Raw genomic sequence first — 137,816 nt, 5'->3', positions numbered from 1 at the left:
ATGTATCATGGAAGCTTGATGAAAGTATGGCCTGGTGTAGCGAATCATGTATTAAAAAATAATTTTTTTGGGCAAAAGACTTATTCCCACACAGCGAATCATGTATTAAAAAATAATTTTTTTGGGGCAAAAAATTATTCCCACACATGGTAAGGACTAACTAAAACTAATTCTAAAGTGCAAAAACTCAAATATCATAGTCACTACTTATTAAAACTAACCAAATTTATTAATTTAAAAAATAAAATTATTATTTAATAATAATATTAAAAAATAATATTTTATTTTTTAAATCTTAAAAAACAATAATTTTTATTAAACTAAATTTTAAAAAATAACATTTTTTCCTTAAAGTTTATTTTTTATTCTCTAACTATTCTCTCATACACTTTTTTCGATGGTTTTTTTCTTTTGATGTTTTCTTCACCTCTGATGGTTTGTCTCTCTCTCTCTCTCTCTCTGCCCATGGTCTTCTTAAATGAAGATGAAATTATTTTCATTTGAAAAAACGGTTTTAAAACAAAAAAGAGACCAGATTTAGGAAGAAAATCTTGTCTCATCTTCATCTTCTAAACAAACTAATCGTATAATATGTTTAATATATTATATTAATTTAATAAATTTTAAGATATATATTATTTTTTTATACCATATTATAAGATATGTATAATATATAGAAGATAAAGTATAAGTTTTATACAGTTTGCATTAAATTATCTTATGCATACGAAAGCCTGAGGAAAGTCTAATGATAAAATAAATATAAATAACTAGAGGGATATTTGACAGGAAATATCCCATTCATGAAGTCGAAAAACATTAATTCTAGAATAGGCAAGTGTAACCGTTAGTCTCGGTTCAATAATGGTCAGGAATTGCTACAAAATATGCGGTGGCCAAAACGATAGTTGTCTTTTTCAAGTGGTTTATGAATTTGAGTATTTTTATTGTACGCTGCTTTCATTCCATTTTATACGAAATGGAAACCTAAGTGTGAGGATATCTCACCCATTCCATGAATGGATTTTGGCCTTTGCCTTATTAAATATAAGAAATATTATATGTTTAATTTTATATATAAATAATTGTATATTATTATATAATTAAATAATTAAAAATAAATTAATATTCATGTTTTTAAAATTAAACTAGTAATCAAATTAATTATCTCACTAATTCATGATTAACTAGTTTAACCGAAAACTCGCCAGTATAACTTATTATTAAATTATAATAAAATTTTTAAATAATATTAAAATAACTAACATATTTTACTAAAAAATTTACAAAAAAAAATTAATCAGAATACTCCGACCTATTATTATTAAAATATATCATTTATAAGAAATGATAATTATCTACCTGATTTTAATAAAACAATTAGATAAAAAAATCTTTATCTCATGAATACAGAAAAAATAATTTTATAAGTCATTATTTATATAAAATATTTCAATAAATATGAGATATATATTTTTTTATTTTTGAACTTATCCTTACAGACTTTTAAAAATTCATCAAGTCTAATATAAAATAATCAAATTATTCAAAAATAATTAAAATTTCTAAACATACTTTGAATTTTGGTCAAACCTAATTCTATTGGTTTTGATTGGTTTATCCGGTTTTGATTGAGTCAATAAGTAAATCACTTTTTAATATTAATTAGAGTAAACTTGGAGTAAGTTAGATCCGGTTTTCAAAATGGTGACCAACACCCAATCACAAAAAGACATGTTATAGTTTGTGCATAAAATTATACACAAAAAATTATATACATAATTGTATTGATTAAATATTTTCCTTTGAATTATTCTGGATGATGTTGAATTACAAAATTATAAGATTTCTTATCAGATTTATTTCCCTTTGTCACATAATAATAAATGTAAATTTTAATATAATGAGCCAAATCATATTAAAACGTTGTTGCTTTCATTATTTTCTTACACTTATATATCACAAATCAACGTACTTGTTGATGACAAAATTTCCACAGTAAAAAGCATTTGAGTTTAATAGTTTTTTATGATAAAATTAATTCATTATTTGTTTTAAACTTATTTGGTTTAAAATTAATAGTTTTAGATAATTTAAAAAAAGGCAAAAAAAAAAAAAATGTAATACGATAAATACGAAGGGCAAGTAAGCTTAAACCCCTAAAAACCCCATTCTCTTCGGTTTCACCGAGTCCGAGGAAGGGATTGCTGAACTAGAAAAAGAAAAATGGTTGCTCTAAGGCTTCTCCTCTCTCAAGCTGGCCGCCATTCCCTATCGAAGCCCCAGTCTGCTTCATATTTAGCCTTCCAAAGATGTCTCTCTTCATCAATTCCTCCTCCTAGCGACGATTCTTCAGGATCTGAGCCCACCATCCAAGTAGTTTCCTACCCCACCAAATCCAGAGACGAATCGAATCCCCCCAACGAAACCGAATCACAACAGCCACAATCACCGCCGAGAAGACCGCCGCCGCCGACGACTCAGGAGGTTAGAACGGGTTGGACGAGGGAAGACATTAGATACGTCAAAGATGTTCCGTCCATATCTCCCGTTTCGTACCCGGCACGTGTGGCGCCCCTTCCCGAGGACAAAGTTGAAGTGGAAGGAGAGGAAAAGGATGTGGAAGAGAATGAAGAAATGGGGAGAGAGAGGAGGAGGATAGAATCACAGAATCGCTTGTTGAGTCAGAGGTCTATTCGGTTTGCGATGCAGGAGGAGAAGGTGGTTGTGCCATTTCCTATGCTTCTGAAAGCCCAGAGTAAGAAGAAGGAAAATAAACCAATTCTTGATTTGATGGACGCCATTAAGCAAGTCAAGGTTATTCTAATTCAGAATGATTCCTAACTCAATAATAAATTATGGAATTTGTTTATTTTGTTTTCTAATTTGAGTTATTGTTCAGGCCACTGCCAAAGCTAATTTTGATGAAACTGTTGAAGCTCATGTACGATTAGCTATTCCTCCTCGCAAAACCGAGCTGGTATGTCAGCTAATTAATTTAATTAATCTCAACTTGTTTGGCTAAATGAATTCATTCTAATTATGTTTTATTTTTATGGCAGATAGTACGTGGGACCATGAATCTACCTCATGGAGATAAGAAGGTCTGTGTTTATCCTTATGCTATATCGCAGGGATGTTTACTTTATTAAGTTGTGTTTAGTTGGTTCATCTGATGATTGTAATATGTTGTCAGGCTGTTAGGGTGGCTTTCTTTGCTGAAGGGGCAGATGCTGATGATGCCAGAGCTTCGGGAGCTGATGTTGTTGGCGGTTTAGAACTTATTGAGGAAATTGCAAGTAATGAATTTATCTTTGCAATTTTATGCCATCTGGTTGGGATGAATGTCATTCTTGGTTGGTTTTTATTTAGGTTTTCATTTTTTTCATTATGGGAGTTGAATTTAGACACTAGTCTCTCTCACTCTCTTTTGTTAATTGTCTTTGTTGATTACATCTTGTTTACTATGAGTTTGTCCTGGTCAACTGTCTTCATTGCAGCAGTACTATTGTCTATTGATTTGCTTGGACTTCTCGTTCTAGTTCATTGTATCGGTTCAGCAATTATATTTGTAAACTATTTTTTCTGGTTTGGCTTCGAATCCTGGGTTCACTTCTGTGCAGGTAGTGGCAAGATTGATGCTGATAAGTGTTTTGCAACTCGTCAACTCATGCCTCGTCTTTTCAAGGTTAGATTTAGATGGTTTTGCAAATTGGGTGATTGATCCAATTAATGGTTGGTTTTATTCTAAGGATATTTTTCTTTTTCCCATTCTGCAGATATCGAAGATTCTTAATCATCAGGGTTTGATGCCAAATCCTAAGGTGAGTATATTATCTTTAATATGCTCCTTTCATGTAGAGTGACTTGTAATATCTTCATCAATAGTCGTGCTAATATCTAGTATAGCAAGGTACAGTGACGAATGATGTTGCTAGGGCGGTACAAGAAGCAAAACAAGGTCATATTAAGTTTAAAATGGACAACACATCTAATGTGCATGTTGGACTTGGAAAGGTACCATTATCTTCCAATATACTGCTTTATGCTAACAGGATTATATCTGTGCTGATAATTAACTTTATATCACTTCTCCTTTCTCCTAATTTACAATTACATCTACAGGTAAGTCTGAAGGAGGAGCTTCTGCGCCAGAATGTTAGTGCATTTGTAAGCGCTCTTCTACTTGCAAAGCCTGCAGGCTTAAAGAAAAGTAAGTAGCTAGTATTTTATTGAAAGAAAGGTAATGTCAGTTTCCAACACTGACATTAACTTTGGTCTTTTAATTGTGATCTTCTCCAAGTTTTGATTGTACTCATCACGGTTCTTGACTATGCAAATGTAGTTATGAGTATTTGCCATCTGCATGTGTTTCTTTTCTTGCATCAGAATCATAAGGTCAGAACCAACAAGCATTTTTGCTTGCAAACAGTGTGCCTTTACTAAGGGTTGCAAAGCAGTTAGAGATGATAAAGAATAAGCAAAAGTTCTATTGAAATTTATGCCTTTATTGATCAAATCAATTGCTTATCATAATGCAATTGTGTTTGTGGTGTTAAATTCTTGTGTCAATCTTTTGAATAACACGAATTGTGATGTCAACATATTTTATTAAATGTTTGTCTTGAGTAGGGAATAAAGGTCTAAATTTGTTGCATTCAGTCTGTTGCTTTACAGTGAGGACTCCCAGAAATTAACCATAACAAACTTCCTCTCCTATTTTGCAGCTTCTAAATTTGCTGGCTATGTAAATGCCTTCCATCTTTGTAGCACGGTAAGCTAATGTACTCTCTTCCAGGTCAAAGTAATTTTGGAGTGTGATGGATTTATTATTCCGTACAGAAATACTGATAAAGAATAGAGCACAATTTCTTCATATATTATGATTAATTTCCTAATCAATTTGCAAACTCTGATAAAGTTGCTTGTTACAATTTTCTTGTGCCTCGTGCATTACTGAAACAGCTTTCTCTTAGGTCACTTTAATGTTTCTTTTCCAAGTAAAGCATATGATTTGATTTTAATCACCAAAATTTTCAAATTGGGAAATAACAAGCAAGAGAAGCTTCAAGATATCCATATATCTATGGGTTTTTGCTACTGCCATAACATCCAACCTTTATGCCCTGTGTATTTCACACTAAATGCAATTCCTTGTTCTTTCAACAATACATTTCTCTTCTATTTATTAAAATTCAAAAACTTCTTGTTTCATAATTTCTAGACCTGCAGAAATGCCATGGACAGGTTCACCCCAAGCTGTCCTGTGGCATAAGTTCAATCATGTATCAAGTGTTCTGTATATGAGATGTGTTGAAAATACTTACCTATTTGATTTTTCCACCTGATTCACTGTATTTTTGGATTGATTACTACTCTGCTAACCAAAAATAAAGAGGGGCAATGGACAATTTTGCAAAAGGACAACTATCTTTTCATTTGATGCATTTTTGAAAGAGACATGATAGACATGAGAAGTTGTCAGTATCGTTGACAAAGCTGAACAAGGTCACAGAATTCTAGGGGAGAATGGGTCTGCCCCCTTGTAATATTTATTCTATCAACTAAACCTTTTGAGCTCTATTTGATCATTAAATATAATGTATCCAGTGTTTAATAAAGAGTCATATTGTGTTAGATGGTAAATAAATATCTATTACATTGTTATAGACTGAAAGACATTGATTTTGTTGGAATGTTACAATACTCTTTGCTTTTGTTAAATCTTCCTAGCTCATAATTAACCAATATTGTTGGTTTGCACCTGCAGATGGGTCCTGCATTCCCAATTTCTATACAGTCACTATCCAGAGCTTTAGATCAATACGGCAAAGTTGGCCATTGAGCGAACAGTTCTATGAAATATGAAAGGTTAAGAATCCCCTTCTGGTGTCAGGGTAGCTTCAAATAGGCCAATACATGAAAAAAGTTGGTTTCCATTGCTAGGTTCAGAATATGAATGTTAATTATTAAATTTTGTTGTAATGTTTTGATCATTGAAGCTTAGTTAGGTTTTTGCATTTGAGGAGGTTATATTTTGCTTTAGAGCCATTTTTTATTGTGCTTTTTACTTTCGAATCCTCATTGCAAGCTCATTATAGCATTTGGAGCTGTTTGGTCTTTCAAATCCAATAATTGTAACTTATGAGTAACTTAGAGTCTGAAGCCTTATTCCACCCCAGTAGTAGGAGGAATTTCTTGTGCCTGTTTCAACATTTCTATGTCCTGCAAACATGAAAGAAATGAAGGAAATGCCAACTCTGAAGCCAGGCACTGATAATCCCAGATTTTCATAATTTTAGGATTTTCAGTGTTGTATGTTTTCTTTAATGAAATTTGAGAAGGGGGAGGTCAGGTGGTCATCAAGAACTACAGTGTGCCATTAAGAAAATTGAATACTCAGCTTCAGTTGAATCAGACTGTCACACGGACAGGTGGGGTTGCAATTATTTTTTTTGTGGGTGATGGTGCCACTTTTCAGACATGGGGGTTTGAGCTCTTTTTGTCTTATTAACATTCTCTAACAACCGCTTTTTCTATTTCTTGTCTGCCAAATGAGCCATACACGCCATAAGTTTATTCTTTCTAACTCATTTCGTCATTTGAGAAATCACACCTTCACATCCCACCTATGAATAGACCCAAAAATACTTTCTCTTTTCTTTTAAGGTGTTCACCGAACTTTAGCTTTCATTCTCACTTGCCATGATTATCTCAAATGTTGATTCAATTTTCATATTTACTCTTGATGTCGACCTTATCATTTTTGACCTCTATCACCTTCTCTCCATTGGTTAGTCCCTCATCATCTACACTTATAACCCATAAATATTTCACCTTTTGTTCATGCTCTCCATTATCTAGTTGTTGTTGGCCTAGACATTGAGCCTTCGCCTCCGAAGGCTCCATCACCTAGTACTCACTTGATTTGTTCTCTTATTGTCAAAATCTCTCTCCTAAGCTTCACCATCAACTTCTTGAACTTTATGGTGGCTCCCGACTTTATGACAACATTCAACTTTGAAAGATCACTTGTGCACAATCATGACCTACATTATCCCTTTTGTCAACTATCAATTTAATTAAGGATTTTGTAGACGTAAATTGCAAGTTAGAGTTTTCATTGACATAAATTGCATATAACAACTTCACCATTGAATTACAAATTTATTTTTTCAACAACTGTGACAACTAAGGTTTTCAACATTTGTTACAAAGGATTAAATTGTAGTAACTTATTAAAAAAATCAAATTGTCATGAGTAAAAAATACTTATTCTTTTAATTTTGCTTTTAAATTTTGGATTATAAAATTATTATTTTACTACTTTTTTTAAAATTCATTTCACCCACTTTCCTTTTTTTTTAAATTCATTTTTATGACTTAAATAATTTCCATAATTAAGGATCTAACAACTTATAATTTGACTAAAATTGTAAATTGCTCTCTCAATTGTTTATCTTTTTCTTTAAAGACTAGTTCAATTGGTAGTTTCTTCAAATTTAATGAAAATAGTATAAGGAATGAGCCATATTGAATTTTCATTTTAATTAATTATTTATTTTTAAAATGGAACAAATTTGAAGTAGTATAATGAGATATTTTGGAATTTGTCTAAATTACAAGGACTTCATTGTGAAAACACACTGTCACTAAACTATTCTCCGCGCCATAAATCGGACAACAGACAGTCCTATTCCCATACTCAAACCTTCTTCAGACCAAGGCAGACTCTCTCTCACTACTTCCATTATCTTCTCAAATTTCTAGGGTTAGGGTTTTAATCAAACCTGACTCTAAAATGGAAGAAGAAGAACACTACAGAATGAAAGAGCGCACCGCTTTAGTGGCTATTGTGGTGTTGGCTTCCATTGCCGTGGCTTCTTTGCTTGTCGCTTTCAGCTACTACTGCTATATACGTAATAAGGTCTCTAAGCGCTTAAACGACCTTCAAAGTAAGTCACATTTTACTTTCTGTGTCATGTGTTCTAACACTTGGAAATGGAAAGCAAACGATTAGCTTTTCTTGTTGTGGTTTGGAGTTCTCTTTCTTTTCCCCCTCTGGAAGTTGGTGAAAAAAAATAAAAACTACTTAAGCAGGCACCGCTTTTCCTTCTTTTAACCCACATTTTTTCAGGGACCAGCCAGGGGTGAGGTTGCTGTTTTTACTGTTTTCTTTTACTAAAAGTTTCTGCGTAAAATCAGATCTAGATGTTCTTATTATTTTTTTTTTTCAATTTTAAACTAAAACCCGTCCCCATGGATTTTTTTTTTATTATTTCAAACATTATTTTTTGATCTACTAAACCTTTTTTTTATAAAAAACTGAAGATAGTTCTTGTCTGAGGATGGAGCTAAAATTGAAGTTTTGAAATAGCTTTGGGATATATTGTTACTTATTTTCACGTAAAGAGTACCCAGAATCTTTTATTACCTTTGCTCGAGAAATAATGCTTCGTTTCGCCTTTGAAGGAGTGGATCATGATGACAAAGGTGATCCGGGAAATTTACAAGTTACAACCGATAAAGGACTTCACGTGTTCACTTACAAGCAGTTACATTCAGCAACCGGGGGCTTCAGCAAGTCAAATGTAGTTGGGCATGGTGGGTTTGGGTTAGTGTACCGGGGAGTGCTTAGCAACGGGAGGAAAGTTGCTATAAAATTGATGGATCAAGCTGGAAAGCAGGGAGAGGATGAATTTAAGATGGAGGTTTAAACTTGATAAACATTCGGTCTTCAATGACCTTTATATATTTATTTGGTTAAAAATGAAATTTTGTGCCTTCTTTTTGTTCATTATTTTCGACTTCTGTGCTACCAATGAAGCATATGTCCTGTCACTTGGGGATTGCCTGAAAAACATCCTGATTGATCGTAATATTTCAATTTTTCAATCATAGGTTGAATTGCTTAGTCGGCTGCATTCACCATATTTGCTGGCTTTGCTTGGTTATTGTTCTGATAATAGTCGTAAGCTGCTTGTTTATGAGTTCATGGCGAATGGCGGCCTACAGGAACATCTGTATCCTATGAATGGTAACTGATTTTTTTAGTTTCTGGATCTTATACCAGTTAGTTAAACTAATACTTTTGTGGTCTTCATCCACCATTTTAGACCTTGGCTAAACTGTTTATCTTGTTTTTTACCTTGTTAAGTTTGTAGATTGTTCTTTTCTGTTCTTTATTTCTCTAACTAATCTAGATTTTAGTCAGGGGAAGTCACTACATTGCTTACCAAAAAAAAAAAAATAGAAGTCACCACACTATAAGAGAACCGACCTCTAATAAAGCATGTTTCTGACCAAAAGATCAGAAGGGATTTGGTTTTAAAGCATTAAGGATTGATGTTCTGGTGAATCATGAGGAAAATAAAACCAAGAACATCATAACTCACTCTCACTCAGATGATTTCTTTGAATTGATTCTTAACATTTTTACTATGTTTCCTTATTCGCTAAATTTTTTTGAAACTTATTTAGTAACATCCATATTCTTGATGTTCTTTGAGCATTCTTTAAGTTACCTATCTTTTTTATTTTTTATTTTGGAGAGTTGAGCTACATAGTGATTAAATAAATTTCTTCATCCCTTCAATCGGCCTCCACACCCTTCCTTGAAATTAAGAGAGAAAAATGAATAGGGGAATAAACCTATTGAAGATGCAGTTGAATCTTAGGTCCCTTGTACATCAACAACAGACTTTACGCAGATGGCTGGCTCTTGCAATTCTCCTTCACTTGAATTCTCAATGGTAGATTGATAAACTGTTGATGAATGGCTGGAATCATGCTCAATTGAGTGGATCAGAATCTCTGGCGATATTATTGAATACTCTCAAGAGTTTTGATCCTCTTTTCTCAGATTGAATCCTTTGCAGAACATATAAATTAAGGGCCTAATTCCGAGAATCATCATAGTGTAGTGCATCTTTAAAAGATAGTTTTATTCCTGAAACACAAGAAAGTAATCTGATGTTGATATAATTAGGGAACGGAAGAAAAGTAGACTTTAGGTGACAATCCATGTGATAGTTTAGCCCTTAAGATAAATAAAATGTGAAGAATTTGTATTAAAAAGTTTGTTGGTGGTTATAATTTATTTGTAAAATTTAAACATGCAGGTTCCAATTCAGCTTCCCCAAAATTGGACTGGGAAACCCGTTTGAAAATAGCTCTTGAAGCTGCCAAAGGTTTGGAATATCTCCATGAACAAGTTACTCCCCCAGTAATTCACAGAGATTTTAAGAGCAGCAATATCCTGTTGGACAAGAATTTCCGTGCCAAAGTTTCTGATTTTGGATTAGCCAAGCTTGGATCTGACAAAGTTGGTGGACATGTTTCAACTCGAGTGTTAGGCACCCAGGGATATGTGGCTCCTGAGTATAGACCATCAAACTTAATCTTATTCAATGGTTCTTTATATAATCTTATGATTATGTAACTAGTATTTGTATATATTTTATATACTAATATAATGTATTCATGCTGAACTCAATTTTCCAATGGATTTGCTTAATGTGCAGGTATGCTTTGACTGGGCATCTCACGACAAAATCGGATGTCTATAGCTATGGGGTTGTCCTTTTAGAGTTGCTTACAGGCAGAGTTCCTGTTGATATGAAGAGACCATCCGGTGAAGGAGTTCTTGTATCTTGGGTGGGTTACTCTTCTTTCCTCTTCTGTTAATCTGAGCCTAATAAAAATGATAGCTTATACTATCAGGATAATTATTGCATTTGTTTTACTTCAAGACCATATAATCAGTCATTCTCTTTGTTACATAGAATCTCACAGTAAGTTAATTATAAGATCTCATTATATGCCTAGTTATTCTATGTTTGGCTCCATATATATAGTATCTTAAGCTAGATTTTCCGCATATATATTATCTTTGCATCACACAATTGTTAACCAAAAAGAAATTAATCACATGAATGACCCACCTACAAGAGGTCTCATGTAACCCCAATCTTCATGTACTGAATTTTTAAGATTTTGTCAACTTTTAGTATGCTTGTTAAAGTTGTCCCTTTTTGTAAGGTATATCTTATCCCTTTAATTTTTTTTATATGTTTGCAAAAGGCCTTGCCTCGGTTGACAGACAGAGAGAAGCTTGTAGAGATTATGGATCCTGCATTGGAGGGTCAATATTCAATGAAAGAGGTTATTCAGGTGGCTGCCATTGCTGCAATGTGTGTGCAACCTGAGGCCGACTACAGGCCATTGATGGCAGATGTTGTGCAGTCACTAGTCCCACTGGTGAAGTATCACAGGTCAACTTCCAAGACCGGCAGCTCTCCTAGCTTTCATGCTAACTCACCCTTACAAGATCTCAGTAAAGCTAGCGGGTGAGACTAAATAAAACAAGTTTAATTTATCTGGGTGTGCCTCCTTAGCTAACTTAAGAGTTCAGTACTCTGTTCTTTAGTCATCTGCCTGGACTAGAACTAGAATATTTATGGCCTCTAATTAGAAGAATCAGAATGTGTAATAATACATTTGACTGCCATTAATCTAAGAAAACATGCCGCTTAAAATAACTAACTCCAGAAAGCAAACTTGATTATATATGTTATATTTATAGAAAGAATGTCTTGACTTTAAATTTCATTTAAGCTCCAGTCAATAACTGAATTTTTCCAATTTGACTTACCTGAACTTTCTTCACCTCCATCTCTTCTCTACCATAAATAAATAAAAATAATCTCTTTTATTTCTTTATCTTGGTCTTTTCCTTTCTGTCCTTTCCTTTGTGCGAACAATTTTAGTTTGTGGTTTTATTTTTTTACTATTATAATAACTTTAAAGAAACTGGAGCTTTGTATTCCTTTGGAGGTGTGAAATTCTCAAGCTTACCGAAGTCGTCCCTTTCACATCTTACTATCTCCAACCCATGGAATGGGAAGAGTCTAGGATTTGACACCACCAAGTCGAACAAAGGTCCATGTTTTTTTTTTTTTTGTTTTTTCTGGGTAAGTAAACGTCCATGTTTTCTCTGATTTCTTTCTTCAAATCCTTATCTGGGTTTCTGTTTTTAATTGGCTTTTGTAAACCCAATTTAAGTGTTTTGAGAAGTTGAATTCTTAAAATTTTTGTTCAATGCCTTGTTGGATGGCTTCGATTTATCTACAAGTGGTATATGGTTTTTTTCATTGTTTGCTAAAGATGATGATGGTGATAATAACGGGGATGAAGATGAGGAAGCTTTAGACAATACTTTTAGAAAGAAATTAAAGAATTTTAAGACAAAATGAACTTTTAAATTAAAATAATTATTTATTTTCTTTTTTATATATATAACCATCGTTTTTTTTATTATATAAATATAATCACTTTTAAAATTGATTTTTTTTTTTTAAATTATAAGATATAGAGTTGGTTAGGATATTTAAAATATTATATATTTTAGGTTATGAATGTATAATATGATAAAAGGTGATTATATATGTATACAAAGGAAAAATAAAAAAATTAATATCCCCACATTGTTTTATCAAAGTTTGAGGTGAAAAATTAGTCATTCGGTCTGGCAACAATTGGATTCGATGAACGCTGTGGCTGGATCCATGTGGCCTATCTCTTCAAGATGCGTAGTATCTTGAAATTTGGATAATTTAATAGTCATTTTAATAATAACAAAACAAATTGATAAACTATTTTAGAATGACTCTCTATAGCTTTTAAAAAAAAAAAAAAGCAAAGGACAATTTTCTATCCAAGTTTTACTTTAATCTAAAAAATATATTCATAATAATTAAAAAACTTAAATACTTATTTATATATTAATTTTTGTTAAAATTTTTTATTAAAAGGAAGTTATTTTATCCATAAATCCTAAAAATTTATAACATTTTTTATCTATTAGTTTAGAAAATTAATATTTTTTATTTAGGATTAAGTTTAAAAAAGTGATATTTTTCATTCTTTCAATTTTTTTGGTGAACGACGTCTATTTTTTCCCTCCGGTTGGATTTTGTCTAGACGATGATGAGATGTCTAGACCAAGGATAGACATCAGAGACAATGGTTTGGACGCCTTGTCGATGTCCAGACAATGACTGTTTGTCTAGATAACACCTTTGTCGTTTAAATGAAGGGTTTCGTTTAGATTTTTTGAATCCAAATGAAATCCAATTGCAGAGAGGGAGCATTAGACAAAGAGAAGACATTAAAGGGAGAGCTACCATTAAGAGAGAGAGAGCAGTTGCGTCCGTCAAGAAATCTAAAAGGAAAAAAATGTCACTTTTCAAAGTTTAATTCTAAGAAAATAATATTTGTTTTTCAAACGAAGAGGAGAAAATATTAAAAAATTTTAAGGTTTAAAGAAAAATGACGATTTTACTCTTCCCTCTAATAAAAAAATAATAATAAAAGTTAACCTATAAGTAATAACTTAAAATTTTAAATTATCATAAATATATTTTTCAAAGGGGACTAAAACTTGGATGGGAAATAGTCTTTTTGTTTTCAAAAAAAAAAAAAAACCATAAGCACAAATTTAAGAGCTCAAGTGATGAGTGATATACTGTAATAAAAAATTTGAGGAGCATGTATGGTAAACAAAATCTTCGATGATGTCAAATTTAGAACTTGGAAAAAAATAATTTTTCAGTTGGATTAATTATGTTAAATAAATAAAATTTTAATTAATCCAATATATTATATTAAATAAATTAAAATTTTAAACTTTAAATAACTGGATCCATCCGTTCCCCGTTTTATTGTCCTTCCATCCGTATCAATTTCTAGATTAAGTTCGTGCATTACAAACCGCAGAAAATAATAATAATAATTGGCCAAAGAACTATGTCCCACCTATAGTTTGCTCTAATTATCGCTCTCACCTTTTAACTTTAAAATCTTATTTACCCATTTATAAATAATTAAAATTAATAGAACTTTAACCCTTAAAATTTTTATTTCTTTTTTCTCCTTAAACTCTAAAAACTAATTATTTTCTTTATAGACAAAGTTTTAAAAAATGACATTTTCCATTAGAGTTTAGTTTTTAAATTTCAATATCATTGTCGATAGCATCTCCTTCTCGAAGTTTTTTCTCTCTCTGACGATCACTCTCTTTTTAGTTGAATGTCAGATCGATATTGAATCAAGCCAGAAAGATAAAGAGCTTCATGGGAAGATAAAGATGAGATCTTTGTCTTTATCTCTTCGGCTTAATTTGACGTCGATCCAACTTTCAATTGAGAGAAGAGAGATCATCAGAGAGAGAAAACTTTTAAGGAGGGGGGGAGAAGTCACTGCCAATGACATCGGAGCTTGAAAACTAAACGTTAGGAGAAGAAATATTATTTTTTAAAATTTTACCTATGAAGAAAATAATTAGTTTTTAGAGTTTTAAAGAAAAAATAAGATTAAATATTAATTTATTTTTAATATTATAGAAAAAATAATAATTTTATTTTTAAAATTAAATGAATTTAATTTTTTAAAAATAAGTATTTAAAATTTTTATAATTATAGAGTAAAAACGTGCGATTGGAATATACTCGGGTGGGAATATCGTTTGGCCTAATAATAATTTGAGACGAATTTATTATATTATATTATTTACGTAAATTGAGCTCACATGAATTAATATTATTTGGTGTGTTTGTTTGCTCAAAGGAAAAGGATAAAGATGGAAAAGAAAGAAGAAACACGATTGGAGCGTGGGAAGCACAGCACTGAACAATCGCGTGGGTGCAGCCAGTAAGGAGTGCTGTTTGTTTGTTTGTTTATGTAATGTATTGAAATGAAATGCCATGTAACAAAAACCAAAATAGGAAAAAAAAAAAAGACAGAGGAGAGAGAAAGCAAGCTAGTAGCTGTAAACACACATGGCCTCACTGCCTTTGGGGCCTCAGTCTCAGCCACCACCAGCGCCGCCGCAATCTCACCCTCAGTTGGACAATGACCCTATGAAAGTACGCCGTCCCGATTTGGACTCCGACAAGGTTTCATTTTTCTCTTCTATATCTATTTTTGTTGCTGCTTGCTTTGAATTTAGATCTACTCTTCTCTTTGTTTCCACTCGGATTTTAAGCGATCTACTTCTTTTTTCTTTCTCTGTTTGTGATTGTGCTAACTTTAAGGTTTATTCTGCCTATTTTTTATTTCTGTTTTTTGTGAAGTGAACTGTTGCACTGTTCATCTGCTTTAAATTGTTTTGCTTTTTGATAAGGATCTTAATCTTGATATGAAAATTTAGGAAAGTATAGCAGAGGAAAAACGGGAAGTCTTTACTCTTTTACTTTTTTTAACCGCTGGACAAGAGAGAATTAAGTGAATTTTGGTTTTATTTATTTGGTGAATCGTGATTAAGAGCCGTAATAGTCTTTACTGTTTGCATTTACTCAGCTGCCCATCAGTGCTTTAAGTTTTCTGTAAGTACCCTCTGTGTGTGTGTGTGTGTGTGTGTGTGTATGTGGTTACTTCGGTTTTCTGGGCCTTTTGAGCACTGTTTACCTGTGGAGTTTTGTTACCATTTTTTTGAGATCTCTTATTCTTTCAGTCTTTGTTCTCAGGTGGGTGCTTCTTTTCCACCTCTAAACAGTTATAATTTCTGTGAAGCTTTTTGTTTGTTTACTTTATCTTTGGGTAGATTGTTCTTCAATCTGTGGCAGTTTGCTTCATCAAGTGAATGTTCTATTATTCTTTTTTCATAGTAACTTGTATGGGATGCAAGCGTTACTTGGCATGTGATTCTTTCTTGTGATTGATGGTCGGTAATGTTGCTTCTATTATACTTAAAATATCTTTCAAGATCTTTGTGTTTTCCTTTCTTCAATCTCACATTGTCAAAATGTCTTTTAATTCTGCCTTATGGTCTATTTGCCTTTCTCAAGCTTGTGTCAAGTTCTTTTATAGTATTAACTTATTTTTTGGTAACGTTATATAGTATTAACTTGTTATCATTAATTTCCTTTTTTTTGTTCTCTGTTTGATGCTTTTGAATTTTTATAAATGGATGATAGACATTGATCCTTATTGCTTGCTTCATTTAGGTTTTGAGGATGATTTCCCACCAGGTGTCAAAGACAGCAACTCACTAAAAGTCTCACACATATAGTTGTTTACATAAATGTGTTTACATGTATTATTAATGGGTGTGGTAGATATGCTGGGAGTAGATTTTTGGAAAAAAAATTAATGTTGTGAATGTTCTTTAACACAATGTTGTGTGCAATGATCATATGTTTTTTGTGCATGTCTTTTGTGTCTGGTAAGATGGCTTCTTCTTCAGGTGCCTACCTCTTCTCGGTTACTGGTTACTGTGGCCACAGTTTTTCCTAAAAGTCTCTGGCATGCTATTAATAGATAGGAATAAGTGTCTTAGTTGTTGAATTTTGTAAGCTGGCTGTCATTTGTACCTTTAAGAATCCTGTATGTTGCTAAAAATTGCAGGAAATGTCAGCTGCAGTTATCGAGAGCAATGATGCAGTCACTGGTCACATTATTTCTACCACCATAGGAGGCAAAAATGGCGAAACCAAACGGGTTAAGAATTGGTTTTTGTTACATTTTTTTGGGCCATGAAAATATCTACAATCTACCTTTCTAACTTATTTTCAAGCATAAAATGTTATTTTTTTTCATTTTTTGAAGTTTAAGGATTACATTGAATAATAAATGATTAATTTTTTTTATAAAAAATTGTAGTTTGATATAATATGTCTTTTCTTAGTTATAATAAGTGCTTCTATCTAAGAATATGACTTGCTTAAGTTGCATCATACTCTGATGGGTGTTTCCCTTGTTGTTCCTTTCAGACCATTAGCTACATGGCAGAGCGTGTTGTTGGTACTGGATCCTTTGGTATTGTTTTCCAGGTAGGGGCTACAGACTTATTAGTTCATGACAGCTAATTTTCTCCCTAATCTTGTATCCTGAGTCTCTGTTGTGAACCCTTTTAAGGCAAAATGCTTGGAGACTGGAGAGACAGTGGCTATAAAGAAGGTTTTGCAGGACAGGCGGTATAAAAATCGTGAGTTGCAGTTAATGCGTTTGATGGATCACCCGAATGTGGTTTCTCTGAAGCATTGTTTCTTCTCCACAACAAGTAAAGATGAGCTTTTTTTGAATTTGGTCATGGAGTATGTCCCTGAGACCTTGTATCGGGTTCTGAAGCATTATAGCGGTATGAACCAGCGGATGCCTCTCATCTACGTGAAACTTTATACATATCAAGTATGGACATTTTCCGCAATTCTCTTTTCCAGACTTTCTCTTCCCTCGTAAATTTAATAGTTTAATATGAATTGTGTTTTAGATTTTTCGGGGGCTGGCATATATCCACACTGTTCCTGGGGTTTGCCACAGGGATGTGAAACCACAAAATCTGTTGGTATGTTGAACTTTATATGTATCTTTTTTTTTGTTTAGAACTGTTTTTCTCAACCTTATATTTAACTTCATTCTGTAGGTTGATCCTCTGACCCACCAGGTTAAACTTTGTGATTTTGGAAGTGCAAAAGTTTTGGTATGTGCTCCTTGGCTTCATTATCCCTTTAGTTCTTTCAAATGTTTCATTACTATAAACAGAGATGGCTGATGAATTTTCAATATTTTGATTCTAAGAAATAAAATCAGTATATAGAGAAGTATACCTAACTAATTTAGGAAAGACATCTAAGTTTTCCTATTTTATGCGATACATTCCTTATTTTCCATAATACATTTCAACAATTACATATTACAATATAATTAGAAACCACATTGTGATGCCCTGACATGCATCATGGATATTCACCCCAAATGTTGGGTACAAGTGATAAGCAAAAGGAATCTTGGATCGATCTTCTTGTTTGAGTGATCTTCTCTTTTCTGTCTTGGTATCAGGCCAAGGGAGAAGCTAATATATCATATATATGCTCTCGATATTACCGGGCTCCAGAGCTCATATTTGGTGCAACCGAATATACAACATCAATTGATATTTGGTCTGCTGGTTGTGTCCTTGCTGAGCTTCTACTCGGCCAGGTTAGTGATTTTCTTGGCAATTTATTTGCTCCCTGAATCTAAAGCTTTTAAAACTTATATTTTAAGCTATTGTTCAGTTTTATTTGTTTACTTTGTCTATTTTACTCATGGTTTCGTATTTTTCTTTTCATAGCCTTTATTTCCAGGGGAAAATGCAGTGGACCAACTTGTTGAGATTATCAAGGTTAAGCTCATTTATCTTGATTTCTGGAGTTTTATACAGCTTAAACAATCATCTGATCATGTCTGAGTTGACTTATTGTAGGTTCTTGGTACTCCAACTCGAGAAGAAATTAGATGCATGAATCCAAATTATACAGATTTTAGGTTTCCTCAGATTAAAGCTCACCCTTGGCACAAGGTGTGCAATTAAGTGATATTTCTCTTTGACATGAAATGGCTTGATGTTGATGTGTGAATGGACTTATTCATGAGCAGTATAAAGCTTCTACTTGATTAAAGATGAGCATATAAATCACGATATGAGCTGGCATAGTGTTCTTAAATATCCCTTACATGTTAGCTTAAGCTTATGGGTTCAATAGTTACTGAACATGATATCAAGAGTCAATTTGACCTGGAGGTCTTTGTTTGACTCCCCTTGATATATTAACTAAATGATATCAAGTCCTATTTTTGGCCTCTCTGTTTGTTGTGGTTTTTGTTTGATACATGTGCCTGATATATGAAGGGGTGTGTTGTAGCTTAAATACTGTTGTTGGGTGTTTGTTTTTATTAGCTTAATCTTTTAGGTTCATTAATGTCTCTAGTGTGTTACATCACTTTTAACTCACGGAATTCATAATTGGTTCTACAACTGTGCAAGTCATGGGAGATCATCATGGGAGATAGTTTCACAAATGGAGCTTTCTGATACATATGAGAGATTTCCCCTTGATGCATGCATGAGCATTCATGCAAATACTCAAGCATTCAAATTACAAGCGTATTTGTTTAAAAACTTACAATAAAACTATCTACACTTATAATGAGTAATAATTCAGGTATCAATGATGATGTGTCATCATGTAATTGAGTGATTTTGAATTAAAGATAAAGTAACATCTAATCACATAGTGACACATCATCATTAGTAACTAAATTGTTCCTTATTATAGTTGCACATAACATTGCACAAAAACTTATGCCTCCTATAGATTCTCTAAAATTGTTATGTATATGTATGTTCATTACTGACAGCAGTTGTTTCTTCAGCAATATTGTTTTGTTTTCAATAACTCCTTTTATTTGCATATTTATCACAATGTTCCATGATTCAGGTTTTCCACAAACGAATGCCTCCTGAAGCAATTGATCTTGCTTCACGGCTGCTCCAGTATTCACCAAGTCTTCGATGTACTGCGGTGAGTTGGACTTTCTCATCTATTGATGGAGATGGAATCTTTGTCTCTACTAGAAGCTTATTTCAACATCAAAGTTTTGTGGATGTTATGACCTCCTGATAAAAATTAATCAATCCCACCACAGTACAGTATCTATATTGTGGGTGTCAGCTGCAGCTTGTCTGATTGAGATACTATCGCAAATTCAACAGTTATATGAAATTACTATTTCTTGGTGACGATTTTCTGACTGACTTTGTTTTGTTATTTGCAGCTTGAGGCGTGTGCACACCCTTTCTTTGATGAGCTTCGTGAACCCAATGCCCGCCTTCCAAATGGTCGCCCTTTTCCACCACTTTTCAACTTTAAACAGGAAGTGAGTCTTCAACTCATTAATTTTGTTTATAAAACTGCTTTATGGGAGAAGCATGGGTTGTAGGTGTTGTCTGCTCATCATACTTATCTACTGTGAATATCCTCACACTTTAAGTCAGAGACAGGACCATCAAAATGCATTAATCTAGATGATCTGAGCTTGTCTCTGTCAATTTGTAGTCACAATGTTGTGCAGTAACTGATATTTATGATGTCTTAAGGGTTTTGGAGTAGTTGATATTTCATACTTTTAATATTAGAAACTAGGGTTATTACCTGTCTATTATATGTTGCCGTCCATTTTTTTTTAAATTTCTTATACCTCTGCTGTGGGAGTAGTTGTTACATATGGCTACAGATTCAAATTAATATTGTGGGTCAATGGTTTGGACTTTGGACTATACATATATGATAATAAATTACTTTATGCGCTATCTGTTGAGATCGTTTCTGTTCATTATTGTTAGTATTCAATTCCCTGTTCCTGATCGGTTCTTTCTTTTACATCTAATTATAGTTATCCGGAGCTTCAACTGAACTGATCAACAAGCTGATACCAGATCATGTGAGACGGCAAATGAGTCTCAGCTTCCCTCAGCCAACTGGAACATAGATATAACGACATAAAACAAGGATGGTGTAGTGGATGGAAGTAAAGCAAGGGAGGAGTAATTTTGATTCAGTATAATCTCAAGCATTCTGGGGTAATCATGGATTCGCTTCCCCTGCAAAGATTTATTAATATAGTGGCATTTTGGCTTAACCGGGGAGTAAGTCGATAGTTCTGTCAACTATGTCTCCTGCTAGCTAAAGCATACAGTGTCCTACTTCTGTACATTGTTTTGATAGTAAAGATGGATCGAGAAAGCTAGGAGTATAAAAAGGTGACTTGCTTTATTCTTGTCTAGCTAGGTGAGGCCTCCAGATGCCCATCAGGAGCTCAATGGCTCGTTAGTGGTTTGGCTTGCTTTTTCACTTTCATTTTGTGTTTAGTTCTGCTTATGTTTACTATGACTTTGAATGGAAAACTAGATTTCACCATCCATCTTCTCTCCCATTTTACCAGGTTTGTTTTCTAAACTGTGTTGAGAGACAAAAATTTAACAGGCAACAGACGATATTGAGGGCTGTTAATCTGTGAAACTTGCCATTGATACTGATTCTGTTGAATTTGAACTAAGTCAGTTTGAACTCACCTCAATTTAAGTGAAACTAAACTCAAGAGAGGAGTATAACTCGATTTGATATCGCAACCAAGTAAATAAAGACTAAAATAGTATCATTTTAATATATTGATCAAAATAATATTTTTTAATTAATTTGTATTGAAATTTTTTAAATTTGTGATCTCAGCAAATTAAATACTCTTAAAACTTGAGTTTAAATTTAAAAATATTAAATTCTTAAATTCAAGTTTGAGTTTACTTAAGTTGAATTCGTTTGAAATTAGCTCATATTTAAACTCAAATAAGTTTGATTTGAATCTAATTTGGATTTGGGATGGAATTTACTGATCCATTAAGACTAGAGGGTAACACGAAATTAGTACCGCCATGAATGGATACTTTATATATATATATATTTTTTTATTATGGAAGAAAAAGGGGCTTGAGCTTACAGTGCTCATTGCAAAAAAGTAAGGTTTATCAAAGATAAATTTGTTATACAAAAACCTGTTACTTCCAAGATTACCTCTTCCACCAAATCACAGAAGAATGGAAGCATAAATTGTGAAGAATCGAATGTGTAAGTTGTCCATTCTTATTGTTCCTTTCTCTAATTAAAAGAGCTAAACTTTTATTGCCTTTGTCCTCAGCAAATATATATGACCGCCAAAATAATGAGATGCTACCACTAAACCGGGACTAACCAGATTTTGTCACCTCGTGAATGGCATTTGCCAAGTATCCAACATTGCCTGTGGTTACACCTGCCATACTGCATTTTGTGGTGCAAATGTTAGCCAAAAACATCAGCAACACATTCCTAGTTTGAGAATATCAAATTTTGTAGCTGGATATACAACCTGATACGACCGTTACGGGTCAGGTAGATGTGAAATTCATTTGTCAATCGATCAACTTGTTCTGGTGTCATGCCACTATAGCAAAACATACCAATCTGTTTGCACCAGCAGCATAATTGTAATAATAGTAATAAAAATCTAGAACCAGTGGATAAGCAAAAAAAGATTAATGTTAAATTTGCCAAACAGGACCTACCTGATTCGTTATATGCTCCCATGATAAGGGTGATCCTAACTTTTCAAGGTTCTCTCGAAGTGCACTTCGCATTCCAATGATTCGATCTGCCATGACCTGAAGTGTGAGAAAGTTAGTGATCAATTTTTACATAATAAAATCATTTAACATGGTAAATTCAAGTGATATTTGAAAGATCAAGGAACTGCTAAATTACATTCAGGTGCAGCATAAACCTTAAAAGAAGTCTCCCCAAATACATTCTGACATAAAACACCCGATGAAAAAGTATTTTATCCTCTCTGATAAAAGTTTAAAATGATAGGTGTTAGAATAACCCACCTATTCTCTCTCCATCAAAATTTCTTCTGGTACAGTTTATAATTGAAGTACTTGAAAAATATGAGAGAGGGAATCCCATAGATTTTAACTCTTTGATGCATCTCAACTGGGAATGTGTATAAGAAATGAAACTCAAGAGAACAACTTTGCCAGATTGTAGGTTCATTTTATATGTAAAAAGCTAGATATTTGGCAAACAATTTCTTGGTAAAGGATGAGATGAAATCATACCAAACAGAAAAGGAATATATATATATTTCAAGATACAATTAAGGCTGGAAAACTTCAAGCATTTTAAGGTTTTGGTCCAAAAATAATAAAGCCGCCTCAGTATTTTTTTAGTGCCACTAAATCATATTCATAATTAAATCAATAATGCTTGTGCTGCCCTCAAATTTGTTAGGGGATTCAATATACTGATCCATGCCCGGGTTGTTCATTTGATAACTAATTATTCATTTTATTTAATTAAAATTAAATCCTTCAATAGATTTTGTCACATCTGTATTTAATAAATCTAAAACTGAAAAGAATTCTACACAGATTAATATGTAAAAGAAAAATCAAAAAGTGCAGTCATGGTAAATTACCTTCACTTCCTTGAGCCACAAATTCTTCAACTCAGGATCTCCAAGAATAATTGAGACTATAAGTGCACCATGGACAGGTGGATTACTGTACATGGGTCTGGCAAGCTGCTGCAACTGACTCTTAACAGCCACTGCTTGTTTTTCATCTTCACATAGCACACTGCAATGATTATATCACACCATTAACAGGAAAATGTTAGTCTTAGTCACTACCTTATAAGTTAAATAAACAATATAAAATATGAACATCTAATATTTAGAAGAAACTTAGGAACGACATATGGTAACATACAACAAATTACCATATCATTTTGAGCCTAAACAATATAACATACCGGAGATAAACATTGGATGTAGGCAAACAGGCTATGAAAAGAACAATTTGTGTAAATGCAATCATGCCAAGCTAGGCTGAGATAATGCTATTTAATATGTAGTCGGTTTATGTAATCACGATAGAGTAATAAGGCAGTACCTAAGGCATCCTACTCTTTGGCCATAGAGTCCCATATTTTTTGCGTATGATTGGGCAAGTCCAACTAGATGACCGTCCTCAAGAAAAATTCTAATGGACTTGGCATCTCTCTCTGGATCACCACTAGCAAAACCCTGATATGCCATGTCAAAGAAGGGGAAGTGCCCTTTTGCCTGAAAATGAACAGAATGTTCCTCAGGCAAAGAAGTGGTGACACTAAAAAATACAGAATGAAAGCCAGGCAAGAAATGTTTACCTTGATTTGGTGAGAGATCTCCTTCCACTGTTCCTCTGAAGGGTCAACTCCAGTAGGATTATGAGCACAAGCATGAAGTAGAAAGAATGAACCATTTGGTGCATTCTACAAGAGGCATAAATATAACAAAATAAAAAAGGAATGTCAGTAATGTGGATTTACATACAGTGGGAGGGGATGTCAAACCTAGAAACGCAAGTACAATAGTTATATAGTTGGTTTATATATGCCAATTGTGAATCTGATTGTCCTTACATACCTTAATGTCATCCATCAGTCCAGCAAAATCTAAGCCCTTGGACGCTGGGTGGTAGTAACGAAAAGTTTTCTGAGTGACATGGGCATCTCTCCAGATGTTATGGTGGCTGTTAAAATCTCTTGTCAGGACTTAGAAAGCCTTATAAGTGAAAAAAAATAAAAGCAAGGAGAAGAGAAGAAATCTTCTGATCTTGTAACTAAATTTGTCCATGAAAGAGAAGAACATGTCAAGGGGGGGTGGGGGGTGTTAGAGGCAAGGGCAACATTACTCACTTAGCCCAGGTTGGGACTGGTATGTAGATTTGAGAATCAGGATGAAAACGCTTTTGAAAATCTGCAAACAGTCGGCATGCACCAGTCCCAGAGAGTGCTTGCACAGCTGCTATCCTTTTACCTTTGATAAACTCAGAATTCTCCCCATAAGCAAGTTTCAGTGTTAGCTCCACCATTTTCACACTCCCTCCCATAGGAAGATATTCCCTAACCAGCAAAATGAAGAATGTGCAAACAAAGATTAAAGGTAGTGGTGAAAAGATTTAATAGTTTTATCGTATGTGAATCCAATTGTTGAATGAATTATATAGCCAACACAAACAAGCTTCTAGAACAGCATGAAAGCACCCATACACTAATTAAATATTTATAATAGTCATTCTCCCCAGTGAAAGTTTGTATTATGTTAAAATGCAAATTCCGTCTACTATCCACAGTAAACAGTTTGTTACTACCATCTAATACTAAAAGACAATTTGATATAATCTTTTATATTGACAACTGTGAAATTGTATGTTTAAGTATTATTACCACCACCTAACAAAGGTCTGGATTTTAAAATAGTGTGGATGTTTGCATTTTAAAAATTTTCATATATATAACCATCAGATTTACAGTCACATATCCACACAGATACATGCTCTATGGAGTTGGAAAGCTAAGGGCTGTTGCAATTTGTAAATATAATAAAGGTGATGAGGGAAGGCTGCTCTGATGATAGAGAATAAAGTTGATTAGTTTAATATTACCAACCAATGAATAGAAATCTGCACATATGCATTTCCCATCTTCTAAGTGTTTTGGTTCTCCAAGAGGAAAAACAAAGTCATGGTTCTCTGCCATTTTTAGCAGAACTTCCAAGGACATACATTATATTCACACTGTAAAAACTCCAGTACCTTAAATGATCTTCAGCAATCATGAAGCTGAATTGTTCATGTGTAGAAAATAACAGATTCATTGCAACTGTACCAGTCAGGAAAGCAACCAAAAGGGAAGAATGAAAGCTACATCTCATTTACATAGAGTATGATCATTAATCAGTGCACTCTAACGCCAGCTCAAGTTCCAGTACAATCAAAAAATATTTTCAAAAGATGATGTGCACAATTTTAAATCATTTTGATTTAGGTGAGTTTTAGTCAAGCTGAATATTGATTTCATACAGGAGGATTTCCAGAAAAGAAAAAGAAAGAAAGAAAACAGAAAGCCAAATCTAATCCCATTCTTCCAAGTTAAAGATACGAAGTTGAGATTATAAACTCACACCACAAAAATAGAGCAATATTATGCGTACATACTTTTGCCATCATATTATTGAATGTTATTTTATTCTTAATTTAAAATTACTAAATCATATAATTAACACATTATCAGTAACTCTAATTATGCATTAAAATATGTGTACACATATTTTGACAAAAATATCAAGATCATAATAACCTCAGAAGAATCAACAAAGACTGGCTAAGTTAATCTCGGTTCCTTATATTCCACCAGGCTAATAATCATTTATATATTTCAAAAAAAAAAAAAAAAGTGAAGAAGATAATGATTCGGCTCATGAAGTAATGGAAGATAATAGAAAGGAATCGAATCATTCAGTGGAGTACATAAAGTTAGACTAGATGGGACCAGTATAAAAGCAAAAACGAAAAGCAAACAGAGAAATAAAATATTTATCACCCAGTAACGTCTCACTTTAAACAATTAAAAATCAACTATTCCATTGATATATAATTAAGAAAAAGATAGCGATAGCCACTAACATGTTCATGTTTCCAGCAATCCTCCGCTCAGCCTCCCTGACGCATTCAAGAACAACCGGCTTTCCGTTATCATCTCGATAAGCGCCCTTTGTTATGAGTCAAAAATAAAATTAAAAAAAAATAAGTTTCCGCTTGGCAAACGAGAAAATCAAAAAGAAAATCATTAATCAAATGTTAGTATGATTTTGCGAGGCAAAGAAACTTACGACTCCAACATTAACTTTGTCAGGACTAGGATCGGCCAAAAAAGCTTCCGTTACGCCAAGAATTGGATCCTTAGGTGCGGGCTCCACGCTCCGCCACCACGATGACATGCATCTGGCTCCGGTTAAAACGGAGCGCCGACTTCCCATCACCACGCTTCGCATCGCCATTTCCGATCTATTGAAGGCGAGTTTTAGTGGCTAATATAAGCAAAAGAGCGACGTATTGCAATTTGCTTTGCTGCTGACGGGGCCTTGAAATGCTTAGTTTGGTCTAAAAATGATCAGCTCTTTTACCGTCATGTCTTCTATATTATTTCAACTTTGTTGACTCCACCCACGCGCCAGTCCACTCTCTTCATTTTCCCACGTGGCACGTACATCTTTAAAAAAATTGTTTAAAAACGAAATTCCTTTTTATATTATCAAGACATGGTGTATAATAAATTTTAATAAGGAAAATTAATAAATTAAATTTTAATTAAAACTTTTAATTTAATACCTGTTTTACTTTATTTAAAAAAGGTTAAAATATTTAATTTCTCATTAATTAATTACCTTAAATTTAAAGTCTTGAAAGAGAACTATAGAGCAATACAATATCTTTTTTTTTTTAAATTGTTATATAGTTCTAATTATAATATTTGAATTATTGTGTTAAGAGATTTAAAATACAATTCATATGCATATTTTTTACCGTTATCTAATCAATAAAACTATGTACATCATCTTAGATATTTAAATATATATATATATTTATATATATTATCATATAATTAAATAATTTTAAATTAATAATAAAATAATAATCAATCATGTAATAAGATATGTATATAATTATATATTCAAAATGAATACATATAGTATTATTCTTATTTGATATATGCTTTTCCAAAAAAAAAAATTGTTAAAGTTTTTAACTTATTTTGAGTTTTTTTTATTGATTTTATAATTGCTTGAGAAAGAAATTATACTAAGTGATTTAGGCTTTGACCTTTTATTTCTAAACGTTATAAATGTGAAGAGAAAACTAAAATTTGTCACAAAGTTTTCTGATTTGTCAATGAACTATTGACCTCTTCATGTCTCTGGTTCCTCCAATGCACGGGGTGTGTATCTCGGTCATTGTTTGTTGACATCAAGCCTCTAGCAAATAGACCAAACTAGAGCACGTTTAGTCCGTGTAGTTCTAAATCAACCCAAAAATAACTTTTTATCCTTGTTCACAAATAGTTGTTTGAGTGATAAAGAGATGTGACTTTAAAGTGAAAAGTTTAAATTTAAGTTTTTCAACTATATACCGAAATTATATTTGTAACATCGATCACTGCACTTAGAGTTAAAACTATCCGGTATAACTGATTCAACCTCAAAAAAAAATTTCAATTCAAATAATTTCTTGTTTACGAAAAAGAAAACTATTTGACCTCGTCAAGTTTCTAATTTCACCACCATCACTCTTACTTGAATGTGAACAAAAGAAATAAATTTTAACATATGAGCAAACATTTTTTATTTTCAAAAGTTAACTTATAGGAGTTTGAGATTGCACCAAACCTTGGGTGGGAACAAGTGATTTGGCCTTCAAATAATAAATATTACATTCAATGTTTATAGAACTTAAAGATGGTATAAATTGATTGTGAATTATTCAAATAAATGTAGAAAGTGACTGCAAAAGTTAACAAAATTGGTGGAACATTAAAACTTTCAAAGCTCAACCTAAGTTCGAACCTTTCCTACACTTGTAAAATATTGGCTTAATTGATATAATGATTGTAGCTCTGGTCATTATGTTTTGAGTTTATCCATCTAATAACAATGGATAGGGTCCTCAGTTATCAAAAAAAATTTCTACATAAAAAAAATATAGAAACCAAAATTATTATTTATTTCATTTTTATTGTTTAAAATTTTTTGAACCAAATAAATTAAGATATTTAATTAATAATTTTCATACAAGATATACAGTCAAATATAAAGATATTTATTTTCCAGTTTTTATTTCACTATTTATCCTTTGCAAAGTTTTTTTTTTTAAATGAAAAAAATGAATTTTCTAATTACAAATAATTCATTATTCTTAGGTAAAAGCACATTTAATTTATTAATATCCCCAATTAATTAATACATTAAAAAAAATTGATTTCTTCAATAACCTGTGTTTAGAAATTAAAGATGTATAATATTTCTAAGACATCAAAATCAACCAATTGAATTTAATTCAATAATATTTTATTCAATTTCATAAAAATCTTCAAAAAGAAAAATACATTGCTTAATGATTCCAAGGAAAACAATTTTCCTCAGCACTTTGGAGGCATGGGCCAGTTTCTCTTATCTTCCAAACACAATGTTTGCAAGAATCTCTGAATTGGAGGTATATATCAAACCATTCGGAGCGTTTCTGCCAATCGAAACGACAATAAAACTGAGTTCGCCCAAGAAACCTTGGCCTAAAATGAAAAGAGTATTCAGTCGAATAAGGAAGCACATGCGCACCAAGATCATCATCAGCGGATTTGCAATGAAGAGCCAAATTTGATTTATTTTTCAAATCATTCACTATGGTAACTTGCACCTTTGACGTAAGACTGATAGACTTACACATGAGTATCATATGTGACAATATCAAAAGCTTCAACAAGTAAATCTTCATTACTTTGTTGAAGACACTCATACTCAATTTGTATGTATTAAGAAGCTATGACCCCTTAGTATATGAACAATAGGTATTTATATTGATGGATTATATTTATAATAGGTATTTACATTTATAAGGATACGTTTGATTTATGTAATCTTTTATTAACAAAAATGAAAAATTATAAATTATCAAAAAAATGACATATATAAGTGTATATTTATTTATGTATCTAAAGTGGGTACACATAGTTTTATTGAAATTGATAAATATAAATAATTATTATATTTGATTAAAGTTAATAAAAAAATACTAATATATATTTACTTAATATCTTTGATATAATTAGTATAAAATATTTTTCATTACTTGATATATTAATTAAATATACGATTATCTTTGTTTTAAAAAAATTAATAAATAACAATAAAATAGTAATAAAATTAAGATTTTCTTAATATTTTATAATTTGATTCTCTTTTATATTACATATCATATTATTATTAATAACAAAATATCATTAAAAAATGATTTATTATATTACTATTAATGATATAAGATTATCGAAATATTTTATTATTAATAACTCAAAATAAAATTAGTAATAAAAGATAAAATGAAACACCAAAATAGGGATTTGATTTTATAACAGCTATTTTTAAAGTTACAACTGTACAAGAGTTGTATGGCAACAATTTTGATTTTACCTTGTATTTATTTATTTTTTCCAAATTCAAACTAAACGAATTTACCCATTACAAATCATTCATTATTCTTAGGTAAGTGTCCATCTAATTTATTAATATCCCTAATTAATAAATACATTAAAAAATTTTGAAATAGAATAAAAATATCTTGTAATTTACAAATCTCAATTACAAGAGAATTTCAATATGGAAAACAACAAAAATCGGGTAATTTAATTAATTAATTAATTAATATTTGTTATAAATTAGTATCATTTCAATAGATGTGGAAACAAAAATGATCATATAATTTCCATCTTACCATTAAAAATTTCTTTTTTTTTTATAACCACGGACCTCATCGTATTTGTTGAACAGATAATTTGAGATATAATAATTAAACCAATAACCACTGTATTAAATAAATTAAAGTTTTATAAGTACGATAAATTTCGAGTAAGTCAAACCCAGATATTCTCTTTGAAAATTTTAATATTCTACCAGTTTTTTTAATATTTATAATTAAAATTTCTTAAGAGTAATACTATATGTATTTACTTTGAATCACAAATGAATATACATTTATGTGTAAGTGTTACTATATTTTTAATTCAAAATTACCTAAATCAATAATGACACACATTAAATGTATACACATTTGTATACTTAAAGTGGATACATGTAATTTTATTTTATTTTTGTGTGTTTTATTTTGTAATAAAAATAACTGTTTTATATATAAACAATAATATATCATTATGTGATTGAATATTATTTTATCTCTAATTTAAAATTATTTAATTTTATAATTATATATAATTATTTATATATAAAATTATATTTATTATTTATGTATATAACATTACTTTTATTTTGCGATCACAAATCCATAATCACAAATTTTTTTTTTTTTAATTCAGGTAATAAATATTACATTTAATGCTTATGAAATTAAATGATAAGGTAAATTGATTGTGTATCATCCAAAAAAAAGTAAAAACCAAATTTATATCTTTAACTCATTTTTAGAACCTAATTAATTAAGATATTTAATTAATATTTTCCATGCAAGATATAATTTGAATATAAAATTTTGATCACGTGCATTTGATAATATATATAAAAAATAAAAAAAACCATGTGTAGATTCTTTAATATATATATATATCTTTTTTCCATTTTTTTATTTTATTATTTTCCTTTGCACAAGCCTTTTTTTTTTTTTTTTTGCAAATTCAAACAAAACAAATTCCCTCTCTACAAATATTTCATTAATTTTTGATACTGTATATCGAATATCATATGGTAAGTTTTTTAAAAATAAAATAATTAAAAAATCTAATTGATATATCATCATTTTGAAAAATATAACAACTATTCTTGAAATTTTAAAATTTCTTATATACGTTCCTATTACATCATTATTTTCTCTAAAAAATATATCAATATGTATTGATTATATATATCATCTTATACGATACATTAATTGTATCGTATTAATTCGATATATATCATGATATATATTATTTTTTACCTATATTATATCGTATCATAAGATATGTATCGTATATTGTATGTTATTAATAACCATGTTACGAATAATCCGATATATTTAGAAATCAAAAGTATTAATTATTTCATTCTTATAGTTTAAAATTACTTGCTTTTAGGGCCAATAAATTAATAATTTACCCATGCAAGGCAGACATTTGAATTAATTTATTAATACCATGAATTAATTAATAAAAAAATTAAAAATTTATCACATTTCTCTCTTTAATTTAAAAATATAACAATTTTCATTTATCTAAAGTTTTAAAAAGGTTTATTTTCTCTCTAACGTTTTTTGTCTTCACTAAATATGACGAAGTTCGTTGTCTCTGATCGTATTCTCTCTCCCTTTTAGTTAGTGTCTCCCTCTTGGTCTCTTCCCTAGATGTCCGATAACAAAAAAAAAACTCTTAAGAGAAAATAGTTACTTTTCAAACCTAAGATGAGAATAAATTATTATATTTTTAAACTAAAAGAGAAATATAATAAATTTTTAGTTTTTTAATATTTTTAGCTTAATAATATTTTTACCTTTAACATAATTTTGAATTTTAACAAAATGATAGATATTTAAGCTTTTAAAAATTAACAAATATAAATTTGAGATTTTACTAAACCTTGGGTGGGAATAATTTGTTTGGCCATTGTATTCCCAATAAATAATTGTTGAAACCAAAATTAGTTTGCTTATTTCATTCTTATCGTTTAAATTTTTTGAACTGGTTTTTAGACCCCAATTAATTAAGATATTTAATTAAAAATTTTCATACAAGGTATACATTTTTGAATGAAAAATTTCGAGCACATGCATTTGATAAATATTAAGAAATATTTCTTGTTTATTTTTTCCATTTTCATTTCACTATTTATCCTACCCTAAAAGAGTTTGATGAAATTGAAACAAAATGAATTTTCTGATTACTTTCCATTTTTAATTTTTTTTCCATTATTTATTCCAAGAAATGTGCCCGTCTAATTAATTAATATCCCTAATTAATAAATACTTTTAAAAAAAATTAAATAGAATAAAAAAAATTGAGACTATTGACTCTCTAAAGCAGTCAGGATTTCTTGAATAACCAGTGCTCAAAATTTTGTGATGTAAAATATTTTATGTATATCAAATCAATCCACCGAGAGCAATTAAATAATATTTTATTTAATAAAAAAATTTTAAAAAACTTATACCAACTAATAATTTCAATTAAAATAAGTTTCTTCGACATTAAAGAGACCAGTTTCTCTTATCTTCAAATATAATGTCGATAAATATTTCTAATATGAAAGGAGATGTCAAATTATTCGAACGAACCTTTATTATTTGAAATGACAATAAAATTATTACTTATTTCATTCTTATCCTTTTAAAATTTTATGAACTAGATTTTAAGACCCAATTAATTATAAAAAAACCCATACGGAAAGTAAAAAGAATATAAAGATAATTATTTTTTTCAATTTTTATTTCACTATTTTCCTTTCCAAAGGCTTTTTTTTTTTTTCAATTCCATATAAAGATAATGAATTATTTCATTATTCTTAGTGCCATTTAATTTATTAATATCTTCATTAATAAATACATTTAAAAATTTTAAAACAATTCAAATCTAAATTTATGTTTGCAAAAAATTGTTATTTCAATTCAAATAATAAATATTGCATTCATTCTTACTGCTTAAAATTTCTTTAACTTATTTTTAGGATCCAATAAATTAAGATATTTAATTAGTAATTTTTTTAATGATCGGAAATTCCCGTCCGACTTCGTTAGAGAGGTAAACTTCGGCAATTAGTAACTTCATACCTTCCATACATTTGAATATATAATTTGGAGCACATGCATTTGATTTATATTATAAAAAAAAAATGAAGTAAAATGTATACAATTATATTTATTTTTCCATTTTTTTTAAATAAAATTAAATATAATAAAAAAATATTGAGACCATTGGCTCTTGTGAGTAACTAAATAATATTTTATTAAATTTCATATAGAACTTGGAAAAAAACTACATCGTTTTATGATTCCAAGGAAAACAAGTTAACTCATTACCTTGGAGACAGGGACCAGTTTCTCTTATCTTCCAAACACAATGATCACAAGAATCTCTAATCTGAATGTAGATATCAAACCATTCAGAATGTTCCTTCCATATGAAATGACAATAGAATTGAGTTGTCCCAATTAACCTTATCTTAAAATTAAAAGAGTATTCAGCCGAATGACGAAGCCAATGTGAACCCAGATCATCATCAGCAGATTTACAATGAAGGCCCAAGTCCATGTTGTTTTTCAAATCATTCACTATAGCAACAGTCACCTTTGTGGGAAAACTGAAAGACTTGCATATTATCGCCATGTTTGACATTATCAATAGCTTCAATAAGAAAATTGTCATTGCTTTGTTGAAGACACCCATGATCAAGAAGTTTTGACCTGTAAGTTTATGTATGATAGGTATTTATACTAAGAAGTTAAGTTTATAATAGGTATTTATATTTATAAGGATAGGTTTAGATTGTGTAATATTTTATTATTAAAAATGAAAGATTACAGACAAATTTGATTCTCGTTAAAATTATTAGATATAAATTATTACTATATTTAATACAATTTTATAAAAATGAATAGATAATAAAATAATATTAATATATTATTTTACTTAAATATCATTAGGTATAATTATTATAAAATATTCACTTGATATAATAATTAAAAATAAGAATATTTTTGTCTTAAAAAATTAATAAATAAGTATTAAATAATAATAAAATCAATATTATCTTTTATATTATTTGTCATACCATTATTAATAATAAAAAAATTATTGAAATATTTTATCACTAATAAAGTAAACAAAATAATATTAATAATAACAAAATAAATTATTAAAATAATCTTTATATATATTGTATTTATAAAATGACTACTGTACACAAGTTGTACGGTAATAATTTTGATTGCAAATCCGTAATTACCAAAAGAGTAATATTATATGTATTTATTTTAGGTATATATATATATATATATATATGTATATTATATAAAATTAGATGTTATTTTTTTATATTTAAAATTATTTAATCGTATGATGATATATATAAGTTTGTATATATTTATATACAAAAAATAAATACACATAATTTTATTGTTACAGAGAAAATTGTTATTTCAATTCACATAATAAATATTACATTCATAAAACTTAAAGGTAGTAAAAATTGATTGTGTATCATTTAAATAAAGGTAGAAACCAAAATTATTCTTTTGGTAATTGGAGATTTTGTTTGTCTTGATTAGACAGATATATTTAAGACCCTTAATCACTGTATCAGATAACAATCAAAATTATTATTTAATTTATTCTTATGATTTAAAATTTCTGTTTTCAAGACTGATTAATTATGATATTTAATTAATAATTTTCATGCACGCTATATATTTGAATGTAGAATTTCCGATGCATGCATTTGATATAATATAACAAAGAGTTAAAAAGAATATAAAAATACTTTTTTTTACAATTTTTATTTCACCATAATCCTTTCCAAGAGCTTTTTTTTTTTTTTTTTCAAGTCAAATTCAAACAAAATGAATATTCTTCTTGCAAACATTTCATGATTCTTAGTGAATGCCCATCTGAAAAATTAACATCTTCCATTAATAAATATATTTAAACAATTATAAAAGAATTCGAGTTTGAATTCGAAATGATCAATCCAAAACAAGACCCGGATGGAGGTCAAGGTTGACCTTCCAACTGACATGTTGGCTTTCTTTTGTAATTATAACTGATATGCTGTAAAATATCATTGAAAGATAATGAATATTGTTATAGATGATATGTTATTTCTTATTGTATTTTTTAAACGATGTTTTAGACTTTTTTTTTCATTGTTTTTAGACGGATATCATCTACCTATAATAGGACCCAATGGATTTCAAGGATGACCTTTCAACCAACTTGTCGACTTTTTTCTGTAATTATAATTGACATGTCGTACAATATCATTGAGTGATAATGAAAATTGTTATGGATGACATGTCATTTCTTATTGCCTTTTAAATAACCTTTCAAACTATTTTATTTTTCATTATTTTTAGATGATATATCATCCACCTAGAACATGACCCACTGGATGTTAGGGATAACCTTCCAACCAACGTGTCAACTTTTTTTTATAATTGTAATCGTTGTCTGATACAATGTCATTGAATAATAATTGTTATGGACGATATGTCATTTTTTATTGTCTTTTCTAAACAAGATGTCAAACCTGCTTTTGATTGAAGTGGACATGTCTCATCCGTCTTATAATCTTATCTTATACTTAAAAAGGTAAACAAAATCTAAAAGGTCAAAAGACCTATTCCCACTCAAGGTTTAGTCTATTTTCAAATTCTCACTGATTAAATTTTAAAAACCTAAATATCTATCTTTCAGTGATTAAAATGAACAAAATCTATTAATTTAAATGGTATAATTGTCATTTAACATTTAATAATAAAATTTATCTTATTTTTCTCATAAATTTTAAAAACTAACAATTTTCTTTAAGCCTAAGTTTGAAATTTTTACTTTTTCCTCTTGTCAGGTTTGTACTTTTTTATCTTCTGATCGATTGATCGACGATTTTCAAACCTCACTTTTGTACGATCCCTTATAACTATAGGATGAATAGGAAAGATAATGCTTTTATTCATCATAATTCAAATTCAAATTTGAAATTGATATCCTATTATGTTACATTACAGATAAGGTAGTTGACTAATCCAATTTAGTAAGAAATTATTATTATTTTTATAAACACACAGGATTAGAATGAAAGTTATTATTTTTGTATTATTATACAAAGAATACTAGACATAATAAATGTTTAAGGCTTTTTTTTTCCTTTTACGTCAGAGTTACCAAAACTAATAGAACATTATAACATATAAGAAAAAAGTTTAAGTTCGAATCTTTGTTATGTCTGTGAAACTATAACTTATAAAACAAGAAAACACAAAAAACACAAAAAACCTGGCTACTACTAAGGGTCGAATCTGGGCATAAAATGTAGAAATGCGAGTGATTTCACAAATCTGAAAGTTAAAATATTCCATGAGCTTCAACATTAATGCATCAAAAGTTCATTCAACAATCAATCAACTTTGAGGAGTAGGTGATCATAGAATCTTATTAATTGGTAGAGGCCATATAGATAGGAAGAATTCCATAATGGCTAATTCCATTTATGACAATCACTGGAAAATGCATGGTCCATTTTCTCTTATCTTCCAAACACATTCTTTGCAATCATCTCTACTCTGAAGACACTCATACTTGATCTTTTCAAGGTTTGTGTGTTAAATATGTGTAATGAAATGGTTTATAAATTATTCAATTAATTAATTAATTAATTAATGCAATTATGTAATAATTTTATTTTATCTTTCCTATTTCAATTTCAAAATAATAAATATAAAGATCACCAAATCGGTGTTATATGGACTAGCTTATAATTAATTAATCGTAGGCATAATAAGCATATAATTATCAATTTTGAATTGCTTCTATTAATTGCAATGTTTAGACACTTGAGGAGGTGGTTATTATGAGTAAATAATAAAACCCTAAGAGAAGAAGTAAAATGTAAGTTTTTAAAATTAAATTAAGAAAAAAATTGTCAATTTTTAAAATTATAGTAAAAAAAAGGATAAAATTTTATTTTTTTAATATTATAACATTTTTAATTTTATAATTAATAGATTTTTCTAAGTTGACGAATCTCATTGACACACAGTATTCAAATCCACAATTACTATATTTGGTAAATAAGAGTTTCACAAATATGATAAAGGCTTGAACTCATATTTTCTTTATGAAAGTTCTAATGTTTTATTAGTTTTATAATATTTTTATAATCAGACTGGATATCGATCCGGTGGAAGGAGCAATCTGGTTGAATAGACGGTCTTAGACTAATTAATTGTTCAAAAATAATATTAAAAAATTCGTAAAATTTATGATTAAATATATAATTTGACTTATTTAAAAGTAAAATAACCTTAGTTTGATAGCATATATATGTATACAGATATAATAAATAAGAGCTTGATTCAATTTTTCAAAATGAAATTTTAAAAAAAAATCAATTTTTTATATTGATCGAGTTAAACTTGTTTTTAAAACCATTTTACTAACCTTTGGGGTTAACTATTATTTTTTTAAAATCCAAATTAAATAAATTTTCTTTCTACAAACGTTCATTAGCTTTTAGGGAAGTGATTTTTAGTCCATCTAATTTACTAGTGTCTATAATTATTAAATATATTTATTTCATATTTAGATAAAACTATTTACATAGAGTATGATCATTATTAACCAGTGCACTCTAACGCCAGCTCAAGATGATGTGCACAATTTTAAATCATTTTGATTTAGGTGAGTTTTAGTCAAGCTGAATACAAAGTCTATGAATGTTCATATTACAAAGGCCACCTTTGTAACTCTTAGGAACTCTTGCGGATCACAAACCCTAGCCCTTTGGAACTCTGAGGAATTCCACATATTTGCGAGCCGAACTACCTTTTGCGGCCACAAAGGCTAGTTTCCCATCATTTCACATATGGACTTGTGAGCCCATAATTTAATTCTTCTCATGGTCATGATAGGCAGGCCTAAAATTGGCCTTATAAGGCCCGGGCTGATGTCTCAAACAAAAAAAATTTATGGATTTAGTTTGGGGCAGGGTTAGGGGTACATGAATAAGAAAGGAATAATATTGGGGGCAATACTGTCATTAGACTCAAGGAGAGCCCTCCAAAACCCTAGTGTAACTCACTTTGTTTTGGTTCTCCATATTAGGGTTTGGTTCCTCTCCATCTTCACTGAAGAGCGGCTGCAACTTCATCATACCCTAAACCGAAATGGTCTTCCTCTCTTTTATAATTTTTGATTTTTTGTATGATTTCAAGAACTAAATTTGAATTGATTTATGCTTTTCATTGTCCATAATGATTGTTTTGAAAATGGCAAAGCAGGCCTCAGAGAAGAAATTGCAGAACCCAATGAGGGAAATCAAAGTGCAGAAGCTTGTTCTCAACATCTCTGTTGGTGAAAGTGGAGATCGTCTCACTAGAGCTGCTAAGGTTTCTCTCTCTTTTTTCTTTTATTTATGTTTTTGTTTTCGCTTTTTTATTTGTTTCAATTCTTTTGTTTGGAGCTTAACGGGACTTGTTGTTCCAGGTGCTGGAACAACTCAGTGGCCAAACACCTGTTTTCTCAAAAGGTAATATGTTTATTTGTCGTGTATTGATCGTATAGTCAGCAGAAATTGTGGGAAAGTATGGATGGGTTTTAGAAGGTTTAGATTTCTGGATCTTAGATCTCAATGCATTTGATATATAGTAAAGTTATTGATCATTTCCACATAAACTGAGCATAGTGAAGCTATTAGATGGGCTCCTTGAGCTATCTTTTTTAGTTATTTACATAAGTTTGGGCTTTTCTCATTGCTATTTCCTGATACTACATTATAATTCATGATGAAATTTTCCGAATTGTGATGACATCAGTATAAAATTTGAGAAAGTCATCTGTTTGGTTTTTTAGTGTTTCAACTGGGCGTGGGAATGTTTGAGTTTTGGTTTATATTTCTCGCTGGGTTCATATGAGATGGGCAGGTTGTTGTAGATCTTAGGTATGCTGTTTCAGAAGTTTTGCTTGCATCATCCAGTTCTTTTTCAAATGAAAGTTCAGGTGTTTTATAATATTATATATCAATAAAACTATGTGTACCCACTTTGAGTACACAAATATGTACACACTTATATGTATTATCATATAATTGGTGATTTTGAATTAAAGATAAAGTAACACTCAATCATATAATTACACATATAAGTGTATATACAATTGTGTACCTAAAGTGGATATACATAGTATTGCTCATTATATATTTCAATTATTAGGAATTGTATCTAGAAGTTTATATGTTCTGGCTTTTGGGGATTGAAGAGTGCAAATTTCTCCTAGTTTAATAATGTTCCCCAAGTTAATAGAAAATGAATGTGGATAAACCAATAAATTGAGTGCAGATCTTACTGGAAACCAATGTGGCTAATTTGTTTTACTTTCCTCTAATGTCTTTAATAGTTATAATAATTTTATTACTTTTTGTGGTCAATAGCAAGGTACACTGTTCGATCCTTTGGAATTAGAAGGAATGAAAAGATTGCTTGCTATGTCACAGTAAGGGGTGACAAGGCAATGCAGCTTTTGGAGAGTGGATTAAAAGTGAAGGAATATGAACTTCTGCGAAGAAACTTCAGTGACACTGGCTGTTTTGGCTTTGGTATCCAGGAGCACATTGATCTTGGAATCAAGTAAGCTTATTATAGAATTTTTATAGTCCTGAGCATGCAAAATGCCATTTTGCTAGTTAAGTTTCAAATGTTTTGATTTTGGTATATAGTTTGCTTAAGTCTGTTTAGCTTAATATAACTGCATATGGGCTGTTTGGTTCACATAATTTTTTGCTTGTTATTAATCAAGAATAGGTGCTCAGTGCATGTTTTTTGAGAATACATTAATAAAGTGCTTGGTGTTTACTTATTTATTTTGATGGTAGGACTGGAATATTAAATCACTTGTATATCATCTTTTGAGTCTGTTTATTTTTTTTGCAATTTTTTATATTAGAGTTCATAATAAATTCTCCTTTTTGGTGAATGCAATAAAATGGGAGGTTGAAACAGGGGCTAGTTAAAAATAAGCTCATAATTGTTGATGTTCTGGTTTTTATATATAATTTGTAGATTCAAAGGTTGAGATATGTTCATTCCATTAATGGTTTGGCATAGCGTTAAGATGAATTGTTTTATAAACAACTTTCGGGTTTTCTGGAATATATGATGTTGAGTGGTTTTCCCAACATAGCTGTTGTTAGACCCATGATTTTCAGCTGCATTGGTTTATAGTTTAATTTTTTAATTGTCATTAAAATTTGATTGACTGTGACTTTAATCGGCTTTCCCTCCCCGTCATTTGATGCATTCTCAGTTTGTGTTAAATCTAATATAACTATGTGTTGACCATCTCTTTTGAATTTCAGGTATGACCCTTCAACTGGTATTTATGGAATGGACTTCTATGTTGTTCTTGAACGCCCAGGTTACCGTGTAGGCCGTCGCCGTAGATGCAAGTCTCGTGTTGGGATCCAGCACAGGGTTACAAAGGAGGATGCTATGAAATGGTTCCAGGTCAAATATGAAGGAGTGATCCTTAACAAGGCCCAGACAATAGGCTCTTAAGCAATCAACAGATCTTTAGAACCATGTGAGATTTTGCAATCATAGATTGACATTTAGTAGACAGTGGTTATTTCTTAGATTTTGGCAAGCTTGGTTAATGCATTTGGTGAGATATCTTTTGTTTTTTTCAATATCATCCAAGATTTATATTATTCAGATGCTCTCAGAAGTTTTTATTACATTGTTTGGACATTGATTTGCCTTGAGATTTTGCAAATTTCATTCCCTTTAACTATTATTATTTGGCATAAATCTAATTTCATTCTTCTTACTCTCAAGGAAAGTCTTGCAATGTTACCTCTAGTGGTGGGACTTGCCAGAAAGGATGACCTTGCAAAGTCATCTCTCTTCTAGCGAGCAAGCTACTTTGTCTTAATTGGTACACATTAGTACACATTTGAAAACCAAATCTTGTAACAATGATCCAAGATGTTGAATGAGAGAAATTATACCCTTTAATAGTCCCTTACCATTCTCTCACCATTCAAGATTACCCTTCTTAAACCAAAATAACCTATTTATAAGAGTTATAACCCTTACAAATCTTCCAAACAAACCATGTATGATCAAAAGTCCTTTACAACTTTCCTTAAACAATGAGTGAGATAAGATACCAAGCACAATCCTGATAAAGTTTTTTAGCAGCTTATCTCTATAATCATACCGGTAGTTGATCAGAGGGTCCAATGAACTAGAGCTTGAAACTTGGGAATGTATTCCACCGAAATATTAGATTATTAGAGACAATTGAAACCATTTTCACAGGAAATTTTCCAAACCGGATAAACTAGTTTTTCTCCGTACATGAAGATTACCTGTGATCGGTACAAGCAAATTGCATAATACGGTCATACCTGGCAATGTAACAGCATAGAGGCTAGTTTGAGCAGCATCCAATTCTCTTTAAAATGGAAGATTCCTCGTTGACATTTATCGTCTCTCCTTTTGATGGAAGAGTTGATGTAGATCCATCACTGCCTGCCTCAACTGCCCTCTTGCTAAAAACCTTGTATATCTGATTAATTACTTCTGTAAAAGCATTTTCCACATTGGTTGCATCTAATGCTGATGCTTCCATGAAATATACAGACTCCTCCTCAGCAAAAGCTTTACCGTCATCAGTAGAGACAGATACAAGGTGTCGCAGATCCGACTTGTTACCGATCAGCATGACAACAATGTTGGGGTCAGTATGCTCTCTCAACTCCTTCAACCACCTGCCAACGTTCCTAAAGGTGAAAACTTGTGTTACATCATAGACAAGTAAAGCACCAACAGCACCTCGATAATAAGCATTTGTAATGGCACGGTACCTATAAGAACAAAGAGGCAAACTGAGAAGGTTGGAAATTTGAGTATTATTTTTATTTAAAGACCCCAGTGATGCAATAGTTTGCCACAGTACTGATACACTATCTACAATCCTTTAATGATTGCTTAATAAAATGGACAGTTGCTTAAAAATCATTGTGATGAGCATCCCAGGTTCTCTATTGCCCAGGCGAAACAGCACCTGCACTTCATGCCGGTAACCAATTCTTCCATTCTCATAAAAAAAAATGTCTATGATTATATGCATCAATTTATAATGTTAAAAAACGAAAGCCAAGAGTCCTACAGAGTTGGATACTTCAGCAAGGTGAAGTTCAGACCCAAAAAAATTTGATTCCTTTTGAAAAGGCCTCTCTGCTAAACGGATAGCAGATACATTTCAAATACTGAATTCCACAAAGTCTTATAATCAGACGCTTTATTGGGGTAACACAACTTGAGATTTCTTTTCTCCTTTTCCTTAGGTTCTTGGATAACATTACCCTCACCATGTTAACAAATTGTGACTCCATTTAAGACAAGCAAGACTATCACTGGAATCTTATTCTACCAGCTTTCTGAGCAAGTCACAGACAACTCTAGAGTTGAAAAGGCATTAATGATCATTAGTATCGTCCAACGCTGATATCCAGTCGGAAACTCGAACTTCACCGTAATTACGAGACACAACCAAACCCTTTATTTAACCAATAGAGAATGTACAGATATGCTAAATTTTGCATAAAATGATTCCTCCTATTTTAAAAGTTTACTAGCAACATATAAGGAAATGTTCTAGCCATCTGGATTGGGAAAAACAAAAACCCCAACAACCCAGAGTAACTCATAATAAAGGAAATTGAGGCTTTAAATCTCTGTGCAAAAGGAACATGCAATCTATGTAAATTAAAAATCTGGGGTTATATCAATGAGGTAGTCAAAATCATCACTTGGCGATAAATCATAAGCAATAAAATAATATTATTATATTTGTCCTCTCCATGGTATTTTTTGACTCAGTGACAACTACCAGGTCCATGAAAGATATCCAAACAAAAATGTTCATAGCAAAGTATGAGCATAGAAATCATATACTGGTTATTTATAGAACAAACACAAGTTCCTTCAAACAGGGGAAACAAACCAGAAGAAATAAAAAGATCCTTGCACCGAATTCAAAATCACTTCAAAGAGCAAACAGCTCCACAAAACAAAGAAAAAAATCAACTAAAACTCTAGAAACCCATAGTATTTCAGATATCATAACTAAAATTCTTCATATCAATACCGAAAATATGAAGGAAGAAAGAAAAAATTCAGCACAGATCCTTGTATTCTAGGTTCCAGAGCAAACGCATGGAAACCCAAAACGTAAAATTTATAACTGAACAAGGATTAAAAACTCTCTTTGCTCCACAAAATAAACGAAAAATAAATCACCTTTCTTGGCCAGCAGTGTCCCAAATCTGAGCCTTGACGACCTTACCATCAATTTTCAAACTTTTGGTAGCGAACTCAACACCAATAGTAGACTTAGACTCGAGATTAAACTCGTTTTTGATAAACCTGGAAAGCAAGTTGGACTTACCTACACCTGAATCACCAATCAAGACAAGCTTGAACAAGTAATCATACTCATCATCAGGCCTGTACCTAGCCATATCATACGAAAAAAAAGAGTTGGTGAAGAGAGAAGTTTTATTGTTCTTGCTGTTCCAGTTATATAAAGAAGAAAGTTTGAGAGTATAAACAAAGTGTTCAAGGAGAGATGGCGTGAAGTTACATGCAGGAGCTTAAAGTGAAAAATTTCCCAGCTTTTATTTCCTTCTGGATTGAAAATTTTGCCGGGTTTTGCCAAAAATCTACGAGGAACCCAACGGGTTTTGCCTAAATTAATTATTACACTGTTTAACATGGCCCAATATCGTTGGAAGGTATAACTCTACGTCTACCCTATCCGATGACAAAAAAGGAGAGTAAATATATAAGAGGATATAAGTTTAAGTATTTTATAGTGATATTTCACTATTAAATTTTTAATTAATCTTTTTTAATAGTTATGAGATTTGAAATTTAATCTATTTGATATGATTGGTTTGATCTCAAAAAGATACCCTAGTTTGAGTGTTATGATTTTTCATTGAAAAAAAACTCTCATTCTTGTATATTTTGAATCTTCTCAATTGCCACTTAAATTATTTTTTAAGGGCAAAACAGTTTAATGATTATGAGATCGCTCATTAGACTTATGTTTTCACTTAATATGATCGAGTTTGCCTCAAAAGAATAGTTTGATTTAAATAAAATTTTCTCGTTAAAAAAAAAGTTTCAAATAGACTTATTCCCACTCAAGGTTTAGTTTATCCTCAAACTTCTATCCGTTAAGTTTAAAAAACTCAAACTCTCACTCGATAAATTTCAAAAACCCAAATACTCACTCGTTAATTGTTAAAGTTAACAAAATTTGTTAAATCTAAAGGTATAATTGTCATTTAACCTTTAATATTAAAAAAATAAAATTTTATTTTCTTATCTTATTTTTAAAAATTAATAATTTCACCATAACATAAGTTTTGAAAAATAACATTTTTTCCCCTTAAGATTCTCTTTTTCCTTCCTACATCTTCAGCCATCAAAATTTGTCTCCAACCACTTCTTCAGCCCAATCTAGCGCTCTTTGTCTCTTGGTGTTCTTTGGTTTGCAGTCCGACTCTTTGGCTCTTCGTGGTTTTGTCAATGAAACGACACTTTCTCCCAACGATCTATTTTTTTCCAATTGATAATGAAATCGTTGAAAAACAGATGAAGAATTGATTCATAGATGAAGGAGATGAAGAGTCAAAATGAAGAAGGAGCTGAAGAGCCACGAAGAATCGACACATCGCGCATCTCCTTCTTTCCAAACTAAAGGCTAACAACTCGATAAACTGAAAGCAAGGCAAGTCTCCGACAAACATAGGGGAGAAGACGTTAGAAGGTAATCTATCAACTGAAATTTTCAAAAGTTCGAGGGGTGGCTATAAATGGGAAAAAGATAAAAACTCTAGATAGTGAGAAAAAACTTAGTTGATTGAGAAAAGAGAATAATTTTTTATTTTTTAAATAAAATTATTAAATGATGTTTTGACTCTTTACACTAATAGTAAAATTTAATAGAAGTTGAATAATAAATGAATATTTAAGTTTAATAAATGATATATCCTGTACAAGAATATATTGTAAAAACATAGATTTTCTTATCATTTTCTTCCTGTTTAAGAATATTAATATTATTTATCTTTTCAGAAATAGGAATTAAAATGTATTAGAACTGTTCACAAAAATAAAATATTCAAAGTTAAAGCGTATAAATATTATGCAGATATGATAATGAAAACTTAAAGTATGGTTTATGCATTTGGTTTTGATATTTAGCCTTCTCAAATAGTTTCTTCATGTTAAAGCTTAAGTTAAACTTAAAGATTCATCCATTGAAAATAAAGAATTTGATTTGATCTTGGCCATGAGAAACCCTTGCTTTGTCTAACCATTCCTTCGAAGGAAACCAATCACTCTAAGCACATAAAATTCTAACCAGTGATTAATCCCATAATCATTATACCGAACAAGTGAAAGAGTTAACTTTGATATATTAGTAGAAGTAAAAACTATACTCTCTGGCACAGACATCTCCACTTTTATCTTTCAAACCAGCCCTGGAGACCAATAGAAGTGGTTGCTGTAAAGATTTGTTGTCTGTGGTAAATGCTTTTGTCTATTTGGAGGCATCTTTTATTCCTTTTAAAACAACTCTTTTTCTGAAGTCTTTTTGGTTTCTGAATTTGTTCTTACAAAGCAGACTGCACAGTCACAATGATTTCAGATACTTCCATTCTGAAAGGGCCTCTTCTGGTTGTTCCTTAAATTTATTCTTGTTCTGCTTTTTCTCTGCTACAAGGGCCCCTAATTTATTTATCAGTATTAATGTAGAATCTGATTTCAACTGGATATTGCCCATATTTTCCAAAGGAGTTCTTAAGGTTTCTCCCACTTCTGTTCTTTCCCTATTCCATTCTTTCAAATAATTGAAGATTTTGACAAGACATAAAAGGATAACTATTAAAGCAATTGTGTTTATTCTTCTTCCCACTAAGTTATAAGCTAATACGACAGAAATAGGAACCATATCAAGGTTCTTAATAAAGCAATATGTCTAGGGCAAGTAGTTTTTTAATGTCCTCTACGTGTGTTTGTTGATTTCATCTGCCTCCGTTTGTCCATAACATGACTTTCAGAATATATTAATTAAAATAGCTTGATTTTTTTTTCTCTTTTATATTTATATATATATCGCCATTTTTTTATACATATAAATATAAAATATATAAAATATTTTTAAGTTTTTTATTTCTCTAACCAAGGGCTACGCGCACTCAACCAAGACATAAAATAGTATATTTGATTGATCAGTCAACTTATCCGATCAATTTATCCGCGCATGACCTATTGACTAATCCATCCGACTAATTAATTGGCTAATCTTAAATTTCAAAATCTTCTTACAAAATCAAATTAAAAAGTAATTATATTTATATAATAAAAAAATAGGTGGGTACATATGTATAAAAAACAAAAAAAATGGCTACATATGTGTAAAATGCAAAAAAAAAAAAAAAAAACTATTTTAATTGATATCTTGGTTATTAGTATCTTATAATATATTGTATGTATCGTATGATATAATATAGATTAAAAAATAATATATATCTTAAAATATATTTAATTAATATGATATAGTTATGATATATATTATTAATATAAATTAATACATTTTTTTGAAAAAATGAAGATGTAGTAAAAGTACATATAAAAAATTTTGAATTTCTATGAGTATTTGTGATATTTTTTTAAAATAATGATATATTATTAAAAAACAACACGCAAAGTTTAATTTTTGATGCACGATACCATAAAGAATTCAACTCCATGATCTAAAAATCTTGAACCTAGTTAGTAATTATGTATTTTATACGCATGTTATCTACATTTGTTATATTTTATTATTTTAAACAGGTTTTTCTTGTATCTTTAAATAAAATATATAAAACCTGTATTTATATGTTTGTTGTATTAAACCAGTAGTAAGTGATCATATTTTGTGTTTCATTTTTCTTTATTATTATTATTATTATTATTTTTAATGAAGAACATAAGGATGTCATTTTACAAACATATCAAATATGTTCCTTTTCTTTCAAAATTGAAAATCCATAACAATTTCCAAGTTCTTCCTAACAGTTTTACATATAAGGCTTAATGAAGAAAATCATGGATAAGGATGTGATAGTAGTTAGAGAATAATTTCATCTTCTAAATCAGAAACCAAGTATGAGAGCAATGCGTTTACCTTGTCACCAGTAATCTCCACATGAACATTTCCCATTTTTGAAATGATGAAATCTACTAGCATCTCTAACAATAATTTCTCTGTTTTTCATCTTTGAAATGTACTTAATAGCAATATGGCAATCACTGCAGACGCGCAAGTTCTTCATCACCCTAATTGGTGCACCTGCAGGCATTTTCATTAGACCAAATGCAATGGCCAACTTTTCGCTATGGTGTGTCAAATTATACTCCTTTTCTTCGTTATCCATGTCATGCAAAACTGAACCTGTATCAGGTACGTAGCCCTGCAGCTTCATCTCTGCCATTAGTTCATCCAAATACAAATCGATCTCCTTTGAATTTGGATGAGATTTGTCTCCAATACAGAACTGGTGAACTTGATTCTTTATCTCCAACCAGCTTATACCAGGTTCCTTTTTCACGTTCCTATCTCTCATGGCTTTTCTCACCTGGGAAACGCCCGGCCATCTCCTAGCAGAAGCATGAATGTTTGAAAGAAGCACATAAGAAGCCGAATCCTGAGGATTAAGTCTCAGAACTTCTTCAGCAATTTTTACTGCCATGTCTGCATTTTTGTGAATTTTACAGGCAGATAACAATGTCTTCCATATGATGGCATCAGCTTTTACAGGCATTGATCTTATTAGAGCCTCTGCTTCTTCTAAACAGCCAGATCGACCAAGTAAGTCAACCAGACATGTATAATGTTCTAGTTTAGGCTTCACTCCGTACTTTTTTACCATCAAATCAAAGAATTCCAATCCTTGTTCCTTCAATCCACAATGATCACAAGCATAAAGCAAGCTCAAGAAAGTAACATCACTTGCTTCCCTTTCTTCCTGCTCCATCTGCTCAAATAATTTGACAGCTTCCTCTCCTTGTCCATGAAATCCATATGCAGCAATCATTGAGCTCCAGACAACATTGTCTGGATCTTCACATTCCAAGAAAGCTTTGACTGAATCCTCCAAACAACCACATCTTGAATACATACTAATTAACGAACTAATCACTGCAACTTCTGAACCAGTACCAGCTTTAATCACTTCAGCATGAATCTGCTGACCTTGACCTAATGTCGCCAGATCAGAACACGAACTTATTACACTCACAAACGTAATCTGATCAGGTCTAAAACCTGCTATTTTCATCAAACTATACTGATCCAAAACACCTTCAGAAAACCCGTTTTGAGCTTTTCCCGCAATGAGTGTATTCCAAGCAACCACATTTCGAATTGGCATCGATGTAATCACCTTCTCTCCTTCATCCAAGCTTCCACTTTTCATATACATATGAGCTAATGAACTCCCAACAACCAGATACATCTCAAACCCACATTTCACCACGTAACCATGAACTTGCCGCCCTGCATATAACCCTCTCAAACCAGCACACCCCCTCAAAACACTACCAAGAGTAAACACGTCAGGCAAAAACCCACCTTGATGCATTTCACTTAACAATCTCAAACCCTCCTCATTAAACTCAAACTGAATCAAACCCGCAACCATAGCATTCCATGTGGCGATATTCCTCTCAGGCATATCTTCAAATACTTTTCGAGCATTTTCCAAATCACCAATTCGCATATAGGCATTAATCAAAATGTTACAAGACATGATATTTTTCCTGGGCATGATTCCAAACAAAGCAGCAACTGTTTGTGTTTGCCCAAGTTTGGAATACATGTTGAGAAGATGATTGCAAATGAACTTGTCTGATGAACATCCAGATGTGACGATCAAGCAATGAAGTTGTTTTGCTAATGAAAGAGAATTTTTGAGTGAGCATGATTGGATGAGGTGAGAGAAGAGATTCGGGTCTGACCATATTTCAGATTTGAATGTGTTGAAAGCTTCTATAAGGAGTCCTCTTGAACACAGGTTTGTGAAATCTTGTGTCGGGTTAACTATATAGTCAGAGGCAATCTGGGTTGAGCACCTGGAGAAGAAACGTAGAGAACAGAAGCTGAGAGGATTAAGACAAGACTTGCCCATAAATGCGCTTTAATTAGGAAGATTTTGTTTTACTTGTGGCTTTATCGTATTTTCAGAAGGCCCACAAGAGTGGGTCTCATTTGTTGCAGGGCTTTCAATGAAAATGATGAAATAGAGCGTTTACCTCGGATAATCTTTCATCACCAAAAACACAATATCACCACGCAAAATAGATTACCATATATGAATTTTTAGCATTAAATTCCTTGATCAAGTCTATGAGAAAATTACCATGGAAAATGAAGACACAATCTATATTCATGAATGAAAGTCAGTGTACATTCCTAATTAAATAAACTTTTCATTTGATCAAGATTAAAAATAGTATACATTCAACCATTTTTAAGTGTGCTCAAAAGGTGGATGAGATTCTAAGTATATATGATTAATGCTAGTTAAACAGAGACTGGTGTGGGAACTGCGGTTGAAACACGATTTTCAACTGGGATTTCAACAAATTCTGAGAGGATTGCACGAAATTCATCCCCTGTCATTGTTTCCTTCTCAAGGAGGACTTCCACAATCTTGTCAATGGCCTCACGGTTGTTCCTTATGTGGCTCAACGCAATCTCATAAGCACGGTCTGATAATCTCTTGACAGCAGCATCTATGTCTTCTGCAAGCCTTTCTGACATTGAATTCCTTGCCATCATTCTCATGATGACATCCGCACTTTGTGCTGACCCATCCATTAGTGACCATGGCCCAATTTCAGACATTCCAAATGTGGTTACCATCTGTAAACAGATCAATCATATGCCTAAGTTTAATTGGGAAATACAGGAAAACCCTCACCAGTTATACATCGAATAGAAGTTTGCTAAAATTTAGTTTTTCAACTTTCCATATCAAATGCCAGCATGATAGTTCTGAGCTTTGGAGGGGAGAACGTAATAACAGAAACACATTAATGATCATTGGAGATCCTAAAATTTTTGCATAATCCAGATAATAGAAATATTTAGTTACCTGTTTGGCCAAACCAGTGATTTGCTGTAAGTCACCAGCTGCACCTGTTGTCACCTCTGGCTCACCAAAAATCACTTCCTCGGCAGCCCGGCCACCAAGACCACCAACAATTCTTGCAAATAGCTGCTGCTTGGAAATCAGAGTAGGGTCATCTGAAGGAATAAACCAGGTAAGACCTCTTGCCTGACCGCGAGGAACAAGAGTGACTTTTTGAACAGGATCATGCCCTGGAGTCAAAGTACTGAACCCAAAAGAAAATAAAAGCATTTTGTAAGTTGTTTGAGCAACAAGTTTCTAAACAAACAGTTATCTTAATTAGCATAAATGAGCCTAAAGAGAGCTAAACCTAAGGAAGGGAAAGGAGGGAGATAAAAAAGAAAAGTTTTATGAAGAGAAGGAAGAGTGATGGGCCTGCTCAAAAGTTCTGATTCTCCTCATAAAACAATGGGTGTTAGATGAAATATGAGTGCTTCATTTGGAAATCATCCCATATCTTGATAAAAGAGAAATTTTTTCAGGTTTATAAGCTAGGAGCATTGGACCTATAGGTTATCATCTTGGCAAAGCATGATAAGAATTTTTAATTATACTTCCCCTTAGTACATAACCATGACAATGCCTTTTCTTGCAATTTCTGGTATATGTCTGCTTGGTCTAAGATTCTAGCTACCTGACCGATGTAATGATTCTGCTACTCCAACATCCAAAACTTAAGCAGGGCAGTAACCAGCACTTATTATAATTGGAAGTCTGAAATTTACTATGTTTCGACTTTTTCCCATTTTCAGGTATAGTAGGTGATACAATTAGTAATCTTTTCCCTTAGAGATTCAGAGAATTTTGTTGGCCGCCTATTTCGACAAGAACTATAAAAAAGTTACTCATACAGACTGCAGAAGTAGTGATTAAAACAGGCTAAATATTATACATCTCTAATCTGAAAATCACAACATTCTATCAAAAGCCTTATGACATTCTATTTGAGAATATTCAAAAGACAGATTCAGACAAAGCAATCCTACTTACCCGCATACTGCATGGCCAACTTCATGGTAAGCAACCAGACTTTTGCTCTTCCCATCAGTCATTACTGTTCCTTCCATTCCAGCAACGATCCTATCAATCGAATCATCAATCTCTTTAGATGAAATTGCGGTCTTCCCGCGTCTACCAGCCAATATAGCAGCCTCATTTAAGAGGTTTGCTAAATCTGCTCCACTAAAACCAGGTGTTCTCATTGCTATCACATCAAGAGAGACGTCTGCATCAAACTTCTTATTGCCTGCATGAACCTTCAATATCTCTGTTCGTCCCCGTATGTCAGGAACATCAACAGAAACCTGCATTAAAGCTTCATATTAAGTACTTATTTTATTAAATTTGAGAAATAATAATATGGTAATATATTATTACCTGTCGGTCAAACCGTCCTGGCCTCAATAAGGCAGAATCAAGAATGTCTGGCCTATTAGTAGCTGCAATTACAATGATACCAGTGTTACCCTCAAAACCATCCATTTCTGTCAAAAGCTGGTTAAGGGTCTGCTCTCTTTCATCATTCCCTCCCCCAATTCCAGTTCCTCTTTGCCGTCCAACAGCATCAATTTCATCCACAAATACAATGCAAGGAGCATTTTCTTTGGCCTTCTTGAAAAGATCTCGGACTCGAGATGCACCAACACCAACAAACATCTCAACAAACTCAGAACCAGAGATAGAGAAAAATGGTACGCCAGCTTCACCAGCAATAGCCTTGGCAAGAAGAGTCTTCCCAGTTCCAGGAGGACCAACAAGAAGAACACCTTTTGGAATGCGAGCTCCAACAGCGGTGAATCTCTCAGGCTTCTTTAGAAACTCCACCACCTCCATGAAATCTTGTTTTGCTTCATCAACTCCAGCAACATCATCAAATGTTACACCAGTGTTTGGTTCCATCTGGAATTTGGCTTTGGATTGACCAAAGGCCAGAGGGAAACCAGGCCCCCCAGGACCACCCATTCCACCTGATGAACGCCTTGATAGAAGGAATAACCCTCCAATTAGGATAAGTGGGAAAGCCAGATTCCCAATTAAGTTGAATAACGGAGATCCTGAGTCTTCTTGAGCATTATGTGCTGCAAAGTCTATATTCTTCTCCCTGAATTTCTGGAGAAGCTCCTGGCTGAGCCCTGGCAACTGAACACGAACTCGCTGCACTCGGTTACCCAACTCAGGTGAAATGGCCTCCACGATAGCTATAGTTCCATTTTCAAACAAATCCACCTTTTTAACCCTGTCCTTGTCAAGATACTCTAAGAACCTAGAATAAGACATCCTGGATGATGAAACCCCTTGATCATCAGCATATGCATTCCCACTACCCATTAAAGCAGGGACACCGAGTCCCACATTGCCAAGCAACAACTTGAGAAAGCCTCTTCTCCCCTCCGGCTGTTTCTGACCCAAAGAGGCCTTTATGAAGGCTGCTTTGGACTTCTTTTCCAATGAAGAAATGCCTGACGAAACCACAAGCCGCCTACCACTGAAGTCTTTGCTCAAATTCTCTTTAACCTTGTGTGTGGACAATACATTCCCAATGAGGAAAGCTGATGAAGCCGCCATCTGTAGAACAAAGCAACAAAAATAACAATTGAAAAAATCCACAGCTACTAATCAAGAAACAAATTGTATAAAACAGACATAAAATCTAGAAACAAGAACCACCCAGTCCGACAACACTTTTACAACCCATATTTTGCATTACCATAAACAAAAACTTAAAACTTTATTTTCCTCGAATCAGCTTCTTCAGCAAAACGAGGCGACACCAGCAAAAATAAACATTAACTGAAAGGTGTTTAAGATTTTCAAATGACCCAGAATCAGTCTCTAATAAAAGTTTCAAATAAATATTAAAAAGCTCACATGAAACAAACTGTATTGAAGTGAAATCAAAAGGCAGAAAAAAGAAACAAGGGGCCAGCTTAAATAGAAGAGCGTACCTTAAAAGAGAAAAATCGTGGAACAAGACGCAACAAAAGCAGGTTGCAAGGCAGCTAAGTTTAAGGCGGAGTGGCTGTTGATTGGGAAAGGCATACGTGGCGATTTTCTGAAGACTGACTTCTTCTGATTTTATTCTATTACTTGTTTTCTTCTTAGATTTTTTTCCACCTTATCGTTTACACTAGTATGATTGGCATCCTCTAGAGCGGGCGATGGGCCAGGCTGGCCGACCTGGGCTGTCTCAAGATTACCAGGACTCATCATGTCATGGGTCATACCATGTCAAGGTCTATCAAAACGGGAGCCCGTAAAATTTGAAGGTTCGTAAAGTAGGTCATGCCTACGTGACTTTTTGACAGGTCAATCTTAGTGCTTGCCTATCAATAATTAAAATTGTTTATTTAAAAAAAATAATAAATTTCATAAATTTTTAAATTAAAAAAACAATATTTCAAAAATTTTATTAAAAAATTCTCACTTATGATAGAAGAAAATTGTGATTACATAATCATAAAAATTAAATTTATAAAATAAAAAAATCATATATGTACAAATAAACTTACATGTATTACAAATATCATACATGTGTAATAAAATTGTCAATTCTTCGTCTGCCATTACATGTGTATGTATTTATACATGAATGATGAATACCTTTAAATTGACAGAATTACAATGAGATGATCAACATATAACTTGATTGTGAGACCTTATAAACATATATATAATCACTCTAAAATTGCATTGAACGACTATTCTGAAAGGTAAGTAACATATTTAACGTGTTGAGATGATTAGTGTCAATATGTTATAACACATAAATACATTTGGACACTTTTGCAAATAGATTTTAGTGTATGTCACTCAAAATAATTGTTTTAATTAATTGTTTCATAACATTTCTGTCGATTTTTTAAATTTTATTTATATTATAATTATGCATCATGAAGTCTAAATTCATTTTCCCGTTATAATACAAAGATGAATTTAAATACAATAAAGTAATAATATAAAAATAAATAACATTTATAAAGATACATAGAAAGATAAAATATAGGGATAATATCATAAATATTTTAAAACCCGAACCAAATTGGCATGTCAAATCAACTCATTCAGTGATCAATTTGGTTCGAGTCATTTGATTTATTAAGCACAATTCTTTTGTTTTTGTTTGGTTATTCATACGTTTGTATCTCAAATTAAAAAGTAAACAAATTTATAATTATTAAAATTGTAACCTATTTAATAACTAATGTAAATAATTTACCATTTAATCGAAGTTATATTTGTTTAATATCATTCTAATGCTATTTAATTCATCATTTTTACTATGTAAGATTAGAGTTGAATCAAACCAAATTCGAGTTTAACTTAGTTTGAAGAAGTCGAGCTCAAACCTAAACTCAAGCTTGATTTACATCAAAACAATATTGTTTTGATATATATTTGTTAAAATGATATTGTTTTACTTATTTTGAATCAAACTCGTAAGTTTGACAAGTCAAATACCTCTATATTCAGCCTCAAACTCAATAATATCGCATCCTCAAACTCAAGCTCAAACTTGTATAAGAGCCACTCATTTTGAGCTCAATTAAACCAAAGTGACAATCAAGTCTGAATCAACTTTACCACTACCAATGAAGTGCCCCTATCAACTTTGAAAAACATTGGATAGTTTCACTACTTGTTAATGTGGGAGAGGGACTTCGCTCTCCTCCCTCATCTAACGTTCGAAAGAAAAAGATTTCAATCTATACCAAAAGCTGGCTTGAGAGAACTCACTAGATTGAATTTCAAAGAAAATTCGTTACCATTGATCCTATATATATACTATTGGCAGAGGAATACTTACTGGATCAGAATGGAAGGAAAGAGATCCAATTTGACAAAATGAAAGTCCCTTTAGGCTTTCCTCACTACTGCTTGCTAGGAACATGGTCACCGTCAGTCTTCTCCAAGTCCAACCAGCCAATTTCTTGAATTTGGACGATTGCTGGTTCATTCACTGTCTCCTTCTCCTGATTCAGACTCTCCACTCGTACAATTTCCCCCACTAGCAGTAATCAAACCTTGACGACCCAGAATAACAAGATCAAGAAGCTTTCTCCTGACATCATACACTGCATTTGTCTCAATCAACCGCCCCCTCTCGTATGCTTCCCTCAGAAAAACAGTATGTTTCTGCCCTTTGGTGGACAAGTAAAATATACCCGGGTGATCCAAGAACAAATCTCTGATATTCAAATCAATCCCAAACCATTTCCTGAAATGACTAATCTTCTCTACTTCAACCATCTTCTCCACTGTTAAGCTTAAAAATTCATGTACAATGGCGACGGCCCGTTTCTCCGACCTCTTAATCCCAGCCTTCGTTTTCTTATGCTCTCCCATTGCCTCGTACGGCCCCAGGTACGGCAACCTCTGCCATTCCTTTACCTTAGCCTTGAAATTTTTACTCAATCTCATTCCGGAGGGAAAGCCTTGTTTAAAACTGTGCTGTAACTCCGTTCTATCAACTTCACAATCCTCTCTGCAACATTCCATCACCCTCCAATTATCAACTGATGCAGTGAAATCTCTATGACGCATTTCATCGAACAGTTTCAACAAATGAGTATTTGGTTCATTACCGTCGCAAAGTTTGAAAATTTTTGAGTTTCGTGCAATCACCGAGCCCTCAAAATCATCAGGCAGCCCAAGTTCCCTCCAGACCTTAAAAACAGCGCGAAGAGGCAAAGATTTCGAAGTGGACATCAATAACAACCTAACTAACTTCTCGACGACTAGCGGCGAAGAAGCGTTGATGGCTTCAGCTTCTTGGCGGGATAATGCAAAGGCGGCTTCGGTTAGCTTAACAAAGGGCTGGGACTTATTGGGATCATAGAAGATTTGAAAAATGTGGGGATACTTGCGTAAGAAAGCGGTGGCGCCGCGGCTGAGTTGGAGCCTTGCTGAGAGTCTGTTGAGAAAATCAAGGGAGACTGAAGGAGGGTGGCTTTTGTTGGTTGGGTTGGCAAGAATGAGATCTTGAATGGAAATGACTTTGAGGAGGTTCTTGTACTTGTCCATGAACTTTTCGAATGTGGGATCTCTGAATCTTGACGATACGTACTGGGCTGAGGTTGTTTTTAATCGGATGAATGATAGTGTTGTCGGGTGTTTCAAGATGGATTCGAGCATCTTCAAGTTGCTTCCCATTTTGGCACCCTGAATTCAGGCCTTCTCTTGTTAGCACAGAGGCAATTTTATAGTGCCCATAAAAACTGGAAAACAGGCTTCTTCATAGACCAAACCAGTGTGGCTTTGGTTAATTAATCGAATTAACTGCTTGCATTTTGGAATTTGTCAAAAATTGTTGATGATTGTATCAAATTGTTATAGAGCTGACAAAATTGGGGTGTGGTTTCAACTAGAGTGAGAGGGCGATGATTTGGAGCAAAAGATATTGTGTTCTATCCAACAAAGTGGCTAGTCATAGAATATAAGCTGTAAGTGTACTCGAGTGTATGTATAAGATTCGATAACTTAAGGAGGGAAAGGCAAAAGGGAAAGCTAATGATATGGTGTGTAACTTTTTCATCATCATTCGAGATTAAGATCGATTGTCATTATACCAAAGATCACATTATTGGTTAGTGAATCTTCGCACAATCATCACCATCTAAGATGAATAACATTATGGATAAATCTACAATACGATTAAGAGTCACGGTAACTAGGACTTCTCATATATTTTAGTGATGAATCCGACTTGACAAAAGTCCAAAAATGTTAAGTCATTGAAATTCAATGAAAACCTAATTGACTTCAACAAGATCTAGTTGTTAGAATCCATTCATACGCTTAATAGCATAGTTTTTAGGTGAGAGAGTTAAAACTAGAAGAGGTGGAATGTGAATAAGCCATGAAAAAGGAAGTCGAACATGGTATTCATAGTGACTCTACCCAACCCAACAATCCAGTAACCCATTCCCGAACCACAATCCAATATAAAGGTAGTTCAAAAATCTTTTCTAAACCCAATCCAACATTCAACAACTTAAACCCAGCTTCAATTTGTCAATGTTAAATTTTGTTTTCCAACCAATAATGTGACTTGATCAACTTCAATCTCCCTAAATCGATTTAATCACACTTTTAACCCCAATAATCACAAGCAAATTCAAATCTTAACCAACAAAACAATCCCAAAAAACCGTAAATTTCAATAAAAAAATGTCTTAAACACAAACTCTCAAACAAAATCCGAGACAAATTAAATTTAACACAACATTTTTTGTATAATCATGATTACCATGTAACCTTTTTCTGTAAAAATTTGTAAAATTTGTTGAAACTTAACGGAAACCAAGAGAAGAAGGTTGACTATAATGATAAAAGCATGTTCGCCAACAAAAAGCAAACCAAATTTGGAAAAGCGCATTCGAAGGTTTGGAGGGTGAATGTAACTAATTTTTTGTTGAACTTTCTATGGATTATTAACGAAAACTTGGCTAGAATTAAAAAATGAAAAACCCAAAAGACTTGATTTAGATCCAATACATCTTACTTAGTTTGCAATGTTCATAATTTTTTTTTATTTTACTAACAAAAAACCTCATCTGAGTCAGTCTCCTGATATTAAAGTTTAATTAATGAAATTAAAGAGATAAAACTTCATATTTAATAATTAATTTTATAATTATTAAATTGTAAGTTCAAAAATCTTATCTTGAAGTTTAATTGATTATATCGAACAAATAAAATTTTATATATAATGATTGCCTAATAATTATTGAATTGTATAATTCAAGAATATCACCTTATGTGTGATTAACCGGGTAAAATAAATAAAACTTTAAATTTAATGACTCCCCATATAATTATTGAATATTGAAATAAAAAATTTCATATAACTCTGACATAAACGAGTTTCGAATTTAAACTCTTTTTTTAAACCTGAATAAGGGTTATGCTACTCTGATCGTCAAACATTTTTTTGGGGCATTTTCATAAAAAAATTGATAGATGAAAAGTTAAATATGAACAATATTATACATATTTATTTTTTTGTATATAAATATATACACAAATATATATATATATATCATTATATGATAAGATTTTATTTTATCTTTATTTAAAATTATTTAATTATATAATAATATATAAATATATATATATCTTTATATATTTAAAATAAATACACATAATTTTATTATTATTTAAACCATTCAAATCATAATATTTTTAATAAGCCAATAAGAGAGCAAATAAAATATGACTTAAAAAAAAAAATGGGAAAGGAAACCTCCGGGCACTAGCTATATTCGTAGGACCCACAAAGATCTAAAATATCTCAAGTGGAAAACCAGGCTACACTAGAGAGTCCTAGATTCTACCACCACGCAAGCACGCACCACTCATATCCACATCCACACGCTTTTCACATTTCCAAATTACCCTTCCAATTTTGAAATTACACTAATACCCCTCCGCCAGCTTAATCCACAAAAACTGCAACCTCAATCCTGTATCAAATTTTTTCAACCACATATTCGATATTTTAATTTGGTGATGGAAATACTAGCAATAATAATTAATTTTTCTGGAAGACTGTGAAAATCAGTAATAATTTTTTTTTTATATAAAACAGTTTTATTGTAATTAAATTATTATATTTGATAAAAATTAATTATATTAAATAAAATATTTTTTAATTAATAAATTAAAATTTAACCTTAATATATTATTAAAAAAAATTTAAATATTTGATAAAAAAAATTTATATATAAAATTTTATCTTTTATCATTTAAATTATTTTCTTTTTAAATTAGTATCAATTTTTTTATAATAAAAAATCTATTTGAGTTAGATTATTATTTTTAAAATTAAATTAATTATATTAAATAAAATAAATTTTAAATTTATTAACTATCCTCGTAACTATTAAATTAAATAAATTAAAAATTTATGCTTACACAGAGGATAAAATCAGTATCAATTTTATTAGTGTTAAAAGTTGATAAATTTGAACAGGGATGCAGAGTTGAAAGTTTGTGCTTTTCGAGTACATGCCGATTAGGGATTTTGACAGGTATAAAAGTAAAAATACGTAAATAATAATGGAAGGCTGTTAAATGGTAGTAATTGATTGATGGCAGAGCTGTGCGAGTACTAGTAGTAGACCAAGAAAGCGCTTTCAAAGACTCGCCTTTCTTTCTTTTCATTTTTGGCTTCTCTCTCCCCCTACTGCTTTCAGCTTCCTCTTAAAAAAAACAGCAAAGTCCCAAAAATAGAAAAAAAAGTCTTTCTCTGCTTACTAAGCTTCAGCTGATTCTCACTGGTCTTAAATTATTTAAGTGAGTGATTTAGCTTTATTGGGTATCTAGATCTGGTTGTTAGCTAGGGTTTTGGTTTGGATTTTTGTTGATTCGTGGAGCTAGGGTTTAGTTTGGGGTTTTGTGTGTAAAATGTGGTAATTTGAGAAGAGGATTGGGGTTTGGGTAGTGAAGATCTGAGGGTTATGAGGCAGTGGAGTTTTGAAGTAGCTTTGAGGATTTTCTGGGTATTTGGGGGGGTGGGCGGGTGGGTTTTCATGAATGTGGTTAAATAGAAAAAGGTAAGTGGTGATTCAGAACTTGTCTTCTTTTGGGGGTGTTGGCTTTTAGTTGCTCAAGGACTTGGTTTTGTTTGGTTTCGAAGAATGAGACTCTCCACGTCGGGGTTTAATCAGCAGACTCAGGAAGGTTAGAGCTTCAAAAATTTCTATTTTTAACTGCTTTTTTTATTTTTTTGTATGCCGCCTTTTTGTTTGTGTCGGTCAAGACTGAAGCCTTTCTTCACACTTACACATACGTTAGCCGCTTTTCTAGCATCATTTGTTCTATTTATCCTTTGAATAAGCGTATTTGTTTGTTTCTCGGTGAAGAGAACAAATAAGTATCTGATATCTGATCGTGTTTGAGGAGTACATACGATGTTCAATGATATTGCGTTTGTGCATGTTGTGCTGGGTGGAAAAGGCGTAGCTAGACTTGAGGTGTTGTGATGAAGTACATACAATTTATGTTCTATGTAGTGGGAACCTTAATCTTTGTGTAGATCTTCTAAGCTTTCTTGAACAAAATTGTTTAAAATTTGTGATGACGTTTTGTATTATTAGAACTAATACGGTCATGGATTTTTTTTATTTAGCAGGGGAGAAGAAATGTTTGAATTCTGAGCTTTGGCATGCTTGTGCGGGCCCTCTTGTATCTTTGCCTCCCGTGGGAAGCCGTGTTGTGTACTTTCCTCAGGGTCACAGCGAACAGGTTATTATGAGTGTAAACACGGGTCTTATTTTGTTCATTTGGCATTTGCTATTCAGGAACAGTTTACCAATTGTCGATTCTGCCTGAGCAGAAATTTATTAGGTCTTTAATATCCACAGATAGAAAGTTTGATATTTGAAATTTAATGATGTAATCCTGTGGGGCCAGTAGTTATCATTTACTCCCTCCAAAGAAATGGTTAAGCGATTAAGATGATTCTTACAATTGCAGCCTTTTCTGACTCATTGAGTTCTGTCTGTGTATGTTTAAGAGATGATTGGTTACTGGTAGTTGGCTCTGCAAATCATTAATAGTTTCTCCAAATGGAAAATTCATTGAATCTTAGAAAATAATAATTTCTTAGTGTGTTCTTTTATCCCTATTGTTGTAATCAGGATGCTTACAGTTGTATTGCCTGAAAATGCATTGCTTCTTGGACTTTCATATTCTCTAGATTATCGGTGGAGTTCATATTCAAGTTCTTTCAGTTCCTGTTTTGACCAAAATTGTATTATGAAACAGTTGAACTAAAGTATTGCTGTTTGTAGCTAAAGCTTCTTGTGTCTTAGTATTTATTTGTGGTCCTCCATAGCTTATTATTTCTGTTTTGCTGAATTTTGTTCTCTTTTTAATGGTTCTTAATTGCCTTTGTAGGTTGCTGCTTCAACAAACAAGGTCGTAGATGCTCATATTCCTAATTACCCTAACTTACCCCCTCAGCTTATCTGTCAACTTCACAATGTCACTATGCATGTAAGTATTGGTCTTATCAGATTATATTTTCTTTAAACTATGTACAGACTACTCAGAACTTTTGTTGTGCCTTGTATAGGCAGATGTGGAGACAGATGAAGTATACGCACAGATGACCTTGCAACCACTGAGTCCGGTTAGTTTGTACCTTTTGGATATTATCTTTCAAGTGTTATAATCATTATCATCTTGACACAAAATTTTCTTGTAGCAAGAGCAAAAAGATGTATACCTACTGCCTGCAGAGTTGGGTACACCCAGCAAGCAGCCAACTAACTATTTTTGCAAGACATTGACTGCAAGTGATACCAGCACACATGGGGGATTCTCTGTTCCTCGTCGAGCAGCTGAAAAAGTTTTTCCTCCCCTTGTAGGCGACATTTGATAATTCACCAATTTTTTATGCTAATGATGTCTTGTGCTTGCGAATCTAAGACTAATTTCTTTCTTTCTCCATTTTATTTTTATATTTGTTTTAGGATTATTCACAAACTCCTCCAGCTCGAGAACTCATTGCAAGGGATCTTCATGATAATGAATGGAAATTCAGGCATATATTTCGAGGTGATCTTCTGTCTATACATATGTGTGTGTGTGTGTAGAAAACAAATAATTAAAAAATGATGCAATGAATTTGTGAGGAATAATGCAAGTATCAATTAGTTTTACCTGTTTATGTATGCAGGTCAGCCCAAGAGGCATCTTCTTACAACAGGATGGAGTGTTTTTGTTAGTGCAAAAAGGCTTGTTGCTGGTGACTCTGTCCTATTTATCTGGTTAGAGAATTTTTTTTGAGACTTTAGATTGGTTTTATTTATTTAATCCTTTAGATTGTGTTGAATGTCTCCATTGGATGGTTAATTGGCAAGGAAAGCAATTTTCCACAGTATGATACATTGTGGCAATATAATGGGAGCTTGAGATAATGTGATGGAATGACTTAATTTTTTAACATATATTATATGCCTTATTGTTTACCGAATGATCTCTTTCTGTTGATATGTCAAGTATCTGCATTCCTTTATATGTATTTTTCATGAAAAGAGCCATTTAATTCTGTTTGCTACTTGCTGATGTTGACATTGAAGAAATTATATGGCACGATTCTCATAATTTGCTTTTTGGTTTCTTTAATATGACCTCTTTAATTAGGAATGAAAAAAATCAATTGCTTCTGGGTATCCGACGAGCAAATCGTCCTCAGACTGTCATGCCTTCTTCTGTTCTTTCAAGTGATAGCATGCACATTGGTCTTCTTGCTGCTGCAGCACACGCAGCTGCCACAAATAGCCGATTCACTATATTTTATAATCCAAGGTGAGGTATCTGCTGAATTTTGACTGATTGAAAATATTTAATGCAGATATTAATCATTCCATTGACTTTGATTGCAGGGCAAGTCCTTCAGAATTTGTCATTCCCCTGGCTAAGTATGTTAAAGCAGTCTATCATACTCGGGTTTCTGTGGGCATGCGATTTAGGATGCTATTTGAGACTGAAGAGTCGAGTGTTCGTCGGTAGGTCTTACATGTAGCTATATATATGTTTTGTGGTTCGAATAATCTTGTTTTTGATATGTGTTTCACCTCATCTTGTTTTTGATATGAATAATCTCTGAGACATGTAGGGTGTAGATTTTGTGTCATATGATCTGGTGTTGCTGTGCTTGGCTTCCTCTTTGACCTCTTGTCTTTAACTTCTCCTTTGTCTTGTTGGTTTTATCCTTTCATCATTGTAGATTATTGTCATTTCACTCTTTCATGGTTTATGTGGACAATTTATCTTTTTTATGCTTTAACTTTTTGCCTTTTCCTTTGTACTTTTATTTTTTTCCTTATTTATTTATTTATTTTATTTTTCTCTAAGCAAATACTTGAAAATGCAAGTGGTCGATAATTTTGCATATGGGTTTATATTTGTGTCCAGATACATGGGTACAATTACTGGCATTGGTGATCTAGATCCTGTTCGCTGGCCAAACTCATATTGGCGCTCTGTTAAGGTGTGTTTCAGATCTTTAAATGTAGATACTCAATTTTGAAATAGTACTCTCATATTTTATTGAGACTTTTCTTTGATTCTAGATCTGTTTTTATTATGTCATTTTGAATTCATTTTCCATTTCTACAGGTTGGCTGGGATGAATCCACTGCAGGGGAGAGGCAGCCGAGAGTGTCCTTGTGGGAGATTGAACCATTAACAACATTCCCTATGTATGCATCCCCCTTCCCTTTGAGACTAAAGCGGCCATGGCCATCTGGACTGCCTTCCTTCCATGGTATGCTTGGACCGCATACAGATCACATAGTATCACCTTTACTTATTGACCTCTTGATAGAAATTTCATTTAAAGCTGGTTAATCTGTTTTGTGAAGGTTTGAAAGACGGGGATATGAGCATGAATTCTCCGTTAATGTGGCTTCAAGGAGGGTTTGGTGATCAAGGAATCCAATCTTTGAACTTTCAGGGATTCGGTGTTTCACCCTGGATGCAGCCAAGGCTTGATGCTTCTATGCCAGGGCTACAACCTGATGTATACCAAGCAATGGCGGCTGCTGCACTTCAAGAAATCAGAACAGTGGATTCTTCCAAATTGGCCTCACAGTCTTTTCTGCAGTTCCAGCAACCTCAAAGTCTATCCAATGGGGCTGCTTTGATTCAAAGACAGATGTTACAGCCGTCCCATTCGCAAAATGCCTTTCTCCAGAATTTTCAGGAAAATCAGGTCTCTGCTCAGGCTCTGCTTCTGCAACAGCAGTTGCAGCGCCAGCAGTCCTATAATGATCAACGACAGCAGCAGCAGCAAGTTCAACAACCCCAGCAACTACACCAATTTTCAGTTCAGCAGCAGATTCCAAATGTCATCTCTACTCTACCTCACCTTGCATCAACTAGTCAGTCTCAGCCTTCAACTCTGCAGGCCATTTCTCCACAGAGCCGGCAGCCAAACTTTTCTGATTCTCTGGGGAACCCAATAACAACATCTGATGTTTCCAGCATGCACAATATCTTAGGTTCATTATCACAGGGCAGAGAATCCCACTTGCTTAATTCGAATGCATCCAACCCTGTCATCTCTTCTTCCCCCATGCTTAGCAAGCAAGTCACAACTGATCCTAATCTTCCTTCTGGAGTTGCTCATAGCATACTGCCTCAGGTGGAACAATTGGGAGCACAACAGTCAAATGTTTCTGAACTTACTAATTTGTTGCCTCCATTTCCTGGTAGAGAGTATTCTTCATATCATGGTTCTGGCGATCCACAAAACAATCAATTATTTGGGGTGTCCATTGATTCCTCATCTCTTATGGCACAGCACGGGCTGCCAAACCTGAAAAACATTGGCAGTGAAAATGAATCATTGTCGCTTCCATTTGCTACTTCCAATTTTACTAGTGCAGTGGGAACTGATTTTCCGCTGAATTCAGATATGACAACCTCAAGTTGTGTGGATGAATCAGGTTTTATGCAGTCTTCTGAGAATGTGGATCAAGTTAATCCACCATCTAGAACCTTTGTGAAGGTAAATATTATGGTCAGTATCTTTGAAAGCATACTACAATGTGCTTGGGGATTGTTCTGTTTCAACACTGTGACATGCATAGACTACTTGCTAAAACCATTTCTCTGGCAAAACCTGATGAATTATGCTTGTAATCTCCTGTTCTCTCTGGTCTTCTGCCTTCCATATTTCTGATATTTGGATTAGGTTGTTTATAACCAACTGAATCAATTATGGTTGAATGTTAAAGTGGTCCCTTCAACCATTGAAGTTTGCTAGGGGGTGTCACTTTGAACAGTCACACCAAGCTAACTATTGCCTTGTCTTTGCATGATTTTCTGCCAAGAAGAAGCCTGCTTTTAACTTTAAATTGCATGCCAACGATGACTTTCATGAGCTTTAACTTCATTGTTATGGCCTTTCATCATTTATTTGCTGATCAAACAATGTATATATGACAGGTTCACAAGTTGGGGTCCTTTGGTCGGTCACTTGACATTTCCAAGTTTAGCAGCTATGATGAGCTGCGCGGTGAACTTGCTCGAATGTTTGCCCTTGAAGGCCAACTAGAGGACCCTCAGAGATCAGGCTGGCAGCTTGTATTTGTTGACCGGGAGAACGATGTTCTTCTCCTTGGTGATGACCCTTGGCAGTAAGTAACAAATCTCGCTATGCTTTATTGCTGTCTTTTTTGAATTGGTGATATTTCTTTCTTGCTGTCTTGTAGTTTTTCATGGAAAATAAAACCGTCATTGTCTAAACCTTTGTGATTATTTGAATAGTTGGTTGCAATATCTATGACTAAATTTCAGTTATTGCTTATGGGTTTACGGTGATTTTTAATTCATACTGAATTATGTACTCTCTCTTTTCATTATCCTGTTATCAGGGAGTTTGTAAACAATGTATGGTATATTAAGATACTATCTCCTCTGGAAGTGCAACAAATGGGAAAAGATGGTCTTCGTTCTGTGACTTCTATCCCAGGCCAAAGGCCCTCGAATAACAACTGTGACGACTACATGAGCAAACAGGAGCTGAGAAGCTTGAGCAATGGCGTTGCATCCATGGGATCTCTTGATTACTGAAAGCCAAAATGTAGGGAAAACCAAAAAGAAAATTGGCATCAGATAAATATTATTTAAGTAATAAACTAGTAATGTACTGTATGTTGTGAAATGGATTGTTACTGTTAGCATTCTTTTTCTACCTTAGCCCTGTAATGGTTGAGATGTAGTTGTGGGTTTGTTAAAATGCTGGTAAAAACTTGGTTGTTGTATGTGAGCAGAGATGCAAATGCATTATGGCTGTAAATGATACTGTAGGTGTGAGAAGCAACATCATGCTACTTAGAACACGCATGTATTAGGAGAATGAATGAATGACACTTTCTGTTTGGTATCTATCTATCTATCTAGCTTGAATTGTAATTTATGAACAACTAACACCAGATCTTGAACTCACCGGTTAGCCCTTCAGTTTGTGATATTATTTGAAATTTGACTTCTTAATTATTTAGAAATTGTGTGTTCCAGTGTCGTTATAAGAGTCTTTCAGTCAACTTTTTCCTTGTTCGTCAATTAGGTGCGCGTGCCACCGGCGCCTTTCTCTGGAAACTACAAACCTACCACTCCTCCATCCAACCACTCTTCCGTTACCTTCATCTGTCTTGTCTTGTATTGTTTGATGTTTTTCTTGTTAGAAGGTACCCTGTTATGCATTAGTATCAAATCACCTTTCTATTATTCATACATAGGTCTCAAGATGAAATCAAAATTATCGTTATACTTGGATATCAAGATATATTAGAGTCTCTCTGTCGATGCCACGCCTCTAAAACAAAATCCATTCATCAATTAACTCTACAATGATTCAAGTTGGTATTATCCTTATTATAAGTGTCTTATATGTTTTTATTTTATTTTACTATTTTAGAAATGTATGATTGTATTTATTTAATCTAAAACGTATAAAATATGTATTTTATATATTTGTCATAGTAAATTTGTATTACATATATTGTTATATTTTTTAATTTTTTTTTAAACAAAGGATAAAATAATCTCGTTTTATAAGACAATCGAAAATTTTCTTGTAATCCTCATATTTTATATTTTTAATTTCTATTTTTTGACATTAACATATTATTTTGTCTTTTAATTTATTGATGTTTAAAAATAATAGTTTACATCGGTGATTAGATAAAAATAAGAAACTTACTATTTTATTAAATTTATACTAAAATACTCATAGAATGATATATTTTGGTTTTTATTATTTTGATTATAATAAAAACTTAAATTTGGTTAACAATGGTTGGATAAATGATAAATCATTTTTTTACCTTTATCGTTATATATAAGAACATACAAGTACAGTTAATCTTATTTTGTGACACAATTATCGAATTTGTTATTTTCAGTTGCAACAAAAATTTCAAACATAATATGAATTTTACAAATATAATATAATTTCTTTAAATTTTTTTATCTAACATTTAGAACTTTTTTTATCTAAAAGATTTGAATTTGACTCAATTTTAAAGGATAAAAATATTATGTAAAATAGAAAAATCCATTATTGTGATTTATTAAATAACTATGTTATGTGTTTGAGACACTATAAATGACTCGTGATTATATATTATGTTTAAATGTATTGAAATTATAATTTAGAAATCTATTATAAATTATGTAATGTCAGGTTTAATAACCGATAAAATATTTGTATATAAAATATTATATTGATTTTAACTTGTCCAATGAACAATACTAAAATTATTATAGTTATTATCGTATTTTTTAAAATATAATATCGAGATGTGTCATATTAAATCTCCTCACATTTTTTACAAACATACTTTTTACTATTTATCATATTAAATATATATTTGATATGTGTCATCATGTGATTGGATAATTTTGAATTAAACGTGAAATTTTTATCACATAATATACGTAAGTATGTATTTTTTTTAAATATATTTAAAATATATACATATAATATTTCTAAATTTTCGTATTATTTTTTGTCCGGTCTGTATTTACTAACTGGGGTATAGCCCTGTCTGTAATCAACTAGATGATTAATAAGGGTGGTGACCAAAAGACAATGGGTTGTGCGGGTTCACGGGTCTACCTGCCTTTCCAATTCAGAAATGAAGTTAGCAAGTGGAATGTTAGTTATATCATATTTAAGTTTAACTTATGGAATTCATGCATCCGTATATAATTTCCAGAGAAGTCACTTGCATTTACCATTGCTTGTAGTGACATGGGGAGTGCAGGGTACCAACCGTTGTTGCTGGGGCTGGACTCCCATTCCAGCATACCCGACTTGTCTTCCGTCGTCATTGAGGAGTTTTTGGAACAAAGGCCGGTGGCGCTGCGGTGGTGGCCCCGTCTTTTTGGATGGGAATCACGCCTGCTTTGGCTGTTATCTGGCTCTTCTATTATTGTTTCTGTGTTCAATTACATGCTTAGTTTTGTTACGTTGAGTTTCAGTGGGCATTTGGGTGCTTTAGAGCTCGCTGGTGCCTCCATTGCCAGCGTTGGAATTCAAGGTCTCGCTTATGGAATCATGGTATGTGTCTCTTCTCTTGTAGCACTAGAATGAATTAAATAATAATATTTTAATTTATAGAGAAGGAGAAACATCTGAGAATACAAAAACAAGAACAAAACCATTTTTCTATTTGTTTAAAATTTGTTTTACTTGACTACTCTTTTGAAAAAAAAAAAAAACACAGTTGGGCATGGCTAGTGCAGTTCAAACCGTGTGTGGCCAAGCTTATGGAGCCAAGAAATATTCAGAAATGGGCATCATTTGCCAAAGAGCAATTGTACTGCATGTGGCAGCGGCTGTGCTCCTCACGTTCTTGTATTGGTTCTCAGGTCCAGTTCTTAAAGCACTTGGGCAATCGGAAAGCATAGCCGAGCAGGGGCAAGTTTTTGCTCTCGGTTTGATCCCTCAACTTTATGCATTTGCAATAAGCTGTCCTATGCAACGTTTTCTTCAAGCACAGAACATAGTAAACCCTTTGGCATATATGTCTGTTGGGGTATTTTTACTGCACGTGCTGTTAACATGGGTTGTTGTTTATGTGCTGGATTATGGCCTAATAGGGGCAGCTCTCACACTGAGTTTCTCTTGGTGGTTACTTGCTATTTTAAATGGTGCTTACATTGTTTTAAGTCCTTCTTGCAAAGAAACCTGGACTGGCTTCTCTATCAAAGCGTTTAAAGGAATTTGGCCCTATTTCAAGCTCACTGTTGCCTCTGCTATCATGCTTTGGTTTGTAACCAGAACTCTCTGTTTGTGTGTGTCTCAGTCTTATCTTACACTAGTTTGTATATTTTATAAGATTACTAATGTCAATCATATTATAATTTTAGTTTGGAAATTTGGTACAACCAAGGACTGGTGCTTATATCCGGACTTCTCGCTAATCCTACAATTGCACTAGACTCCATTTCCATATGGTATGCCATAACGTGAACATCCCTTATTCTGTTTCCTTTTTCATATCTTTAACATATAGCAAAATTTTACACTTACATGCTGCTCTGTTGTGATATACTTTCAGTATGAATTACCTGAACTGGGATATGCAATTTATGCTGGGCCTAGCTGCAGCAGCCAGGTTAATTAAGCACTTCAAATTGAGATATTCCAATGGTTTGCATCAAAATTTTCATTTCCCTCTTTGCAAACTGACTGCAGTGTCCGGGTGAGCAACGAACTTGGAGCAGGGCACCCCAGAGTTGCAAAATTTTCAGTGGTAGTTGTGACCTCAACCAGCATTTTCATCAGTATAGTTTTCTGTGCAATTGTATTGATATTCCGGGATGGTTTGAGTAAACTCTTCACAACTGATTCTGAGGTTATAGAAGCAGTTTCGAATTTGACACCACTACTAGCCATGTCTGTTTTCTTGAATGGAATTCAGCCTATTCTGTCAGGTTCGTTAGCAATGACAATGCTTCCCCTCCAAATGGGATCATTGTGTTTTGAGGCAATAATTTTCCCTGTTTCTGAAATTTCAGGTGTTGCCATTGGAAGTGGGTGGCAGGCTGTGGTTGCATACGTTAATCTAGCCACTTACTACATAATCGGCCTCCCAATTGGATGTGTGCTTGGCTTCAAGACTTATTTAGGAGTTGCAGTAAGTTGAAGATCTTCTCTGCTTCTTTGCTGCCTTAATAAGACATCTTTAACAAAAATTTTCCCATGTACATCGTTCAGGGAATTTGGTGGGGAATGATTATTGGAGTTCTCTTGCAAACAGTAACACTGATTATCCTCACAGCCAGAACAAATTGGAATGCTGAGGTAAGCTGCAGGTTTTCATAAAATTATGCAATATACAAGGATGAGTTGCAGTTCAGCAATTTCTCACTATTGGTATTGCTTTTGTAGGTTGTAAAAGCTGCTGAGCGTGTGAAGAATTCTTCAAATGAGGAGACCTTAGACTTGGTGACTAAAGCATGAGCACATGACATGTTGATTCAAACTTTATTAATATTTTAAACTGGAACAACATGTAAGGTCAACAGTGAGAATCAGAGAGTAAGCAATATAAGAACCCAGAATCTGGGGCTCTGTAAACTAGATTCTGAGCGTTCTATAGTGTCATGTTCAAATCACAAGTTAGAGAAAGAATTAGATAGGAGATTATGTATGTCAATTTTGGCCTGTCTTCGGATCAAATGAAAGTCTAAACTAGTTAGTTCATTGGTATAAATTTGCATGCTATAAATGATTCATTTTACATGGAATTCAGGGCAACATAGACTCATTATTAGAGGCAGAAGGTCACAATTGGATGATGGATGACTGATATCAATACAACTATAAAGCAGGACACATTTCTGCAAATAAATCATCCTAACAAAATAATAAATTCATCCCATCTTGCTTCTCACAACAGGAAACAGCCTCTTCTGCATACTCAATTCTCATCGTCATCCTCACCATCAACAAACCCAGTAACTTCATCAACCTTAGGCTCATAGCCATGATGATCTAAATTCCCTATGACTTCATTAGCTTCTTCTTGTTCATCTGCGGTGGAAAACCACAAGATTCCATTTCCCTGTTCTTGGCATGTGTATTGATACGAACCAAATTGATTTGTTAAGCAAACGCAATCTCTGAGTTAGAGCCAAACTCCTTGAACAACAATTAACAATCTGCTGGGGTTTCTCCCTTGAACGATTTCAACAGTGACACATGGAACGCTGGGTGTATCTTATTTCCTAATGATAATTTCAACATATAAGCCACCGATCCCACTGCGGATACAAGTGGAAATGGTACAAAGTAATGACAATTGAGTTTTGAGTTCAATCGGTGAGCTACAGTTTCCTGCCTGTATGGTTGAAAAGAGATTTCCTTGCCCTTCTTATTGACTTCTTGTTTCATCCGATTACGAGCTTGGCTGAGATGTTGTTCCAATTTGTTTAATAATGCAACCCTGGTACTCAAGATCGCGTTGATTGCCTAAATCAACGAATTCCTTAGGAAAGAATTGTACGTGAAGGCCTCTCGAATATAACTTGGAACGGTGTGATGAAAATAGCAGATCGGTTGCTTGTGTCGTAATGATACAACCCATCTGAGATAAGTAAACCATTGCCTTGGATGATCTACAGTGAAAGCACGAAGGTACTCCTTTAGATACCACTTGAGCACTTTGGTTTGGTCATAGATTGAGGATATTAAGCGAGCTCACCCTTAGTTGAATCCCCCTGAAGTCAAAATCTGCCTCCAAAATTGGCTCATGACGGGGTCTCTTTTAGAAAGTATTATAAATCTTTCGGCTTAGCCCAGCCCAGCGCCGCTGAGTGCAAATGCGTAAACCAACGCATTGGCTACAACTCATGAGCTCAATCAGCACTTGCCTTGTGTTGGGTGACCCATCTAAACTTGGGTGTGGCGATTCCAACTTTGTTTAGCTCTCTTTCGGCTTAGCCCTGGGTCCACTTGGATTTGAACACGGGTATGACGTTTTTAGGCTCTGTCCACCATGCTCAAAATGTCCCAAAATAAATGGGCCGTGGCCTTACATCTTTGATACTGTATTAAAAATCTTGAATCTTTTAAACTTATAATTTAAATCAGGAAAATCCAAACTTTCGCCATATCCAACTGTTCTTAACTCTTTCGGTTAACAAAAGAGATAAATTAATTATTTTATTTTTTATATTAAAAAATTAAAAATTTATTATTTTCTCTTTTAAATTTTAAAAATCAATATTTTATTCTTATCTAAAATTTTTAAACTTTGAAAAATAATATTTTCATCTGTAAATTGAAATTTTTATATTTTTAAATTCAATTTCCCCTAAAACTTTTAAAAACAGTAATTTTATATCTATTTTTTATTTTATTTTTTGAATATCCATAAAGGATATAGACAAATTCTTTTTTTTGTCTTATCTCTATCTAAGTAGACTTTCTTTTCTCTTATTGAATGTCAGGTAGGAATTGTCTAAAATGTCGCCTAGTCATTGATCGTTGTTTGGTCATTTGTCTTGATATCTCGACAATTTTCAGAAATAAGCTTTGAGTAGAAATCTATCTTAAGAGGTAGAATATACCGAATATCATATGGTTTACAAATATTAAATATAGATACAAGACAAGCGGAAATCTGGAGAGAATCATTTTGCTAAGAAGGGATGACACGCAATCGGTATGACAGCAATAGGGCAACAACCCAAGATCACCTCTGCAAAATTCCTCACCTCTACAAAATTCCTTGTAGTCATGCACTCTGCCTACCCACTTATTTGGAAAACAGTTGAATGGTTGGTACCGTAGGATTAAACATACGTGGGATCATACTGGAACTGATCCACGCCAAGATAATCATGCTACGCCAGAAGAAAATTATATTACTACTGAAATTCCGACGACTTTCGCTGTCAACACCCGATATTATGAAAGAGTTTTCTTTCATTAAAATCTATAGTGTAGTTAAATATTTTTTATCAAGTTTTGCTTTTAGATTTTGTAACCCAAAATAACTGAAAGAGCTATTCAACTATTCTTATTTTAATATCTCAAGTCATGAAAAATGCATATATAAACTCAATATTTTCTTTTGTTCTTTGTCGATGTGGGATTTGCATTAGGTGTCACAGTTTTTGTCGTGTAAATTTGTCCATAGAACACAGAAGTTCCAAAGTCATGTCGACATGAAGTCACTTTAGTTTCAAATGTACGTCCCTTTGTATGATGACTCTGATGTCAAAACTTATTAGCTGCACAACCAATTTTATTATCATTCTGCTCAGTGTTTCATAGTTTTTACATTCATATTATATTGAAAACTTATACTTGGATGCTGACATTGAATCTCGATTCTAAATTAGCTCACGCCATGACCTTCCCACGTCCTTGAATGAATTAGAACAGATTATAATATTAAGTTGAACGTTAGTTAAATTAAAATAATATCAATGCATGTATATAAACATATCTCCATCAGCACCTCATTGATTTCAATTCAGTTCTCGTCACTTCTCAGCCAAATTTTGTCATCAGAAGCTAAGTTTGTTATCATGTGCCCTGCAGAGTATCAACCGTTGTTGCTGGGGCTGGACTCGCATGTCAGTATACCTGACTTGTCGTCTGAGATGATCGAAGAGTTTTTGGAGCACAGGCCGGTGGCAATGAGGTGGTGGCCACGTCTTTTTGGGTGGGAGTCACGGCTGCTCTGGCTTCTGTCTGGGTCCTCTATTGTTTATTCTGTGTTCAGTTACATGCTTAGTTTCGTCACGTTGATGTTTAGTGGGCATTTGGGTGCTTTAGAGCTCGCTGGTGCCTCCATTGCTAGTGTTGGAATTCAAGGTCTTGCTTATGGAATCATGGTATGTGTCTTTTGACTTTTTAGCTTGTTGATAATACTTTAAAATAATGAATCTAAGTCTTATGCTTATTAATATAACATTTTAGACCAATGCTCGGTCCAATGTCAACATATTTTTCATTTTAAAAACATAATTTGTTATGGTTTTATTTATAGATTTCGTAACTTAAAATACGTCTTAATAACTTAAAGTAATCATAAACTATTTAAACAATCTTATCTTAGCATCCCAAACAAGGTTGATTCTCTAAATAAATTTTATATTGATAAAGCACGAGAAAAATAAAACTAATTAAATAATTTGAGAACTTCTAATTATTAAAACTCGTTAATTATTAAACTATTTAAACTTCCTATAAAAAAATTTATTTGTTCAAACAAAACCATTTTTTATGAGAACTCTCCAAGGGTTCTCATTATAAATAATAGTATAAGTTCTTCGTTATTGTTTAAAATTTGTTTTACTTGTTTCTTTTTTGTAAAGTAAAATTTGTCTTACTCGACTGTTTCTTTGGGGGAAAAAAATACAACAGTTGGGCATGGCCAGTGCAGTTCAAACTGTATGTGGACAAGCTTATGGAGCCAAGAAATATTCAGAAATGGGCATCATTTGCCAAAGAGCAATTGTACTGCACGTGGGAGCAGCTATACTCCTCACATTCTTGTACTGGTACTCATGTCCGATTCTTAAAGCAATGGGGCAATCAGAGAGCATAGCCGAGCAGGGCCAAATTTTCGCTCGCGGTTTGGTCCCTCAACTTTACGCATTTGCACTGAGCTGCCCAATGCAACGTTTTCTTCAAGCGCAGAACATAGTAAACCCTCTAGCATACATGTCTGTTGGGGTATTTCTGTTGCACATACTGTTAACATGGCTTGTTGTTTATGCCTTGAATTATGGCCTCATAGGAGCAGCTCTCACGCTGAGTTTCTCTTGGTGGCTGCTTTCTATTATAAATGGTCTTTACATTGTCCTGAGCCCATCTTGCAAGGAAACCTGGACTGGCTTGTCAATCAAAGCTTTCAAAGGAATTTGGCCTTATTTCAAGCTTACCATTGCTTCTGCTGTTATGCTTTGGTTTGTGCTAACACTCTGTCAATCTCAGTTATATCTCAGCTCGAAGATTTTATATAATTATAAAGTTTATCATATAATACTCTTTCTCATTTCAGTTTAGAGATTTGGTACAACCAAGGACTGGTGCTTATTTCTGGTCTTCTCACTAATCCTACGATCGCACTTGACTCCATCTCTGTATGGTGTGTCATGATTTCAAAATACCCTTTTTTTTTTTTTAACACAGAAACTCTATTTCAGTCAGATCACCTCTTCGAGGTTAAACCGACTATACCAAACAAGTGAACCCTTACATGTAGCTCTAATCTCTACTGTTAAATTATTTCAGCATGAATTACCTAAACTGGGACATGACATTTATGCTGGGCCTGGCCGCAGCTGCCAGGTTAGTGAAATACTTCGCATAACATATTCCAATGGTCTGCATCAAAATGTTCATTTCCTGTTTGCAAACTCGCTGCAGTGTCAGGGTAAGCAATGAACTTGGAGCAGCACATCCCAAAGTTGCAAAATTTTCCGTAGTAGTAGTGACCAGCACGAGTGTCTTCATTAGTATAATTTTCAGTGCCATAATTTTAATCTTCCGGGTTGGATTAAGTAAACTCTTCACATCTGATGCTGAAGTTATAGCAGCAGTTTCAAATCTGACGCCACTACTTGCCATGTCTGTTTTGTTGAATGGAATTCAACCTATACTTTCAGGCAAGTTATTAACGATGATGCTCTGCCTCCAAATGGGATCATTGATTTTTGTGACACCCTAGACAAATTTTATATTTGCAAAACATGAGACGAATGTTGGGTTTCTATATGCATTCCACATCGTTTGGGATACTAAGATAAAACTAATTAAATTAAACTGTTAAAAACATGTTATGAGTTACAAAATCCAAAAGCAAAACCACAATAAATTGTGTATCCAAAGTGGCAAAGTGCCCAATACCAACCTTTGTTTTCAAGAAATAATTTTTCCTTCTTTTTGGAAATTTCAGGTGTGGCCATTGGAAGTGGGTGGCAAGCTATAGTTGCCTATGTTAATGTAACCACCTACTATTTCATCGGTCTCCCGGTTGGGTGTGTGCTTGGCTTCAAGACCTCTCTAGGAGTAGCAGTAAGTTGATCATCTTTCTCTACTTCTATACTGCAAGTTATTAGGCATAGCCAACAAAAGGTATTCATCTCCATTGTTTCAGGGTATTTGGTGGGGGTTGATCATTGGAGTTTCCCTGCAAACAGTAACTCTGATTGTTCTCACACTCAGAACGAATTGGGATGCAGAGGTAAGCTACAGCTACAGGTTTTCATAAATAATTAAGATGGGTTTCAGTTGACGAATTCTCACTGTTGGAATTGCTTTCGTAGGTTGTGAAAGCTGCTGAACGTGTGAAGAGTTCTGCAAATGAGGAGACCCTAGACTTGGTGACTAACGCATGAAGACATTTCTTTGTTTCAAAATCATCACTATTTTTAATTTAGACTGCCCTGTTTCTGCATTATGTGAATGTGAGTCTGTATGAAATCGAAAAGTGAGAATGAATGCCATGAAAGAAGAGAAAATTTGAGTTTCAATAATATATTATTCCAAACATTCTTTTGTTTCATTATTCATTCACAAGTTCAAGACAAATTTGGACAGAAGTTTGTTTTTTTTTTTTTTTTTAATGTCAGTTTTTACATCAGCAAAGATATATGAAAGAATAAGAACCTCGTATGTTTCATTACAAGGCAGTCCAAACACAGTGTATACTCTCATCAAGAATTATTCGATGGTTCACGAATATTAAAACTAAAAGTTTCACTGGATGGAATCATTTTTGCTAGGAGAAGCATTAGCAATTTGTCCATGAACATAAATGTTCCAAAGCCATGTCAAGAACTTAAAGAGGGAAAAGGAGCACAGCAGATAACTTCAGTTTCATAAGTTTTTTACAGTAAATTCAATTGAAAACTTGTATAATTGGTCCAAGATTATAATCGTAGACTTACAGAGAATCAGCCATTGTTGATGGGGCTGGACTGGAAACCCGACTTGTCGTCGGAGACGATTGGGGAGTTTTTGGAGCATAGGCCGGTGGCGATGAGTTGGTGGCCCCGTCTTTTTGGGTGGGAGTCAGATCGGGACTGGCTTTTCCATCAAAGCGTTTGACGGAATTTGTCCTTATTTCAAGCTTACTATGGCTTCTGCTGTTATGCTTTGGTTAGTGAATAAACGGAACCTTTCACTCTGTCTGTGTCTTACCCAGTTGGGTATTTTATATGATTACTAATGTTGAACATCTCATACCTTTTTTTTTTTTATTTCGATAAAATTATATATACTTATTTTGAATAGATAAATAAATATATATTTGATATATGTTATCAAATGATTAGATTATTTTAAATTAAAAATAAAATAACATTAAATCATATAATGATATATATCAAATGTGTATTTATTTGTATACTTAAAATGAGTATATATAGTATTACTCTCTTTATTTTCAGTTTGAAGATTTGGTACAGCCAAGGTCTGGTGCTTATATATGGACTTCTCCCTCATCCTAAAGTCTCACTAGATTCCATTTCCATATGGTAAATAAAAATCTTCAACATCTCCTCCTTCCATATTTTAATATAAACATTTTACAATTACATGAAGCTCTGATGTGATAAATTTTCAGTATGAATTACTTGAGCTGGGACTTGCAATTTATGCTAGGCCTAGCTAATGGAGCCAGGTTAGTGAAACACTTCAAATTGAGAAATTATTCCACTGGTTTGCACCAAAAATTTCATTTTCCCTTGTTTTAAACTGATCGACTGCAGTGTTCGTGTGAGTAATGAACTTGGAGCAGGACATGCCAGAGTTGCAAAATTTTCAGTGGTAGTCGTGAACCTGACCAGCGTCTTCATCAGTGTAGTTTTCAGTGCTATAGTTTTAATATTACGGGTTGCATTGAGTAAACTCTTCACATCAGATTCTGAGGTTGTCGAAGCTGTTTCGAATTTGACACCACTACTTGCCATATCTGTTTTCTTGAATGGAATTCAGCCTATACTTTCAGGTGTGGCCATTGGAAGTGGGTGGCAAGCTGCAGTTGCTTATGTAAATGTAGCCACTTACTACATTATTGGTCTCCCGACTGGATGTGTGCTTGGCTTCAAAACTCATTTAGGAGTAGCAGTAAGTTGAAGATCTTTCCTACTTATGTAAGGTAATTTTACTAGACATCATTAACAAAATGGTATGTCTGTGCATTGTTCAGGGTACTTGGTGGGGGTTGATCATTGGAGTTGTGTTTCAAACATTAACTCTAACTGTTATCACAGTAAGAACAAATTGGGATGCAGAGGTAAGCCAAAGCCAAAGGTTTTCATAAATAAATCATGTAATGTATGAAAATGTGTTGCAGTCGAGCAATTTCTCAATGTTGGTAATGTTTCAGCAGGTGGTAAAAGCTACTGACCGTGTGAACAAGTACTCTTAACACCGAGACCGTAGCCTTAGCTGACTAGAGCAGGGAAACTTTATTTTATTATTTACTCAAAATATATTTAGGAGTAGCAGTAAGTTGAACTCCCAGTTGGATACGTGATTGGATTCAAAACTTGTTCAGGAGTAGCAGTAAGTAGAAGATCTTTCTCTGCTTCTGCATCACAAGTTATTCAACATGGTTACCAAAATGGTATGCATGTACATTGGACAGGCCAAAATTGACTCATTTTATAAAATATCAACAACAAAATACTGTCACAAGATCCAATAAGACACAATGGGATGATGATGACTTCATTTACATGAAGAGTGTGTTGATAAACGCTGAAGTAATTTGTCAAGATTTTGGTAATACAAATATACCAAAGACCAAAATAACTGAATTCACAAATCAACTGTTTGTAGAGTTCGTATAACTTTTTCATTTTGCTCATCATCATTACAAAATGTCAATTCATCCTGCATTTCATTATAAGAAATGGCCTCTTTAGCATCCTCATCTTCGTCATCAACAAATCTAGATACTCCATTAATCTTAGGCTCATTGCCCTGATAATCCAAATTTCCTACAACTTCATTAGCTTCTTGCTGTTCATCTGCAGTCCGAGCCAGAGACAACAAAATATTCTTTGCTTTCTGGTCTGGAGAAACACCACAAGATTCCATTTCCTTATACCAAACAACAGCACTGTCAAAATCCTTGTTCTTGCCATATGCATCCATGATTGTAGTGAAGACTGTTTGATTGGCTTTTATACCACCTACTCGCATTTTTTCATAAATTTCCATCATTTTTTCAAGATTATTTGCCTTAGCATATCCTTTGATCAGGGTCCCATAAGTGACAATGTTAGGCTCAAATCCATCTTGTTTCAATCTTCTGAAGAACTTTTCAGCCCCTTCCAAGTCAGATGAGTTCACATAAGCTGATAACATAGTCGTATAAGAGCAAATATCTGGGGTGCATCTGCAAGAGATAAAAAGATAATAAGAGCAGTGTATATTCCACTTAAAGATTAAATAACTCATGTAGTAATTACTGTGGTAGACATGGCAATGGCAAACTCATTTCAGTCTAGAAATGCACATTTCAGATTATCAAATCAGTATTAAATAGTAGTCATATCCGAACAACAGAAATGGCAACAAGCAATTTGAATACTACTTACATAAGGATTGGGGGATAAACATTAAACATATCCATTTTAAAATTTTTGGTTCTGTACTCAGGACAACCTAGGAAGGATTGCTATTACACATGACAAATCAAAATAATAAGCCTTGATACATGGAAGATAAAAATTCATGTTCTCCAAGTGCTATAGTGACTTGCATCGCATATTAGGTACCTGTTCCTTCTCATGCTCTTGAAGACAGTCCGGGCCTGTTCCACCATCCCCGAGATTGCAAATGCATCAAGCAAGATATTATAAGCTTTGCGGGTTGGTCTGGAAAGGAAACAGAATGAAACGGTGGTTGAGCTTCTAAAAGAAACAGTAAGGAGATAAATTTTAACTGAAAAAATATAAATGTATTGAACAGCATTTTTTGATACAATAAGAACAAGAATTTGAACCAGATCAAGGAAACCATAAGTACAGAATACCCTTCTAAATAATGATGACAGCAGAAATAGCTGCCAACCATAAGATGAAGTTTTTTATAATGATTTTCAAGTCAGACTAAGTTCACAGAAGAATAGCTTAAGGTATTTGGGTAAGCCACATGTAGCGACTCAATTTGAGCATTTGGAGAAGACCCATATTTCTCTTCAGCTAATCACTGAAGACCCTGTTAGGGAGGCCATCCTTCTGATTTGACTTACAATTTTACACAATATAACACATTTCCTATCGAGGCTATATATATTTTATTGTCTATTGGAACCTTTCTGGCTCAGTATGTCTGTATGCTTTTCATGCTAAGAAGCAACTCTGACCAGGTTAGATTCATCTATAGTACAGTGGGCCCTACCAAATAGGACTCCCTCGATCACAAGAGAAAAAAAAATTGTCCTCACATACCTGACACGAGCATCCAGCATCTCCTCAAAAACAGCTAAAGCTTCATCTTCTCTTCGACCTTTCCCATAAGCCTTAATGAGTAAGGCATAGCTAATCACATCAGGTCTCAGATTGGCTCTTTGCATCTGAAAGTAGGCATTTATTCAATATCTGAAGAATGAAGATCTACAAAGGTCTTAAAAGACAAAAGGGGCTAAGAATAATATAGTAGAAAGACCCAAGCTTCAGAAAATCTAAAGAAAAAAATGGTGTGTAGTCAGTAACTTTCAAAGCAAATTCCAATCTAGAGGGGAAAAAGACAGATTTAAAATTGATTCATAAATTTCACCTGGTTATAGATATTAGAAACCTCCTTGTAGTTATTCTCAAATGACATAAGACTATTATAAGTGACAGTGGATTGCTCGACTCCGCGCTCAGCCATCAGTGCAAATATTTTACGAGCCTTTTCATAATTCCCAGCCTTCTTATGCATATAGATCATCATGTGGAACATTTTCTGGTCTGGCTTCAGAGGTGATTTTTCCTCATTCAGAAGGGTCATAAAAAGTTCTTCAGCTTCCTTAAACTTGTTTCCCTGCATTAGCCCCAATATTGCACAATGAGATTTGAAAGCATCAATTACTGAATTTATAGAACATTTTGAAAAAACAACAACGCTAGTCTTACTTTTGGGCTGTAACCACACTAGTTATCCTAAAAATCACCTTCAGATAATTCTTTCAGTTGTCCAGAAAAGATTTACATTCAACGTTTGCATGTATATATGGCTGAACTGTGAGTGCCCAACTGAATGGAAAATTTGTAGTTTCAATTTCCACGGATATTATTCAAAGTTATCCTCATTTACCCTATCTTGATTGAATAAACCAAAGATTTCTTCCCAGTTATTCCTTAAATTGATTCTTCCTCCTTCAACCCTTTCTATATCTATTTGTATCTACACACATTATCTACATAGTGGAAAGTCAACAGATTATTTTAGAATAATTTATATTTTTCGTAAATTATAAGATGACATTACCATAATTTCTTGTTTTCTACAATGCCAGTCCAATTTTTAGTTTGCCATTACACTGCTTACTAAATAACAGATCACAAAACAGTTGTAAGGAAATACTTTGAAAGAGCCGACTACCTCCACAAATAATTTAAGAATAATTTGATACGTTAAAGCAGAAGGTGCAGGGCCCAATGACTGCATTCTTCTAAATATTGCCTCAGCATTATTGTATCGGCCTCCTTTTCCATATGCTTCCATAAGAGCAGTGTGGGATACAACATTTGGCACATAGCCCTTCCTATTCATGAAACTTAAGACCTTCTCAGCCTTGTTGAAGTCCCCCAGCTTTCCATATGCTGTAATAAGCATCAGGAAATCCATTTCATTGAAATCCCACCAACTCTGTATGCGCAGCCATTCAAGTATCTACAGACAAAGGAGATCAGCACGTAGTGAGTTAACATAAAAGAAATTACTAGCACTTTAGCAGTGCCTAAGGTCCAGAACTTAAACTTTTATCATGCACTGAGGAAGGATAGGAATGATGCAAACCTTTGCGACAAGTATATGCTCTATAAGTTTCTAATTTCATGATCCTACAAAATTCCGAATACAAATAAATCCACATGTTTATGGACAATACTGATATGGGGGGAGGAAATGAGTTTAAAAAGGTGATTCAACAAAAAAAGGTAATTTTCAAAACTTAACAACTATCAAAACATAAATTTCCTTATCAACGCCATCTATCATACTGATTCTCAATCTACAAAATCTGAACTAAAACAGGTTCCTGACTTTATATATGAGAAAAGGAAAAAAAATTACCTCACAAACAAGGTTCCATTTCTTTAGCTGCTTAAATCTAACCAAGGTGCCCAAAACCAAGTCTTTAGGAAGAGGCTGCCCTCCGGTCCTTTCACTTCTTAACACTGCAACCGCAGAACCTGTCTCCTCAATTTGATTCATCAGTTTCCTCCAATTCTTCTGATCAGCTTCGTCAAATGCATCATTAAATATTTCCACTTTCTTCCTCTTCTGCATCCACTTCCTTGGCGCCAACATACCCATACAAATTACTCCGACTCGCCCTGGGATTTTAACATTGGAACCAGGAGGATTAAAAAGCACATCCTGTTGGCTGAAATGAAACAACATGCAAAATGAAATTTATATAATACTACAAAGAAAGAAATTACAGATTAAATCACTGATATAAAGATTCTAAAAACTATAAACAGAACGCAAAAAGCTCGATAACACAATGAAGCCAAACAAAGTACAAACTTATGTGTTGAGAACATATAAGCATAACCGAAAAAAAATAGAAACCCAATTTATTTCTGGTTTCTTTGAACCAAAATAGAATTAAAATTTCGGTTTTCAATATAACGCATACAGTAGGGTTTTGTAAGGGTTTATCAAAATATAATAAGAAAATGGAAAACAGAAAAAAAGAAATAAGCGTGCTGAAAGAACAAACCCGAAATTAACTGAAGGTGGAGCTGGAATAAATGGCTTGAGGAATATAGTTTGAGGCATTGAGCAGAGTCACTGAGGTTCTTCTGTTAGAGCTTTAATTTTCTCTTGCTCATTTCATGAAGAAGCAGCGCTTTATATCATAATATCTTATCCTTTTAGTGTGGACCGGCCTGTAAATGAACCGAAAATGCCCGAAACAGCCCTCCGGCCTTCCCACAAAAGAGTCGTTTATTATTTAATATTTTATTAATAAAATAATAAATAATGGAAATTACGTTTTACCCTACTTTTTAAGGTTCCTTTTTTGAATAACTTTCTGTCACAAATTGTCAAAATTCAAGCGTGTCAACATGAGAAAAATTATTGAGTAGTGTTATTTGTATAAATAATAAAATATTATCATATAATTAAATACTTAAAAATTAAATATAAAATAATATTTAATTATATAATGATATATTATTATTTGTATAAAAAAATTATATACATAATTTTATTGAAAATTATTTATTTATTATCATCCTAGAGTCAAGATTTCAAATTATTTAAGATTAATTGAATTATATTTCCCCAACCGATTAAAAAAAAATTGTAAACACCTTTTTATCCCGTATTTTTTAATTTATTAGCAACAAAACATTTTAATACATTTTTAAGTTGAATTATCAAATTGTTTTAACAATTTCACTTTTTAAAATTATTATATTTTTGTAAATTGACAAAAATTTAAAAAAAAATTAGATATTAAATTTATATTAATATTCTCTTCATTTTCATTTCTTACATACCTCTTTTTTTTTTATTATCCACTTTATCTTAATTGCCATTTTTATTTTTGATGACTTATCTCCTACATTGATTCAACTTCCATACCCACTTTCCGATGCCAATCTTATCATCTCTAGTATATTCATGCACCATTTTCCTTGTTTTTAGCTTAACTCATAAATATTTTATTATTTTTAATTCTTTACATTCCAACCAAACCTCTAGTGGTTTATAAAACTCATTGATCTCTTCCATTTCAACTCTATTTGACAACAATTACAACTTTTGACAATTCATTCCATCCCTCTCACATTTTTTTATCTCATCTATTCTCAAATCATCGTTGGTGACTCCCTTATCATCTACATTCAAAAGCTTTATCATGTCATCTTAACATTCTTCTTTCACAACATGGTTTGATATATTTCTAGTATTTGTTGCACCTCACTTCTCTGTTACATGACCTTTCCGTTCTCTGCAATCTCTACCCTATGATAAGATTGGCGTTGGTGAAATTCCAACAAAAGACAAATTAGGGTGTTAGAGATTGACTTACAGATTTTTTAACATATAAAAGAGGTTTTTTTTTTTTTTTATCAAATGGTGAAATTGCTTTTTTTTTTTTTTTTCCGAAAAGAGATTTTAGATAAAAAATTATGATTTATGTTATCTAAAAATGAAAAATATTTTTAACCAAACTTTAGGTGAAAAAGGTGTTATTTATTATGCCATTAAAAAACCAAAAAAGTGACCTTAGATGGGAATACGTAATTCACTCTGTAAACATTACAATTTTAATTTTGTACGTTTACCATTATGGTCCTAAAAATTAACGTTTATTACTTATTTGCCATGTCAGTCGCCTTTGGACTCTAACTTCTACACTCCACATTTTAATTTTCCCGGTAGAAATTAAATCATGGTTCTCTACGATTATAAGAATCAGATTCAGAAATTCCACTTGGAGATCTTTGGGCATCTATTTAGATACACAAATATATATATATATTATAATTGAATGATTTTAAATTAAAAATAAAATAATATATAAATTATGTGATGACACATATAAATATATATATATTTATGTACTGAAAATGAGTACACATAATATACCTCTTTGAATAAATAGACTCAAAACACAAATTGCCAAAACAAATAACACCGAGAATTATAATCCGTAAACATAAAGCAGCACATAAAGGAAAGATTATAAAACCCATCTAGGAAATTTTTGTGCACATAATTAATTTTTTACATCGAATGGATCTTGTATCTTTTAAAATGAAAAATTAAGAGAAAAAAAAGTAAATAAATAGTAAAAAATGAATATATCTCAAAAAAAAAAAAAAGGAAAAGGAAAAAATCTGTAAATTTTAGCTACAATTGCTTTTTTAAAAACAAAATTTACAAGGCCGACCCATCATGGCAGATCAACCAATACATTATGCTTAAGAAACCCCGTCTAAGCTCTATACTAGTAATTATCCTAGAATCAGATAACTATGATTTGCTTGACACTTTTGTTCTTGATTTCCTAGATCAAATTCAATAACTTACCTCTTCCCTCAAATCCTTTTCATGAATATGGGCAAAGAAAAAAGAATTATGAAAGTGTCCGAATATTTGATGAACAAATTCATCGTTCCACCCCCGACCACTGGATATGCAGAGCTGTATAGTGGTGAATACTACACAAAGGTGAAAGTTTTACTGAAAAAATGATAGTGGGGGATGAGAATCAATGCATATATTAAGAAAAGGGAGAATCAAATATGTAGGGTATATGAAAAATGTAAACCTTCGATATATAGGAGCCAATCAAAGAAGAGAGCTGAAGTTTTCGATGGGGTCAGATTCTTCAAGCATTGCGGCTGCCTGGAAGCAGTCTGCTGCATCAGCTCTTCGTCCATCATCCCTGTGAATGATCCCCAAGTAGAACCAAGCCATCCTATTGGTGGGTTCTATCCTTAATGCATCTGACAGAAAGCTTCTTGCAACCGGCAACGCCTTTGAGCCGACCTTGGACAACACAGGACCAATCAGTATTTTGCAAGGCACATAAGATGGATCCAATAAAAGAGCATTAATAAACCCAGATAGAGCTTCGTGCAGATTCCCAAGTCCTTGACACATAACACCTGGTGGAATTACACAAGAAATGACATTTTTTCTATTAAATTTCTCAGATATCTATGCAACTTTAAACTCTAATAGTTGAGATTACATGAGATGCAATCTTATCATCATTGAAACATGAAGGAGACAGTGCATCACATCTATCTCCGCTCACAAATAATAATAATAATTGAACAGTAAAACAATCACATTAGATGTATTTAAACAGAAGATTCTACTATACCAAGCAAAACATCAACCAAGTAATAACATAAGAACATTCCAACTCTGTCCCGTAAAAATGGATGCTTTAATACAGTACATCAATACTAGTTGCATATTTTACATCAATAAAGAAGGAAAAAAGATGACCCAATTTAATAAATTTTATTTTCTTCAAATAAGTGATATCTGAAATTACCCTCTCAAGAGAAAACCATAGCCTTATTTTGTACATTCTCCATTACAATGGCCTTTTGTTAATGAAACGATCTCATCATTATAATCTCAATATAGTACACAAGTTTAATATCATAAATTTAATGGAAAATTTAAATCCATGACACATTCAAATCAATAAGTAATCATAAAAATTCTAAACATATCTCAAATTTGGAGGAAGAAGTGTAGATTTTAACAATGAATCTAGTCCTATTGGTTTATGAAGACATCTGTGTCTTCAAGGTATAGGCCAAAGAGAAATGGGATGACATTCAATGAGGAAAGATAAGAAACAACAATCAACAATGAAAATCCATGAAAAATTACAACATATGTATTTCTTCTTCCAAAAATATCAGGTGATGATAGTCTAAAATCAAATGAGAAATTTGGCCTTTGTAGGGAGGAAAAGATTAAAGCACTAAGGGGGTGTTCGCTTAGAGTAATGAAAGATTACTCTAGTAATGTATCTTTTATTATTAATATTATTTTGTTTGATTTATCAATAATAAACGATTCTGGTAATCTTCTATTACTAATGATAATGTGATAGGTCATATACAAAGTAATCTTATTATCAACTCTACCTTAAGTATTAAAAAATTATCAAGATAATTTTGATTTTATTATAATTATATCATTATTTATTAATTTTTTTAAAATAAAATAAATCTCAATTTCAATTAATATAACAACATAAAAATATTTTAAAATATTTATATCCAAAAACATTTAAGTAAGTGTATTGTTTTATTACCTCTAATCAAATACAATAATTATTTATAATTACAAAAGTTTATCAAATATAGCAATAATTTATATCGGTAATTTTCTACGTAATCTATCTTCAAGATAATATCTAATTGTAGTAATAAAATATTAACCAAATCAAACACACCCTAATTATTAACATGGATTATATTCATGGACAAAAAGTAGGACCGTTGACTGTAACAACAATCAACCCAACATCTTCCAAATGAAACAAGTTTAACGAAGTCTTTAAATCCAACTGATTACTTCACTCGGAGATGGGCTTTTGATGGATTCTTTTTTCAACATAAAGAGGTGTTCACAAAAATGACATGCTGCCAATGCCTGAATGAGAATGAGCACAGATTATGCAATCAAGATATTAACAAGAACTTACAAAAACCTGTTAACAGGTCAGGTCACTATTGGTTTGTGCATCTGTCTGTGGTTGAGAAAGAGAGGATGAGTCAATGGGGCTGATCCAAGTAATGCAAGATTGGTTTGGCCTTCTAATGCCATATTCTTGATTAAGCACCTACTGGTACTTCCTAAAGATATCCCATGGAACAATTCAAACAAAGCTGTTTAATATTTGAGCCAATCCTTCCAAGCAGATGGCTCTCAAAAGTGCAAAATTTTACACAAGCTCCACTAAACAGGAGTGGTCGACCCTTGTTTTAGTCGAACATAGGGAATATTCACCCTATAGAAAATGAATCTATTAGAAAACTAAGTCCTTTAACATTTATTAATTATGGGCTTTAATATTTTTGACCTTTATGATATTTTGGACTCCAATTATTAAAATGACTTAAGCTAATTTAACTTGGGTACTCATTATATTATATGGCCTTTCATTTTTTATTTTTCTTCTTATATTCCAACAATGCCCTCAAGTGCAACTAGGCTACTAGTTGACAATTGCAATACATAAGGTGACCCATCTAAACTTGGGTTTGACTCTTCTTGGCTCAACTTGAACAGTGTCTAGATCTTCTTGGTTAGCCCCACCATGCTCAAATGGAACCTAGATCAACAATCATTGGGCTTTTTATAGCTTGGATACCATGTTACAAGAACTAAAAGAGATTGATGAATTCTTGCTTAATTTTATTCAATAGTGAATAGGTGAATTTATGCATAGTTTACAGCATCAAACTAGGAAAGTAATCAAAACCAAATCAGCCTAAACTAGGTAAAAGAAAAAACAAGAATATCCAGTGACTAAATTGGAATTTTAATCACTAAAGTTGAGGGATTTATTTCTGGTTTCCTACAGAAACTTAAAAAGCTTATTCATAAGTTTGAAAAAGTTTAAGTTCTCACCTTCTGTATGCAGAATTTCTGCAGAGTAATGCTTCAGCTCTTTTGCTTTTGCCAAACATAGCTCAACATCCTTCCAATGTAAAAGCTTTGAGTACAAATTTGCAAGGTCATGCCAAACTTCAAATTCATCGACTTTATCATCGTCAACCTATTATAAATTACAAAAGTTGAATGATGAATTTCAAAATCAAGCACCTCATTAGTATTCAATATATTTTTTAATTCCACTTTTGGTAGAAAAAGAGATTCAACTGATAATTGAAGTGTATACCTACAGAAAAACTCAAATTTATTTAGGTAAGAAAGATAAGACTGGGAAGTACAAGTATTAGAAAGCAAGAACTGCTCAATTAAAATTGCTATCAGAGCAATTCATACTAAAATACTGTAGAAGCTTCATGCTATTGAAACAAATTGTAATGCATTGGCTTGCAAAAAAAGAAAGAAAAAAGTAGCAATGATGCAGTGATGATAATGAGAATTTTAAAACATTTTTTTCCTTTCAGATAAGGAAATGCTTGTAAAAACATTACATCTAACCTGTGAAACGCTAATGCAAGGGCCAAAAGATCTCTTTTGCGCCTGAACTAATGCTAGGAGATTACGGTATGTTTCAATAGCATCCGTGGGGAGTGACCGGGCTATCTTCAGCTTTGCTTTTAACCTAAGCATATATCCTTGCTCCCACTTTGTGGTCTCATCTAAAGCGGCATCAGTGACCACCTCAGCCTCAGAGTATCTATGTTGAGCAGACAAAACTAGAGCAAGCAATCTCCAACCTTTTGATAAGGAGCCACCAGTTGCATCAATGAACTGCTTTGCATGACGCAAAGCAGCATTTAAATTTCTTTGCTCAGCATATTGAACACCTAGATCAAAAATTATCTCTAGATTGCTGTGCTCATAAGAAAATGCCGCCTCCAAAGATTTTAATGCCTCAAACTGCAGACAAGATCTTTCATAGTCAGAGGAAGAAATTTTAGCTTGCTTTCCCAGGCAAAGGCCTAACATCCTAAGGCCTACACCCTTTAAATGCTCATTCTTCCCCCTAGCATTACTGATAGCACTCTTTGCATAACCTACCCCTTCAGCTGCAAGATGAGAATCCTTACTGCAGATCTTGGCAGCCAACAACAGTGCCATGATGTCATTGGGTTGCTCATGTTTGTGCAGAGACTTTCTCAACAGATTCAAGGCCGTCATATTTTCTCCTACTCCACTGTAACAAAGAGCTAAAGTATTCCAACAGTCAGAACGTTGATATACTCCAGGCATCACCCCTTCTAGTTGCTTTGCTAAAACAGAAGTTTTGTTGCACAAAGAGAGGGCAAATGTTAGGTTCTCCATTACTGATGGGTCCCATTTAATCTTACCAAGGAAATATTTCCTCATAAGAATCATTAAAAGTAAAATTGCCTCTTCCAAATTATTTTTGGGTATATATGAACCATCAATCTGAGAACCTAAACTAGGTGGACCGGCCTCCGCTCCACTGTGCAACAAAAATACTGCAAATCCTTTTTCAATCCTTGCACAGCAATCATTATCAAGATTCCATTGACTAAGAAGGGCACGTCTATAGGCAGAAATTGCATCCTCATTGCAACCTGCCTGCTTCCAGAGCTCTGGAAGAAGCTCCACAGCTTGGCTTACTGTCTCTTGCAGTCTACTGTCCACTTGAACATCAGGTATACCCTGTTGAAATATCTTCTCCACAGCATCAAGCACACTTTTACATTCATTAGCAGCCTCTGCAACAACCCAAAAACGATGTCAGAAGAAGAGGAATCTATAAAAAAAATTAAGAAGTGAATTTCCCAACTGCTGTTCAGCGGTTCAGTTAAAAAACATACCAGTTAATCTCCCAAGTTTTTGCAGAGATTTGGCCTTTAAATATATTGCCTCAAGCACCAGGCTAGCAGCATGTTGTGAGACAGTATTCTGTGAATCACTACGAATGCGACCCTTTTTGGACGGTTTTTCAGAAAGGTTTGGTTGCAACCGTTGTATGGCAGCTTGAAGATCAATGCCATCAAACACGCGTAGAGCACCTTCAACATTGCCTCTTTGGTATTCCAACCTTCCAAGAAGAGCTCTTGCTTCCTGCATATTTCCATAAATAATCAGAAAGCATCACATCTGTACATGCCTGTAATATTAAATTCATTACAAAACTAACATAAATGAATTCCAAAATCTTTTCAAAAGGCCATTATGATAGATATAATACCACAAAGGACAAAGTGGTAAGCACTTTAAAAGGTTTAACATCAAAGGATACAAATAGTACCTCTCAACTAAACCTATAAATAACCAAGCACAACACAGGGATTAGTAAAAATTTGTGCACAAGTTGTTAGCGCATCTGGAGTAGCATTTAATTGAAGATAACTAAGCAAAGTCTAATATGACATCAAAAGTATTTCTCATATTAGAAGATGGAACCAAAAATATGATGTTCACAACTTTCACAGTTCATGAAAGACTAGTGCAGTTTTGAGGAATAAAAATAACCATGCAGTGAAATTTGGGGTGGCTCATCCGCTACGTCAAAAGACGGCACATCATGCAACAATCTAAGTCCTCCAAATCAGAGGCTTCAAAGTGAAATAAGGGAAGATATCAACAAAATAACTACTAAATAGCAGGGAGCAATACCAGATCAAAATTATGAGCATCATGATATGTATAACTTCCATACCAAGATTGACATATCAGCCCAATTATTATTTACAGGATCTTAAATATCAACCACAAATTGGAAAAATGACCATTTAAGTTGAAAGCTCCATTGCTAGTACCTATAGCAGTGAAACCCAAATAACGAGGGTAGACCAAGCAGATGGGAAAAAATATGGAAACAAAATAATTGAAACCAGCATATTACATGATGAATTGTTCCAAAGTAACCATACGCAAACTCTAATATAGAACTATATTTTGTAGTCCTCAAATAGAAACTCGATTAAGTTTAATTATTCAGCTTGGTTCCCAAATCAACCCGACAATTAACCTAATTGTATTCTATCTTATAATAATAATAATAATAGTAGTAGTAACAACAACAACAACAGCAATAATTTGGTTCTCTCGTGATTTGGTTCTGAAGGTGTTTCTAAGCAACTTCCTTTGTAACAAGATTTGCATGGCTCATACACCACTTGTACAATAATGCTTCATATGACTACATAATCACCCAAAAAACCACCTCAACCTCTACCATCTCTCAATAAAAATTCAACGCTCATTTATTCTACAAGCCAGAAACTACATGAACCTGCTTAGCGAACTCGACTTCAAAACAGAGGCCAACAAATTCAAAGCGCATTGGCTCCAAAGAGTACACCAATATTGATTGGCTTAAATCATAGCTAAATTTTTTCTTTACTTTACAAAATACAAATTCATCTGATCTACATTCTGTCAATACCAGCCAAAAAAATGACAGAAATTGAAAATAAAGAAGGCTGCAAACAAACCTCAAAATTAAGCGACAAGCCTTCACGCAAAGAAGATTCAGCCTCCTCAATATTCCCTTGGTCGAGTTTGGCTTCGACTTCAGTTGTTTCCATACGAATGCCATTAGCCGAAAATTCTCTAACAAGACACTCTCCTCCATCATTTTCATTGGTCTCCGCCATATCTACTTCCTTCACCTATCCTTCCTCACAAATTGATTTTTCAACGCTTCAATCACTCACTGCAAGCCTCGTGGAGTTGTTGACCGAAGCAATTAAATAAACTATATTTCTCCACTAATCTCACCGTCGCGATCAGCCGTAGAATACGGGTTCAAACGCCACGGCAGGGACGATGAGGAGAGCAGTGCAGATCTGAAAATACATGTTTTAGAAACATTTATTAATGGCATTTAACATTTTGAAGTTGAAAAGAAGAACAGATACAGAGGGATTTTTTTTTTTTTTATAATAATTTATTTTTGGTTTTTATGTTTTAATTTTTGTAAGTTTAATATGTTTATTGACTTTGGTTTCACGAAGCATTCGGATCTCTCCGTGGTCCAAGGTGACAACGAAGCTTTAGTATTAAGGTCAAAAACTATGTCCCACCCAAGGTTTATTGAAATGACAGACCACCTATTAAGTTTTAAAAAACTGGATTGTTATACAGATATCCACTTCCACCAACGACTTTCATTAAGTGAAATAGTACGAGGATCATTTTGTATAAATTTTTTTTATTTTTTATTTTATCTTTTTTTCTATTTTTTTAATTTTCCTTTTCCACTTTACTTTTTCCATTTTCCCTTTTCAAAAGGGGTTTTGATAATTTTGAAAAAATTTTGGGGTTTTTAAAAAAAATTTAAAATCTCAATATGTCATTTAATAGTTTAAGAAAATGACAATTATACTAAGACAGAACTAGTTAAAATGCAATAATTTAAGATTTATGAGAATTTTGATATATTTTAAGAGTTTAAATGATAAATTTTTAAATTAATAAAAATACATAGATAATTTGATATTATTATTAAATATTTCAATTAAAGAAAATAACCGTTATTTCAAGGAGATTGACATTTACAATTTTCCTATGAAAATTGTAACATAATATTTGTGGGCTTTCCATTTTCAATCAAATCGAATAAAGAGAAAGAGAATGGTGGGTCAGTCAAGTTTAGTTTTGCCTTTAGTTTGTGAGTGTGTTCCTAATTTTCGGTCAAATCGCACTAGAATGAGAGTGATCATTAGTGAGAGAAATTGACCAAGAGAGAAGAAGGACGGGTGTATTAATGTGCGCATAATTTTATTATTTAAAAAATGCCCGTAACCTTATTCATAACTCTAAACCATCTCAAGTAAATAAGTAGAGTAGTGTGGAGTAGAAGTTTATTTCCCACAAAAGAAGCTTCATATCAGATGAATAATTCTGATACTTCTGAATACGACAATTCAAATACAATTTTCCATCCAGTACAGTATCAACAGCACAATTTACTTGAAATTAACCAAAGACAGACACTTTGGAAATGACCCACAATCAAGTTTTCAATATAAGCAAGCAATCAAATAAATCATGGTATGTTTCTTATCATTTCTGATCTGAAGAGTACAACAGCCTTACCTCACCTAAAAATGTTTCAGGAACACACTGCCTTCTCCAATAATTCTTGTAATTCTCCGCTCTTATAAGCCTCTGTAGAGGAAATACAATTCCTTAGAAAACAATTGACACATTAATAGAAGAAGCCAACTAAAATCATGTAGATAGGTATACGCTGCTGATGATGTGCAAAAAAGAATCCTGTATAAAGTTAAAGCTAATTAAACAAAACATCAAGTGCTCAAAAGAGTGAAGCCAATAACTACAAGGGAAGATGAGGACCTGACAAAAGTCTAGGTAGAAAACTATTTCTGATAAAATAAACAATAAGCACCTTCAATATGTCTCAAACTTCCGCATATCTAAGATCCAGGGTCATTACAGATTCATAAGCACCTCAAGGGCCATAGTAATTAACATGTCATAACATCACAATCATAGGAAATCTCCACAAATGGTGTCGTAACATTCTTGACCAAAAAAACCTCCTCTGTAAATGTCGGTTAACTATCCTAAAAGCAGTATAATTATTTATTCCTTGAATTACAAATAAAATGTCAAATAATTTCGCTGCAAAAACATACCATGTTAACTCCACATAACTTAATAGCTGACAAGAAGACATTTATCCTAGCATTGTGCATATAACAAAAAAAATTTCATTTTCAGTTCAACAATTTTGAGGCATTAGAAGATGTCCATATCTTAGTCATTAATTGAAATGAAAAATCTTGAAAGGGAAAAAAAAAAAAAAGAAGATGACAGAAATCAAAAAAGGTAGTAAATGATGTTAAAAGATTTTCAAGTCAAGAGACCAACAAATTTTCAAGCAAAATAAGGCCAAACTCAAGTGGAGTCCCTGTTCTATCTCATGGTTCCCTACTCAAGCAAGTCCCATTACCATCCGGTACACTCTGGAAAGTTGAAGTGAAATTCCAAGAGGGTTTTAGCCACTAAATACATCTTTAAGGATATCTTGTCATATTCTCTACACTTTCCATGTGAACTGATGAACACACATACATGTTACTATACATCAAAAGAAATTAGAAAGCCTGATGGAGTTGTATATCATCAAAACAAAATTCTACTCATCATTTTGAAACTCTTCTATTTCTCTAACAAAAGGATCTGTTTTACATAACTAAAAACTATTTGTGGTACCAAAAAGCAGTAAAGGTTTTCCATTATCAGTTGAATAGGTTAATATCCAATCTCTTGCCTTCAGTAACCATGTCTCGTAGTCATTCACTAGCTACCATATAAAACCATAAAGATTATACGAAATTTATCAATATGGTGATAGTGATTGTTTTACAATATGTCAACAACAAAATTGCTGCAGGTAACTTACCAACAGTAATGTCACAGCCACCATAAAACTCTCCTTCAATGTAAAGTTGTGGAAAGGTTGGCCAGCTAGAATACTCCTTCAACCCTTGGCGTAACATCTCATTTTCTAGTATGTTTATGGTTTCAAATGGAACATTCAAGGATTTCAATATCTGTACCACCGTGTGTGAGAAACCACATTGTGGAAAATCCTTAGTTCCCTTCATAAATAGAACCACTTTGTGTGAAGTAACAACTTTGTCCAATGTAGACTTGAGCTCAGGAGTTAATGCTGCGAGCACAACACAATGAGCATCGAACAAACACACATCATAATAATTTCGATTTATGAATTATAACAATGAAGAAAAGACAGCCGATGTGAAAATTAAGTTAATGTGGATAAATCCACTTTCAAAGTTGAGAATTGAAGCCAAATAATCGAGATGTCGTTCACCTTTTGTACACATGGCACGCTAATGTTGTGTTGTTATAGAAAAATTCATATTATTTGATACATATCCATAATTTTGTGTTGTTAAAAAAAAAAAAATTATTTGAAAATGCCATGTTAAATAAATAATTTTCCATCATGTTGAAAGATTTTACTCATATGACATCTGAACAAAGCAAATTTTCTAAGCATCTCCATAAATCATCCTACGCACATTACAAAAGCCAGAATCAGAAGATAATGAAGTCATGACAGAGGCAAGGAGTATCAACTCAGAGCTAGAAATAGTGGTGATGGCAATGATGATAAACCTAATCCATGGTGCCATTCCATATTGCAGCTATTATTGCTCACATACCATTTCTTTAAGCGACTAGAGCTATGGGTTTCATGTATGGTAATTCCCATCTGACTTGTGTTCTTAGTTTTGCAGTTTTGTTTTAAAAACTAAATAAGGTGGATGACTAGATCTTAAGCTTGTCGAGTACTAATTAATATTAGAAATCATGAGCAGGTTTCCAGTTTCATTATTATTTTCTTTCGTTTTTTATTTCTGTTGGTGGATCCTTGGGTCTTCAATTTTTTTAAAATGGGAATATATGGCGATTATTGAAGAAAAACTTATTAAATTATACTAATCTGCTATAGAATTTCTTTGAATCTTCAATTTCGATCAAACAGGAATATTTTCTTTGATTCTTATTTTCATTCCTAGAGTACATGAAATTGAATAATATATTCTTTTTATCCCCTTCTGACAAAATGAAAAAATTGGAGTGTCAAATGAAATCTTTTTCTTTTAATGAGTCTACAACCCTTATTTTTATTTTTCAGACCCTATTTTGAAAGTGCACAACTTTCCAGTTACATAAACAATTGGTGTAGGCATATTATACTGATCATCATTAAAATCTAGAAAAATACTGGCAAGTATGGTACACTAAGGTTTCTTTTATAATTCAACAAATTAAGCTGGAGCTTAAAGAAACAAATAAAAGAGGATAAAAGTGGAAGTGTACCGGAGGCGAAGCAGCGAAAGGAAGCAGTCCTTTTAGATTTGAGCCCCAATGAGGGGAGACTAGTGGGACAACTCGTCAAGTTGCGCAGAGAAGAGGAGGACCGCGACGAGTAATTCACAAACGAAGAAGGGGAGCATGAGGCTTTGCTCAGGAGAGATTTGCAGGGGAAGAGGGGAACTGATGGAGGAGGTACGGAAGTTATCGACGATTGGAAAGCCATCACACACACCTGTCTAGACTTTTCCTTGGGCTTCTTCGCAACCAACTTGTAATCACAATAGTCATTATAAAGCCATATACGGTGAAAAATACGTTGAAATATCGGTTTTGGCTCTTTGCCGTCTGCGGTCTATGTATAAACATTACATCTCTCCTCTACTTCTAACACAAAAATTCTTCACACACACATATATATAAAATAAAACTTTGCATTGGATGATTTCGATGGCCAAAAGACTTCTTCCCACGCAAAGTTTTATCTATTTTTTAGCTTTTATTTGATAAATTTTAAAAATTTAAATATTTATTCCTAAATAAATAAAATTAACAAAATTTATTAATTCTAAAAATAAAATTTTATTAACTTTAATAAATTATGAATGAATATTTAGATTTTTCAAATTTTATTGTTAAAATTCCCTTAAAGCAGCAGCTAACAGTTCCATGCATTGATGATGGCAAATTGGCAATCTAAGTGTATTGTGTTGTGTTGCTTAAATTATAGTTGGATTCATAATAAATTTGTTTAAACTTGAAATGAGTTTTATTTGAACAAATCTGAAACGAGTTTTTATATATGAATTTGAACTTAAACTTGAGTTATAATATATTAGAAAATACGAATATGGGTTCAAACCCAAATATAAGCACAACTCGCCTTCTTTAAGTTTATGTTTAACTTAAAACGACATCGCTACTTCTTTAAGTTTATCATGAACCCCAAAATATCATCTTCACATGTTATCATCTTCACATCTCCTATTCTACTGTTGCCATTACTCTGTTGCTTGTCTTTGACCCTTCAATGTCGTTGGCTACATTTCTCCCACTCTCTTGTTGCGGCTCCGCTCTTCTTGCTTTTGTATTCGACTCTTTGGCGTCATTGGCTACTTTTTCCCGTTCTCTCATCGTGACTCTGCCTCCTCTTGTTTCTACCTCCTATTCTTCGGCGTTATTGTGACTTATTTGCTTCTATCTTCAACTCTTGGTTTCAGTTAAAAGACTTTAACTCTTTGACATTTCTCCTACCTGTTGAACACGTTCATTTAGAGCAGAGCCGAACATGTTCATCTCCAACTCTCCGACTGCACTATCCCAAGTATGTCTAAGTCGATCCTGAAGTTCGTGATGCCGAACGAGCTGATCACGAGTGACCATTTTGTTAGACTCACTGAACCGGAGTTGAAGCTTGGGCTCTCAATCTATAAAAACAAGCCAAAATTGAGTTGAACCATATTTAGGTTTGGTTCAGGTTGAATCTAGCCTTACTTACAATTTGCTTATGATGTATGGTTTTCACAACTTATGTTATTTGGTCTTGTTCCAGGATAACAAATTGGATGTTGTTATCATCATTTTCTCCCAAAAATAACTAGCAGTTGTATGTCTCATCGATAGCAATTTCAGGTGATATCAGGCCAAAGGGCTATTTCTCACCTAAGATATATTGATTTCTCAAAGTTTTCTCCGTTAACTTTGAAAATCTCATTTATTCATCATGACTAGTTAAAATCAACAGAACCCTAACCCCAGAAAAATTTATCTCATTCCCCCCCCCCCCCCCCCCTCAAAATTTAAAAACTAACACTTTCTTTCTCAAGCCAAGTTTGAAAAAACCATATTTACCCTCTAAGGTTTAGTTTCAAAATCCAGTCATCTTCTTCGACGCCATCGTTGACTATCTCTTTCTCTCGACAATTTCCCTTCCTTCGACGATCTGCCTCAACTTTATCTCAACCCTTCCGACGTCCAGAGACATTGTCTGAGAAGATGAGTCGTCTAATCTTCATTTGGAAAGACGATTCCTCGTTCTAGGCGATGTCTTTGGACGTCGAAATGGTTGGGATGAAGTTGAGGCAAGTCATCGAAGGAAGAGAAACTGTAGGAAGGGAGAGACGGCTGACGATGACACTGAAAAAGGTGACCGGATTTTGAAACTAAACCCTAGGGGGGAAATGTGATTTTTTCAAACTTGGTTTAGGAAAGAAAAGTTAATTTTTTAAAATTTAGGAGAAAAATGAAATCATATTTAAGTTTATTTTTAATATTAAATATAAAATGACAATTTTATTTTTAAAATTAACAGATTTAAACGATTATGGGTAGATAAATGAAAATTTCAAAGTTAACCGGGGCAACTTTGGAAAATCAGTGTATCTTAGGTGGGAAATAGTCCTTTGGCCTTGATATCATTGTTAAACGTTATATTGTCTTTTGTAATATTCACATGTGCATAGTGATGTTATTTAAATTTTTGTGTTGAATTATAAATTGGATGGATATATGAGTTTTATGGAAAAATGGCAATGTATCATAGATTGTATAAAAATATTGTTGTACACTCTTAATGATTGGTGTACATCTATTCATACATGCCCAATGGACAAATAAGAAAATACGTCACGTTAGATAAATTTAATTGAATGAATAAACACTTACAAAAGGTTTCCAACATGTCTTGCATCTCACTCACATTTTAATAACACGATTTTATTAAACAGAGAAGACTAGAGGTGTCAATGGGCCGGATCGGGCTGGCTCAGGCTCGGCCCATTAGGCTAACGGGTCGGGCTGGACAGGGCCTAAAATCCAAACAGTGATGGGCTTTCGGGCCGGCCCGATCCATTAATATATGAAGGCCCAAGGCCCGACCCATATATAAATGGGCCGGGCCAGGCCAGACTTTGAATATTTTTTAAAAAATTATTTAAAATTTTTAAACAAATTATTTTTCAAATTATAATACATAAATAAATATATATTATAATAATATTCAAATGGATTGAATTCATTTGATACTTGATATATTTGTAATATTTTGTAATGATAAAATTAAAATAAAAATAAAATTATAAACACAAAGAATTATTATTTATGAATTTAGATATCTTCTGAAAGATAATTAATGAGAGAAAATGAGATTGAAAATATAATAAAATAATTGAGATTAGAGATTTGTAAATGAAAGTGAAAATGAACAAAAATTAAATAGGTTTATATAAAAAAATAAATTAATTAAAAAATTAAAAAAAAAATAAAGGTCAAGGCTTCTACTACAAGGCAGAAGCCTTGTTTGGCTACTGCCTTGCGGCAGAAGACAAAAACACAAGGCAATGGTAGCAGACAGAAATTTTGTTAGCTAAAAAAAAAAAAAAAAATCTAAACAGTATCGGGTTAGGCCGGGCTAGTACACGGGCTTAATATTAAAGTCTGAGGCCTGGCCTAGTACGCCCATGGGCTTAGCCCGACATGCTACAATACCGGAGTGGGTTTTCTCGTGTCGTGTTTTTTTTTTTCATGCTTCGTGCCGTGTCTCTATTCAACCCGGCCCAATTGACGTGTTTATAGAAGACAGAACCGATACATCTTATGAGTTATTCAATGTTTTGTATATTTAAACCTACAAATTAAAATTTGATGTTCTTAGTCAAAATAACACATCCAATAAGGATCAGTTTAAAACAAATATAGGAACATGAAATGCTTACCTGGAATCCGAAAAGAAATTCTGGGATGTATAATGCAATGTTGGAGGACCTCTACATAAAGTGGTCGTGGTACAAAAAATACAGTACGAAGAATTTGACGACGTCCTCGTCAATGTCCCCTTATGGACCTACCTCCACCAACCCCATGATTTACCGAATTTGCATCCAAGAAAATACATCTCCCTTGGAGGATATGCACATAACATTGTACGTTAATGAGATCACTAAACCTCAGCCTCATCGCCATGGTGAAATGTTGAAACAATCATCCACTTCGTCCAACCTAAACACAAAACTTTGAATTGGGTCCCCATGGTTGCTTTAGATTTCATCAATTATGAAAGTTTGATAGAAGTCAAAGTAGATCAAAACATTATTTATATATTAGAGCAAATATTCTACTTGTTATATTTTCATAACAATTGGGGGACTGACTGATTTCGTAAACATTTTTTTCAAAAGGCAGTTTTAATTAATTATCCTGTAAATGATTATTGCTTCTTTGAAAAAGGCACAAAATATACAAAAGTCCTTTTCGTACAAAATAATTGAATGGACAAAGATTTATTCTCACCCAAGACACGGGAAACCCAGAGTCTTATTTTCTAATTTTTAAAAATTTAGATTCTTATTTATAATACAATTTTTATTAAAAATCTTAAATGGGATTAAAAATAAAACTTTTATTTAATAAAAAATTTAAAAAATAAAACTTTTATCATATTTTCTTAGCTTAAATTGAAAATTTCACAATTTTCTTCATAAATTTTTTTTCAAAGTTTGACAAGTGACAATTTTTTTCATTTTTCTCCAATAATGATCTATTATCTCTTACCGTCGATCGTCTTTCCTCCCCTTTATCTCTCCCTTTCTTCTTCGACCATGAATCGATAAAAATCATCTAAAAATTCAGATAATTTTCGTCTAAATGTGTTATCATTCAGACAAAGAATCACTCACTGATATTTTGTTTAGACGATGAAAGAGTTATCCAAATGATGCTTCATTTGGCAACAATGTCTTTGTTGTTTAGATGATGTCGTGGCTTAGCGAGAGATGATTGGATTTTTCTTTATGGATTAGGATTGAAAGCATTGTCATTTACAACCAGAGTAAAAAGAAAGAAAACCTTAAATTTGAGGATGCTATTTTTTTAAGTTTAAAAATTTTAAATAAGGGTAAAATTTTTAATTTTTAAAATTTAGAAAAGAAAATAATAAATTTTATATTTTAAAATTATTTTATTAAATAATAATTTTATTTTTACCTTTAATTAAAATTTTTATCAAATTTTTTTAATTTCCAAAACTCAGGGAGAGTCACTTAAAGTTTCTTTAAACCTCGGTGGGAACAAGTCTTTTGGCCTAATTAAAATTCGCAAAGAATTGATGCAGTCGCAGACCCTAGGCTAGCAGAATTGTTAGGTCTACAAGGCACACTAGTGGGTAGTGACTAGTCCGTGTCGCGGTTTGCTTAGGATTTCGAAATAATAATAATAATAATTAAAAAAAAGCAAAATAATAAAAATCCAATTACAAATGCCCATCCAATCCATGATCCATCAATTAGCAATTAACAGGAGCTTGTTTGCGGCGATAGTAGCCGTCCGATGAAGGAGGCATGTTATTGGTGAGAAATCAAACGCAAGGCTCATAATTATAATAGCCGTACAGGCGTCGTTGGATGGAGATGGACTTGCAAATCAAGGTAGCGCAAGCCGTTCATGTCCTCAATCACGATATAGAATCATGCAACCGCGTCGCTGCCAATCAATGGCTTGTGCAGTTCCAGCAAACCGACGCTGCTTGGGAGGTCGCCACCTCCATCCTCACCTCCGATCGTCACTCCTTCCTTGCAGATTTCGAAGTCGAGTTTTTCGCAGCTCAGATTCTTAAGCGAAAGGTTTTTCTAGGGTTATAGCCTTTGGATTCTATAATTAATTACTGCTTACTTTATATATATGCACGCCCATGTGAAACGAAAATAAAATAGATCTACAATACCGTTTTACACTCGAGTGTACTTGCTCAGAGTGAACGCTTCTGTTATCATTTTTTGGAACTATTTTTAATTTCTAAAAAATAGCACCACTTAGTGTTATTTTGATTTTACTGTTGTATTGCTTCTAATTTTGCTACTGTATCAATTGACCAAGAAATAAAATGAAAATTGTTTTACTTATTAGGTTTGTGTGAGTTGCTACGTTCATGTTTTTATTTGGCATTTCATATAGATTTTTCTCTCTTTGGATATAATGGTATTTCATTATGCGCTTTTTCGCATTGCAGATTCAGAATGAAGGAGTTTATTTGCAGTCAGCTGTGAAAGATGCTTTGCTAAACGCTCTTCTTGTGGCCGCTAAAAGATATAGTTCGGGTCCTCCTCAGGTGCTCTAGTTTTTCCTTTAGTCGGATGTATCTGTACTGCATTAAATGATCCAAAATGACTTTGTTATTGTTTTATCTCAATGACAGCTTTTGACACAAATCTGTCTTGCACTTTCTGCCCTTATCCTTCGTGCGGTTGAGGATGGAAAACCTGTTGAAAAGCTATTTTACAGTCTCTGGAATCTACAGAGTGAGGATGATGACAATGTTGCTGTTCTTGAGATGCTTACTGTTCTCCCCGAAGAGCTTATTGACACCCAAGCTTCTGATTGTAATATAAGTTCGGCCCACAGAAGTCAGTATGGTCAAGAGGTTTACAATTTTTCATTTCGTTTTGCCACAACCATTTTACTATTTGTTACTCATTGTATTTTTCTCTCTTTTATTGTGTTGGCTTTTTATTTGTTTGTGTACTTTGTATGATTTGCCTACACTCTCTTCTTATATTACGTCGTTGTCTATTTAAACAGCTTCTCTCCCACACACCTATGGTTCTTGAGTTCCTATTGCAACAATCTGAGAAAAGTTTTGATGGCGGTGTTCAATTGCATGAAAGGAAAAGAAAAATTTTGCGTTGCTTATTAAGTTGGGTAAGATGGTTGTTGAAACTTGTTTCAATAGTTCACCCTCCGCTTTCAACCATATATTGATATTGCAACATTTTTGCCTTAAATATGATGCTCAATCAAAGTTTTGTATCATACTGTAGTAGTGTCAACATGAACAATGATGTAACTTCTTTGCTAAATGTTCATGTTCAACATTTTAGGTTCGAGCTGGGTGCTTCTCAGAGATTCCCCAAGGCGCACTGTCAACACATCCACTTCTTAATTATGTATTCAACTCTTTGCAGGTATATTTTTTTTTTTTCAAATTTTTCTTAGTCAACATAATATTTATCTCAAGAGATTAGTATAATTTGTTCACATACTTTGCCATCATTGTTTATAGGTTCCATTATCATTTGATCTGGCCATTGAAGTTTTTGTAGAACTTGTGAGTCGACATGAGGTATGCTTGCACACTATGTTAATAAATAATGTACCATTAGCTACTATTCATTCACTTAAAGCATTGCCAAGCTTCCCATTAATTCCTGCGGTGATACCATAGATAGCATCATTATAATTTTTTTAGAATTCTTTCAATTTAGACAATGCCCCAAGCAACATATTTTTATGGAGAGAAATTTTGCTGTATGTTTTAGATGGTAGTAGATGTGTATTTTGTCTATATGGATTTAGGGCATGTATACTAGTCAATGTTAGTGTCCTTTTTATCAAGTTTCTCATAGGGATTATTAAGCGGTGAAACAACAACAATTATTTAATGAGTCAAGATTTTGTACCTCATTAAATGTATTTGTGTGTATTTATATTCATGTATAACATTTGAAGCCAAACTGAGGCTCTAAGTTGGATGGTTGTGCTGACAACGGGATTTTTGCTAGTGATGAGAAAAGTGAGCTATATGATAAAACCAGTTTCGTAATATAATTTTTTTTTTGATAGGAATAAATAAAAATTCTTAGCCTTTTTATAAGTTATAATTGAGCTAATTTAGTGGTCAATTTTTCCTGACAAACTAGGGCCCTTAAAGTATACATGTTGTTTTGTTGTGATTTTATTTAGTGAACAAACTTCAATATCATATGATTTTGTCCATGTTAATTTGTGATTGCTTTTATAGGGGGTACCTCAAGTTTTGTTATGTAGAGTACATTTTCTTAGGGAAGCGCTTCTTTTACCAGCTCTGACTGACAGAAATGAGAAAGTTATTGGTGGTCTAGCATGTTTGATGTCAGAGATTGGACAAGCTGTAAGTATTTAGTAGGAACTCTTGTTCGCTTGTCATTATTTAGTAATTTGGGTATTGATGGAATTGTATCAAGGGCAACTTTATTTTCATTTTAACGTTACATTAATAGTAAATTATAGATGTTTATCATTTGGGCTGTTATGATGATGGCATGATATCTCTTGAACTCTTTATCTTATTTACTTTCTTAAATTTTTATTATACACTAGGCACCATCTCTAATCGTAGAAGCAAGTTCTGAGGCACTTGTGTTCGCAGATGCCTTGTTAAGGTGATATTCTAGTTTCTTATCTTCTTAATTACCTATAGGTTTTGTTTTGATGTTATATTCGTTATTGTTTGTTGGTGGGTCCTATTTGGAAGTTTTCTTGGTTGGGCAAATAATTAGAAGCATCTTTATGCGAGGCCTATCTTATATGCTCCTATATGGAGCCCTAAATGTTTTAAATAGTGCTATCAGTACTTAGTTTGAAGCTAGTGCATTTGTTGATTAATTTAAGCCAATTGAATTTATTAGACCTTATGATATACATATATTTGTTATTAATTCCTTGTAATGTGTAATGAATATATTTTAAATTTGTGATTGGGCTAGCTGTGTATGTGGGAGTCCTTTACTAAGTGATTGTTGGCTCTGTGTCTTCTTTGTGATGTAGTTAATTTAGGTTGTATTTTCTCTGTGGAAAATAAACAAATGAGCAATTAAGATCAATTAGAATAAGGGAAAGACCTAAAATAAAGAAATGATCAAGTAGGATCAATTAGGAATAATTAGAATCAATTGTGATTTTTTTGTATCTATGATGTTTCCTTCTTTATGGAAAATGGGTATGTATATAAACAACCCTAATCAAAGGGGAAAAAAAGATAAGGAGAATACAATTCCTTCTTCCATTTCTTCATTTCGACATTCTCTTCTGATGCATTTTGGTTGGAAATTTGTGTCATGCTATGTTAATGCGGTTGTTGCATGGCAGCTGTGTAGCATATCCAAGTGAAGACTGGGAGATTGCAGACTCAACTTTGCAATTTTGGTAACTGTTTATTCTTGTGCTTGGTGTTTGGATTTCTTGTGAATCATTTTTTCGTTCTGATCTGGTGAGAAAAATTGGCTGCCTTATATGTTTTCCAGTTAATTGAAGCATCTTTTAGTTGTTTGGGGTTTATTTGCAACTTATCCATTTGTCATAGAGGTTAGATCCATGTACCATCTCTTAAATTTATTACTTGAAGGGCTTATTTTTTAACTTACAAGGATGTTTGTGAATTTACAAACATTTCAATTATATGTCTGACTTCTATGGGATATCCTTTGAGTTAGACTTGAGGTAATTGCAATCTCTATAATGGGTTGTTAATTGTACTGGTTTGTTGGGTTTATGAGACATGTTGAAACAGAGGTTGTATCTTTTAATGAACTTTTTTTGGTCAATGGATTTCTCCTACATATGATAAATATATTAGATGAGATAATATATTCAGTGTTAAAAGTGCGGGGCGGGGCTTTTCTGGAATTTGTGTGTATAAGATTTGGTGAAAAGGACAGAATTAGTTAAATGAGGCAAGTTGAGCATAAAAAGAGATTGTGAAGTGCTAAGGTTCATCCGTGAGATTCGCTAAAGCAAAACAGAAACTTTCCAAGTTAATAACCTGGTGGTTAAACTTAGATAAAAGAAGAAAAAAAGAAATTTAATAATATTGTTATTGGAAATACTTGGAGATGAAATTAATAATGAGGTTCGTGAAAATATTTTATAATGTATTTAATTGTGATATTTTGCTAATATTTGGAAATTTAATATTAATCTTTCTCATTCTTAGGAGGTCAAATAATATGTAAACATCTGCTAATATGTCGGCAATCCCATATATTGTGGTGGGTGCATAAGCCACAAAATTTAGGTTTTGACTAATTGCAGTTTGTCTGTCTTGTATTGGTTTAGTGCCTCTATAGAACAGATGCTGAAAGTGGGTTATCTATACATTATGTGATCTAGAATGAGCATTCTTTGTAAAATAAAAGTTGGTATGATGATGTAGAATTTATATAAAAGTGAGCACAAAAGAGAGCTCACCTGTTTTCTTTTTCATTGAACTTTGTGATACTTAACTCCATCAAGATTGATGACATTGGATGTGCCTCATGAACTTTTCTATTTCCAGGTCTAGTCTTGCAAGCTATATACTTGGCCTTGATGTGAACACTGCAAAAAATAAGAAACATGTGGAAGAGATGTTCTTTTCTGTCTTTTCAGCATTACTTGATGCTCTTTTATTGCGTGCACAGGTTTGTTCAAATGAACTTGTTTTTGGTTTCTTTAAAATAAAAGTTTAATTGTAATAAGTTTTTTCTTGTCGATTCTAATTGATGTGACTTTTTTTGTTGGCTTATGTATTGTATTAGTATTATCTATTGTGGATGAAAAAAAAATGGATATCTGTTTTCCATGCTTACAGAGGCTTAAATATATTTGTTATTGCCTGGAATTACTTTGATTTTTGAACTGGAAAGAGAATTTAAACTCATATTTGACAGGTGGACGATTCTACATTTAATGATGATGGTATGCCTGACCTGCCAGATGGTCTTGTTCAATTTCGGATGAACCTTGTTGAGCTTTTGGTGGATATATGTCAACTTTTACGTTCTGCTACATTTATACAAAAGGTTCTTGTCTTATTTATCTTAGTGTAAAATTTCCTTGTTTAAGTTTGAAGGTTTAATGTACACTTTTTTGAAAGGTGGATTGCTATTTCACCTTTATGTAATCCTCTTTTGAATGCTTTAATAAATTTTGTTTTTGTTTTCTTACTTAAAAAAAAATGATCACCATAAACTAGTGAAATTTAAACTAAAATTCCAATTGTGAGCATATTTAACGGAAGATGTACAATGTTTTAGTTGTTAGTTTTAGCTGCAATCTTTCACCATCCATTGCCTCTGAAGCAAAAGATGTTAGAGTATGAGAACTCAAAAGAATCGTTGTGACCTTAGATAGCAGGTTTAGTACACCTTTATGTGAATTTACAAAATTTTTTAAAACTAAATCTCATCAAGATAGGTCATTGCATTCAATATTCTGTGCTCACATTATTGGTTTGCAGTTGTGTCTTGCAAAAATATCATGTTCATTATATATTTCCTTTTTCATTCTAGATTTTCTTTGGTGGTTGGGCATCTGCAAATCTACCCATACCCTGGAAGGAGGTGGAAACCAAATTGTTTGCTCTTAATGTGGTAAGTACATATTTATGCATATTCTACTACCTTTTTTGAGATAGCTTTAATTGCACAAGGTCACTGCATAATGATAAAAGATATTCTTGTTATTTGACATAACCTTATTATGGCAATAACATACAAGCTTCACAATTCAGGTCTCAGAAATAATCTTACAGGAGGGCCAAGCCTTTGACTTCTCAGTGATTATGCAATTGGTGACAATGTTGTCGACTAGGCCTTCTAATGAGCTTAAGGGATTTATGCATATCGTATGTAAACTTTGCCTAGTCATTTATTTGTCTATATTTTTCATTCCATAGCTGAATGGAATTTTTACACCTTATGTCTAAGGGACCATTGTCCTTTGGTTAATTTATCTAACATGATAACCACCATTCTAGGTTTACAGATCACTTGCCGATGTAATTGGTTCCTTCTCCAAGTGGATATCTTCTTTGCAAACTAATGCTAGGCCCTTACTGTAAGAACACTCTTCTCCTATTTTGTGCGATGGTGTATATCTAAATGGAACATATGGAAGAATCTGTACCAAATTTACATTGCACTTTACACTCTTCCTATATATCAAATATATGGATCATTTTTGACATCTTTGTTTTTCATTATTTTTGCTCTGTAGACACCCTATATCTTAATTGGATTCATTTTGTATTTTGGGTCTAGCACTTCATTTCTTTTTTGTGCTAATTTGTTACTTTCAGATTATTTCTCGCTGCAGGGATATCAGAGTCTCTGTCCTCAAATGCTTGTGCCTCTGCTCTGCGTAAAATTTGCGAAGATGCTTCTGCTGTAATTGATGAACCCTCAAACTTGGAAATTTTAATGTGGATAGGAGAGGTACTGGATATTACCCTGGTGCGCCGATTTTCTTTTATTTGTAAAAGTCATTCTTTTGTGATTTGATATTGGTAAATTTGGTGTTATCAGTTGATCATAAATTCCTGTAGATTGAAACTGCCTTGAATTTGGAAATTTTTTCTGTTTCTACATCATAACTAACATCTGAATACTTTATGCAATCTGTCCAACTCGATAGATTTAGTGGTGTTTAATTTACCCATTTTGACTGAAATGCAGAGCATTATATTGTTCAAATTGATGTAGGACAGAGTTTACACTTTTTGGTTTGGTAATATTAATTACTGTGACGTGGCTGCCATAGCATGGCTGGATGAAATTTTTCATGTTTGGAAAGCAATCCCAAGAAAGATCAGCAGACACCTTTCATAATAAAGGCATGGTTACTTGGAGTATCTAACTTTGCCTATTGCAAAGGCTACAGGGCACCTAGCTGAGTGCTTGGAAGTAAAAGTTTCATGTGCTGCAAGCATAATTTACGTGGCTATTTTAAATTGACTATGTCATGTTAACAATGTAGGGTCTTTTAGTTCTTAGAGTTACCAGGTCTCAGATTCTTTATGGTTATGGTTTTTTGGTATCAGTACTTTTCTTATAACCTGACTTGGGAAGAATGTCTGTTTTCACAGGCTTTAGAGAAGAGGCGTTTACCTTTGGAGGACGAGGAAGAAATTGTTAGTGCAATCAGTCTAATCGTGGGCTCTGTTTCTAATAGAGAGTTAAAAAACAATTTGCTGGCTAGATTGCTTTCTTCTAGCTATGAAGCTATTGGAAAACTTGTACGTATTGGCTTCTTTCATGCAGCGTTGCCTCTTTCTCAGTCTTATGGTTTCAGCTTTCTTTGTTTATACTATTTGATTCTTCTTCTTTGCCATCCTGGTTGTCGTGTTTTCTGAACTAGTTTAGGCAAATGTTTTCTTCATTGTGTTATTGGTAAATACAATTATTAGCTTTCAAACCTTGTTGTCTATGAAGCAAGACTTATTTTGTGGCAAATGATGTGAGTGGCACTGCTATTAAGGAATGAATCTATAAATTGTTGCATTTCAGCAAAGATTTCATGTTAGCTCTTTCAGTCTGTAGGCATGAAGAGATCTGTAAAACTCTGATTAGCATGTCATGTTGTAAGCAGTTGTTCCTTTAAAGTAGACATAGAGATGATGCTATGAGGCTACATATTTTGTTCTGTTTTTTTTTTTTTAATATTCCACTTTGAATCCTGGAGACTGAAATGAATAAGTTATCATATATTATCTTGAACTGCAACTAAAACCTTAATAATTCTGTCAGATTGATGGAGACAACCACCAGTCTCTCATACAGAATCCAGCTACTTATACACAAATTTTGAGCTCAGCAACAAGAGGGCTTTACAGGTATGATATTGGTTATCGAGTTGGCTGTCATATATCTATGTTTCCAATTGAAATTCTGAGCGAGGATTTGAATTATCCATTGCATTGATGTTCTAGACTTACTACTCAAGCTTTAGTGTTTGATTAATTAATTTCCAGGATGGGAACTGTATTCAGTCATCTTACGGTGCCTTCACCAACTGATTCTGCTGCTGACAATCCTATTTATTCTCTGCTGAGAGTTTTCTGGCCCATGTTAGAGAAACTTTTTAGGTCTGCACACATGGAGAATGGTAATTTGTCTACCGCAGCTTGCCGGGCCCTTTCGTTGGCTATTCATTCTTCAGGTATTAGGTTGTGCTTTTCTTGTTTTCTTTCATGCCTATTTTGTGATAGGTAACGAAGTCTTTTGACCACTTAGTTAATATACAAACCTAAAGTTGCTTCATCTGCAGGCCAGCACTTTTTATCACTACTGCCCCAAGTACTGGATTGCCTATCAACAAATTTTTTGTCATTCCAGAGTCATGAATGCTATATCCGGACTGGTAAAAGTTTAGTTTTATAGTATCCAAGTTCATCTTTTGGCATCTAGACAGCCTGGTCTGATTTATTTTTTAATAGTTGTGTGATTTGATTTCTGATAGCACTAATTGCATGTTAGCCTTCTGAAGAGAGAATGTTCATGAGATTCCAAGTTGACAACTGAATAGTTTGTATATATTGGTTCAGTGTGCAAAAATTTTTAACTCATTTCTGAGAACCTACAAGATGTCTCTAGTTTTTCTTTACAGCTTGCTCTCTATTATGTATTTTTCTGTTTTCTTCACTGCTATTTCCTTGTTTTCTAAATAATAGAAAAGCTTTTGTACCTCTTTCTATACTGTTTCTTTTCTGATGAGGTGGTTGTATCATTTATCATTTGTATTTAAATTGGACTGCAAGTGATGGGAAATTCCTAGCGATTTCTACTCTGTGCTAAACCCAGCTGTTGTGAAGTCATCACATACCTATTAATACTACCACTTGATTTACTGGGTGCATGATTATGTCATCACATCCTTCCAAGCAGTGAGAAAATGAAAAAAAAAAGTTGCATATAACGGTTTTTACCCAAGTTACTGGTATAACGTGCAACTTGTAATAATCGTCATAAGTTGAAAAAGAGAACATCAGTGTTGGTGTGTATCAATAGGCATGCCAACAATTTTTAATGAAATTAATGAACTCGAGATCATTGATAAACATCCCATTATGTCAAGAAATATTTATAGTCAATGGTTCTGTATTTTTGTTTTCTGTTCCTAACATTCTATTTTTGGGCAAAATTTTCAGCGACTGTTGTCATTGAAGAATTTGGTCATAAGGAGGAGTATGGACCTTTGTTTGTCACCACTTTTGAAAGATTTACTCAAGCAGCATCAGTAATTTCTCTTAATTCTTCATATATATGTGACCAAGAGCCTGATCTAGCAGAAGCTTACACAAATTTTGCATCCACGTTTGTTCGTAGCTCTCATAAGGTTTAGTACACCATTCAATAAAATTATTGATCATGTTTTTGTTATCTTTATTTTATCCCTTTTTTGCAGTCTAGATGAAATAATTTCAGAAATATGTATTTAGTAAGCAATTTATTAAGACTCAACTGCTTCAGGGGAATATTTCTGAATGTCTTGTGTGGAATGTGGTATACCTCAGGAAGTATTAACTGCATCCGGTGCCCTTCTTGAGGTTTCCTTCCAGAAGGCAGCTATATGCTGCACAGCTATGCATCGTGGAGCTGCACTAACAGCAATGTCATATTTGTCTTGTAAGTATAGTGCATTCCCTACTGATCACAAGATCTGAATTTTGAGAAGGGATACTGTAAATTGCTTCTATACTATGGTTTTCTTTGGAATTGCACTTCTTCCAAGGGGAATAAATAAACTTATTCTTTCTTCTCCAATGATCTGTGACTTTCACTTCATAATCTTTGAGGCCAGGCGACAAATCTGTTGTCCCACGGTGCCCTTTGTATTTTCATATGAACAAGTTAAAAAAATACCTTTTTTCTGGCTGGTGATCTCTGGAAAAACAAAATGCTTTTTGTTGGAAGCGTCTAGTAATACTGGACGACATAAAATTTCCAGGGATAACATCTACTTTATGTTAATGTTAGTGAAGTTGGCGCTTCTGTCAATCTTTTCTCAGTGTTTTTATTTTGTCTTTTGTTATCCATGGGTAACTTCATTATTTCTAAAGGTTATTGGCTGCAATATTTGTTGCTTCTTGAAGGTTTCTTAGAGGAAGGCCTGGCCTCTTTGTTGGGATCCATGACTAATATTCCTGAAGGGTCATTTAGTGCCATGGCAATTCAGCTCATATCTCATAATGGTGAGGGGCTTGTATCAAATGTGGTTTATGCATTACTTGGTGTCTCAGCAATGTCACGGGTAAATACATAATCTTTTAAATCTCAAATAAGGTGTGTGTTGTAGCAGTTCTATGGCATTTAATTTAAATTGCTTAGATACATGAGGGATCTTATAGTAATATCTTCAATTGACCTTTAAATTAAGTTTTTTTGGCATTGAAATTAAATATTGTAAGAGTAATATTATGTATACAAATAATGACATGTCACTATATGATTGGATAGTTTTAAATATAAAGTAACACTTAATCACATGGGGACATGTCATTGTTTATACATATAGTTTTATTGATATTGTAAATGTGCACAAGTTTCTTAAATCAATTTAAAACATCAATAAAACTAAGCGTATACACGTTCAATACACAAAATGGGTATATAGATTATGTGTCATTATACGATTGAGTGATTTTAAATTAAAAATAAAAAATACCCAATCATATGATTACACATCATCTGTACTCATTTTATATATTCAAAGTGTGTACACGTAATATTGCTCTTGTAACATTGCATGTTCAGATTATAACTGAACAATTGGGCATTTAAATTATAATTGAAAAGTATTTGGGGTAGGGATTGCAGTTTCAGTTTTTTGTTATCTTTGAGAAAAAAGATTCTCCTTTGAAACATGAAGACCAGTGCTTCTGTAAAAACTTAAGACCCATTGTTATCTTGTAAGCAAAGATTCACAATATATTCAAGCCAGTAATTTATTTTTGCTTCCATTCTTACTAGGTTCACAAGTGTGCAACAATCCTGCAACAATTGGCTGCAATTTGCACTTTAAGTGAAAGATCAACCTGGAAGGCTATTCTTGGTTGGGAATCTTTGCATGGATGGCTACATTCAGCGGTCTCTCTCTTTTCTCTCTCCCCCTTTTTCATCTGTTTGTGGTATCCATGCATGTGTATGTGTCCGATATATTTGTTAGGTTTGGATGGACCATTTATCATATGATCAAAATCTAACTCCAATAGAGTATTCTATCATGTGCATTTGTATTTTATATTTTAACTTCAACATAGATTATTTACATACTGGATTTGCTACAGGTGCATGTTCTTCCAGCTGAATATCTGAAACAAGGTGAAGCTGAAACTCTGGTGCCAGTTTGGTTAAAAGCCCTCTCTGGTGCAGCCTCAGATTATCTCGAGAGCAGGAGCTGCAATGGAGGAAAGGGAAGTTATGGGTACATGCAAGGGAAAGGGGGACGAGTTCTCAAGCGATTGGTTAGAGAATTTGCAGATGGTCACCGCAATGCCCTAAATTTAACTTGATGGAAGCCGACAATCAATCGGGCACTTTTCATCTATATTGTAAATTGATGGCTCTTTGTCAACCCTTGTTCAATCTTTGGGACGTGCTATTTGAGCAATGTCCCCGTACAAAACTGTACAGTGTAATGTCTCAATTTTGTTAGACCTGAACAATTCAGGTTAGGATATTTATTTTTCTAGTTCAAATATATCAGCCTCGAAGGGTGGGATGGGCTGGCCAGTGTGATATATATGATTCCATCTCAGCTTGCACATTGTTGTGAGGTTAATAGAATTTAAACAATTTGGGAAAAGAAAATTTTTAAAGGAAAAATTAAAAAACCCTTGTATACTTTTCAATTCTACACTTAAAAAAGAGTTTAAAAGATTAAATTGCCCTAGATTGCTTTTATTCTCTTAAATCAATATATTCGAATCAAGCTGCCTGTTTTTTTTTTTTTTTCCTATTTTGTAAACTCAAAAGCACTTGAAATGCACGGAATAGATATTAAACAATGAAAAGTGTGATAATGATTGTAAAAATTGACATTGGAAATATTTTTTATATATAATTCGAATATATAAATATAAATATAAATATAATAATGTGATTGAGTATTATATTATTTTAAATATAAAATTATTTATATATTTAAATTATTTATTAAAAATATAAATTAAAGTATAGTTTTATTGTAATTTTCATACAAGGTTTTTTTGTTTAATTTTAAATATCCCTAATTTTTAAAATATATTCCAATTTTATAAGTTATTAAAAAGGAAAATAGGGTAATTTAATTCGGCAAAAGACTCAGTGAAGAAACAGACAAGAATAGAGGACACTGTCTGAGCCGGAAAGGAGGCGAGTGTTGTCTGGTGGTGGGTGGGCCCAAATAAAACAATAATATTGTCAATAAGGAAACCCTAGCAGTCAAGATCCTCTTCTCCTTTTGAAGGACTGAGAAAGCCAACAGTTGCCGTCCGCTACTGGTATGCTTTACGATCTCTAAATTTCTAACTATCGTCTTCTCTTTTTACTCTTAAATGTACTCTCTACTTATATTAATCTTTTCCTTGGGCATATCATTCTTTAAGTTTTTCCAGGGTTTCAATTTTTCTACTTTGACCACATACACTTTCCGTTTCTTATGGATTGTGAAGTGGATATCCACTATGTATTGATCTTCCCTTGGAAAGTTACTTGTTTAGTATGTGCTATTGAACATAAGATGTAGTACTTTGCTTTGCTTGAAACTCAGGATTTGTTGAGAGTTTAGTCGTATTTTTGTTTGGGTGAATATAATTAGGTGGAATTAATGATAACTTATATTGGAATGCATTTTTTTCATTTTTTCTATGTTTTCTTATTCTTAAACTAACTTGAAATGATGAGGTGAAGGTTATCCCCTGAGTGAGATTCGGAGGGTAAATTTGAAGCTTTGAAAGACAATAATTGCATTATTTTGGCAGTTCAAGTGTTATATAAGGATCATTACCCATTGCAATCTTGAAAGTTGATTTGTGAAGTGTTCAGGAAGAAGGGTTTTTAAGTTGAATTGTCTTTTATGAAAGGCATTTTAGCGGTCCTGAACATCCTGTTCTTTATATTATTCTGGAGAGTTTGGTGGGCTTTATGCAATGGTTTGGGGATCTTGAGGGTCAATGATATGTATGGGCTAGGTTTCTTGTGCACCTTATTGGTGCTTCTAGTGCTTGTATCCATTACACATTTCATCTTACTGGAATAATCTGAAAGAAGCTCCTGATTTGGTTTATGGAATGTTTTTAATATGTGTATTATGCTTTAGGGTCCATTGGTAAAGGTTTCAGGTTTTTCATTACACTTCATTATAGATGGAATTAAGATCTGATTTTTTTTCTTTTCATTTTTCTCTTTTCTATTTCTCTGCTTGGAAATGAAATTCTAAATTTTGTTGAATAGAGTACTTGTGAAATGTACTAATTTATGTTGCTTGTGTCTGTCAGCATCCACAATGGCAGATAGTCAAGATACAGATAAAAACATTGAGATATGGAAAATTAAAAAATTAATCAAGGCTTTGGAATCTGCCAGGGGCAATGGTACCAGTATGATATCCCTTATAATGCCTCCGCGGGATCAAATTTCTAGGGTCACAAAGATGCTTGGTGATGAGTTTGGAACTGCTTCAAACATTAAGAGTCGGGTCAACCGTCAATCTGTTTTGGCTGCGATTACTTCTGCTCAGCAGAGGTTGAAGCTTTATAACAAGGTTCCCCCAAATGGACTAGTGCTTTATACTGGAACAGTAGTTACTGAAGATGGCAAGGAAAAGAAAGTTACAATTGATTTTGAGCCATTCAAGCCTATAAATGCCTCATTATACCTCTGTGATAACAAGTTCCACACTGAAGCGTTGAATGAACTCTTAGAATCTGATGATAAATTTGGTTTTATTGTCATGGATGGGAATGGCACCCTGTTTGGCACATTGAGTGGAAACACAAGAGAGGTGCTCCATAAATTCACTGTTGATCTACCTAAGAAGCATGGAAGAGGAGGACAGTCAGCTCTCCGTTTTGCACGTCTTAGGATGGAGAAACGTCACAATTATGTGAGGAAGACTGCAGAGTTGGCTACTCAGTTCTTTATCAATCCAGCTACCAGTCAGCCCAATGTCGCTGGGCTAATTCTTGCTGGTTCAGCTGATTTCAAGACTGAGCTGAGCCAGTCAGATATGTTTGATCCTCGATTGCAAGCCAAGATATTGAACGTTGTTGATGTTTCATATGGTGGGGAAAATGGTTTTAATCAAGCTATTGAGTTGTCAGCTGAAATCCTATCTAATGTAAAGTTCATACAGGAAAAACGTTTGATTGGGAAGTACTTTGAGGAGATCAGCCAGGACACTGGAAAGTATGTCTTTGGTGTGGATGACACATTGAAAGCTCTGGAAATGGGTGCTGTAGAAATCTTGATTGTGTGGGAAAATCTGGATATCAACCGGTATGTACTGAAAAACTGTGCTACTGGTGAGATTATTGTAAAGCACTTGAACAAGGATCAAGAAGCTGATCAGAGCAACTTCCGAGACCCTGCCACATCTGCAGAGTTAGAGGTTCAGGAAAAAATGTCTCTGCTGGAGTGGTTCGCCAATGAGTACAAAAAATTTGGTTGCACACTTGAATTTGTCACCAACAAATCTCAGGAGGGATCACAATTTTGCAGAGGTTTCGGTGGAATTGGAGGTATACTTCGCTACCAGCTTGACATAAGATCATTTGATGAATTATCTGATGATGGAGAAGTTTACGAGGATTCTGATTAGAGAAACAAATGCTTACTGCTGATGCAGGATGATTTGTGGAAATGTGTGATGAGTTTTTGTTGTTATTGCCATGTGAGAGTCCAAGACATAATTTCAGATGTTTACTGTTCTGACAATTTGCTTATTTAAACCATACGTGAATTGGATATGTGATTGTTTTCGGTCTGCATCTTTGTTTATTTGATTATGTCTCTTTAATCAGATAGATAGGTTAAGGGAAGACAAAAAAATAGTGATGATAACTGTCTTTCCCTTCACTTGGCAATATATGAAATTTTTTACGGTCTTGAAATAATATGTTGATTATCTTTTAAGTGTGATGTCGAGTATGTGTTATTTTTGTCCTTCTAACATTTTTTTGGGCACCTGAGAATTGGGTCTTTTTTTTGTTAAAATACTTGAAGGCTTTTGTTTGGTTGCCGTCATTATGAGTGCTATTTTTTGTTGGTGAGCAATGTTATGTGCATCGGGTTTTAAGTATCTGATTGTGTTATGTTATTATATAATTGTTTGTTATTTTATCTTTAATTCAAAATTATTTAATCATTTAATGATACATCATTTGAATAATAAAAATTGTTTCAGTTTGTTTTCGGCACGCGACATAAGAATTAAGGTTGTTGTGACTCATATGGGATTGTGTTTTTTCTTTTGGGTAACCAACAAATTCTGTTTCGATTGATTGAACGAGTAAGTATAGTGATTAAAACTTATAATTACTATATCAAGTAAGTTAGAGTTTCACAAATGTGATAGAGATTCATATTTAAATTTTTTTTTTGAAAATTTTAATACTCAGTTTTGCTAACCTTTGACGTTCCGCATATAGGATTGTTTGGAGTCAATTATTAGTGACCAAAAAACACAAAAAAATTTGTATGTCCAACTTCAGAATTCCACTCACAATGCCAGATCTACCTCATGTTATCTGGAGTGTGATGTTTGTTTATTTTCTTATAATTTGACTTGGAATATTCTCATTAGTTCTGTTACGTTTCATTATTTTCTCTCTCTCTAATATATATGTATGTTTTGAACTTCATAATTTTAGTTTTACACTATGATTAATTATATTAATAAATATATCAGCAGTTGGAAACAGCTAGTACAAAATGGTTGTTGAAGACGAGAAAGAGAGAAATATGAGGAGCTCTGGATTCGAGCTAAGTTGGCTCGAGTTTGTTAGCTAGCTTATTTCGCACAAGCTTGCACAAAGCAACATTTTCTCAAGCTCAAACTCCTGTGATCAAATGTTTTACGGCTCAAGCTCAAACCTAAGCTTAATTGTAACACTATCGTGCATCTTTCAGGCGACTCTATTTATTAATCAAAAAGAATTTATTTAGTAGTAATGAATCTTTGATGGCATGATTTTTAAGCTAAAGGATATATGTTCTCTTCAAAGAGTGTTCGTTTGAAGATAGGTGTTACAACAATTAATTACTTCACACAATTGTCTACTCCATAAACTATATTTCATTTAATTGCTTGACATTATAATTTATTGATTTTTTCCTTTTAATCTCATGAAAGATGACAATCAGTTCATCATCTTAGCACACAGATAACAGGATTTCAAGTTTACCAATAAAACAACGACCGGCATTTTTTTTATTTCGGAAAATATAATACAAGTCCTGGACAAGACTCCTGGAACAACATAATTGTAATTTTTTAAAAACGAATAGTGAAAATAGAAAACCTATGGAACCTTGCTTTGATTTTATTTATTTATTACAGTGATTTGAAGGTTCAAAATGAGGCCTGAGTTATGAATATGAAGGAGAAAAAGGAAAAGTGGTTGCCCGAAGTACTCATGTCTGGTGAGGTATAGTAACTGTACTCAAAACATCCTGACGGATGAGCTTCCATTGGCAGTTTCAGCTATCTGCAAGTGCAATTAGTTGATCCACCACACCTGGATCTGCGAGTGTGCTTGTGTCGCCAAGCTCATCTAACTGCCTGGAAGCGATTTTCCGCAGAATCCTCCTCATTATCTTTCCACTCCTTGTTTTCGGAAGGCCAGGGGCCCAATGGATTTTGTCAGGCGCAGCAAATGCTCCGATCTGAAATGAGGAACAAACTTAAAACCTTTTGCATATGATAGATATGCGTATATGTAATCTCTACCACACACAACTCTGTTAACAACTTGATCAAATATTCTGTTAAAGCACATTTATTGTTCATTTGAAAGACTAGTCATCAAACAGGGAGATATGTGTGCTAGGTTTAAACCTGCTTTCTCACTGTGAGTATAAGGCTCTTCCGGAGTACCTCACTGTAAGGAACACCCTCCACAAGAGTTACAAATGCATATATGCCCTGTCCTTTCACCTAATGTCAACAAGTACGAAATTAGATAAGATATACAGGACAAAAGTCATTTGCATCGATTACAAAAAGTTGAGATATACCTCGTGCTCAATGCCAACCACAGCAGCTTCTGCACATTGTGGATGAGAAACTAAAGCAGATTCCACTTCTGCTGTGCCAATACGATGTCCACTGATGAAATTAAAGAAATCATACAGGGTCAAGAAAATTTGCAAAGAAACTTATGCTAAGACATTTACATATGCAAGATTCTTTGAAAGAAAACCACCGAGTACTGATCACTTGGCCAGCATTATGATAGCAGAATTGGTCCAACTATGTCACATACAAGTTAAATATATACAATATTTGGGATGATGGCTGGAAAACGTAAGAAAAATTCAAAAAAGTACCTAACGTTGATAACATCATCAACTCGTCCAGTGAGCCAGTGATATCCATCCTTGTCCCTGAAACATATATCACAGTACGATCATTAACATATTCATTTAGCAAGTCCTGCATCGCAAAAAGTAGGAAACCACTAACACACAGAGGAAACAATGAAGGATGAGGATACAATAAATGGGTTAGATTTAAAACAGAGGTGCATCAGAATCCTAAAAAAAGTTACACAGAAAAAGGAACCATGGATGTAGAGCTCTTTGATATTAAGAGAAATTACCTGCAACAGCCATCACCAGAAAAATAATATCCAGCGAAAGGCTTAAAGTATGTAGTTTCATATCTTTCATGATCACCATAAAGAGTCCGAAATGCACCAGGCCATGAGGTTTTCACACAAAGGTACCCACTGCACTCGCCTTCAAGCTCAACACCCTTCTCATCTACTATGACAGGCTACAATCACACCAAAAGACAAAATGATCAATAATGACCACAAGATGAACTGAAGGAACCAAACCGATATATTTGTATATAAAAGTTTTGCATCTCAGACCTGAACCCCAAAGAAAGGAAAAGTAGCAGAACCAGGCTTCTGTGGCCAGGCACCAGGTAACGGAGTAATCTGTCAGGTAGCAAAGGAGAAATATGGTTAATTGGATTACAGCAGCAATGTATATAAATAGCAAAGAAAAATCAAGTATATTAACATATGTAACTCTAGAACTATGCACAATGAATGCCCTCACAACAGGAAACATAAACAAAGTTACCATGAAGCCACCAGTTTCAGTTTGCCACCAAGTGTCAGATATAGGACACCTTGCGTCTCCAACTACATTGTAGAACCACCTGCAAGAAACCGCAGGATGTTAACAGAAGATTTTAAAGAAACATGAATACAAAATGAACTGCTGCATGAGGGAAAAAAAACCTCCATGCACTTGGATTAATAGGCTCGCCTACACTTCCAAGGACCCGTAAGGATTTGCGAGAATAGCGGGTAACATACTGCATAATAAACATAAAAAGTAAATGAACATGAAACCAATGAAATTTAAGTTAAGAAAAGGGCTCTCTCTTTTTTTTCTCTCTACCAAAACATAAATGGTAAGATATCATAAAAACTTTGACAATCTCTTTTTAAAAAATATTTAAGTAAACTTGATATTCACACTAGTATTTTCTCTTTTCCTTAATAGATGAATTCCATGACAGGATAATGAAATACAAGCAAACATGGTATATGAGAAACGCCACAATGAAACTAGAGAATACAAAGGAATAAGTGGCATGGTACATGCAAAAACACCTTGTTCACAGAATGAAACAAAATAGTAAAATGCTATCATTGTGGATCATATTAAATCTTCACCATAAATTTCAGCATACTAAATCTTCATTACACAAGTTTAGACATAAGTTTGCAAGAACAGGCCAGTCCAGAGAACATTGAGGATCATATTAACATCTCTATGTAATTATTTGTGTAATGTTAGGGGATTGTTGATTCTTCCCATTTTCTTAATTACAAATAATTCCAGCAAACATTTTAAACTGTAGATTACATGCTTACCTCATCACCTTCACGCATAAGAGACCGCACCAAAGTTGGTGCAGTATAGAATATTGTCACCTTGTATTTGTCAACAATGTCCCAACAGCGACCAGAATCAGGATAATTTGGAGCCTGCAGATAACAAGAGCATGCCATTATTTATGTGCCACTCAACTCCAAGCACAGACTGCTCAGTGGAACTTATAACCTCTAAAATATCATATACTATACTGTTAACAGTTTATGCCTTATAATTTATCAGTTTATCAAGAAGAAATTAAAACATTTAATTTCTCAGAGATATAATCTATTTCCCATAGCAAATGTGATTTATTAAACAACTTCACTAGTATACTATTCATTACCCCTTCAAATACAACCACTGAAGCTCCATTGAGCAATGGTCCATATGTGACATAACTGTGCCCCGTAATCCAACCACAGTCAGCAGTACACCTGATATGAGGAAAATATATAATAAGCATTAATATAATGACTAATGAGTTGATTCCAATTGTGAAAGTTACACAATATGAAAAAGCTGAGTTTCAGGGATACCAGTAGACATCAGACAGCTTGTAGTCAAATGCATACTTGAAAGTCGTTGCAGTGTATACCATATATCCTCCAGTTGTGTGGAGAACACCCTTTTGAAATATTTATATTAGTAAAAACTACAGGAACAAAGAAACAAACATGTAGAATTATATTAAGGTCACAGATACCTTTGGTTTTCCCGTACTCCCACTAGTATAGAGCAGAAAAAGAGGATCTTCTGCATCAACCCACTCTATTTCACAAGTAGTTGGATATTTAGGGATGACATCCTGGAACACAATTTTCACTTGTTATCAAACAGAAGGAAAAAAAAGGCTATATATCATGTCATTATAACCTGAATAAGGTTATATGACTATTTCTTCTTCTATCAAGCCACAAAATATAGAAGTACACAATTAGCATCCAGGAATTCAATTAAATACCAAAAACTAGAATGATTTCTCTACCATGCACAAATACTACGAAGATATTCATGAAGGATGATTTGGAATAGACTAAAAACATTACAAATACTTCATGTATTATACACTAACCTGCCACCATATGTCTCTTCCTTCCTGCCATTTAGTGTTTTCTCTTGTCATTGCTGATTGATTATCATAAATTAAGCACACATCTGGTCCAAAGAAAAAGAAGATGAGTACTTTGGGGGAGAAAGTATAATAATTGATTTATTATTACACTAATGATTGGGTACTATAGTTAGTGCAGATTGATGTCACACAAGTCATTTGGATTTGGAACCAAAAGAAACCAACAAGTCAAACAATCAAGGTTGACTGAGCTGATGATAATAATGCAAGGTAATTTACCTCATTATGTTAAGTCAATATGCCTGATAATTATAGCCCTTTGGCATGGCCCTAGCTATAAGGAAAAAGCAAATCAAACATAATTGGGAGCCTATGTTTAGCATATCCATCATAAGACAGAATTTATCTACTCAAAAGATGAAAAGCTTAGTGAACTTCAGATGAGAAGGTTACTGGTCTGTCAGTGAGACATCTATTCTATTCAAATTAGAAAAGGCCAAAGGACTATTTCCCACCCAAGGTATGCTTTTTCTGCAAATTCCTACCCGTTAACTTTGAAAAGCCCATTTACCTACCCATGGGCTGTTAAAAAAAAGGGCAGATTGACGGATTTAGGGGCAAAATCGTCATTTCATCTGTAATATTAAAAATAAACTTAAATTTAATTTATTTTTTACCCCCAAACCCTAAAAACTAACACATTCCCCCCAACCCAAGTTTTCAACAACTGCATATTCCCCCCTAGGGTTTCCAAATTCAGATCCAATTTTTCCGGCGACGACCAGTGCTCTCTAAGCACCTACGCTCCCTCCCCGACAGCCCCTCCTTCTGACTATGCGGCCTCCGACGCTCTTAGGCTTCGTCGACGACGACGCCTAGGAGCGTCGAAGGCTGCACGGTCGGAAGGAGGTGCCGTTGGGAAGGGAGCGTAGGTGCTTGGAGAGTGCTGGTCGTCGCCGGAAAAATTGAATCTGAAGTTTGGAAACCCTAGGGGGGAAAATGCAGTTTTTGAAAACTTGGGTTGAGGGAAAAGTGTCAGTTTTTAGGGTTTGGGGGGAAAATGATATGACCAACGGACTCAGTTAAGTTTAACGGCCCATGGGTGGGTAAATGGGTTTTTCAAAGTTAATAGGGGGAACTTTGAGAATGCATCATAGTTTGGGTGGGCAATAGTCCTTTGGCCATTAGAAAATGATTACCTCAATTTACTCACCTACAGAGACCCCATTATTGGCACAGTCAACAACGGCGGCATCGACTATGTCCTTCAGTGGGATGACCTTAGGGCCTCTCTTAACAGCATTACATGTTATTACAGCTTTTGGTTTGCAGTCCATGATTCTCTGTGAAAGCGATTCTGCAGAGAATCCGGCAAATACAACCTGAAGGAAAGTAAAAGCTAATGCTAGTTATTCAACAATAAGTGAGTAGGCATTGGAGAAATGAAAGTACAACTAAAATTACCGAATGAACTGCACCAATGCGAGCGCATGCAAGCATAGCTATAGGGAGTTCCATTAACATGGGCAAGTAAATAATTACAGCATCACCCTTTTTAACACCAATATCTTTCAAATAATTTGCAAGCTGAAAATAAGATACGATAAAAATCAGCATTGTATTTGCTCATATAATCCAGTTGGAGTTTATTAGTACATTTAGGAAAAGACAAACAAACCAAAATGAGTTAGACCTGGCAAACTTGATGGAGCAGCTGAGAGTATGTCAGAGTGGCATCATCACCAAGCTCGTTGCCTTCCCAGTAAATAGCCATTTTGTCACCTAATCCAGCTTCAATGTTTCTGTCCACGCAATTATAGCAGATGTTGGTGATACCGCCCTTGAACCACTGAGAAAAAGCAGACGAGAACACTTTGTTATCAACATAAAATTACCATTTTCTTTTTCATTCTTTTACTTTTCGATCTGGAAAATATGCAATGTACCTCGATCTTGATATTGCCTTTCCTGATATCCAGATTCTCTGAGCAAACTTGTTGGTCCCATTTTTGCTTCCAATAGAATTGGGAAGCAATCTCGGCCCAGAAACCGGCAGGGTCCTCAATTGACCTTTTGTACATTTCCAAATACTGATCGTATCCCAGAGAAGTAAAGGCAATGCGAGTAAATAAAAAACAAAAAGGAATCCTTTAAACTATAAAGCAAAAAAGACAGAGAAAAGAGTTGACCTTCTTTGGTGAAGGAACCAACGCCTGGCGAGTGAAATCATCACTAGGATAAACACGATCATTCTCTTCAGAAGCAAGAGCTTCACCCAAAATTACAGCGTTCAACTGTGGGATATTACCAGCCCCAGATGGGGAACTTTTCAAAGATTCCACATGTCTCAAGTAATTTGCTGTCTTCAAACCGGAAGATCCCATCATCACCACTACCCGTCTACAACCAGCACCGCCACCAGCACCCAAAAGAGACAAGAAGGACGAAGAGAAGGGTGTTCTGAAGGAAGATGGTGAATGTTTTTGTAGTTTGACCGGATGGGTTGAGGCCAAAGCGGGAGCTTTATAGGTAGCCCCTCTTAGTCCTAAACCGGGTAGACGTAAACTATTGTAATGATACCCAACTAAACTGGGACTACTACCTACCATAATAACACTCAATTGTTTTAACTTTATTTATTATTACTGTTCTATAAAAAATTAATCTTTACACCAAAAAGAAGTCTGCTTCTGTTTATATACAGTAACAAATTTAATGTAGTTAATTAGAATTTACCGATTCCGCCCGCTGAACTTTCCTTCTAAAACACACGAAAGAAGATAAAAGGAGGAGGAGATGACGTTTCAACTCAGAACTCAAAAAGGGTTTATCTTCAAATCCAATCTTTCAATATCTATATATTATTATTTCATCATTATCAACATTAAAATACTAATAATAATAATAATTATTATTATAATATAAAAATAATAAATAAATAAAAAGCCAACCTGTTATGCAGGGCGGCACGGTGACCGTTCTGGTATGACGGAATGGAAAAAAGAAAAGAAAATCCCCTCCAAAGTCAAAACTGCTAAAAAAAATCACACAGAATCAATAAAATGATATCAGAAAGATCGAACAATTTAAGGCTGATGATTTGACCATCAAACAATTATATTTAAAAAAAGAAAGCGTTGAACACACAGATATAGAGTGGAGACTCTGCGGCGCGCCCAATTGTGTTGAATTGAAGTGTTAAAAAGCGCACAAAAAAGCTTGAACTCGTTTATAGTTACTAAGCGGTGATAATGGCGATGTGATGCATGAAATTGCAGCGGACAGCGTTTGAATTTGATGATAAATAAGCGTCTGGGATTAAAAGCGCAAAACGACATGCTTCTGAAAGCTCGTGGATTTTTTATTGAAGCTCGTTAATCGGTGGTTCACGGGCTCTGATGGACCAGTGAAAATTAACCATTTCTGTGTACTCTCTATCAATTATTTTCAGGCTGTTTAATGGCGGCTGCTCGAACGTTTGGTTGAGAATTGATTGGAAAAAGAAAAAACCAATGTAGTAATTATATGATATTAAAATAAAATTATGGACAAATTTGTATTTACGTATAATAATGATATATTAAAATATAATTAAATAATTTTAAATAATAAATAAAATAATATTTAATTATATAATAATATATTACTATTTAAATACAAATTTATATTCATAATATTTTATAAAATTAGACCAAAAAATTATATTTTCTCTTACTAATTTTATATAAATCATTTAAACTCTTATTTCAATTGAAAATAAAATAAAATTCTAATTTTAACTCCAACCAATTTTAAATTTGTAATCATATTGAATATAATCAAAATTAAAATTATACTAAAATTGTGTGATTTTAATCATCTTAATAGCATATTGTTATTGGGGACTACTTTAAGATTTAAAATTAATTTTTTTAATAATACATAAGTAAATATATTTTTAATAAACATAGGTAAAATGTTATTTATTTTTCCTAAATATTAAAAAGTTATTAAGGGTCTTTTGTCTTTTAGGTATATATATCATAAAAAATATCTAATTTCACAAATAGTGTTAGATGTGAAGTGGGAAAATGTTTTTTTTTTTTTAATTTTAAGAATGAAAAGTTACCATTTTGATTTTTAACCTAATTCACGTGAAAAATAATCAATCTCTAATAATGTTATATTTATATACATTTAAATATATAAATAAATATATAAATGATTTGTTAACTGTTATTATATGATTAAAAATTATTTTAATTTTAATTTAAAATCATTCAATTACATAATGACACATCATCTATATATTTATTTATTTACTTAAAATATGTATAATGGGTTGATTAAATAAATAATATCTAATTAAAAAAAAAGTTTACATCTACTAATACTCAAAATTAGAGGTTAGAAATATTATTAACTTATTATAACAATTGCATGTAGTAGAATATTATTTAGATGTGGGGGATATAATTGGAAATATACATGCAGTAGGTGTAAAGAAACTCTCTCAAGACTATTGGGTTTCGCTCTTGACGCAGTTCATTCAATAAGAAATTTGGATTTACCTAGAAATTAATTAATAATATAAATAATTTGATGTATGGATAATAATATATAAAAGAAAATAAATTACTATTTATATATAGAATTATGTATATTATTTATATAAATAATATTGTTTATTAATTAATGTTGCGGAGATATTACTCCATCTTTTGGTGGGGTTTGTTATGTAATTTAGAATTATTAAATTAAAATTTTAATTATTTATTTATGTAATAATAAAATAATTTTTCCCATGTCATTTCACATCGTGAGCGCGACTTGTTAATCCAAATAAACAATTTTCTTCTTACCTGGAAAATTGACTTGTGATTGTGGTCTTCATCAAATCACGTCACTTCCTTAAAATTGCTTAATAACATATATAATTTAAGGGCCATGTCAGGGGCACGGAACGTACAAAATTTAAATACAAAAAAGTTAATTATTTTGGATTATTTTTTCACATAAAATTGTAGTGGACTATTTAGGGTAAGATTCGAATCGAGCTAAAATTGTAGTGGACTATTTAGGGCTGGATTCGAGTCGAGCTGAGCTCGGTTCGCAGCCAGCTCAGACTCAACTCGGTTTATTTATGGCCAATTCGAGTTCGGTTCGAGCTCGATTCGAACTGAATTCGACTCAGCTCGAGTTCGACTCGGCTCGAGTTCGACTCGGCTCGAGTTCGATTCGATTCGTTTTTCATATCAAAACGACATCGTTTTGTATATATATGGGTCAAAACAACATCGTTTTGTATAAAAAATTTAAAAAAAAAATCTACCAAGCCAACTCGAACCGAGCAGAGCCCGGCTCGTTTTGGGCTCGAATCAAACCTAGCCAAGCTTGAGCTCGAGCTGGCTCGGCTCTAGTCCAGCCCTAGGACTATTCCACGCAAGGGTATTAATTAAAGTAGACAGAAAAGTTTTTGTCTAAATTTTTTTAGACAAACATTAAGTAATTTTATTTTTTTAAATAAATTTAATTTTGTTTTTAATAATACACATCTCTGCTAATTAAATTAGATTTGAAATAATTTTTTTTGACAACCTTTCCTTTCAAAATATACTTTATGTTGGGTAAATTATAATTCAAAGATTTAAAAACTTATTCAAAAATAGAGTAATTTTTAGGGTAATACAAATCAGAATAAAAAGATAAACATAAATATGAAGAATAGATGCGAGTACGAGCATATGCATGCACTTTTTTGCACTCCTGTTATATATATTATAATATTATATTATATATAAATAAATAATATATATGTATATATATAGCGCACCCACATGCACTTTTTACACCCACAAGCATTCTTCGAACTTACAAACACTCTTCGCGCACACACACACACTCTTCGCATCAGCACACACTCTTTGCATCCACATACCCTCTTCACATTTATGTTTATTTTTTCGTTTCAATATGTATATATCAATAATTATACAAAAAATTGATTTGTTTTCGAATAAGTTTTTGAATATTTGGTTAATAAGTTATCAAATATATTATCAATATAATGATGCAGCTCCAAAAGGAAAAATTGTCAATGAAAAATTATACTAAATCTGAGATAATTAGTAGAAAGAATATTATTGAAATAAAAATTAAATTTACTTAAAAAATAAATTCATTCAAAATTTGTTTAAAAAGATTTAAATAAAAAATTTTTGCATTTATTTTAATTAATATTCCTTCCTTATTTGTTCCGACATAAAAATTTAAACACAAAAAGTTAAATACTAAACGTTTGGGATAAAGGTTTTAAACCCCAAGACAATATGCATTCCGATTTCTTACCGTTTGCCTTATGATATTAGATAAAAGGGAAAATGACTATTTCTCACCCAAGTTTTAGCGTTTTCTCAAAAGTATACCCACATCTGATAAAAAACCTAAACACCTACCCAATTCTAAACTGTCGTTAAATTTTTCGTTAAATAGAGAGATAAAACTGTTATTTTACTGTTTATATTATAGTTATATAATTTTAACACATTTTCCTTCTCCTATTTTAAAAATTAATTTTTACCCCATCTCTGAACTTTGAAAAGTGACTTTCATCCCCCAAATCCCTAATTTTTTTTTTCATTTTCCCTCCGACCACCGGTGACCACGTGACTGGAGAGAGAGTAACAAGCGTCGTTTAGATTTGGACAACCCTCGTTGTCTATTCTGGATGACCCTCGTCGTCTATTCTCTAGACGATGTTTGACTTCCAAAGATTTGGACAACGGTCATCCTTTTTAGACAACGATCATTGTCTAGAGGTGATCGACCTCTTGATGAAAACTTTTTCGTCATCGTCGGAGAAAGTGGTTGCATTTCAAGGAGGAAAATGAATTTTTTTAAAACTTAATTCAGGGGATAAATGTTAGTTTTTCAAATTAAAGGAGGGAAAATGAGATAAAGTTTTAATTATTTAATATTATTGATAAAATAACGAATTTGTGTCTTAACCCTAACAGAAAATATGTTGGTGGGTCCAAACAAATTAAACTTTAGGTGGATATTTAGATTTTTTATCAGGAGTAGATATACTTTTGAGATAAGGCTAAAACTTGGGTGGGACATAGTTAGTTTCCCTGGATAAAATTCCGCTTACGCAAAACTGGTAATGGGTTGTATTGGGCTGACTCTAGGCCTATCAATTAGCAAGTTTAACCCGTTGATCTAGACCATAAAATTGAGGAGCTCGTGGTTTATAATTAATTTTTTATTAATAAAAAACTAGTTAATTTTTATTATTTTCAATTTTTTAATAATTTTTTTGCAGGCTGCCGACCCGGGGCGAAAAAATTGAATATAAGTTGACTGCTGATGGGTATTTGGAAAAAATATTTTGGACCTTTTGGACAGTTTGACATGTAGGGTATGAAGTGGAAAGGGGTGAAGATGAGAATGGGAATTTTGCTTTTTCTTATTGGTAGAGAATGCATTGGTGTCCACGTGGGCACCCGTTTTTTGGTGACCGGTAAGCAAGTAGAATTTGGTAATGAGTTTTTGGTCAAGAAGTTTATTGGACCATCAGATGGTCACGAGTGTGATTAGTTAGAAGTGCTGTCTAACTTCTTTCATTTTCACTGTAATCTCCTTATTATCAATAAATATCAACAATTAGTCAAATTTATAGTACATTCTGGTACCCTTTTCTTCATTTGTGCACAAATCATTGCTAGTATTTTTTGGATTTAGGTTGGACCCAACTCAAATTCTTTTCAATTTAAGTTTGATTTGAAAGCATTATAATCAAATTCAAATCCCAAATTAAACTTGACAAACTTAAAAAAAAAATAGTTCAAGCTCGAAACTATAAATAAAGCTTGAGTTTGACTCAATTAAGTTTGATATCACTAAATCAAGCTTCCGCTCAATCTAGCCTTAATGCTCATCTGGAAGTCAAATTCGCATATTTACACTCAATATAAAAAGAGTAGTGTTATGCACATAATTTTTATATATAAATAATAATGTGTTATCATGTAATTTGATAATTAAAAATTAAAAATAAAACAATATATAATCATATAGCGATATATTATTATTTATACGTATAATATTATTAATTCACGAACATATGACTTCAATGGGCATTCTTCAGCCACCATTGAATAATAGCACAAACAAGGTGTTAAAAAGAACACACACACACACACAAAAACCGCGCCAAAAATGATCTGATTCAACTAAAACACAAAAATAAAGTTAGCCAAGTATTCCCAAGGTTAAGTAGCCCAGTAAAGACCAGCAGAAGCTCCCTATAAATGCAACCTTTATAGCTTTAAAGCTTTTAACCAGAGATCACGCAGTAATATTAATCATTTCTCACACCCAGTTTAGCTAGCCAGTTCATTCACTGGCAGCAGCCCTGTCTAACCAAAGCTCATAAGAAAAGGCCCATGCAGCTGGTAGACAATAGCTGGTGAAGGTGAAGTGATTATGGAGAAGCTTTGATAGACTGATATGCATGTTTTCCATGACTCTATCATCTCTTTCTCTTTAATCTCTGTATTCCACAGCCTCTAAGTCTCCCTTTTCACTTTACTATCTGAATAATCAAGGTCACCAGCAAATATTATTCATATTCTTCATAACACAAGACAAAATCTCTAAGGAAAAAACCACTGCACAATATTTTCTATTAGTCATAAGAAGGGTAGGTCATCATGTAGAAGGCTTCACATTCCAAAGACAGTAGTATCCCAAACAATTAATAAAAATCCCACAAGATGTCTGATGATGTGTATAATGTATGTGCCCAACAAAGAATGGATGAAACCCAGTTGATCTCCTATTGTACTTTAAATAATAATAATAAGAATCCATATCTACGCATTACAAGAGGAGATTAAAACTCTTAAATCTTCAAATAGATAAATTCAATACCCAGAGCCATGCCTTGGTGAAATTGAGTGACACTGAGATGGAAACAAAACATAAATAATGATTTAGCACAAAATCAGTAGTAAAAAAGTGTCACTTTGTGAATTTCACAAATCTGAAGCCTCATGGCTCCCTGTGTGAATTCAAAGCACATGATGTAAGACCATGAATTCGAATACATTATGTGTTGGAGACTTGTTAAAGAGTGGTGGAGAGACAAGAAAAAAATTAATTTCCCTCAAGCATACGACTTAAGTTTCCAGTGAATTTTAATTACTGCGTAGTGCGGAAGAAACATTGGGATTACAAGTCAGAAGAATGTGAAAGTAACTACACAACTAATATGGCCTGAGCATTTGCACTGGCTTCTGTCATTCCATAAGTATAGAAATAATGGTAATGAGAATTGAGATAAACAAAAATTGTACTACCAGAGACCATGTAAGGATTGATACTTTGACTGTAGCACCACCTTCCTTTCCCTTCATGATAACGAAATACTACAAAAAAGAGAATCATTTCAATCTACAAATTTTCTTTGACTTATTTTACTTGAAATGCTTTTGTATGATTGGTGATTCTACTGTGATACCAAGCTCCTCCCACAGTGATTACAATGTGGACAATGTGAAATGCACACAAAGAGTCAAAAGATATCAATCAAAGCCAACCCATATCCCACTTGAAGCATTGGAGCTGATTTTAGGGGGCATAGCATGTAAACACTCCCAAGCAGGTAGATTCATTTGCAAACTGGAGAGAATTTGTCTCTGTATCAGTCACTCTCTTGTCAACACTTGGCGTAGCTCATGCTGCCGCTGTATTCTCATTCAGCTTCTCTGGCTTGCTGTTCAGTCCTAGCAATTCTGCCGCTATATTCTCATCCAGCTTATCTGGCACGGAATTCAGAAGTTTGCAGATCTCACCTTTCATGTCTGCACCATCATAAAAGTTCAATCATGCAAGTATAATGTTCTAAAGTAGGTGTGATACCATAATTTTCTCTCATATACTGAAAGTACCAACAACCCTTATCTACATTATTTGTATGCACACAAGCACATAAACCGCCTACAAAAGTAATTGCATCCAGCTGAACATTTGTGTTCCCCGTTTGCACAAAAAAAGTGAGGGCTTCCTCTCCGTGCCCATGCATACCCGAGCTAGTGATCATAAATTCCAAGTAAACTACCGCATTTACCATACATGTCAATAAGAGCAGTCCCAAGGAAAACACTAAGCTCGAATCCATTCTTAAGAGCAAAGTGATGAATCCAACTATGAAGTTTTAGACTTCCCAGATCCGGACATGCTTGTAACAAGCTAACAAGTGTAAACTCATTCGGCCTGACATTATTGAGCTGCATTATCCAGTACAAATTCAAAAGCCTCCTGAAGTCCTTGATTCATAGCAGAAGCATTAATCATAGCCGTCCATGACACAACATTTCTGAATTCCATCTGCTTAAAAGACAGCTAGGGCAGCATCCAAATCCCCCGAAGCAGCAAGGCCGGTAATCATAGTTGTCCACCAAACAATCCTTAAAAACACACATTTTCTAAAACACCTTACTTCCATCTAACTATATCCCCACACTTGAAATAAAGATCCATCGAAGTGTTCTGCACAAACATATCTTGAGAAAATCCCATTTTACTTCCATCTATGTCCCCACATTTGAAATAAAGAGCCATCAAAGTGTTCTGCACAAACATATCTCGGGAAAATCCCATTTAACAGCCAAACCATGGACCTTTACCGTTCTCAACATCAAGAGCCACCAAGCAAACTTCAACAACAAACGGGAAAGTGAAATTATCAGGACCGAAGCCCTTGCATATCATAAGGTTAAACAAATCCAATGCTTGGAGGGACATGCCATTCATGGTAAGTGCCCTAATCATGAGATTCCAAGTTAAGGCAAGAGAGCGCTGAATTTGATGAAAAACCAAAAGGGCATAATCCACTTTGCCATAGGAAGAGAAAATAGTAAGTAATTTTCGAACAAGTAACTGATCATCAGTGAGGCCGTGGCGTATAATTCTGGCATAAATTAGCTTCAGTTGACTAAAAGTGATGCATTTTTGGAGTAAAAACCGAGCTTCCTGATAATTAAACCTAATCTTGAGCTAAAGGCATATAGCCATAACTGTTGGTGAGTTTTGGAGAATATTTGTATGGGAGACTTCATCACCTCTGGACTTGCTGACCGGGCGCCGGAGTTGTTGCAGAATCCCAGGCCGCAATTGTAGAAGAATGGTAATTGTTAATTTTTGCGGGAAATGGCACCACTGTGCAGTGCCAAGGCATTGTTTGGGATGATTATCCTGGCCTGGTATAACCCTATTAGAAAACATTTTAAAATTTTAACTGAAAAGTCCCACTTGTGATCGAAGTATTATTAACCAAGGCCTGAGGATGTTGAATTCCAAAGCTCATGGCTGCAGTGTTCTGCATGGTGTTTTACTCGGACAAGTTGTCCCTTCCAGTAGTGATTCCGGTGGCCGTGAATGCTGAGGAATGTGGCTGTGGGCACTTCCACTCTCCTTAGAACAGAGAAGTACTCAGGAAACCACGATTAGCATCAGAAAATTCCGCCACCTCTAATTCTGATTGAATCAAGTTCGATTGTAAAACACTAATCGTCTCGTGTATGTCAATAAATCCCTCTCTCAAGTGAATCTTGCGAGCAGACATAAAAGTAAATAAATTATTATTATATTTAATAAAAATTATTAAACATAAATAATTAATAATTTTTGTTTGATATGAATAATTAATGTTTGTAGTTTATACTATAATAAAAATTATTATTATATTTAATAAAAATGCTTAAATATAATTATTTATTTATTTTTATTTGACTTGAGTAATTGAAGTTCAGAGGCCAAATGGCTTATTCCATCCAAAATTTATGATATTATCAAATTAATACCTGTTAACTAGTTAAAAACTCAAATATCAATTCGTGAACAGTTAAAATTAATAAAATTAATAAAATTTCAAAAATAAAATTATTATTTAATTAGTAATATATTAAAATAATAAAGTATTATTTATTTATCCCAAGAATTATAAAAGTAACAATTTTTCTAAAAATTAAACTTTAAAAACTTATATTTCTCCTATAGGATTTCAAATTTTAGAAGTAATTTTTCAGAGAATAGTTAACTCTCCAGCATTGTCTATTCCTCCCAACGATATCTCTTGCTCTCTGGTGCTACTTTCGACACTCATCTCTTGCATTGATAGTCTAGAGATGAAGACGATTGGTGACATTTTCGTCATGATGGCTCAAGTTGTGGCCGATCTATGATTGCTTGGGTCTTTGTTGTCAACTTAAGTCGTGGCTAATCAATGCTTGCATGAGTCTTCGTTGTCATTTACGCTTGATTGGTGACAAAAAAGAGAAAGTGTCAGAGACCTAAATAACTTGAGTCGAAGTGATCAATGGCTTGACGATCGATGTTAGAGACGAGTGCTGAAAGTAGCACTAGAGTGGGAGAGATCGTCATGAGGGAAAGACAACGCCGAAGAGTTAGCTATTTACCTTGAAAAATTGAAACCCTAAAGGGAAAATGAAAGTTTTCATAGTTTAATTATAGAAGGAAATTATTAGTTTTATAAACCTAAAAGGGAAATTAATAATGTTTTATTATTTTTAATATATTACTAGTTAAATGATGATTTTACTCTAAAAACTTAACTAGTTCTATATATTTTAACCGTTTATAAATATGTATTTGAATTTTTAATATTAATGAATATCAATTTGAAAATATAATAAATTTTTGGTGAGAGTAAGTTATTTAGCCTTTATATATTATATATAGCTATAAAGACTTTGACTTGCTAAATTTCGAGTAGGGCAAATGACTATTTTCTACTTAAGTTTTAATTCAATCTCAATAATTTATCTTCAATACATAAAAAATTCAAATACTCATTCATCTTTAAATTATCGTTAAATATAAGGATAAAACTGTTTTTTAATATAATATTAAAAAATATATAATTTTATTTCATTTCCCTTTCAGGTTTTAAAAATTAATATTTAACTCTCATACCTGAACTTTGAAAAGTGACTCCTCCCTTTCTCCCCAAATCCTAAGGTTTTTTTTTACCTTTCTCTTTGGCCATCAACAACCGATGCGACACATTGCTAGATGATGAGCATCGTCTAGATCTGGATGATATTTGTCATCTTTTATTTGATTACTGTTATTGTCCAGAGGTCATCCTCTGGATGACTCCATTTTGTTTTTCTGTCATTAGTGTATTGTTTGCCAGAGAAAGTAATTAGATTTCAAGTTTGGTATTCTAAGAGGAAAAAATAAAATTTTTAAAAAATTAATAAAAGGGTAAAATGTTAGTTTTTGCAAAAAAAAAAATATATATAATTTTAATTATTTTAATATTATTGATAAAATGATAATTTTATTTTGGCTAAAAGACTTATTCCCACCCAAGGTATAGTGAATTCCCAAATTTCTATCCACCAACTTTCAAAAACCCAAACACCTATCTATAATCAAATTTTCTTTAAAAATTTTAATTAACGTTAGAGGTAAAATTCTCATTTAGTAAAAAATTAAAATTTTATCACATTTTTCTTTGTCATATTTAAAAACTTACATTTTTTCCTCAATCCAGGTTTGAAAAGTGACAAAAACCCTCATAAAGTTTGTTCCTAGAGTTTGGTTTCGATCTCTTCTTCCCCAATCGTCGATTGTCCTCCCTTCCCCTCTTATCTCTCCTCTGGTCTATCTCTATAGTCCCTTCCTCAACCCAAAATTTAAAAAGTGATAAAAACCTCTCTTGTCTCTCCTTTGGGTTGGGAATAAGCCTTTTGGCCTTTTATTTTTTTACTTCAAAAAAATTTATGGGTATATTTTAATAATTTAAAATTAAGTAAATATTTAAATTTTTTATTTACTGTTGATATATATTTATGATTTGACCGAAATTTCAGTGGGATTGTCGTTTTCCCTTTCGACCATTATTATCACGAGCATCAGCCGAATCATCGTCTCGTCCCTCAGTTTCTGATATCTTCATAGTATCCAAAAATGGGCACCAGCAGTGACCTGAATCTTGACGGTTCAGACGAGCACCAGAAACGTTCCGAGATCTATACCTACGAGTCTCCATGGCACATCTACGCCATGAACTGGAGCGTCCGTCGCGACAAGAAGTACCGTCTCGCTATTGCCAGCCTCCTCGATCAGTACCCTAACCGCGTCGAAATTGTCCAGCTTGATGATTCCACTGGTGAGATCCGAGCCGACCCGAATCTTTCTTTCGAACACCCCTACCCACCAACGAAGACAATCTTCATCCCTGATAAAGAGTGTCAGAAGCCCGACCTTCTCGCTACCTCCAGCGACTTTCTCCGCGTCTGGAGGATCTCCGAAGAAGACCGGCGTGTGGAGCTTAAGAGTCTCTTGAATGGAAACAAAAACAGCGAGTATTGTGGGCCGTTGACGTCGTTTGACTGGAACGAAGCTGAGCCGAAGCGAATCGGAACATCCAGCATCGATACAACGTGTACAATTTGGGATATCGAGAAGGAAGCTGTTGATACTCAGCTTATCGCACACGATAAAGAGGTGTACGACATAGCGTGGGGCGGAGTCGGCGTTTTCGCTTCCGTTTCGGCGGACGGTTCCGTTAGGGTTTTCGATTTGCGCGATAAGGAGCACTCGACTATTATCTACGAAAGCTCGGAACCGGATACGCCGCTGGTTCGGCTGGGATGGAACAAACAGGACCCGAGGTACATGGCGACGATAATAATGGACAGCGCGAAGGTCGTGGTGCTAGACATTCGCTTCCCGACTCTCCCGGTGGTGGAGCTTCAGAGGCACCAGGCGAGTGTAAACGCGATTGCGTGGGCCCCGCACAGTTCATGCCATATATGCACGGCTGGTGATGATTCGCAGGCATTGATATGGGACTTGTCGTCAATGGGTCAACCCGTGGAGGGTGGGTTGGATCCGATACTGGCGTACACGGCAGGGGCTGAAATTGAGCAGCTGCAGTGGTCGTCTTCGCAGCCGGATTGGGTTGCTATTGCCTTCTCTACCAAGCTTCAGATTCTTAGGGTATGACCAAATATCGTTTTGTTGGGACAATCATGTATCCGAATATTAGCTGGAATTCGTTCCTAAATGATCAATTAGGAGTAAGACTCGATGATCAATACAGTTTGTCTATTTTGCATGCATGATGTGTCTATTCTTCTTGTTGGATATTCAAAATGAGCAAATGCATTGTGCACACTTTTGAGTACTTAATTGGGTCCGTGATGTTATTGAGTGTTTTTGAAGTAGAGATTAACATCCAATCTCATGATGTGCACAATTGCATATTCAAACAGATGACTAAACCTGGGCATTCGAAGTTAGATGCTCAAGTAGTAAACTTATCAATTGAACACAGCAGGAATGATTTTGCTCATGAGTTTTAGGATATAATCTCCCACGATGTGTGTGTTTTTTTTGGGTAATAATGGAGTAGTTGATTAGTTGTGACCTTAGAAGTTTGGTTGTGGGTTGATTAACTTCTATTTGATTGAAAAGATGGTTATGTATAATGTGTTAATAAAGGTTTTTCAGGTTAATGATACCTAATATGTGGCTACAAAATGGTAAGTCAACAGCTGAAACAACAGGGAAGAAGAAGTGAGATTTGATTTTATGGTGAGGTTGTTAATGGCGGATAGGTTTGTGTCTCACGGTAGTAGTTGGATTGGATTTGATTAATAGGGTTAAGTTAATTCCCATTTTGGATAAACTGGTTATTATTTTGTCAACCAATATGGTTGTATGGGCTGGAAAATTATGTTTCGGAGAATGCATTATAGATATAAGCTTCCAGTACCGCTATGAGGGTTTGCTGGGGGTTTCCCTTTGTATGGCTAAACCTTGTTCCGATACTGTTAACAATGAGAGTTGCTTGTTATCTTGAACCTGATTGTGGCATGTCCTTGGTGGGTTGGATGCAGCATGAGCAGACCTATTTTATTGCAGGCAGGATTGACGTTGTAGAATTGGGGAAAATTGGTCTTCAATGGCTTCATAATTGGCCTTTACTGGATGTTCAGTCATCCTAGGGATTTTGTATTTAAAGCTACAGCTTTGTTGTTGTGATCAAATTCTGCAGCTAGAACTGAATTTTTGGTTCTTACCTCAAACCAGTAGATATTTATTCTAATTATAGGGGAGCCGGTAGGTTCTGATTCAGTTTCCTCCCTTTAAGAAATCGGAATTGATCTGGAAACTGACCATAACGTTCAGTTTCGAGTATAACATAACTCAGTTGCTATGAGGCACAAGACGCTCACTATTAACAACATGGCAGCGCACCACACCTCAGTACCAATGAAATTCAGTAACTCCGAACTGTTGATTTTTGTTAGAAGGGTAGAAGTGAAGAGAAGAGAAGCCACACCACTGTGATTGGCTGGTGGTATGGCCATGTGCTTCTGTTTGGCTGGTCTGCTTCGTCATTTCA

General features: G+C 33.3%; 20 protein-coding genes and 1 pseudogene across 38 annotated transcripts in view; 11 read left to right on the top strand and 10 right to left on the bottom strand.

Annotated features, from left to right (window-relative positions):
• Window positions 1-77, top strand: part of LOC123196918 (phospholipase A1-IIdelta) — a 1,566-nt gene extending 1,489 nt beyond the window's left edge. Inside the window, exon 1 of the mRNA XM_044611065.1 lies at window positions 1-77. This exon is cut by the window's left edge and continues 1,489 nt beyond it. The gene's annotated coding sequence lies outside the window, so the exon portion shown is untranslated.
• A 2,071-nt stretch (window positions 78-2,148) lies between these two features.
• Window positions 2,149-6,280, top strand: LOC123196799 (50S ribosomal protein L1). The gene is made up of 10 exons (XM_044610926.1): window positions 2,149-2,817; window positions 2,903-2,980; window positions 3,063-3,104; window positions 3,197-3,299; window positions 3,624-3,688; window positions 3,780-3,824; window positions 3,910-4,017; window positions 4,126-4,213; window positions 4,728-4,774; window positions 5,771-6,280. Exons 1-10 carry the CDS (start codon window positions 2,227-2,229, stop codon window positions 5,843-5,845), a joined length of 1,242 nt encoding a protein of 413 aa, XP_044466861.1. The 5' UTR covers window positions 2,149-2,226; the 3' UTR covers window positions 5,846-6,280.
• A 1,416-nt stretch (window positions 6,281-7,696) lies between these two features.
• On the top strand, window positions 7,697-11,540 carry LOC123195548 (probable serine/threonine-protein kinase PBL7). Its single transcript, XM_044609324.1, has 6 exons — window positions 7,697-7,955; window positions 8,473-8,711; window positions 8,902-9,037; window positions 10,122-10,380; window positions 10,524-10,656; window positions 11,083-11,540. The coding sequence occupies exons 1-6, from the start codon at window positions 7,802-7,804 to the stop codon at window positions 11,350-11,352; spliced, it is 1,191 nt and encodes a 396-aa protein (XP_044465259.1). The 5' UTR covers window positions 7,697-7,801; the 3' UTR covers window positions 11,353-11,540.
• A 3,223-nt stretch (window positions 11,541-14,763) lies between these two features.
• Window positions 14,764-20,742, top strand: LOC123195547 (shaggy-related protein kinase eta-like). Its single transcript, XM_044609323.1, has 12 exons — window positions 14,764-14,954; window positions 16,405-16,497; window positions 16,770-16,829; window positions 16,915-17,187; window positions 17,270-17,344; window positions 17,423-17,479; window positions 17,839-17,979; window positions 18,113-18,163; window positions 18,245-18,340; window positions 19,260-19,343; window positions 19,597-19,698; window positions 20,215-20,742. Exons 1-12 carry the CDS (start codon window positions 14,838-14,840, stop codon window positions 20,308-20,310), a joined length of 1,245 nt encoding a protein of 414 aa, XP_044465258.1. The 5' UTR covers window positions 14,764-14,837; the 3' UTR covers window positions 20,311-20,742.
• A 581-nt stretch (window positions 20,743-21,323) lies between these two features.
• On the bottom strand, window positions 21,324-26,352 carry LOC123195546 (aspartate aminotransferase, mitochondrial). The gene is made up of 10 exons (XM_044609322.1): window positions 26,068-26,352; window positions 25,862-25,947; window positions 24,093-24,299; window positions 23,821-23,926; window positions 23,562-23,666; window positions 23,306-23,478; window positions 22,831-22,990; window positions 21,920-22,015; window positions 21,724-21,818; window positions 21,324-21,635 (listed from the first exon to the last, which is right to left on the bottom strand). The coding sequence occupies exons 1-10, from the start codon at window positions 26,233-26,235 to the stop codon at window positions 21,563-21,565; spliced, it is 1,269 nt and encodes a 422-aa protein (XP_044465257.1). The 5' UTR covers window positions 26,236-26,352; the 3' UTR covers window positions 21,324-21,562.
• An 11,354-nt stretch (window positions 26,353-37,706) lies between these two features.
• Window positions 37,707-40,481, top strand: LOC123196334 (60S ribosomal protein L11). Its single transcript, XM_044610320.1, has 5 exons — window positions 37,707-37,861; window positions 37,973-38,080; window positions 38,178-38,220; window positions 39,121-39,316; window positions 40,045-40,481. The coding sequence occupies exons 1-5, from the start codon at window positions 37,859-37,861 to the stop codon at window positions 40,241-40,243; spliced, it is 549 nt and encodes a 182-aa protein (XP_044466255.1). The 5' UTR covers window positions 37,707-37,858; the 3' UTR covers window positions 40,244-40,481.
• A 454-nt stretch (window positions 40,482-40,935) lies between these two features.
• Window positions 40,936-43,413, bottom strand: LOC123196333 (ras-related protein Rab11D-like). Of its 3 annotated transcripts, none has more exons than XM_044610318.1 (2): window positions 42,995-43,413; window positions 40,936-41,472 (listed from the first exon to the last, which is right to left on the bottom strand). In XM_044610318.1, exons 1-2 carry the CDS (start codon window positions 43,213-43,215, stop codon window positions 41,121-41,123), a joined length of 573 nt encoding a protein of 190 aa, XP_044466253.1. In that variant the 5' UTR covers window positions 43,216-43,413; the 3' UTR covers window positions 40,936-41,120. The 3 variants fall into 3 exon arrangements, with proteins under 3 accessions (XP_044466253.1, XP_044466254.1, XP_044466252.1); XM_044610319.1 differs by having other exon boundaries at window positions 40,936-41,460; window positions 42,995-43,410; XM_044610317.1 differs by having other exon boundaries at window positions 40,936-41,556; window positions 42,995-43,407.
• A 3,336-nt stretch (window positions 43,414-46,749) lies between these two features.
• On the bottom strand, window positions 46,750-49,067 carry LOC123196209 (pentatricopeptide repeat-containing protein At2g41080). The gene has a single exon (XM_044610132.1). It carries the CDS (start codon window positions 48,940-48,942, stop codon window positions 46,945-46,947), a length of 1,998 nt encoding a protein of 665 aa, XP_044466067.1. The 5' UTR covers window positions 48,943-49,067; the 3' UTR covers window positions 46,750-46,944.
• A 102-nt stretch (window positions 49,068-49,169) lies between these two features.
• LOC123196208 (ATP-dependent zinc metalloprotease FTSH 2, chloroplastic) lies at window positions 49,170-53,035 on the bottom strand. Of its 3 annotated transcripts, none has more exons than XM_044610130.1 (5): window positions 52,893-53,035; window positions 51,325-52,512; window positions 50,938-51,251; window positions 49,912-50,152; window positions 49,170-49,679 (listed from the first exon to the last, which is right to left on the bottom strand). In XM_044610130.1, the coding sequence occupies exons 2-5, from the start codon at window positions 52,510-52,512 to the stop codon at window positions 49,338-49,340; spliced, it is 2,085 nt and encodes a 694-aa protein (XP_044466065.1). In that variant the 5' UTR covers window positions 52,893-53,035; the 3' UTR covers window positions 49,170-49,337. The 3 variants fall into 3 exon arrangements, with proteins under 3 accessions (XP_044466065.1, XP_044466066.1, XP_044466064.1); XM_044610131.1 differs by lacking the exon at window positions 52,893-53,035 and adding an exon at window positions 52,816-52,866; XM_044610129.1 differs by lacking the exon at window positions 52,893-53,035 and adding an exon at window positions 52,655-52,836.
• Window positions 53,036-54,341: 1,306 nt separating this feature from the next.
• Window positions 54,342-56,359, bottom strand: LOC123195948 (protein ROOT PRIMORDIUM DEFECTIVE 1). The gene has a single exon (XM_044609825.1). The coding sequence runs from the start codon at window positions 56,095-56,097 to the stop codon at window positions 54,898-54,900; it is 1,200 nt and encodes a 399-aa protein (XP_044465760.1). The 5' UTR covers window positions 56,098-56,359; the 3' UTR covers window positions 54,342-54,897.
• Window positions 56,360-59,066: 2,707 nt separating this feature from the next.
• On the top strand, window positions 59,067-65,850 carry LOC123195947 (auxin response factor 6-like). Of its 3 annotated transcripts, none has more exons than XM_044609823.1 (14): window positions 59,067-59,628; window positions 60,080-60,192; window positions 60,847-60,945; window positions 61,025-61,081; window positions 61,157-61,315; window positions 61,425-61,509; window positions 61,631-61,721; window positions 62,098-62,262; window positions 62,340-62,462; window positions 62,872-62,947; window positions 63,076-63,223; window positions 63,321-64,468; window positions 64,909-65,099; window positions 65,337-65,850. In XM_044609823.1, exons 1-14 carry the CDS (start codon window positions 59,586-59,588, stop codon window positions 65,533-65,535), a joined length of 2,697 nt encoding a protein of 898 aa, XP_044465758.1. In that variant the 5' UTR covers window positions 59,067-59,585; the 3' UTR covers window positions 65,536-65,850. The 3 variants fall into 3 exon arrangements, with proteins under 3 accessions (XP_044465758.1, XP_044465757.1, XP_044465759.1); XM_044609822.1 differs by having other exon boundaries at window positions 60,077-60,192; XM_044609824.1 differs by lacking the exon at window positions 59,067-59,628 and adding an exon at window positions 59,903-59,921.
• Window positions 65,851-67,677: 1,827 nt separating this feature from the next.
• Window positions 67,678-70,180, top strand: LOC123195843 (protein DETOXIFICATION 41-like). The gene is made up of 8 exons (XM_044609700.1): window positions 67,678-68,029; window positions 68,196-68,740; window positions 68,842-68,928; window positions 69,033-69,089; window positions 69,170-69,408; window positions 69,493-69,611; window positions 69,692-69,778; window positions 69,866-70,180. Exons 1-8 carry the CDS (start codon window positions 67,721-67,723, stop codon window positions 69,935-69,937), a joined length of 1,515 nt encoding a protein of 504 aa, XP_044465635.1. The 5' UTR covers window positions 67,678-67,720; the 3' UTR covers window positions 69,938-70,180.
• Window positions 70,181-72,979: 2,799 nt separating this feature from the next.
• Window positions 72,980-76,033, top strand: LOC123195841 (protein DETOXIFICATION 41-like). Its single transcript, XM_044609698.1, has 8 exons — window positions 72,980-73,323; window positions 73,856-74,400; window positions 74,496-74,582; window positions 74,729-74,785; window positions 74,864-75,102; window positions 75,393-75,511; window positions 75,594-75,680; window positions 75,763-76,033. Exons 1-8 carry the CDS (start codon window positions 73,015-73,017, stop codon window positions 75,832-75,834), a joined length of 1,515 nt encoding a protein of 504 aa, XP_044465633.1. The 5' UTR covers window positions 72,980-73,014; the 3' UTR covers window positions 75,835-76,033.
• Window positions 76,034-78,081: 2,048 nt separating this feature from the next.
• Window positions 78,082-82,544, bottom strand: LOC123195840 (pentatricopeptide repeat-containing protein At3g59040). Of its 2 annotated transcripts, none has more exons than XM_044609696.1 (7): window positions 82,389-82,544; window positions 81,734-82,046; window positions 81,041-81,331; window positions 80,231-80,479; window positions 79,903-80,027; window positions 79,228-79,326; window positions 78,082-78,845 (listed from the first exon to the last, which is right to left on the bottom strand). In XM_044609696.1, the coding sequence occupies exons 1-7, from the start codon at window positions 82,445-82,447 to the stop codon at window positions 78,263-78,265; spliced, it is 1,719 nt and encodes a 572-aa protein (XP_044465631.1). In that variant the 5' UTR covers window positions 82,448-82,544; the 3' UTR covers window positions 78,082-78,262. The 2 variants fall into 2 exon arrangements, with proteins under 2 accessions (XP_044465631.1, XP_044465632.1); XM_044609697.1 differs by having other exon boundaries at window positions 81,734-81,996; window positions 82,389-82,521.
• A 1,975-nt stretch (window positions 82,545-84,519) lies between these two features.
• On the bottom strand, window positions 84,520-91,754 carry LOC123195422 (protein NPG1-like). 3 transcript variants are annotated; one of them, XM_044609102.1, is made up of 6 exons: window positions 91,273-91,753; window positions 89,647-89,896; window positions 88,334-89,544; window positions 87,794-87,941; window positions 84,957-85,296; window positions 84,520-84,846 (listed from the first exon to the last, which is right to left on the bottom strand). In XM_044609102.1, the coding sequence occupies exons 1-5, from the start codon at window positions 91,432-91,434 to the stop codon at window positions 84,977-84,979; spliced, it is 2,091 nt and encodes a 696-aa protein (XP_044465037.1). In that variant the 5' UTR covers window positions 91,435-91,753; the 3' UTR covers window positions 84,520-84,846; window positions 84,957-84,976. The 3 variants fall into 3 exon arrangements, with proteins under 3 accessions (XP_044465037.1, XP_044465036.1, XP_044465038.1); XM_044609101.1 differs by having other exon boundaries at window positions 84,520-84,868; window positions 91,273-91,752; XM_044609103.1 differs by having other exon boundaries at window positions 84,520-85,177; window positions 91,273-91,754.
• An 872-nt stretch (window positions 91,755-92,626) lies between these two features.
• On the bottom strand, window positions 92,627-96,007 carry LOC123195438 (monothiol glutaredoxin-S7, chloroplastic). The gene is made up of 3 exons (XM_044609123.1): window positions 95,663-96,007; window positions 94,212-94,481; window positions 92,627-92,950 (listed from the first exon to the last, which is right to left on the bottom strand). Exons 1-3 carry the CDS (start codon window positions 95,880-95,882, stop codon window positions 92,895-92,897), a joined length of 546 nt encoding a protein of 181 aa, XP_044465058.1. The 5' UTR covers window positions 95,883-96,007; the 3' UTR covers window positions 92,627-92,894.
• A 4,869-nt stretch (window positions 96,008-100,876) lies between these two features.
• On the top strand, window positions 100,877-112,975 carry LOC123196343 (transportin MOS14). Of its 6 annotated transcripts, none has more exons than XM_044610335.1 (24): window positions 100,896-101,271; window positions 101,658-101,756; window positions 101,844-102,068; window positions 102,227-102,346; window positions 102,526-102,609; window positions 102,708-102,767; window positions 103,446-103,574; window positions 103,784-103,845; window positions 104,552-104,608; window positions 105,738-105,861; window positions 106,111-106,242; window positions 106,732-106,812; window positions 106,953-107,066; window positions 107,199-107,278; window positions 107,520-107,673; window positions 108,306-108,455; window positions 108,967-109,052; window positions 109,191-109,378; window positions 109,472-109,579; window positions 110,367-110,554; window positions 110,733-110,844; window positions 111,312-111,469; window positions 112,189-112,305; window positions 112,506-112,975. In XM_044610335.1, exons 1-24 carry the CDS (start codon window positions 101,053-101,055, stop codon window positions 112,728-112,730), a joined length of 3,072 nt encoding a protein of 1,023 aa, XP_044466270.1. In that variant the 5' UTR covers window positions 100,896-101,052; the 3' UTR covers window positions 112,731-112,975. The 6 variants fall into 6 exon arrangements, 5 of the variants coding, with proteins under 5 accessions (XP_044466270.1, XP_044466272.1, XP_044466271.1 ...); XM_044610337.1 differs by having other exon boundaries at window positions 100,897-101,271; window positions 107,520-107,655; XM_044610336.1 differs by having other exon boundaries at window positions 100,898-101,271; window positions 109,487-109,579.
• Window positions 112,976-113,541: 566 nt separating this feature from the next.
• LOC123196689 (eukaryotic peptide chain release factor subunit 1-3) lies at window positions 113,542-116,186 on the top strand. The gene is made up of 2 exons (XM_044610766.1): window positions 113,542-113,699; window positions 114,696-116,186. Exon 2 carries the CDS (start codon window positions 114,704-114,706, stop codon window positions 116,015-116,017), a length of 1,314 nt encoding a protein of 437 aa, XP_044466701.1. The 5' UTR covers window positions 113,542-113,699; window positions 114,696-114,703; the 3' UTR covers window positions 116,018-116,186.
• A 1,411-nt stretch (window positions 116,187-117,597) lies between these two features.
• Window positions 117,598-124,890, bottom strand: LOC123196516 (acetyl-coenzyme A synthetase, chloroplastic/glyoxysomal-like). 5 transcript variants are annotated; one of them, XM_044610578.1, is made up of 20 exons: window positions 124,538-124,890; window positions 124,342-124,421; window positions 123,580-123,992; window positions 123,337-123,480; window positions 123,084-123,239; window positions 122,855-122,977; window positions 122,604-122,772; window positions 121,391-121,473; window positions 121,022-121,123; window positions 120,855-120,943; window positions 120,662-120,752; window positions 120,315-120,428; window positions 119,673-119,749; window positions 119,512-119,590; window positions 119,295-119,363; window positions 119,019-119,194; window positions 118,747-118,803; window positions 118,435-118,525; window positions 118,256-118,354; window positions 117,598-118,083 (listed from the first exon to the last, which is right to left on the bottom strand). In XM_044610578.1, the coding sequence occupies exons 1-20, from the start codon at window positions 124,726-124,728 to the stop codon at window positions 117,898-117,900; spliced, it is 2,589 nt and encodes an 862-aa protein (XP_044466513.1). In that variant the 5' UTR covers window positions 124,729-124,890; the 3' UTR covers window positions 117,598-117,897. The 5 variants fall into 5 exon arrangements, with proteins under 5 accessions (XP_044466513.1, XP_044466515.1, XP_044466512.1 ...); XM_044610580.1 differs by having other exon boundaries at window positions 123,580-123,935; XM_044610577.1 differs by having other exon boundaries at window positions 124,342-124,424; window positions 124,538-124,847.
• A 5,693-nt stretch (window positions 124,891-130,583) lies between these two features.
• Window positions 130,584-132,052, bottom strand: LOC123197076 (annotated as a pseudogene).
• Window positions 132,053-135,271: 3,219 nt separating this feature from the next.
• LOC123196834 (WD repeat-containing protein LWD1-like) lies at window positions 135,272-136,527 on the top strand. Its single transcript, XM_044610972.1, has one exon. The coding sequence runs from the start codon at window positions 135,371-135,373 to the stop codon at window positions 136,409-136,411; it is 1,041 nt and encodes a 346-aa protein (XP_044466907.1). The 5' UTR covers window positions 135,272-135,370; the 3' UTR covers window positions 136,412-136,527.
• The last annotated feature ends 1,289 nt before the right edge of the window (window positions 136,528-137,816 follow it).

This window comes from Mangifera indica, chromosome 14 (assembly GCF_011075055.1).
Source record: "Mangifera indica cultivar Alphonso chromosome 14, CATAS_Mindica_2.1, whole genome shotgun sequence".
NCBI classification, from domain to species: Eukaryota; Viridiplantae; Streptophyta; class Magnoliopsida; order Sapindales; family Anacardiaceae; genus Mangifera; species Mangifera indica.
Note: the sequence above shows the minus strand (reverse complement) of the source record. Positions and strands in the feature narration are given on the sequence as shown.

What these genes read in the sequence shown, in the direction of transcription:
- LOC123196799 (XM_044610926.1), top strand. Translation starts at nt 2,227, where the DNA reads ATGGTTGCTCTAAGGCTTCTCCTCTCTCAAGCTGGCCGCCATTCCCTA. An exon ending in TACCTCATGGAGATAAGAAG is followed by an intron (nt 3,105 to 3,196) that starts GTCTGTGTTTAT and finishes ATATGTTGTCAG; the next exon opens with GCTGTTAGGGTGGCTTTCTT. An exon ending in TGCATGTTGGACTTGGAAAG is followed by an intron (nt 4,018 to 4,125) that starts GTACCATTATCT and finishes TTACATCTACAG; the next exon opens with GTAAGTCTGAAGGAGGAGCT.
- LOC123195548 (XM_044609324.1), top strand. Translation starts at nt 7,802, where the DNA reads ATGGAAGAAGAAGAACACTACAGAATGAAAGAGCGCACCGCTTTAGTG. An exon ending in CAGGGATATGTGGCTCCTGA is followed by an intron (nt 10,381 to 10,523) that starts GTATAGACCATC and finishes CTTAATGTGCAG; the next exon opens with GTATGCTTTGACTGGGCATC. An exon ending in AAGGAGTTCTTGTATCTTGG is followed by an intron (nt 10,657 to 11,082) that starts GTGGGTTACTCT and finishes TGTTTGCAAAAG; the next exon opens with GCCTTGCCTCGGTTGACAGA.
- LOC123195547 (XM_044609323.1), top strand. Translation starts at nt 14,838, where the DNA reads ATGGCCTCACTGCCTTTGGGGCCTCAGTCTCAGCCACCACCAGCGCCG. An exon ending in AAAATGGCGAAACCAAACGG is followed by an intron (nt 16,498 to 16,769) that starts GTTAAGAATTGG and finishes TGTTCCTTTCAG; the next exon opens with ACCATTAGCTACATGGCAGA. An exon ending in CTGAGCTTCTACTCGGCCAG is followed by an intron (nt 17,980 to 18,112) that starts GTTAGTGATTTT and finishes TTCTTTTCATAG; the next exon opens with CCTTTATTTCCAGGGGAAAA.
- LOC123195546 (XM_044609322.1), bottom strand. Translation starts at nt 26,235, where the DNA reads ATGGCGATGCGAAGCGTGGTGATGGGAAGTCGGCGCTCCGTTTTAACC. An exon ending in GACTGATGGATGACATTAAG is followed by an intron (nt 23,667 to 23,820) that starts GTATGTAAGGAC and finishes TGCCTCTTGTAG; the next exon opens with AATGCACCAAATGGTTCATT. An exon ending in CAAAGAGTAGGATGCCTTAG is followed by an intron (nt 22,991 to 23,305) that starts GTACTGCCTTAT and finishes TAATCATTGCAG; the next exon opens with TGTGCTATGTGAAGATGAAA.
- LOC123196334 (XM_044610320.1), top strand. An exon ending in AACACCTGTTTTCTCAAAAG is followed by an intron (nt 38,221 to 39,120) that starts GTAATATGTTTA and finishes TGTGGTCAATAG; the next exon opens with CAAGGTACACTGTTCGATCC. An exon ending in CACATTGATCTTGGAATCAA is followed by an intron (nt 39,317 to 40,044) that starts GTAAGCTTATTA and finishes TTTGAATTTCAG; the next exon opens with GTATGACCCTTCAACTGGTA.
- LOC123196333 (XM_044610317.1), bottom strand. Translation starts at nt 43,215, where the DNA reads ATGGCTAGGTACAGGCCTGATGATGAGTATGATTACTTGTTCAAGCTT. An exon ending in GACACTGCTGGCCAAGAAAG is followed by an intron (nt 41,557 to 42,994) that starts GTGATTTATTTT and finishes TTGTTCTTATAG; the next exon opens with GTACCGTGCCATTACAAATG.
- LOC123196209 (XM_044610132.1), bottom strand. Translation starts at nt 48,942, where the DNA reads ATGGGCAAGTCTTGTCTTAATCCTCTCAGCTTCTGTTCTCTACGTTTC.
- LOC123196208 (XM_044610129.1), bottom strand. An exon ending in CAGGACGGTTTGACCGACAG is followed by an intron (nt 51,252 to 51,324) that starts GTAATAATATAT and finishes GCTTTAATGCAG; the next exon opens with GTTTCTGTTGATGTTCCTGA. An exon ending in TCACTGGTTTGGCCAAACAG is followed by an intron (nt 49,680 to 49,911) that starts GTAACTAAATAT and finishes ATCTGTTTACAG; the next exon opens with ATGGTAACCACATTTGGAAT.
- LOC123195948 (XM_044609825.1), bottom strand. Translation starts at nt 56,097, where the DNA reads ATGGGAAGCAACTTGAAGATGCTCGAATCCATCTTGAAACACCCGACA.
- LOC123195947 (XM_044609822.1), top strand. Translation starts at nt 59,586, where the DNA reads ATGAGACTCTCCACGTCGGGGTTTAATCAGCAGACTCAGGAAG. An exon ending in TTCACAATGTCACTATGCAT is followed by an intron (nt 60,946 to 61,024) that starts GTAAGTATTGGT and finishes TGCCTTGTATAG; the next exon opens with GCAGATGTGGAGACAGATGA. An exon ending in TGGACTGCCTTCCTTCCATG is followed by an intron (nt 63,224 to 63,320) that starts GTATGCTTGGAC and finishes TGTTTTGTGAAG; the next exon opens with GTTTGAAAGACGGGGATATG.
- LOC123195843 (XM_044609700.1), top strand. Translation starts at nt 67,721, where the DNA reads ATGGGGAGTGCAGGGTACCAACCGTTGTTGCTGGGGCTGGACTCCCAT. An exon ending in GCCTCTGCTATCATGCTTTG is followed by an intron (nt 68,741 to 68,841) that starts GTTTGTAACCAG and finishes TTATAATTTTAG; the next exon opens with TTTGGAAATTTGGTACAACC. An exon ending in AGACTTATTTAGGAGTTGCA is followed by an intron (nt 69,612 to 69,691) that starts GTAAGTTGAAGA and finishes TACATCGTTCAG; the next exon opens with GGAATTTGGTGGGGAATGAT.
- LOC123195841 (XM_044609698.1), top strand. Translation starts at nt 73,015, where the DNA reads ATGTGCCCTGCAGAGTATCAACCGTTGTTGCTGGGGCTGGACTCGCAT. An exon ending in CTTGACTCCATCTCTGTATG is followed by an intron (nt 74,583 to 74,728) that starts GTGTGTCATGAT and finishes AAATTATTTCAG; the next exon opens with CATGAATTACCTAAACTGGG. An exon ending in GAACGAATTGGGATGCAGAG is followed by an intron (nt 75,681 to 75,762) that starts GTAAGCTACAGC and finishes TTGCTTTCGTAG; the next exon opens with GTTGTGAAAGCTGCTGAACG.
- LOC123195840 (XM_044609696.1), bottom strand. Translation starts at nt 82,447, where the DNA reads ATGCCTCAAACTATATTCCTCAAGCCATTTATTCCAGCTCCACCTTCA. An exon ending in TTTCTAATATCTATAACCAG is followed by an intron (nt 80,028 to 80,230) that starts GTGAAATTTATG and finishes GCCTACTTTCAG; the next exon opens with ATGCAAAGAGCCAATCTGAG. An exon ending in AAGAGCATGAGAAGGAACAG is followed by an intron (nt 78,846 to 79,227) that starts GTACCTAATATG and finishes TATCTCTTGCAG; the next exon opens with ATGCACCCCAGATATTTGCT.
- LOC123195422 (XM_044609102.1), bottom strand. Translation starts at nt 91,434, where the DNA reads ATGGCGGAGACCAATGAAAATGATGGAGGAGAGTGTCTTGTTAGAGAA. An exon ending in GCTTGTCGCTTAATTTTGAG is followed by an intron (nt 89,897 to 91,272) that starts GTTTGTTTGCAG and finishes GGAAATATGCAG; the next exon opens with GAAGCAAGAGCTCTTCTTGG. An exon ending in AAAACTTGGGAGATTAACTG is followed by an intron (nt 89,545 to 89,646) that starts GTATGTTTTTTA and finishes GGGTTGTTGCAG; the next exon opens with AGGCTGCTAATGAATGTAAA.
- LOC123195438 (XM_044609123.1), bottom strand. Translation starts at nt 95,882, where the DNA reads ATGGCTTTCCAATCGTCGATAACTTCCGTACCTCCTCCATCAGTTCCC. An exon ending in CTTTCGCTGCTTCGCCTCCG is followed by an intron (nt 94,482 to 95,662) that starts GTACACTTCCAC and finishes TTGTGCTCGCAG; the next exon opens with CATTAACTCCTGAGCTCAAG. An exon ending in TGGCTGTGACATTACTGTTG is followed by an intron (nt 92,951 to 94,211) that starts GTAAGTTACCTG and finishes TTTCCTCTACAG; the next exon opens with AGGCTTATAAGAGCGGAGAA.
- LOC123196343 (XM_044610335.1), top strand. Translation starts at nt 101,053, where the DNA reads ATGGAGATGGACTTGCAAATCAAGGTAGCGCAAGCCGTTCATGTCCTC. An exon ending in ATAGTTCGGGTCCTCCTCAG is followed by an intron (nt 101,757 to 101,843) that starts GTGCTCTAGTTT and finishes TCTCAATGACAG; the next exon opens with CTTTTGACACAAATCTGTCT. An exon ending in TGCGTTGCTTATTAAGTTGG is followed by an intron (nt 102,347 to 102,525) that starts GTAAGATGGTTG and finishes TCAACATTTTAG; the next exon opens with GTTCGAGCTGGGTGCTTCTC.
- LOC123196689 (XM_044610766.1), top strand. Translation starts at nt 114,704, where the DNA reads ATGGCAGATAGTCAAGATACAGATAAAAACATTGAGATATGGAAAATT.
- LOC123196516 (XM_044610577.1), bottom strand. Translation starts at nt 124,728, where the DNA reads ATGTCGTTTTGCGCTTTTAATCCCAGACGCTTATTTATCATCAAATTC. An exon ending in TGGTTCCTTCACCAAAGAAG is followed by an intron (nt 123,481 to 123,579) that starts GTCAACTCTTTT and finishes GGATACGATCAG; the next exon opens with TATTTGGAAATGTACAAAAG. An exon ending in TTATGCGTGAAGGTGATGAG is followed by an intron (nt 119,750 to 120,314) that starts GTAAGCATGTAA and finishes TTTATTATGCAG; the next exon opens with TATGTTACCCGCTATTCTCG.
- LOC123196834 (XM_044610972.1), top strand. Translation starts at nt 135,371, where the DNA reads ATGGGCACCAGCAGTGACCTGAATCTTGACGGTTCAGACGAGCACCAG.